General features: G+C 40.4%; 3 protein-coding genes across 4 annotated transcripts; 1 reads left to right on the forward strand and 2 right to left on the reverse strand.

The window, feature by feature from the left end:
• The first annotated feature begins 11,276 nt into the window (after positions 1-11,276).
• On the forward strand, positions 11,277-13,065 carry foxl1 (forkhead box L1). Its single transcript, XM_061722499.1, has one exon. The coding sequence runs from the start codon at positions 11,405-11,407 to the stop codon at positions 12,464-12,466; it is 1,062 nt and encodes a 353-aa protein (XP_061578483.1). The 5' UTR covers positions 11,277-11,404; the 3' UTR covers positions 12,467-13,065.
• Positions 13,066-37,500: 24,435 nt separating this feature from the next.
• kiaa0513 (KIAA0513 ortholog) lies at positions 37,501-87,007 on the reverse strand. Of its 2 annotated transcripts, XM_061721132.1 has the most exons (13): positions 86,930-87,007; positions 73,831-74,393; positions 58,909-59,008; positions 58,423-58,496; positions 57,495-57,565; positions 50,630-50,837; positions 50,497-50,537; positions 50,318-50,384; positions 48,080-48,157; positions 47,788-47,814; positions 42,236-42,316; positions 40,012-40,106; positions 37,501-37,902 (listed from the first exon to the last, which is right to left on the reverse strand). In XM_061721132.1, the coding sequence occupies exons 2-13, from the start codon at positions 74,217-74,219 to the stop codon at positions 37,853-37,855; spliced, it is 1,281 nt and encodes a 426-aa protein (XP_061577116.1). In that variant the 5' UTR covers positions 74,220-74,393; positions 86,930-87,007; the 3' UTR covers positions 37,501-37,852. The 2 variants fall into 2 exon arrangements, with proteins under 2 accessions (XP_061577116.1, XP_061577117.1); XM_061721133.1 differs by lacking the exon at positions 47,788-47,814.
• Positions 87,008-87,832: 825 nt separating this feature from the next.
• Positions 87,833-104,206, reverse strand: ces3 (carboxylesterase 3). The gene is made up of 13 exons (XM_061721134.1): positions 104,090-104,206; positions 99,023-99,221; positions 98,779-98,917; positions 96,294-96,427; positions 96,069-96,222; positions 95,885-95,989; positions 94,434-94,535; positions 93,189-93,329; positions 92,347-92,427; positions 90,412-90,553; positions 88,797-88,946; positions 88,582-88,654; positions 87,833-88,196 (listed from the first exon to the last, which is right to left on the reverse strand). The coding sequence occupies exons 1-13, from the start codon at positions 104,154-104,156 to the stop codon at positions 88,013-88,015; spliced, it is 1,671 nt and encodes a 556-aa protein (XP_061577118.1). The 5' UTR covers positions 104,157-104,206; the 3' UTR covers positions 87,833-88,012.
• Positions 104,207-107,243: the final 3,037 nt, after the last annotated feature.

Raw genomic sequence — 107,243 nt, forward strand, 5'->3', positions numbered from 1 at the left:
AAGATGCCCTGGGTTCCCAAAACACAGCTTTAGTTTTAGTCAGCCACGCACCTGCTGTTTGTCATAGCAAATGCCTGTTTTTCTGTGAGAAAGAGCCTGGTTCGCACAGGATTTTGGTCCCGTGGGAGCCGAAACTTAGTTTGAGAGCTTGCGGACGGGGGGGCGAATAGGCCTTTCCCCGCCCCCCTCCGCAAGGTGCTGAGGGAAAGGTATAAAGACCCGGTGGCCGGAAGTAGATTTCAGAGTCTGCCGTGGGTTAGTGGAGAACGCCCGGCGCAGGTTTTTTTCCTTGGCTTACTCAAACCGGACTGTCGCGGCTCTCCAGTCCCCTTTGTCGAGGTAAGATAGGCCTTAAAAAACCTTTGTAGTGTCTGTGATGAATATTGCTCAGCCACTTGCGGGGGGTAACCTGACACTTTATCCTAGCAAACGAGTAATTTTGTGTGTACTTGCTGTCTGCGTGGGGTAACTCGACAAATTGCCCTAGCAAACTGCTGGTTTTGTGTGTACTGCTGTCTTGCGGGGGGTAACTTGGCGAATTATTCTAACAAACTGGCAGTTTTGTGGATGTCTTCTATGTAAATGCTTGCTTTTTGCTAATAAATGTATTCACATCTTATAGCAGAGGCGAGGTGTGTGTGTGTGTGTGATTCATTTTGATACAGCCGACCACTCCTAGAACCTAATTGAGATTTCTCCCAAAACAACAGGGTCCGATACAAGGGCGAGGAGTGCTTCAGCGTCCCCCTGCGTTGCCTTGTCATGCCTGAGGACGATGCAGAGCAGCCTGCAAATGCTGCAACGAGCATGCAGACGCAGATGGATGGAGATTTCCCTCCAGAGCCGACGGCGCCTTCTGTTGATGAAGCAGACGGGCGAATCTCCACGGCCGCAGGTGCGAGGAGAATCAGTGACGCCAGTGAGACTCCAGCAGCTCCTGCAGAGGACATCATGTTGGATGTAAACCTAGTTCCAGGCCTGATTGATGGGCCTCCATCAAACCCTTGGGACATGTTTCCCCCCCCAGGTATTAGCTCCTCGTCCTCTGAAGCTTCCCCAGAAGAATCGCCGACCCTCCTCCAGCCCAGTCAGACCGCCGCAGCATCCGGACCGGGCTCTGTTGCTATGGTAACCAGCACAGAGCTTCCTGTCCACAGCTTCCCACCCTACCAGAAACAGCCAAGCACCTTCCCCGTGACCTCGTCATCTCCGATCCACCCGAGTCCACCGGAGCCGCCGGCCTCAGACGAGCATCACAACCCCGCAGCACAGCGGCACCTCCCCAACTTGGAGGAAGATCATGGGGACGTGGAAGGTGATGCACGAGGAAGCTACAGAAAACCGAAGAGGAAGAGATGCGACACCACGCCACAAGCCCCCCCCACCGGCAGGGAGCAGGAGGAGCTCAGCCGAAGCCCTCCATCCTGGCTCTTCGACAGTCAGACGGGATCCTCTGGCACCGAGGAGGGAAGCAATCCCCGACAGACTGGCACAGAGACCTCCCTGAGGAAGACGCCCAACACCCACAGCGACGGGAAGCCTTTCAGTTACTCCTACAAGGTGTTTGGACAGAATCTGCAGGACTTCAGTAGATTCCGAGTCCCTGCAACGTTGCTGCACTGGGCTGTGAGGTATCTGGTTGCACCAAAGAAGACGGACGCCTTCCCCATCGTCACCTGATGGGGGCATCTTCTTGTTATGTTCAGACCACTCAGGAACTACGTTACAGTTTGAGTTTTTTACATTTCACTTTTCACTGAAAGATTTGAGCGTAAATTATTTTGATAAATGCCTGTCGTTGTTTTGTTTGTGGCTAGTGGCTGAGTTATGAACATTCAAGGCAACATGAGACGCGGGATATTAAAAAGAGGTTTGAAGACGTCATGGTAATCTGAGAGATGATTGGCATTTTTATAGGGTTTTCCAGAGATCTATGGACACAATTATAACTTATTTATTCATAAAAGTTCTGAAGACATTTGTTCACGTTGAAGCTTGTGAAAAAAACAGTGAAGAAAGTAGTGATGAGGTGGAGTCGTGTGTCCGAGGGAAATGGGGTTTGAAGGCTTTCAAACACTCTCCTATGCAGCAAAGAAGAAAAAGAAAAAATAACGGAATATTATTTAGATAAAAACAATAAAAGAAATGAATCAACTTCTCTTTTTTTTACCTGCAATCTCATTTTTTTCACCTTTCCCAGAATCTTAAAACATATGAAAAGTATAAACTCTGTGATTAAAAAAAAAAAACAACCTAAACGTGATAATTGGAACCCACAGTTAAATTCTGTTGTAAGGTCAGAGCAGCAGAATCCAAGGCAAGGCAAGTTTATTTGTATAGCACAATGCAACACAAGGTAATTCAAAGTGCTTTACATCAACATTAAAAGCGGCAAGACACAATTAAACAGTAAATGACAAATAAAATGAAATAAAATGATCAGAAAAGAGGTAAAATAATCAAAAAAAGTGCCAGACAAGTGCAGCTCTGCAGCTCAGCTGCAGGGGGAGCTCTATCTGCATTCACCATGTTCCAGTGCAGCCCCATCCTGGGAACATCATCTGGTACAAGAAACGACGTATTCAGTATGTTGTGACTAGATGACATAAAATGAACAATAAGAAATGTAAAGGAAAGGAACGCGCTGATAAAGAAGTCTGGTGTTTGGTGATTGTGGGAAGGAGCATACTTTATGAAATGAAGAAGATCCTGGACAACCCTGAGCATCCTCTTCACAGCACAGTGGTTCAGAAACAGGTTCTTCAGGGGTCACGCTACAGGAGATCCTCCCTGCCCACAGCAATGACCCTCCACAAAGATTCTCTGAAGAGACTTAAGTCATTAGTTTCCCTTCAGGGATTAACAGTCTTTTTGAATTTGAATACTATTATTATTTTGTGATGTGTCCTTGACACGCAGCAGCAGCATAAATGACCAGTTTAGCCCTTTATCTGTCAGGCATGAAGCACATTTGGAAAAAAGGACGGCAAAAAACTGGAAGGAGAACAAGCTGCCGCTTGCTGGGACAGAGGACATAAATCTCTGCAGGTACCAGTGGTGTGCAGCAAAATAGTTGACATACTTTGTGAAAGAGGGGTCTACAGAAGCATTAATGAAGGGAAATCTCTTCAAAAAAACATCAATGATGGCGAAGATGATCACTGCCGAAGTTGCAGTGGACATGGTTGGATACGTGCATTTCCTTTTTTTTTTTTTTTTTTTTACATTTTTTTTATTTTCAAGTGTGTTTTATTAGAGCACATTAAAATACAGCTACAAATGTACAGTATACACACATCAGTGCGCATAGAGTACAGGTCATAGTGCACTTTATTGTTTTCTTAGAACATAAATGAAGAAACTGATATAAAATGTGGAATGCAAAATACAAAGAAAGAAAAATAGCTAAGAATAACAATAGATAAATAAATAAATGAATAAATAAAATAATAAATTAAAGGTAAAAATACATAAACAGCCCCCCCCCCTAGCCGCTTTTACTCTTCCGTCTGTTCACTACTTTGTTAATGTGAAGGGGAAATGTCAATTTCTGATAGGATGTTTGAGATAATGAATGAGAGGGGAAAACATTTTTTCAAAATAAGTGAGTTTATCCAGAAGAGTATATCTTATTCTTTCTAGGTGGAGTGTGTTAGTGAGGTCACTGAGCCACATCTTTGTGGTGGGTACGGTACATCTTTTTTCTTCCAAAGCATGAGAAGTACTTTTTTGCAATAATAAGACTATAGGAGAGGAAACATTGTTGGAAGTTGCTTAACGTTATAACATCATTTGATGTTCCTTAAATAATAATGAATAGATTTGTCTCTAGCTGTATGTGAAGTATTTTGGATATTAAACTTAATATATTAAACCAATAGGTCTTAACCTTGGGACAAAGAACAAAGCTGTGGAGCAACGTGTCGTCTGGTGAGAGGCATCTGTCACATGTAGGAAATCTCAGGGTATATTCTATGTAACCTCTCCTTAGAATAATGAACAAAAGTAATATGATTTTAAACGGATACGTGCATTTCCATGTAGGCCAAGCGGCAATCGAAGAGTACGGCAAACGGAGTAGTCGGAGGTTCTGAAACATCTGATTTGGTGTGTTGGGAGTGGGATAGTGTGGTTTCAGAGGTATTCAAAGGTCTATGAATGGTCAAAATGTCTGTTCTGCTTTGTTGCAATCTGAAATAAATAAATGGGATTTCAGTTCTGGATGTAAAGCGGAGTAAGAGTGCTCGTCGTGCAGAGCAGAGCAGTCTACTCGTACTCTGACAGCAGTCTGTCAGAAAGTCTTTTATCCTGCAACATGGGGGATGCAAGGTTCAGTCCGGTTGGGAGGATTATATGGTGACGAGGCAGTCTGTGAGCAAACTGATGGGGTTCAAATCCTACAGCTGTTTCTCAAAACACTTCATTGGTCTAAGATCCACTGACGGGCCTGGTGCTGCTGGTCCTTTTAGGTGGAAGAAAGACTGTGGAGGACTTGAAAAACGGCTGGATCCTTCTCTGGTAAAGGAACTGGTCAAATATCTGGTAAAAACTAGCAGCTAGTCGTTCTGCAGTCACTCTCAGAACCCTCCTGTCCCAACATCTGCTCCAGCTGCTATTCTGGGCTCAGGTACAGCCAGCTAACTCTTCACAGCCTCGTCACAACAACAAAGGCCCTTTTGTTTTTCGTTGTGGTTGTAATGTCCATCTCTGCTGCTTCACGATGGAGACAGACACAACCATCAGATGTTCAACTAAACAAAAACAGCATTTGCATTCAAAGCTGAAAGCGGCAGCAATTATTTTGGCAAGACAAGGCAAGTTTATTTGTATAGCACAATTCAACACAAGGTAATTCAAAGTGCTTTACATCAACATTAAAAGAGGCAAGACACAATTAAACTGTAAATAACAAATAAAATGATAAGAAAAGAGGTAAAAAAAAATAAAAAGCACAAGTTGTTAAAAAGTAAGGGCAGTAGAGTACAGCACCTACATCTCAGTCTTACAATCGCAAGAATTACGTTTCTATACGGTCAAAACATACAAAGACCGGATCAAATACAGTATTACAAAAGTAATCTGTAACAATTCGTACAGTGAATTAAACCAATTTGACAATTCTATGCCACAATGCCTGTTTCCAGGTCTTATTTCACACAACTGACGAGAATTATGTTTCTATACGGTCAAAACGTACAAAGACCGAGTCAAATACAGTATTAGAAAGTAATCTGTGCCGATTCGTGCGGTGAATCAAACCAATTTGACAATTCTACATCACAATGCCTGCATTCAGGGCTGATCCATAACTTTGCACGGTTTTCAAAAATCATAAGTATTTAATTTAAGAGTACGCTTAAATAACAAATAAAATGAAATAAAATGATAAGAAAAGAGGTAAAATATTAAAAAGCATGAGTTGTTAAAAAATGTTACGGACAGAAAATGATTAGAGGAAAATTTCCTTTCCTGAAGATTTTCAGCAGTGTAAAAATGAAGTATGTTAATAATTACTCTAATGAAAGCAACAATATATTGTTTTTGAAAATTTGAAAGTCATTGTAGTGTTTTTTTAATCATAGAATATTAAGGATCCACATTTGTTTACTACGTCCCATTTACTTTACTGTTTAACAAACAACACAATATAACAGGACAAATAACACCCTGAGGAATGCAACCTTTATATATTTTCAGTCCGTCCAGAAGGTGTCACTACAAAACATATTAAATGTTGGATTAAAAAGAAAAGATGTGGTTGACTGTCCAGACGGCACAAAAAAACATGACTAACAAAGTGAGTGAGGTGTTTCAACAAAGGTGGATCTCTACTCGCCGAGTCAGGAAGACCTCAATGAAGTCTCTCTGCCTCTCAAGTCAAAGCCTAGAATCTACAAAGACAGCAGAAAGTGGTAGAAAAGTTTTATTTTTTTCAAATAGTCGAATCAAACTTGGAGATGTCTCTGCACATGAAGGCATTATTAAACATTCAACATTACTACTGTGTGCAGAAAGTGTCCAGATGACCAAACGGCAGTGGAAACAAACTACAAAGAGACCAAAGTAACTCAATTGGGACAAATATGTGAAACCACTGCAAACAAATGTTTAGAAAGACACACAAAAGAACCACAACTTGGTGGAGAGAAGGCATAAAAGACAGACAAAGAAAATAAAAAGGACTGGAGATGGAGAACAATTCCAGAGAGACACAGAAATAAACACTAATAGATGCAACACAGCTGCAAACAGGAAAAGAAGAAATACTGGAAACTTGCAAAAGAACAAGTCTTAGCTCCAAAATGGCAAAATAGACACCCAAAGTAACTACAAATAGAGAGAAGACGGCTTAGAGTTGCAGAATGATATCAAAGACACTCAAAAATGACCATAAAAGGGTGTAAAAAAATTATGAAAAGAGTTGCTAAATGCAAATTGGAATACAATAGGTTAAAAGTGACTATAAAGAAAGCCAAACATCCACATAAACTCAAAACTATTTCAAACTGCTGATCAAAACAAGAAAAAAATGAAGAAATTATTGTAGACTTTGGCTTTAATTCTGGTATAAGTACTCCTTGATGTATACAAAAATATACGCACTTGCGTGATTTAGAGACCTGCTCAAAATTGAGTTTATTAAGCGGTCAGAACTGGATCAGTTCTTGCTCCCCTTCTGTTTTCCATCATCTGGTCTACCTAATTCAACACTTTAATAAGGAAGCGCTAACATATTTACAACAGAATACCCTCAGCTATATGTGCTGATAAAACCCCACAGATCCCAGCAGCCTCGCTAAACTCACAACTTGCCACTCTTGCATTATACGGAAGAGTATTAGGGCCATGCAGGAGAAAACATATTTGAGAGGGGAAGATTTTTTTTGGTGCACTTCGAGGAAAAAGTCGAAATGTTGAGAAAAAAGTCAAAATGTCTAGAATAATGTTGAAAGACCATTTCGAGAAAAAAGTAAAAATGTCGAGAATAATGTTGAAATACAATTTCAAGAATAAAGTCGAAATTTCTCATTTTTGTCACTTGTAGATTTATTCATACTGGTCTTAGCAACTGTGTGCACTGCACACATTTCTTTTCTTTTCCTTGCCTGTGAGTAAAACCTGACAGCTTTAAAAATAAAGTGCTGTTCAATTATAAATAGAAATTGCTCTGATATGTGATTTACCATAATCTCATCATTATGATTTGGCTGATAAATCAGTATCGTGGGCCAGTTTTATATAATCAGCTCCTCATTAAATACTTTTACGGCATTTCCTAAACTACCGGTACTGCTGAGCAGCTGATGGGTTTAAGCCCTGTGAAACTTTAAATATCAAGTAATAGATGGAAAATTGTGTTTTTTAAAACTTCACGTGTTCATAAGACCTTGAGATAAAACCTCAACCCCAAATTTGACCATTTCAGTATATTTCTTTTGTACTATAGTTGTTAGACGCTGACTCCACAGGGGGTCAGCGTTGGGCCCTAAATTATTGACCCTATTTATAAATGATATACAGAAAGTATCAGATGTAATTAAAGTAGTTCTATTTGCAGATGATACAAATATTTTCCGTGGTGGTGAAGAATTAAACTGTTGGAAGATGTAACTGAAGAGCTGTGTGAATTAAAAATATGGTTTGTTATTGATAAATTGTCATTGAATATGAGTAAAACAAAGATCATGTTGTTTGGCAAGCGCAAAAGAAATAGATGTACAGATCGATGGGATAAAACTTGAAGGAATACATGAAAATAAACTCCTTAGTGTTGTTATTGGCGACAAAATAAATTGGATATCTCATATTAAATATGTACAGTACAAAACTGTCAAAAAGCATATTGGTACTAAACCGAGCAAAATTGGTTCTAAATCAGAACTCACTTCGTACTGTTCCCTGGTTTTACCACCTTTTATTAGTGTGTGGAGGTTTGGGGAAATAATAATACAAATAATTATACATGTTAAGATTTTTGTTATACTTTTTATTATTATTATTATTATGGAAGACATTTTTTATTTATCTAATTTTGTTTGATTTTTTCCCCTTTTTGTTTCCCATAAATATTCAAAATAAATTGGTTTCCATTCCATAGGAAGGCCATAAATGGTCACTACCGATCACAGCTATTTAGTTTGAATTATATGCAGTGTATTTTCTGGGAGGGTTTAACTTATGCAGGTGCAGCAGAAGTCTCAGACATTCATGGATCAAATCATATAATTGGTGTTGTGGGATGAAAGAGTGCAGGAGTTTTTTAGCGGCCAGAACTCATGAAGTGTGTGTGGGCTTCAGCAGCTGCAGATAAATGCTCCTCCATCAGTATAGATCATAGGACGAGTTCTGCAATTCAGATGGAAGGAATGTCCTCTGAAAACGTTAAATCATCAATGCTGCGTGCCGTGGCCTGCACATGTCAGATACTCGTATGTTAGTTTAGTTTAATTTGTTAATGAATCATCGTCCGTTAGGAGAGAAAACGGCGAAAACTTCTGAGTTTATCCACTGAAAAGCTCAGAATCCCTTATGTAAGCAGGAACCAGCTGTGTGCACTTGTAAAGTTGTTATAATCCTCCTTTGACCTATAAACAGGAAAATACATAATATAAAGCTTCATGGTCACATCTACAAATATTACACTGCCTATGTTGTCCTTGTAAGGCAATACTGTCCTGCAGCTTCTCTAAGGACAATTAAATGAAAGACGTTCTGCATCAGTATTAAAACTGGACGACTTTTCTTTCCTCCAACAACAAACATCATTTACAGAAAAGATGGGATGTTTTCTGAAACGTTGCAAATACAAACCATTTCTTTAAAGTGTACATTCACTGTCGTCACTGATGAACTTCACCGTTTTTAGAAAATATGGAAAAAAGGAGAAAGGTTTAGTATGTACAAGTATCAGCAACTATTCCCTGGTGGCAGAGACTCCCAGGATTGGTTATAAAGATCGTCCACCGAAGGTTTGGTCTGTCCGAGCAAAGGGAGGAGATGGTTCATCGCTTTGTGTCACCATCAGATTCATCAGTCAGTTTAAACCCTATTTATCTGAGCTTTTATCGGTGCGTGAGCATGGCAGGACGTTGAGATCCTCAAACCAACTGTTGTTGGAAGTGCCCAGGTCAAAGTTCAAGCGCTGCGGTGACCGAGCCTTTTCATCTGGAACAACCTCCCCTGCAACTTACGCACAATCTCTGACCTGCCTTTCTAAATCAAGGCTTAAAACCTATTTATTTAGGATGGCTTTTAATACCCAAAAGTGTGGTGACACTTTTAACTCTTTTTCTTTTATTCTATTTATGTTTTGATCTGTCTTATGATTGTATGTTGTATTTCTGTATGTGTTATTCTGTAAAGCACTTTGGCTCACTTAGAGGTGGCTGTAAAGGGCTATATAAATAAAGTACATTTACATTTACATTTAAAAGAAAGATGTTTTCAATGCAAAGTAAAAACACAGCCATCAAAGTCAGCAGATTCAGGGAATGTGAGGAGATCTCAGCACATGAAGGCCAAGGCCCGAGCCGCCGTTGCTTCAGTCCTCTGGCAGCACTGCAGGAGGAACCGTTGTGTCCCCATGATGGAAGTGCCCTGAGAACCTGCTGTCAGTCAACACGGGTCATGCCTGCATCTCTGGACATGTGCAGACACGAGAGGGACATGAAAACACCCCTGTGGTGCTCTGTCGTCTAAAGAATCCCTGTTTTGAAGACATTTTGTATGCTGTCATTTTCCCATGTAGGACCTTTGATGCCTGAGTGTTGCAGCTGGCACCAAATTCAATATATTATCTGAAATCCCCATCTCCACAATCTGTTTACCCTACAACTGGCATAGAACCTTAAATTTCACAACCGAACAATACATATGATCTGGTTTTGCATTGCTGCAGTCCATTCCATCTTCACTCTCCCCTCCCCTTCCATCCTCCTTGTCTTTCCCCCATTATAGCACTTTACCTTTAAACCCTCAGCACTTTAATCGTAACCAGCACTTTAACTTACTCTGGCACTTTACCGCCTAAACTTTTAACTGCTAAATGTGAAACTATGTGTGTAATGTATTCACTATTGTAATATATGTAAATGTCTGTAAGATCGTGTAAGTATTAAGATTGATGTGTCAGGTTGTTCTCCTGTTCCTTCTATCTTAAATAGAAGCAAAATAACAACAACAGAAACTTTTTGCACGCTTTATTTGTATTTGTTTTAACTTGTTGTTTAACTTGTCTTTCTTTTATATTTTTAGCCGGGGGACTGCCTATGGAAACTAGCTCTGTAGCTAAAATTGGGTGCATTTGCATTTTTAATTCTAAATGTATATGAATGTACACTGTCCCTTCCCAAATAAACTGAATTGAATTGAATTGAATTGAAATCACTATTTTTCAAGTCAATTAATTACATAAAAGTTCAAACTAATTTACAAATTAGAGCCATAAAATGTTGTGGCATTTTAGAAAATGTCACCACTTCCCCCCCAAATGTGGTTTGTATTATAAACTATATCTTAACAGTATTTTTTCCCATCCAGCAGGGGAGACTCTATGGGGGAAGAGCCTTATTGAAGAAAAAAACCGGAAGGGGGTCCTTTAAATATAAATATTAAAGCTGTAATTAGATTTCTTATGCGTGAAGCTGTATAATTAGACATTTGCGTCCTGCAACGACAGTAATACAAGTATTACTCCGACTGTGCAGCAGCTGTTTGCCTTTCAGCACCACAGGCATGTATGTGATTAGCCGGCCATCCGTGTCCTCAGAGATTGGTTAAATAGTCGTTTTGTGGTGTTTGCTGCAGAGAATGGTCACTTCCCTGTCCGCTTCGGTCGGACCGGAGGCCAGAAGTGGCCCCGACGCAGCTCATAAGAAATGCTTTACGCTCTTTTCCCCCTTTTATACACTTTGTTTTCGTTTAAGTGATCCCACAGCAACTCCCCAAAAAGGAACCCGGCGATGTTTGCTTGTTCTCTCTGTGTGAGCAGCTCTCAGCGTCAGGGGTGGACGTGATATTTCAAACAGCACATCAGTGCGTTTATGTATTGGGTGCCCGGAAATTTTTCCAAATAAACACAGCTTGATTCGACCTGGGTGGGCAGACTTATCAAGCGACTAATTCTATAAACAGATGAGGGAATAACCCGGCAGCTCATTGGCTGCGGCTGCAGAAGGAGGGGGGGAACTTGAGGGGAGTTTTTTAGCGCAATGAAATTTTAATTAATGTGGGTGGGCTGAGAGAACACCGCACCGAATGTTTATGATGGACAATTTATTTCCCAGCGCAAAAGTCAACATAACACAGCAAACGTACAACAATTATTAACCTTTTTTTTTCTTTTTCTCTGCCTTATGAGGCTGGAGAGTCAGTCGGAGTTGGAGAGGCGAACCGGGAGCAGGACATGACTCTGGAGCGCATGGTGCCCTGCTCGGCCCTGGGGCTGCCCGGACCCCCGCTCCTCTACGTGTACGGGGGCTACGGCGGGGGGCTGCTGCCCGCCAGCCTGGGCCTGCTGCCGGGCCGCCAGGAGCCCCCCCAGAAACCCCCCTACAGCTACATAGCCCTCATCGCCATGGCCATCAAGAGCGCGCCGGCGCAGCGCGCCACGCTCAGCTCCATCTACCAGTTCATCATGGACCGCTTCCCCTTCTACCACGACAACAAGCAGGGCTGGCAAAACTCCATCAGGCACAACCTCTCCCTCAACGACTGCTTCATCAAGCTGCCCCGGGAGAAGGGCCGGCCGGGCAAGGGCAGCTACTGGACGCTGGACACCAAGTGTCTGGATATGTTTGAGAACGGAAACTACCGCCGGAGGAAGAGGAAGAGCAAGAACCAGCCGGAGGGAATGGACTGTAGAGCTGTGGGATGTAAGCGCAGTAAGGGGATGATGGTGCCATCATCATCCAGGGACCTGCAGGACTCTCTGGCGCAGCAAAGCAGCTCCGAGGCAGGGGGGAAGGAAACGCAACCGGACGCAAAGGCGGTTCTTGTGGAGCTCAACCAGCACCAGAACCCCCTGATACAGAGACACAAAGACTCTCAGAACCAGGAGGTGCCGGCATGGAGGAAGTCGGACCCTCAACCCGAGCCGGGTCTCCCCCCGGGTCCGTGGATGGACGGCCGTGCGCCCTGCGGGGACGCAGAGCGGGCTCCGCCGTGCGCCCTCGGCTGCGCGGGCAGCACCAGCCTGGGGCCGGAGCAGGACCGTTTGCCCAAGGGAAACGCTCCCAGAACGGACAGGTCCAAAGGGTTTACCATCGAGAGCATCTTATCGAAAAGCGAGGACGAGCCGCGCAGCAGCAGCGGATTCATCGCGGACGCGCCGGAGGAGAGTCTCCCAGCATCCTTCAGCCCGTCCCTGGTCCTCGGGGCTCGGCAGCATCACCTGTACCAGCTGGGATTCCCCTTCCGCTCCTACCTGTCGCTCACCTGCCCGGACAAAGTGCTGCATTTTAAATGAACACCTTGAAGATGATTGTTTTCACACAGAGACGCGCGCAACGGTCAGATTATCACAGTTTGGAGGTTTCCCGTTGCTCCAAACTGTGAGAATCTGACCGTTACGCGCATGCGTAAAGATGAACTCTACATATGCGCACAAAACCTGTTGCTCCAAACTGTGAGAATCTGACCGTTGCGCGCATGCGTAAAGAATAACTCTCCAGAGTACATGGCTTTGCAAAATTATGCTCAAAATAACAATAAAGCAGAAAGTATCCAGTAATGCTTGTAGTTTCCACGCAAATGTTTAGGAAAAGTCAAATATATAGGCTCTCCTAATACACGATTTCTTGATTCATTCAGGATGATTTAACACATTTTTGTAATTTAACTCAGAATGCTGGGTGTCATGTCAGTCTGTCTGGGCATGGGGTTATTTTACAATAAGGAAGTTTTGTACTAAGTAATATAACCTGAACATGCTGCATGGTCGACTCTGCTTTGGATTTGAATTCATCCATATTGTTACAAAATAAAGTGGAGCTTGGTAACTTAGGTTTTATGTATGATTTATTGAGTCAAAGCCATAGATCGAAAAAAAAATAAATAAAAGCAGACGACAGAAAACAGTTTGATGTGATTTTCAACTCCAGAGGACGTGTTTTCTGCTGTACGTCTTAGAGGAAACCTAGTCAGCTGCATTCTCATCCGACGGTGCTGGTCTGGTTTCTCCAGCCTCGTGCAGCTGTGGCGTCCCCCCCTCCGAGGACTTCCTGCAGGGGTTTCTGAGGAGGATAACTACTACTGCTGATGCAGGCCACGTTCAGGGTTCAAGGGCCAACAGGACAACCGTCCAGAGCTCAGCTGTCAGACTCACTACCATGGTGTCAGGCCGAGACTCAAAGCAGGACTCAGATGCAGAGATATTGGATAACAAAACGCTTTTATTGAATTCACCGGAGACCTCGGACCGAGTGACAAACAAATGGCTATAAACAAAACTAGACACTAAACTCTGACTATAGAGAACAATAAACACTCCAAGAGGAGGGAAAAATAATAAAAAGAAACAAACAAAAACGCTCCGTATGGAGGAAAAACCTGCCTATATAAAATAATTTGGCTACAAACACAAATCACTCTTAAAGAGGGAAAAAAAACCAAGAACTATGAATCTAAGCTAGGATATAAGTTAAAACATTTTAAAAAATTACGAGGAAATAAGGGTTATGAGTCCAAGCTATATGGAAGAGTATTAGGGCCATGCAGGGGAAAAAATATTTGAAAGGGGAAGATTTGTTTTTATTGTCACTTCGAGAAAAAAGTTGAAATGTCGAGAATAATGTTGAAATACAATTTCTAGAATAAAGTCGAAATTTCGCCTTTTTTCTCGACATTGACTTTTTTCTCGAAGTGCATAATGAAAGAAAAATCTTCCTCCTATACATTTTTTTTATTTTTCTCCTGCCTGGCTCTAAATACTCTTCCGTAAAGCTATGGTAGAAAAAAAAAAAACAAAAAAAAAAAACACTTGAAAGAGGAAAATGAAGGGCTATGAAATTTAGCCAAGGAAGAAATTACAAACAAAAAAAAAAACACTCATCACGAAGAACCAACGGGTTACTATGGCGATCACTATGGCTGTGGACACGGACCAAGGCTACAGGACAAGGATGAAGACACTCTGGAACAAGACAAGGGGAACACAGACTATTTAAACACATGGAGGGAAATAGAGGACAGGTGGAAACACTTAGGGCAATCAGACTGAGACACATGAGGAAGGGCAAGGGACCTGAAACGAGAGGAGAATTACTTTTCAAAATAAAACAGGAAATGACAGGACAAAACAAACCCAAAACAGGACAACCTCACCACGGTGTGACATATGGTTTATGTTCATTAGCAGTGTTTCCTCAAAACACAAAAACAACAAATCAGATTGTGCTGCATCTGAGTGATATAACATCATAAAGGATGTCAGGGTGTTTTATACCAACAACATTTCTAAATCTGCACATTTGTGTGAATATATTACCGACAGGGTTGTCATAAATAATCATTTAAATATTCAACAATATCCACAATAAACATGCAATCAGGCAGGCTGTGGTGTGGTGTGTATCACATGTGTGCTAGCTTACCAAACTCTGGCCCCCAGGGGCCCCAAAAGCCCCCACTTTAGTTCAGATCATTTTGTTGCTTGTTATTTTTATGCGTTTCTAAATTTGACTGAGGCCTGACCTCTTTTCCTGTGTTGATGCCAGCAGTAAGATGGAGGTTATTTTCTTTTTGCATTTCAAAATATCAGTTTCAATTTCATTTGAAGGAACATTTGAATACATTTAGGAAGCATTATCCAACTCTCGCATCCTGGGTATCTTTGGTGACAACTGAGTATATAACAGATTGCAACAGTGATAACATGGAGATACTGGCAGAGGTGACTCAAGAAGGTAATGAGGGAAGAGAAGCCAAACTGAAACGGTAAATCTCAGCCTTATCCTCCGCACCGTTATGGGGGACCCTCCGACCTTAAAAAACAGTAAAGTTTAAGCTGCTTTAATCAACTGTCATTGAATAAGGAGAAGGGTCAAAGCGTTCTGAATTGAATTGAAATGTTTATTTCGAACATGAAACAGTAGTGAATACAAAACAAAACAATAATAATCAATAATACATAAATGAAAAGAAAAGAAAACAAAAAATATATAAAAAAAACATGCATCCACCATAATTAACAAGCTTGAAAAGGAGTAGGAAGAAGTAAAAACTTATTAAATCCTACTCCCTATACTATATTTAATTATGATCAAAATTAATTTAATTTCTATACAAAAAACAAAAGATCAATATATAAATATCAATAATAATACATCCTCACAACTATATACACTGATATAAATATACCCATTTATAAATGAATATATAAACTGGTTGATGCTTGGACATTGCTTCAGATCCACACTCAGTCTGTTCCATAGCCTTACTCCATTATTTGTTATGCAGAATCTTTTCATTGTAGTTCGATATTGCTGAATCTTGAAATTTAATCTTTCCCTTAAATCCTATCCTCCCTCTCTTTCATGTAAGTGATTTGGTAATAAATTGTTCCTGGCTTAAATTGTGCTGTTTGGAATTCTACCATATCATAGTTGTGTTATTTTAGACTTTACAAATAATGGATTGGTGTGTTCAAGATAACCGACCTTGTGAATTATTCTGATTGCTCTTTTTTGCAGTATGAAGTGACTCTAGTGAACTTTAGTATGTATTGCTCCACACCTCTGTGCAGTAGTTTAAATAAGGTAAGACCAGTGAACAGAACAGAGTGTGGAGTGATTTGTTATCTAAAAAGTGCCTTGCTTTGGTCATGAACAGAAAATGCTTCGACATATTATAGTGCAGATGTGCATTCATTCCATCACACACTTCAACCAAGAATTATTTCTGATATTTACTATAAAGTGTAGCGGTTATTTTCTCTCATAATCATTTAATTACATGTTAGAAAATATGACAACGGCTCTTTATGATCCATCCATCCATCCATCCATCCATCCATCCATCCATCCATCCATCCATCCATCCATCCATCCATCCATCCATCCATCCATGACATTGTTTCAAAAAGAAAAGGTTGTGAAAAAAGTGCGGTTTGTTTTTGATGGGAACAAAGACCATCACATTCATCAAAAAGTCATGAATCAAGACACATGTAACATAGTTCATCTGACTAAAGCGGATGAAGCATTTGTGTTGCATGGACTCCAGAGGAGCAGCCACTGAGATCAACATCTGTGATGCTGCCTCGCTTTTAAAGAGCCGCTTTCTACTCTACAGTTTGGACTGTAGGCAAAGCTTAATTTGTCAGATGTCCCCCATAAAGTGTTATTTAAACATGGCGTGCACGCACATGTGTCCTCTTGCAAGGTTTATTTGCACAAAGGAAAACACACCATCCAGAGTAAATATGGAAAAAAAGTGTAGTATGAGTAAAACGGTGAAAAAAACCTACGCTGCAGGTACAGCTGAGTCCCATACTACCCAGAGAAGCTCTGGTTGTACTTCAGTAAAGATGGGAGACTGTGTGTTGGGTTCACTGCTGTCGAAGCCTCCAGGTTATGGTTCATCAGCAGAATGATCATGACTTCTCTGAATTTGTAAAAGACTGAAATATTCTGTAGAGGTCAGAATGCAGCCAACTACAACTGTGTGTGTGTGTGTGTGTGTGTGTGTGTGTGTGTGTGTGTGTGTGTGTGTGTGTGTGTGTGTGTGTGTGTGTGTGTGTGTGTGTGTGTGCCCACGGGGGTTGGATTGTAGGGTATGGAGAGTATGGAGAAGACGCTGAGAACGCTATGCCGATCGCTGCACTTATAGAGTAACATCTTTTGGTGGAGGTAGTGTGATGGTGGGGGGCGGCATCTCCCTCAACATTTGCCACCGTTAAGGCCACTCCTTTTCCAGAGATGTTCACGACAATTTACTAACTACCATATGTTTCGCACACATCAGCGAAGGCTGCAGGACCGGCGTACCTGTAGCCCTGACCCGTCCGTAAATGAGAATTGGTGGAGAAATTTTAGGAAACTAGGGAACAACAATCACAATGCCGTACTGTTGCATATTCTAACAAGTTTAGAGGAAGAAAGTGTGCCTCAAGTGTTTTGGGAAACAATGGCAAACATTAGAATAAGAGAAAAACTGTACTGTAACAACTTTTTTTGGAATTTGTTGCAGGAAATAAAAAAGACATTAATGTTAACAACTGAAATCAATTTGAGAAGAAAAAATATAAATACTCGTGGGTTTCTCCTTCTCTTCCTTCTGAACAGATTTTGTTGATGATGTTTTGTGGTAAACCTAAAATCCAATCTGACATTTCCAAAACAACTATGTTGAAGTTCTTGGTCATTCAGAAACGAACGCATGCTATTGGCTCGTAGATGTATCGTGCCCATCCACCATAAAGCGTTGCGCTGTAAGGCAAGGCAAGTTTATTTGTATAGCACGATTCAACACAAGGTCATTCAAAGTGCTTTACATCAACATTAAAAGCAGCAAGACACAATTAAACAGTAAATAACAAATAAAATCAAATAAAATGATAAGAAAAGAGGTAAAATAATAAAAAGCACAAGTTGTTAAAAAGTAAGGGCAGTAGAGTACAGCAGGTACATCTCATTCTTACAATGTTAAGAATTACGTTTCTATACGGTCAAAACATACAAAGACCGGGTCAATTCGTACGGTGAATTAAACTCACCGTTTGTGCTGTGACTGTGGTTTAACATCTGAACTATGACATCAACACGACTGAGAAAGTTCAAATTGCAAATGAGGACTCGCACTTTACAAAAAAGCTCTTAAGAAATCTCAAACGAGCCTTTTTCCGAGATCTCACCTGTGGCAGAATGACACCTGTGTGAAATCAGAGAGCCATGCTGACAGCATCGCTACAAACGGAGCCCAGCCGGCTCTAAATATAGGCCCGCAGCGCACACTCGCGCTCCACCAGCGACGCCGTGCAAATCAGGAATGTTTGTTTGAAATAAATAAACTCACCCACATTTGGGGAGAGCGACTCACAATCACAAGCATTTCCTGTGTATAGGATTCTTTTGGCGAGACGTGTAAATAAAACATGATGAAAAGCTGAGAGGGAAAAGATGGCGAAGGGGAGACTTGATCCTCGGTCTCTCTGGGATCAGGCTGCAGTGCAACAATAACCTCTGTGACTGGCCCCACTGGCTCTTCATCCTCGACTAGTGTCCAAAATCTCCCAAAAGCAAAGCCAGCGAATAAATGTTGGTTATCTGATAGCCTCTGTGAGTGTTTGAACAGTAAGAGATCCGCCTGAGAATGCCGCTCAGACAAAAAGGAAATCCTCTCAGTCTTATTTGTTGTGGGACAAAATAAACCTTGCTGATGGTTCCTGGTCACAGATCTTTAACATGCAGCAGCTCCGTTTCAGGGCCTTGCCTCAGAGCTGCAGCCTGCCGGGCGAAGGCAGACACAGTCCTATGGCAAGACGTTTTAATATTTAACAGCTAGACTGGATATGTGTTGCAGATATTTGCAATTCAATTCTTCATAGTCAAGCATTTCAGATATCTACAATTACATTCTTCCTGTCCACAATTGTCATTTCAGAAATTCATAACATCATTCTGCCTAGGACAAGTGACGTCACTTTTGCCATTCATGTGTTTGGGGTTTCTAATTACAGATATCTACAATTCATTTGCAGATATCCACAATGTGAATTACAGATATCTGCAACTGAATTACGACTAGTTCTAGTTCCAGTTTCAGATATCTACAATTTAATTCTGACTAGTCATTATTCCAGTTCAAGATATCTTTAATTCCCCTCAATTCAAGATATCAACATTGTCTTTTTTAGATATATTAAATTCATTTTTGACTAGTCAGAACAAAGTTGTAGATATCTTAACTGGAATTATGACTAGTCAAAATGACGTTGTAGATATCTCAAACTGGAATTACGGATAGTCATAATTTAAATGTAGATATCTATAATCAAGTTATAGATATCTTGTAATGAATTATCTCAAATTGGAGATATCTTTAACTTCCATTCTGCCTAGTCAAATGTAATTACAGATATCTTGAATTAGAGTTTTGACTAGTCAAAATGACATATAGATAGAATGACAAACCTGACTAGTCACAATGTAATTACGAATTAGTCAAAATGCAGTTCCAGATATCTGCAATGTTAATTCTGGATAGTTAGCCATTAAACTTAGCCATTAAAACTTAAAACGGCTTGCTATACAGTCCTGCCTCATCAGAGAGACATCTGTTTCCACTGCACGTGCTTTATCATAATCTTTGCTTGTTTTAAGTTTCTTCAGCTGCCATTAGGACTGAGATCTTGCAACGACGGGCCCCTGGACTCGACGTGCTCGAGGCCCAACCTCCTCCGGAGAAGAAGCCTGAGTGAGACACAAAACCGCCACAAACCACACAGCTGGCCCATGTCGCTTACAGATGTTTTACATCATTCTGCAACGCAGTGTTTTTGTTTGGTGTTTCATTGTGATTGTTTTGCATTTTTACATCGTCATTTCAGTCATTTTTAGAAGATTTGTGATGATTCTGTCTTTTTGTGGTCCTTTTGTATCCTTCTCTCTCTAATTTTGTCCTCAGCATGTCCCCTACTGTGGTTGCTTTGTCTTTAGCACTGTTTAGAAAATTAATACACACCCTCTTCATTTTTGTAACTAAATTCTTTTTGAAATGGTTTCTCATGTTGCTGAAGTGAATTTTTGTGGACTGGAGCCTCTCAGACCAAGTTGCCGACAGCAGCCAATTACAGTCCATCCAGGATGAGGTAACACGGACTTTCACAGAGAATCTGCGTTTGCAGAAGCTTCCCACTGGCTTGTAAAGAGTTGTGGATGAACTGCTTTGTGGTTTAGGATGTAACCACCGTGAAACATCTGGTCAATTACTTTGTCTCGGATTTTCCAATTTGTTCGGCAACAGATTGCGCTCTATCGCTCAACTCCTCCAAGTCAAAGGAGAAGGCCGCAAAGCGTTACGGTTCAGTTAAGACACGACAACAAAGTGGAAGCAGCAAACATAGCAACAAATCTGGCAACACAGCTGTTATCACTCTTTTCTTCAGTCTTTCATTTTCAAATAAACAATGACTGTTTACTTTGCGATTTTACAGCATTTCCTGTGTCGCTTCGCACCCGTTTGGAGACTAGAGAGGCTTCAAGACTTCAAGTCTTCTCATGTTAAGACAGCAAGTTGTGAAGCCCAAAAGGAAAAGTTATTTACAAATGTTGAAATTCTTGTTTTGGCTGGTGGCAGGAAGGATCTGCTGCAGAGGTCTGTGTTGCACTGGATCGGAATTGCTGTTAATCCCGGTTGAATCACTGTGCGGTAAAGAGGATCATCAGGGCTGACCATTATGTTTTTCATTTTATTTGCAAAATGAATTCCGGAGGCTCCAGAAGAGAGACCTCTTTATAACTCTTTACAGTCGCTGGCTCTGACGCTGCTCTCCTAACAAATGACTGCAGATGAGCTTGAACGCTCCATGAGAGACTTATAAAAGATATGTACATCTATATTGAATGGCCTTGTCTTCCTTAAGAGGTAAAGTCTGCTCTGCTCTGGCCCCTCTTGTTGCATCAACACTGTTTGGTCTCCAGTCCAGACTGTTGTTCAGATGAACACAGATGCATTTATACTCCACCACCTCCACTTCTTCTCACAGAGTTGGGCTCAGTGTTAAACTTGTCCGTCCGTCCGTCCGTCCGTCCGTCCGTCCATCCATCCATCCATCCATCCATCCATCCATCCATCCATATCATCAGTTAACCTACTACGCATGTTTTTGGACTGTGGGAGGAAGCCGGAGTACCTGGAGGGAACCCATGTCAGGCCGAGACTCAAAGCAGGACTCAGATGTTAGATAACAAAAGGCTTTTATTGAATTCATTGATTTTAATTCATTAATCAATTGAGACCTCGGACCGAGTGACTATACTCTGACTATAGAGAGAACAATAAACACTCCAAGAGGAGGGAAAAATAACTCTAATAAAAACAAACAAATAAACACAAAATGCTTTGTATGGCGGAAAAAACCTTCCAATATACAATAATTTGGTTACAAACACAAATCACTCTTAGAGGAAAAAACCAAGAACCAAGAATCTAAGCTAGGATATAACAAAAAAAATAAAAAATAAAAAATTTAGCTAAGGAAAAAATGACAACATGCAAAAAACCTGTAAGGTGTTTGTCATTAATCCAGGTGACTGTGGAAGCATCCACCTGTGTCTTCTGTGTTTTTGGCAGATTAAAGCAGACCGACTTCAATTCAATTCACTTTTATTTATATAGCGTCTATTACCACAGAAGTTGGCGCTTTCCAGAGACCCAGAACATGACTTGATCCTTTTAGCCACTGTGTATCTTCTACAGCAGTGGACAGTGGTCCTCACTCCTGGTCCTCGAGAGCCCCTGTCCTGCATGTTTTTGATGTTTCCCTGCTCCAGTAAGCCCTGATACCCTGGTGACTGTGTCACCAACAGAACTGTGCAGACCTGGGGGAAAGATAGGTGATGACCACTAATTAGAATCAGGTGTGTTGATGCAGGGAAACATCAAAAACATGTAGGACAGCGGCTCTGGAGGACCAGGAGTGAGGACCACTGTTCTACAGTCTAATGCCCGGTCAGATTCATTAACTTATTAAACTACTAATCACTAATAGTGTAGTCCCGATCGATCGGTTTTGATCCAATGACGCAGTCAGTGAAAAGAAATATATGTCCATGTTGGAGAGAATGGACAATAAAAGACACTTGGGACAATTTGAGTTTTAGTCCTCAGAACCGTCGGGTTTGTCATCCGCGCCTGCATCTCTGATTGGACGTGGTTGCATCAGTGCCTATCAGGGCAGCTTGTATATCTGGAAAGGAAACATGAAATCTGAACATTATACAGATATTTATCCAGATTCTCGGAATGTTTTCAGATGGATGGTTCCACAGTCACCTGGATTCATTTACAAAATTAATAAAACTTTGCTGATCTTATACAGTGTTAGTACGGAAGTGTATTAGGGCCATGCAGGAGAAAAAATATTTAAGAGGCGAAGATTTTTTTTTGTGAATTTCGAGAAAAAAGTTGAAATGTCGAGAAAAAAGTCAAAATGTCGAGATTAATGCTGAAATACAATTTCCAGAAAAAAGTCGAAATGTCAAGAATAATGTTTTAATACAATTTCCAGAAAAAAAGTCGGATTGCCAATTGCCAATTTCTCAACATTTCGACTTTTTTCTCAGCATTTCGACTTTTTCTCGAAGTGCATAATGAAAAAAAAAAATCTTCCTCCTCTAAAATATTATTTTTATTTTTCTCCTGCCTGGCCCTAATACTCTTCCGTAGTGTTAGTGACCACATCAACATCAGGTGAAAACACATGGAGATCATTGAGTTTCCTAAGAAAAATATAGCCATTGCTGACATTTTACAACATCAAAGTTTCATAAATATCTATTTCACTGGTATTTATTTATTTTCAAATATTTAGTTTCAGGTTCATCTTCCTCCAAAGATCTTCCTGTGCTGGGCAGAAAATCTGCACGTTGCTCTTCAAGAAAGAAGAGTCCATGAGGTGCTTCATGATGTCTGAGGGGAATATAGATATTCCTTTTCAGCTGACTCCAAAAGTTTCCCCGATGGCTGAGCGGTCGGTAATGGCTGTTACTCTGGGAAGCATCATCATTTCTGTTTCACCTCCAAACCTCTAACGAGCTCAGTTCCACACTCGACCGCTCGCCATTTCAAAAAGAGTTTTAATCTGAGTGTTTATTATATTTTTTCACTCTCTACATAAACCGCCCGCACTTGTCCAAATACACACTCTGTACCAAGGGGGAGGGCATTGCTGTGATGAAGACTGATGAGCTCGGTTCAGACTACATTAGCTGCTAATCAAACAAAGTTTCTTGAGGTTCCACACATCCTGATGTCCTCCAGAACAGGACTGGTGCTGTTTCCAACGCAGGCACAAACAGACGTATGAGGAGATGTACAGTCCATCAGCAGCAGCAGCAGAAGTCAGAGGGGTCCTCCAGCTCTTACGGTACGGAAAAGTATTATGGCCATGCAGGAGAAAAAATATTTGAGAGGGGAAGATTTTTTTTATTGTGCACTTTGAGAAAAAAGTCGAAATGTCGAGAAAAAAGTCGAAATGTCGAGATTAATGTTGAAATACAATTTCAATAATAAAGTCGAAATTTCGCTTTTTTTCTCAACATTCCAACTTTATTCTCATCATTTCAACTTTTTTCTCAAAATTGTACTTCAAAATTAATCTCGACATTTCGACTTTTTTCTCGTAGTGCATAATGAAAAAAAAATCTTCCTCCTCTAAAATAATATTTTTATTTTTATCCTGCCTGGCCCTAATACTCTTCCGTACTTACGGTGCCCTGCCTCCCAATGAGTTTGCTTTCTTCTTCTTCTTCTTCTTCTTCTTGCTTTCTTCGAAAGTACTGGGCTGGGGAGCCTGTGGAGGAGCGGCAGCCACCACTTATGGGGTGCTCTGTCTGAAGTTTGACTACTTGCTTCACTCTGATTCTTCTCGTAACAGGTCCTCTGTGATGTCGCGCTTCATTCCTGCAGCAGGTAGCGTGATTGCTGTTGTTGGATTTATTTCCCCAACAAAGTCTCTGATTTCCATTCAAATGTCGCCAGAGGAGTCGTGTGTTGTGGTACAATGAAGATAAAGCCAATTGAATACCAAAATAAACTTTCCTAAGTTCCCTAAAGAGCAGAAGTCTTTTCTGGGAAAGGAAATCCTGCCCCCCACAGAGAAGTCCAAATGGAAAACATGGAGGAGAAGTGAGCAGCAGTGATGATTGTGTGTCAAATAAAAGGAGGTGATGACTAATGTTAAACAGGCATGTGGTGTGAACAGCAGAAAGAACTGCGGTCAAATCAACAACTCAAAACACGTGTGCAGCAGGTAGACTGAAAGCAACACCAACTGAAACACAAAGGTCAGGAGGACAGGATATTACAGAAACCAGGACATGAACAAGGTGACAGCCAATGGAAGGAGATGCTCGTGAGAAACCCACGCAAGCGCAGGGAGACACAGCCAAGGACATCCAACCAGGGCCGGCCCAAGCCTCCATGGGGCCCTAAGCAAAATTAGATTTTGGGGCCCTCTATTACTGCCAATAATACTGATTATTGATCATTCACACGCCCACTATGAACTTATTTCATGTTTTTCTTTGTCATTACAAATACACTTGTAAAACTAGATGTCAGAACTTTTTGTTGTAGTTAAATTGTAATCCACAGTGATTAGGACTATGGAAAGTGTTTCCATGCAGCAGTGTTGTTTCCATCATCCTATTGTCAGCCGGGCATGTTTTTACCCATCTATGGTTTTTAATCTGAAATGGGAGCAAATTCAGCTACAAGAGCGACCTGGGGTTGATTTACACTTAATATTTAAAGTGATATAGTACTAAGTGTGATACTGAGTGTCATCTACAGTGTAGGCCTACTAAAAGAAACAAAATAATCAAATAGATCATTTATAAATCATTTACTGTAACACGTTATCTAGTTTATTTTTGGTTTTAAATAAACTGCAACAGCAATGTCCAACAACAATTTGAAGTGGAACAACAACAATTAAGTGCAACAACAAAGTACTACAAAAACTAGAACTATAATTAAAATCAATCAACTTAGATAAACAGTACCTCGTCAATATGTTCTCCATATAAGAATAAATTCAAATGTAGAAAAAACAGACATTATTAAATAGAATAAACAAATAAAAGCGAGCCGAGAGGCAGCAGTCAATATGCCAGCAGTATCTACTCCAGTCTGTTAACATAATATTGTTTATGTAATAATATTAATTATTGTGTTTTTGTACAATAACATACCTTTGATAATGTATGAATCATCACTCACATAAAAAAAGAATTTAAATTTTTATTTAATTTTTTTTAACTCTTGGGGGCCCCCTAGTGGTCACGGGGCCCTAAGCAGCCGCTTATGGCGCTTTTCCACTAGTACCTACTCAGCGCGCTTCTACCCGCCACGCCCCCTTCTTACGCTTTTCCACTACGGGCCGAGGCGGGTGGAGCCGTGCCAAGCAGATACTTTTTCTGTATCTTTTCTGCCGAGGTTCTAACCGGGCTGAACTATATCTGACGTCATCACCCTCCACGCCACTGATTGGTCGGGGGGCGGGGCCGTCAGACGTTTAAATCAGGAAGCAGGAGTCAGCGCGAGAGCGACTCGCGGCGATTTTATTATACAGCGCAAACGTCTATTTTGGTGACCTGGCAGCCCTGTTGCAGGGCCAGTGGGAGCACCAGACCGCAGCGCTGGAGGCGCTGGTGGTGCAGCAGCCGACAGGCCGTGAGGCGGAGGCTGCAGGCCGCCAAGTGACGGCGCCCAGCGACGGCGGGACCCGCAGCGCGACCCACCCCGGCGCCACGCCTGAGGTTCGTCACGGCAGTCGTGGAGGCGGAGGTCGCCGAGGCGGAGGCGTCGGTGGCGGAGGCAGTGTAGCAAGCTCGTTGCCACTGGGGCCGACCGACAGGACAGAGGACACAGGGTTTAGTGCAGGAACTCCTTTATTCAATCACACCGCCACACGTGCACCAGCAGAACCTTCTCCCAGCAGACCTCTTGCTGGTGTGCAGCCACTTCTTATGTAGCCAGGCAGGGTGGAGAGGTTGATTGGGCACAGGTGTGCCCAATCAGCTGAGTGGCTGTTCCTCCACCCTGCCACATTCATAAACCTGGTGGCTGACGAGAGAATTAAAAAAGGGATGTAGACGGGCGATAAGGAACGATCAGATCCACAGGCGCTCTGTTTTACTCTCAGCCGCTCGCGGCTCCAGCTGATTTTCTGATCAGTGCCGACAAAAACAAAGGGGTTGCGCAATCGAGTGCGTCACAGCAGCTTCACCCCAACCTGCCCACTTCTCACCTGGCTGTGGAAAAACAAACGTGGACAAAGCAGGTGGAGCCGGGACGAGGCGGGACGAGCCGTACCGAGGCGAGTCGGGCTGAGTAGGTACTAGTGGAAAAGCGCCATTAGTTGGCTTATGCCTTGGGCCGGCTCTGCATCCAACTGTGCACATCTGGAAGCACTACAGCAAATACATCCAACAGTGTTCAAACTACCGAGGTATGATGTCAGGTTCAGGAAACCGTCGTATTTCAGATGTTGCTTTGTTTTAAAGTGCTTTTAGAAGCTCGCTAATTCTTGGGCAACAAGGACAATCACATTGTTTCTGGAGATCAGAGCTTCTGCTGCTGGCTCATCTTTGCTTCTAGTTACCAGGACAGAATTCATGCAGAACCTTTCTTTAAAAAGGCCCAAAACCACGTCAGCTCTCATTTATTTAAAAGTAACAATTAATATAAAGTATAAAGATAGATAGATAGATAGATAGATAGATAGATAGATAGATAGATAGATAGATAGATAGATAGATAGATAGATAGATAGATAGATAGATAGATAGATAGATAGATAGATAGATAGATAGATAGATAGATAGATAGATAGATAGATAGATAGATAGATAGATAGATAGATAGATAGATTACTTTATATTGTCGTCATAGCAGTCTGGTATAATTAACCCCACCGAAAATCAGTTACAAACATTTTTTAACCATACAAAAATATTTTTAAAAAGTATAAAAAGATTGCTCAAATACAATAGAATAAATGATAAATGTGTTTATACCTGACCCCCCTAGTACAGCCATCAGGCCTGGGGTTTGAGCGACTCGGTCAGGTGGTATGGAGGAAAGCAAAAACCTGCATCACATGGTTCAGTTGGTAGTTTATTGACGGCACTTGGTGGATAGGTAGTGAATGTCTGTTGAACATCCAACATAAAACTAATTAACTAATGTCAAAATTCACTGAGAGTAGCATTTCTAGCGATCTATAAGAACGACCCCCCACTATGATGACTATATCTGCCCTGTGAATCAGCAGCCATTATGACTTGTGGTTTCACAAGTTTAAACAAACTTGCGGGGGGGCATTTATCCACAGCCCTCTATACAACTCTCAGCTGTCTGGGGCAGAAAGAGTGGGATCCGACTTCTCTTTATTGACATGCATCCACTTAGTACTATTGTACCGGCGCATGTCCCGCATCGCTGGAGCCGGGTCAAGCAGCTACAGTGGACATCATTGCAGACTTAAGACCGTAGTGATGTAATGGAACTTTTCCACCAGCACCTACTCGGCTCTACTCATCTCAACTCGGCCTGGTTTCTTTTCCATAACAATTCAGCATCTGGAGCAGAAGTAGGAGGGTTGGAGCGAAGCTGCTGTGACGTATTTGATTGTGTGATCTAAACGAAGAAGACAACAACACTAAAGATGTAGAACCTGGAGGAGATGATAAATGTGCTGCTGGGTCTGTGGCTTGTGTTCAATATCAAGTTTAAAAATGAGAGTGAGAGAAGCTTCAAGTGGCAACGCTTTTAAATTTTTTTAGTTTGTCTCGGCACTACTGAAAGACCGTTGGGAGCCGCGAGCAGCTATTAAGTGACATAGCTCCTGGTAGATCTGGTCGTTCCTTATCGCCCGTCTACATCCCTTTTTAATTCTCTCCTCAGCCAACAGGTTTATGAACATCTGCACCTCAGAGTTGGATCACCAAACAGACTTTTGCGCTGCCATTGGTTGAATAAAATGAACCAGAAGCCGCCGTCAGAGTCGCTCTTTCGCCGATTTCCGGCTCCTGACTCAGACGTCTGACTCCAACCCCCCGACCAATCGGTGGCCTGTAGTGTGATGACGTCAGATACAGCCGACTCAGCCACTTAGAACCTCAGCAGAATAGATACAGAAAAGTATCTACTCAGCACGTTAGACCCCTAGTGGAGAACCAAACCGAAGTAAGTCGAGTCGGGCTGAGTAGGTACTAGTGGAAAAGCGCCATAAGAGAAAACAAGGGAGTGGCTGAGTAAGACATCATGCATTTGCTTATTGCCAGCTCTCCTAAATGCCCAGATTGGTACAAAACAGCCACATATCATGATAACTCCACCACCATGCACAACAGTGGCTATGAGGTGTTCCTGTTGAACTGCTGTTTTTGTTTTTTTCCAGCAAACATGAGGCCGGTGATTAATACCAAACAATCCCTCTTTTGTCTAATCTGTCCAAACAAGGACGTTCCAGAAGCCCTCCGGTTTGTTTGGATGAAGTTTGTAAACCTCTGCTGCATTTCCGTGTCCTTACCCAAGACGCTTCCACCTTCCAAACAGTCTGGACTTGCAGCCTGCTTCTAATATTGTCACCGTGGACTTTAAGATTTAACGATTTACTCACTGCGCCATAAAGGACCTGAGATCTACGTTTTTTTTTTTTGTTTTTTTTTTTTTTTAATAATTATTGCTTTACGTTTTGCACGTTCTGATGTTGGGCTTGATATTTACTCCTGGGATAAATCCTCTCCAGACTGGCATGATCTCCCCCTTCTTGGCATGTTATCAACGCATATGTGTCACAGAGGTCTTTACACCTGCTCCGGATCGGATGTTATTTCTCACATCATTTTGGCCTCAGTTTTAAGTAAATAATTTCTTCCTTTGAATGGCAAAGTGTTTCTAGACTTTTGACTGCTGTCTGTCTGTCTGTCTGTCTGTCTGTCTGTCTGTCTGTCTGTCTGTCTGTCTGATGGGGTCACTCAACTTTGTTAAGAAGACATATTATTTTCAGCTTTGCTTAATAATATGCTTAATAACTCCAACCAAATGTGTGTGTGTGTGTGTGTGTGTGTGTGTGTGTGTGTGTGTGTGTGTGTGTGTGTGTGTGTGTGTGTGTGTGTGTGTGTGTGTGTGTGTGTGTGTGTGTGTGTGTGAGAACAGCGGCAGCAGGACTTGTACACAACAGCGGGATTACCACCCTCGAACCGGGACCACCCTGACTTTAACACTTAATCCAGGAGGAAGTGCAGCTGCATTACAGGGCTCTCTTGTGTGTGCGCATGTGTGCACACACATAAACACAAACTACAGACACAAACGGCTATGTAAAGCAGGGGGTCGCGCAGCAGCGGAGTTTTGTGTTCTCACAAACTTCCACACACTTCGTCCGAGCACTTGAACTAAAACAAACCGGTTGAGATTTATGCAGCACAGCTGCTCACTACAAACCCAACATGTTTGCTGAATGTGGTATTTCTGGACGGACTGTAAATGCATCATAGTTGTGTTTGTATGTGCAGTGTCAACATACATCAGCTCTGTCTGTTATGAGGAAAAAGAAAGAGTTGTGGGCCTCAAGTCATCTGATGTGGAGCAGCTGTTGACCCTTACAGCAGATCGGAGGTGCAGAGCTTGGGAGAAGTGCACCCGCCGATGATTGTGCTGGATTCAACATCATTGGTTTGAGATGATGCTGCACAGAAGATCATGGAACCATTACATTCAGGGGGATTTCAAGCACAACAAAACATGTATCTGAAACAAACTCCGGTGGAACAAACTTCCTGTTGACCTGAGGTCTGCTCAAACTGTCAGCTCCTTTAAATCAGGCCTAAAAACATTACTGTTTAATTAAATACTTACCTGCTGTACTCTACTGCCCTTACTTTTTAACAACTTGGGCTTTTTATTATTTTACCTCTTTTCTTATCATTTTATTTGTTATTTACTGTTTAATTGTGTACTGTTCACTGAAGCGTACTCATAAATTAAATACTTTTGATTTTTGAAAACCGTGCAAAGTTACACTAGGGATGATAAGTCCTGAATGCAGACATTGTGACGTAGAATTGTGAAATTGGAAACCGTACAAATTGTTATAGATTACCTTTGTAATACTGTATTTAATTCTTGCCATTGCAAGAATGAGATGTTAACCTGCTGTACTACCGCCCTTACTTTTTAACAACTTGCGCTTTTTATTGTTTTACCACTTTTCTGATCATTTTATTTGTTATTTACTGTTTAATTGTGTCTTGCCGCTTTTAATGTTGATTTAAAGCACTTTGAATTACCTTGTGTTGAATTGTGCTATACAAATAAACTTGCCTTGCCTTGAAACCTGCTCACCTGTGTAATCTTGTAACAGTGACCGAGCAAAGTTCAGTTGGAAAACAACTGATATTTGTTTTGACTTTGTAGAGCATGAAAATACCAAATGGTCATCTTGCAACCAGAAGAAAAGACAGCGTGCAGATGCTGTGTTGTTGGATGAATGCGTAAAAACATCCAGAGAATTCTTTTTCTTTTGGTTCTTATCTAAAAATAAAAAAATAAAAAAAAAGCTTTTGAGGCATATTTAACAAATGCAAGCCTTGACGACGTGCAAAGAGATTCTCCCTGTCTGTTCTCTCTTTTCCTGCTCTGTCCAGCTGGTCTTCAGCAGGAGGGTCCCCCCTTATGATCCAGGTCCTGGTCCAGGTTTCTTCCCTCCTAAAGGGGAGTTTTTCTTGCCACTGTTTGGTTTAAGGTTTTTCTCCCACTAGAGGAGTTTTTACTTGCCATTGTTTATGTAATAATTGCTCGGGGTTGGGTCTCTGGAAAGATCTTAGAGACAACTTCTGTTGTAATAGACACAATATAAATAACATTGAATTGAATTTAATTCCTTTACGATGTATAGCAATCAAATATAAGGTTGGCCAGAGTTTCCACTCGGAGATCTGCTAAATCAGCCGAAGACCTGGCGTCAGCCTGCAAGTGTTCATGTGAGCGGCCGGATCACGCGTACACTCTCGTGAGCTGCTAGTGTGACAGATGCCATGGTTGTATTTATTTATTTACAGTATTGAGAAAAAACAAAAATAAACAAAACGTACTGATTAAAGTGAATTGACGCATCTGAATTGACGCGTATGTTTTTAAGGCTGGTTTCAGGTCAGATCCACTTCCAACAATACTTTTGTATAAAATCCAATATTCACAGCTTTCCAACTAGATCAGCATCTCATCTCCATCCTCCTCGATGTCGCACCATTAGAGGGCAATATTATATTAAATACAGAGGGGTTGCCCTGTGGAATAACATCTCCAACCTAATACCTAGCACTCCGTCCCTCCTTGTTTTCAAAAAAAGATTAAAAAACAAACTCGTAGCTGAGATGTAAACAGCTGCTGACCCATTACCATCAACGTCTGCTGTAGCTTGTGAGTCTGTCTCTACATGTACATACAAGTACACTGTACACTCTATACACTATATATCCAGATGCTCTTTGTTTTGGTTTATGCTACATTCTGCTCCTTTTATCATCTTTTTTATTATGTTTATTTTAACTATTATTTAACCATCTTGTTTTTTTTTTCTCTAAAGTATTTTTTGTTTTAATGTCTGAAGTGTATCATAGAGGGGAGGCCACTCGATAAGCCCTCTCAGGTTTCTGACCTCTCCAGCACATTTTCTCTTATGTTGTTGTTTTGTTTTATTTATTTTTTCTCCTTTTCTCTATTTTTTTCTTTCAAAAATGTGCAAATAAATAAATCAAATCAGATGAGAGAACAACATCTAAATCTCCTATTGTTGTTCTGTGTCCTTTTATAATCAGCCACCTTTATGAGCAATCCTTTGTTTTGTCTTGTTTTTCTTTCTAAATCGTCTCCCTCTGAGCATTTTGTGTTTGTCTTGGGAATATTTGTAAAGGTTTTGGGTAAGGTGGTGTGACCCACTGGTTGGTAGAGTGTCTTTAAATGTCATATGTAGCATTTTCTAAATTCTCATCGATTTAGTTGACTTGTGTGGCACCGATTGATAACAAAGCCACGTGAGTGCAAGTTACACAAAAAAGTGTCCAATAAACATAATCAAGTTGAACCTATTTATTTATTTATTTTTTGTCTGCATATATATTAATGGTTAATACCAAGTAAAAAAGGTAAAAACCTAAGGCATATATATATATATATATATATATATATATATATATATATATATATATATATATATATATATATATATATATGCATTTTTAATATATCATATATATTTATTTTATTAATATATATATATATATATATATATATTTTTTTTTTTTTTTTTTTTTTTTTTTCAGTTAGACCTATTTATATACCAGTTCAGTCCAATTCATTCAATAACTCTATAAATCTGGCTTATTATTCCAACTGAGTCTAAAAACTAATTCGATAAACAAATAAAATGAAATGAAAATTACACAACATTACAAAATAAAAAGCGACATTACAATGATCAGCAAACTGCCAAAAATATCAGAGGCTGTGATAGAGAATAATGAATGTGTGGACATGGTTAGATAAAATCAAACAACAACAGAGCAATTACAATTATATATTTTTTTAATGCCAGGCCTCACATGGTAAAAGATAAGTAGCTGTTGCATACGATTGTACCACATTTCTGTAACTAGATATTGGTCTCTGTACCAAATATTTAAAGATGGAAATAAGTTTCTGTTGATCAGATGTGATGCAAATGTCAGTCGGCTATGTTTGTGTATTTAACTTTGTGTAGCCGTGTCTAGTTGTGTGTGTGCAAGCATTTGTTTATGTGTCAAACATTCAGCCAAAATACAACTGAATGTTTTAATGTAACAACATTTTTGTTCCTTATCCTGTTTTTTTCTTTTATTTTTTTTATTCTGCCTCTTTTTGTCCCACATAATTTGCAACTCTTAATATAACATCTTTTGGAACTCGACAGCTGTATAAAAAAAGTTGTCCATTTTAACAAGGAATTATAGTTGGATAGTTGAACTAAAACGGGCCATTGCCTTAACTGTTTTCCCCTTAAATTGTATTTGAAATAAATGAACAGAATCTGGTATAAAAATAAACAAATAAAATGAAATAAAACAATGAAAGGGTTCTTTTTAAGAATGATATTAGTGGATGTAACGCCCACGTGACTTCTGACATTTCTGATCCACTCATGTCACGCTATGGTCTCCTGAATTATACAGTATGAGCTCAGACCAATCGAAAACGTCTTCCTTTCAAACACTGACAAGGATGAAAACAAGTGTGAAAGAAGATGATTGAGTTTATTTTTAAAACTGTGGTTCTCCAAGCTTATTTGACGCATTTTAGCTCCCGACCCAGTTGTCCAGATCTGACCCTCCAGATCAGGGTCAAGAATCAATTCAATTCCAATTCTTAAGATTCAGAATCGATTATCAAGATTTGGTTCAATCGGATTTGATTCCATTCCGACATTGATTTGGGTTTGTGCTATTAAAACAGTTTTTTGAGCTGTTGCATGAATTATATGACTCCGTAGTTATGCAACATATTAATACTGGTATTATATTGAGATTCAACAGCAAGTATTAGCAGCTAATGATGCTGTAAGGCCCAATCACATCCCAGAATGCTGATACAGAATACTGCAAACAGAGGACGAATGAAATCGGTTTTATTTTTTCCCAGATTCCGGTTTTATTTTTTTTCCATTTTCAGTCTTTTTCGGGTTTTTAATTTTTGAGAATTTGGATTTTAGCATTTTATGCAAATGTAACCCCAAGACAAGTAATGAAATATAGAAAATGTATGCAATTATAACTGAAAACTTTAATGTTTTCATAGCTTTAAACATATTTAAAGGCAAAAACATCGTGTCCAACAAAACATCCTTTTTTGGGGATAAACACAAAAATACCAAAAGTTGTAATGTAATGATGAAAAAAAAAATGTGATCTTTAGACATATGAATCGATTTTTAGGAATGAATATGAGAATTGATTTAGAATTTGAAAATCGATTTTTTCAACACAGGCCTACTCCAGATCTGAGCGTGTCTTTGTGAGGGACTTCTCTTGAAGGGGTCTGAAGTCTTGAAGGGGTCTGAACCCGGTCCACCTCGGCCGTGTTGCCTGGCTGTGCCAGGCTCCTGGAGGTCTGGCATTAATTAGCTGGAGTTGGGTGCTCATGGTGTGACACTGCTGACTGGCCTTTCACAGCTCATTACATGGCATCCAATCAGAGCGCAGCTGCTGTTTATTTATACACAGAGCTGGAAATAGCAGAGAGCAGGGACCCGCTCTCAAACCCGGGAACACCTCGGCACATTGTTCTGATCAGCACCCGCCTCTTATTGATGCAGATATATATAACATGAGCACACAGACACATAAAGATCGTCAGTTTTCTTCCACAGATTCACTATTATTGCATTTCGGACCATAACACACCACAGCTGTTTTATGTTTTTTTTCCTTGGAGAATTGGCTTAAAAACAGAAAATTAAGAGAGCTTTTTTTATGTTGTTCCGTTGTATTATCCAGTAAACAGTATGAGAATTTCCCCTGAGCTCGTCAGCTAACTGTTAAACCTTCCTGTTTTTATTGTTTTATTTCTCATCCTACAGTTTGAGCAGTCTGCAGATAAAGTACCGCACAACCGAGACACTGCAAAGATCAGGACATCTCATGAAAACTGACGAGAGAATGAGCAGAAAGTTTATCAGCAGAGAGGAGAAAACGGCAGGAGTTTCCGGCAGGTTCTGGTCACTACTTGGACGTAGCTGTCCTCTCCCATCTCCTGCTCCAGTCTGGGCTGTGGAGCGGGGGGGCAGGACTAGGGATGGGAATCGAGAACCGGTTCTTGTTCAATTCCTTGGAATCGTTTGGAAATTTTGCAATGATTGGCTTTTCGATTCCAGTGGGCACGAATGACATCATCACAGCCAGCAGTCAATAGTAAACATGGCGCCCAAGTGATCAAACGCTCGACAGTCCGGTAACATTTCAGTAAAAAAGACGACAACAAGACAACTTGCAATACTTGCCAAGTTAATATTTCGTCAAAGGGAGGAAATACTACCAACATGCAAAAACATTAGTGCACACAACATGCAATAACTATCAATCAATGTCGCGTTTTCGATCCGATCAGGACCAACATCATTAATTCTCAACCGAGTAGCAGCAACGTTAGCATTTCCTTGGCTAATAATACTGCTGGTAACTAATTAACTAACGAACACTTCCTATCCTATCAGCGCCATTTGCCTCATTGTTGTCCTCTTTTTCCAAATGAGAATCGATAAGGGAATCGATAAGAACCGAATCGTTAAGAAGAATCGAAAATGGAATTGGAATCGTAAAAATGGTATCTATTCCCATCCCTAGGCAGGACAGGCAGGCCCATCGGAGTAATCCCCCCAATATGCATGGAGTCACATTAATCCAGGTTGGAAAACATCTGACAATCTGACAAGACACAAGTTGAAGGTTTTGTTCTCAATTCTCAAAGGGATGTTTGGAACAGATCCACAGAGCATGAGCCATCAACGCCATGACAACGGTGAAGCATGGAGGGAGGAGCATCATGCTGTGGGGCTGCTCCTCTTCAGCGAGCCCAGCTGCACTCAACATGCATAGCAAAATGAATCAGTCCGTTTTTACAAATCCTTCTGTCCTTTGTCCCAAAAACTGAAAACGAAGAGTGATTTCACATTTGAACAAGTTCTCTCATCTCTTTGGTTGGACATTTTTATCTTCTTAAATTTGGAGCCACGTTGCTCTGAGATTTCTGTCCTTTGACATTTTTCTTGCTCAACCTCTACGTCGCCCTTTTCCAACCCTCCCCCCACCATCGTACTTACTCCAAGTTTTAGAGTTGACCAGGAGCAAACAGCATCTTTAATTACATTCCTTGTTGAATTAGCTCTTTTCAGGTGTTTAATAATCCTTTCCAGTGATTCAACGGGCAGCTCTCTCTCTTGTTGGGTCCCGTCAATCAGCCCGGTACAACAGCTCATCAACTGTGGCCGACATTGCATACTAATAAATTATTAGTAATAATTTATACTATCTGCGATGGACTGGTGACCTGTCCAGGGTGTACCTCCCAGCCGCTGACCTGAAATGAGCTGGGATAGGCTCCAGCAGACCCCCGTGACCCTGCAAAGGATAAAGCGGGTATAGATAATGGATGGATGGAATGTATACTATTTTTTCAGGATTCTTACTGAATAAAAAGCTTTGTTGTCATTTTGTTTGTGTGTGTTTGCTCAGGCTAATAGGACGTCTGTGAAGCTACTTGTAATTAATTGATTGATATCCAGGACACCTTAATTATTGTAAAGTTTGGCCTCAGACATTCTACATTTAAGTTTCTTTTTGGTGCCATTTCTATTTTTTTTCCTTTACATATACAGTGCAGACACAAAAAAATAATTAAAACCCTCAAATATGTTGAAATCTATGTTGTCACGTAAGGAATGTCTCTGTATATCAGGATAAATCATTTAATTCCCTTAACATTCAATCATACCTGGCAACCGTGCAGTTGGACACCTGTCCAAATCAGAAAACACTCATTTGGTGACAGTATCACAAATGAACCTAAACTGCTAATTAAATACAATGATCTGAAAATCTTTGATCATTTTGATTCACACATTTTTGTTACCGGTAAATGAAAAACAGCACAAATTCTTCACGCAGGTTCTGATTGGGTCAAATTTATTGAACACTGAACACTTCTGGACTCTACAACTCCACCTACAACCTGGATCGGCTGACGGACAGATATGGTGAGGTTAGCTGTAGTGCAAACGCATCATGCTCAGAAAAAACCTCCAACATCCAGCTCAATACTTCAGTCAGAGAAGTGTAGAAGGAGTTACGATGAGGGCACGTCAGGGGAGAAGCAGTTCTTACTTAGCTCTGTCACATTGAGGTCAAAGGTTTACGTACAGCTAGAAGCAACTGTTTCAGACGTGAAACACACAGGGCTCAGTTAAAACACTGCATATAGCTGCAAGAGGGTACTTTACATTTTCAGTGATTAACACCACACAACACACGCTTGAATGAGCATGTCAAACAGATCAACGATGCACCATTACATCTACAGCTGCTACATTTACACACGGAGAAATGTACAGTATTTACACGATAACTTGGAATCCCATCATCAGTGTTGTGTAGAAATGCAGAGATCCACATTTCCACGCGGGGAAAGGCTTTGATCAAAGACACAATGCTGCCTCACAGTGGCAGGATGAAAAACGGCAACTACGCGGGTCAGTCACTTGGTTTGTTGGACGCTGTTGGCACATGCAGCATGCAGGAGCAGCGGGGCCGCCGGCTGGACTCCACATTTAGCTTTAACGCCGTCACCTCGAAGGGCGTCGGTGGAGACTGACAAGAGGATATTCACTTCCTTGGAAGGCACTTGGGAGAGGCGAGAAGACATGAATGTTTACACTAATAAAAATAACATGATGAGAATGACTGAATCACTGTAAACCAGGCACGCTTCAACATTTCAGACCGGAGTCACCGGAGTCAGTTTCACGCAGCTGCAGCCGGAGGAAGCTTCACGCTGACTATCATTTTACAGTTCCCTTTTTGCGACATTAAACAAATACATGCCCTCAGGGTGGAGAGGAAATACAGGTAAAAGGTGTAGATCTTTGTGTTAAACACCAAGCGTTAGTCCCTTCACAGAGGATTGTTGTTTACCACTTTAATGCAATAATAGTCCCAGGTTCCTCCTCAGATTCACTTTTTTCGCAAAGGTTACTCTACAGCTGCTTGACTATGAATTCTTATTGCCAGACATGCTGGATAAAGTCTAAATCATACGAGGAAACAGCTTTTTAACACGTTTTCAGGGTTTTCCCATCCGTCTCTCTAAAGCAGCTAACGGGTGGAGGCGCTACTGCAGCTATGACGGCGTTGTATTATTGCTCGTAGGGGACACGGTGCACAGGGATGGATTTTTGCAACACCAACGGCACAGTTGTGTAAACAACACGAATACAACAGGAACATCCGATCAAGGCGCCGCGACGTGGCGTTGGAGGGGAAACACCGATGACATCCGTCAGGTGGAGGCTCTGTAACGCCCCGCGCCGTCCTCAGCGTCACTCTGCCGCCATCTTCTCAATGTGGTCAGTGAGCAGCTTGTATTGCTCTGCAGGGATACAAAGCACATGTTGAAATTCTTGAATTAGTAGACCACAGAATTCTGCAAATCATGTGGAAAGCTCATAAGAAAATTTTGCCAATCAATGTACAGAAAAAAATTAGTATTTAAAGTATAACTTAAAAGATACAGAGATCTTTAAAAAAACTAAATTCAGGACAAAATTAATGGAACGTTGTGTTTCTGTTGTTAAGTTAGGTGGGTTTTCTTTTTCTCCCTCTCTTTTTAGCACCATTGTCATATTTTTTTCTTTGAATCAAAAAAGAATAAAACCATCTGTGGTTGACGACAGCTATTTTGTGTTATTTTATTACTTTCTTGTAGTTTTGTTTTTTTAAATTACGTTTATTGGAAAGTGTTTTTTTTTTTAAATAAGCTTAGCCTTCTTTCTGTTCCCTTTTCATTCAAGGAAAGAGATTATATTGAACTTTTTAGTTTTTCTTTTAATGAATGAAATGAATAAAATAAAATAAAAAATAAAATAAACATGCATTTATTTCAACAACGCATTTGGGTTATTCTGCATGAGGATTTACAACATGCAGTTGCAGCGCTGGGTGAGCTCAGCTGGTTGACCCAAACGCACGATAAAGTACGTTGTAGAAGCGGGACACGGTTTGAAACGTGCTAAATAAGACAATTTACCTCTCAAGGCACTAAAATGTGAAAGTAAACAAAGACAGATGCTTTTATTTATTCTCAACCGTCCGTGACCCAGTTTCAGACAAGTTGACAAGAATTTCCGCTCGTTTTCCTGAGTTACTACACGCATTCTGAATTCTACAGTAGCCCATGTGTGTTTTAGTGGCCGCGGATGCACTGACCCTGGTGAGCGCTGAAAGGTAGTGTGTGTTAGAGACAATTCAAAATGCAGCAAGAACTAAGATAGGAGAGAATATTAGGAGATAACTAAGATAATTGAGTGAATAATAAATGAGTCCAGAACATTTCTGGTTTTTCATAAAATAATGTTTTGAAATAAAGTGGCTCAGAGAGCCACTTTAGTGCTTTCAGAGATCCAACAATAAAAAAAAACGCAACTTAAGAAGTCCAGGAAAAAAGAAAACAATCTGTAAGTGAAAAACTGGATTTTGGTTTGAAAATATACAAATCTAATTGAAGTTAAAATGTTTGGAGAATTGGAGGAGGATGCTTCTGAGTGAAGCGTGTGGAGCTGCAGCTGTGATAGGTTTGCCTTCAGTAGAATGGATCCACCAAAAAACAACAAAAACAAAAACACAAAAAAACAGATTCTCTTATGAGAATGTGCGTAAAAATGTTTAAATGATCGGCAGCCAGTTTGGACATTGGTTCCAGCTTATTTCCATTAAGCGCTTCGTAACTACAGCACAAAACAGCTAAATGTGCTGAAAGCATCGCTGGGGATCGATTCCTAAGATTCAAAATCGATTATCAAGATTTGGTTCGATCCGATTCGGTTCGATTACGATATTCATTTGGGTTAGTGTTATTAAAATGTTTTTTTGAGCTGTTACCTGGATTATATGACTGAGTAGTTATGAAACATATTATTACTAGTATTATATTGAGAATCAACAGCAAGTATTGGCAGCTAATGATGCTGTAAGGACCAATCACCTCCCAGAATGCTGATAAAACTGCTCTCAGAAACATCGTGGGGGTCAGAATTATCAAACAGATCCAGGGCAGCAAACAGAGACGTATGAAATCGGTTTTCTTTTTTCTTTTTCTGGGTTTTTAATATTTGAGAATTTGGTTTTTAGCATTTTATTCAAGTGTAACCCCAAAACAGTATTTAAAGTAATTACATATAGAACATTTATGCAATTATAACTGAAAACTTTAATGTTTTCATAGCTTTAAACATATTTAAAGGCAAAAACATCATGTCCAACAAAACATCCTTTTTTGGGCATAAACACAAAAATACCAAAAGTTGTAATGTAATGATGAAAAAATAATAATCGATCTTTAGACATACGAATTGATTTTTAGGAATTAATAAGAGAATCGATTTAGAATTGGAAAATTGATTTTTTCAACACAGGCCTAGCTGAAAGAGTTAACATTCAGCATCACCTTGTTTTATTCAGAACAAACACTTCAATTCTTTACCTTCATTCAGGTTGCCGATGACCGCCTGCTTCTTTAGGAAGTCATTGCAGAGCTTTTTACTGAGGCCAAACGCCAACATGTTATGAGTGAAAGTCCTGTACACACACACACACACACACACACACACACACACACACACACACACACACACACACACACAAAACTGCTTTCAGTGAGATTGGCAAACACAATACATTTTCAGTTTCTAGCATCAGCAGCAGACAAACCACTTAATTTCCTCAAAATACAGAACTTCATCAGTCAAAAGGTTTTTAACTATTTCTCTACTTAAGATATTTGGCATTAACTCAAAACCATCAAAATGCAGATATAATCAGGCTTTTAACTGACTCATTTAACTAATTAATTTTCTATGCTCACCCCTATTTTTACTTGATCTCTGTTTTATATTAATTTTTAGTTTAGTTTATCCTGTTTTATTATCTCATTGTTTTATCTCAATATTATATTTAAACGTTTTATTGTTTTATTCTCTCAGTTTTTAATGTCTTGCCCTCTAGACTTACTTTTAGGATTTTATGTTATACTTTTAAACTCTTTAAGTGTGTATTTTAACCTCATAGCCTATCTTATCCGTCTTTCTGTTGCATTTTTATATATGCATGAAAAGCGCTATATAAATAAAGTTTGATATTGATGATGATGAGATATAACACAGTCCTGTAGCTTTGTTTGGGATCACGTTGGTGCTTTTATTTTGTAACATTCTCATAAACATGTCTTAAGGTGTGCAACAGTACACAACTGTCCTTTTCACGTTTTATGTTTGAAAATTCTCCCCATGTTCCATGTTGGGAACATGTCCCGACTGCAAACGGGCCGCTCCAGCACATGTCTGGGTAATGTTTGCAGAATGTGGTTTTGCATGTTTTGCATGTATGCCCCTGGGGAAAAAAGTGCTCTCGATTTGAAATCTAAATGTACTTTTCTGTACTACTGCTGTTATCGCAGGCTTACAGAAGTTTATATACTGACGACCATCAGAATGGTTCTTTGCTTTTTTATCTTTCCAGAGCACATGGGATCCATCGTTTCAAAAGGGGTGCATCTGAAAACAACTGCGTGAATCCCAGCTGCCTCTGAGCTCAGAGACGTTCACCACCCTCGCAAAGAGCTTCATATTTGCACAGAAAATGTTAACACTGGAATTTGTGAATGTACTTTGGCTCCGTTTTGAAGTGTGTGACAAAAGGTTTCCTACAAACTTCCTTGCGCATGTGGCTAAGTATACAGGCAAATGAGAGATCTGGATGCAGTCCTGTCTGAGGAAACATAAACGTCAATGAAACAGGTATTTAAATGCTGAAGCATTTCTTACTTTCTTTGAAATTTTACAATTTTGTTGGTGTTAATTCGTTTTGTAGTTTTTCTTTATGAATTTTTGCTGTATTGTACGACATGTATTTTTAGTGTTTAGTTTAAATATTATTTTGTTAATAACTCTCAAGTTCATAGTTATTCAACACGACAGGTTAAGAAACTTCATCTTTTATTGTATAAAACATCCCGTGGTAAGTTTTCTATTAAATACCGTGCAGTTATCATGTGGAACAATTATGTACATTTAATTGATTTATCTTTCTCACTGTCCATGTTCAGTTTGTGCATTTAATATATAATGTTGATTTTTATATTTGTTAATATTTTAACTTTAGTGTATTATTTGGGTGTGGTTTTCATATAAGCCTATATAGTATATAGACTTCTAACCACTCCTCACACATATTTCTTCTTGTTGTTGTTTTTTTTTTTTTTAATATTTTCCTTATGTGAATTTTTTCTTCCGTTTTTTTCTTCATCCTTGTATTTGTGTGAAACAAAATGAAATAAAATAAATAAAACAAAAATAAATATTTTACATTTTAGGTTTTCTGATATTTTGTCTTCCGTTTCATTGTCATGTTTTCAATTTTGTTGCCGTTCTTACTGAAATTCGTTTTTTTTGGACAATTCTTCTCTGTGCAGTTGCCTCATTTTAAAACGAGGCACCATCTACAGCCAACATGGAGTAAACAACAAAACGTAAATAGGACAACGATAAGAGTGTCAACGATATTGTGAGTTGTTACTTTTCCAAAACTAACTGATGCATTGTCAACATTAGTAAACTGAATAAATGCCTGTCAAGTCCTTAATTTCATCCTTCACTCAATATTTCCTTGTCAGTCTGTATCTATGACACGACTCTCCGGCACTTCCATACCCCAGTTGGCCGAAGGCGATGTTCTCGTCGATTTTGGAGCTGTCGTCCTTCTCCTCCTGCGTCATGTGACACCACTTCTCCCTGCAGCACAGACACAGACACAGTCAGACTTAGTTCTACTGAACTCTATGTGCCCACAATGACAGGTCAGGGGTAGGTGTCACACAATCAAAACAAAACAAAAAAAAAAAGTCTGGTACAGTCAGGATGCTGTCACAAAGCCGTCTGAGCTTAATGAAACTGCAAAAAAAGTGAAAAAATTAATAAATAAATATGTTGAAAAATCCATGTAAAAACAAATATGACATCCACCCCTGTAACTGTTCATTACGCTGCATAAAACAAGATTCCATCACACAAATACAAAGAATGACCAGATCAATCAGGCATCAGCAGCAACATACAAAAAAAAAACAATGATTAATTCTCAAGGAATCATCATTAGACATCACAAGCAAACAAAAAGCACTGATTTGCATGATACTGGAAAACAAATATGCAGCAGGTAATGATTCCATGCCTGAATTCAACAGAGAAAACACATTATATGTGTTTATTATTCAGATGCAGCTGATGATTGGGATAATGATGTTTTAACATGGATGGTCCTATTAAGCAGTACTTTAAAAAGTAACAAGAGTAAAGAGTAACAAGGTTGAAGTAAAAGACCCTGTTGTCAGTATTGAGTATTGAGTCTATTTTAAGTATAAGTAGAACAGGTACAGAAGTACCAAATAAGTATGCATCATATGTGTAGCGTTTTAGGGAGTTTATTTATTTTTGGTTAGTTTACTTCTGTTAGAGACATTTAGTTTAAAGTGGTAATCTTTCATCCATCCGTCTGTGAGACCCAAGTTGCGATTTTTCCAAAGATTGTGGAAAGGTCTGGTGGGAATGGCAAATAAAGTTGGACCTAATCTACATACTGACTCTGGAGGTCATATGAGCAGGTGATCGGACATAAACCCCCAAAAAACTTAAAGTGTTGCAGGAGAAGGAGTCCTAGCATTGATCCTTGGGGTATTCCACTGGAAAAGGCACAAAATTTGGAACAAGGATGAACTCAATAGTGTGCTGGATTCGGAGCGGAGCATTTGTTACATTATATTGGTTTACTTAGCTTAGCTACTTTTTATGAATTGGACCACCCCGGGTTGGGGATCGGATCCTGCCCCAAGCGGGGAATTCCAGTATCTTGGGATCTTGGTCACAGGTGACGGAGGAATGGAGATTGACAGATCGGTATGGCGTCCACAGTGATATGGACTCCGCATTAGTCTTTTTTTTTTTACGTGTGTACTTTCCTCTCATGTTTCACATTGGCCGTTTTAGTCCTGTCTGGCAGAATCCGTGTTTCATCTCTTAATAAAGTATATTTGATCAATCTGTCAAAGAGGACACACACCTACCCACAAAAACTAACAATTGCTGGAAGATTAAAATGCATATACACTGGCAAAAAGGTTTTTTGCCAATTAAAGCACTAACCACAGATATACAAACAGACAATAATAATAATGATAAATTAGAAAAAAAAATCTGTCTTGTTGAAGAAGGAGCAGAAACAAAAGGCGAAGCTCTCCGGTGACCAGTTGGGAGTAGAGACCAAAAGAACAAGATTGCAGAAATTAGATTCCTCCGCAAGGTGTCCTGGCTCTCCCTTGGAGTTTGGCTGAGTCCCACTGAGAGGAGACCTCGGGGAAGACCCAGGACACGCTGGGGGACTATGTCTTTCGTCTGGGTGGATGGATGGATGGATGGATGGATGGCATTATATAAATAATAAATCACACAAATTTGGATTGAAGTGAAATTACATTGTGTAATCCCTCGCTATAACGCGGTTCACCTTTCAAGGTCTCGCTGCTTCACGGATTTGCATTGTGCATCGTTTTCTGCATTCTGATTGGCTAAACAGTCTCCGCGCTTCTTCACTTCCTGTGTCAATAACGTTGGTCGCTTAGCAACAAGCTGAGAACGGCCAATGAGCTTCAGCAGCAGCTCAAGAACGGGACTCTTTAATGAATCGTTCATTACAGTTCTCAGACATAATCCATGGTGGCATGTCGGTTTATCAGAATCTTTTTGCCCAGAAGAAAAAAAGAGCGACAAAAACTACCCATAACTCTGTTCTTCTCTGGTAAAAACACACCTGCAACGCTGGCTTTAGAAGAAAAAGACGGTACAGAGCGAGTCAGGATGCAGCGCCACTCACAATTTGTCCAACTGTACTTATTGTATTTTTTTTCATAATCATTTTTCATTTTCTTCTGTTCAAATCCAGTTACTCGGGTCGGGGTGAGGCGGTGCTGATCTCCGCAATTTGAAGCCTTGTATAATAATTGTAAAAAAAAAAAGATAAAAAATGGTTGCTACTTCGTGGATTTCACTTATCACAGGTTCTTTTTGGAATGTAACCCCCGCAAAAAACCAGGGATTACTGTACTGTGAATCACCTGTGAACATGACATCACTGCACAGTGTTCTTGTTCAGGTAGAAATGAAAATGTCATCAAAATCGACCACAAGCTGCAATGGAGCGTTGCTCCGTTTAGTTGTTTTAAGGTAGATATTCAAGTTTGTGCCACATGGGAGTTTTCAGTCTGCAGATAAAACATGGAAGTAAGCAGACTGCTGTAGAGAGGCGGGAGAAGAGAACATGCAGATGAAGGCAGACAGCAACATCCAATGCAGACAGATTGATGGCGTGGACGTGCAGTGAGCTGTGAAGAGGCAGACAGCACCTTCAGGCTGCTGAGGCCTCGGCTGCTCCGGATAAAAATACCACCCCAGACCTTAAGCCTCACTGGGGATGTCATGCATTTGCTCATTACAAAGGGAGGCACAGAAATCATGGAACAGCATCAGACAAGAACAACATGCCAAGAACGATGACAGCATGGCAATAAAACAGGAATATAAATACAAAGTGATAAAAACGGTAAATCAGGGGATGTCATCATCTGAGCGATAACACCCAGAGTGAATCATCCCTCATCCTTCATCCCTCACTTCACCCTACTTTTTCAGATCTGCAGAAGTGATACAAAACCCTTGGTTGTGAATGTAATTCTTTAAAAACAGACTCTTCAATGGTTTTAGGTTTATTTATAATGTTATAACAATGACTTATTATCTCATAAGTCACCGGAAGACCAAAAAAATATATTATAGCAAACCCCGTTTCCAGAATGCTCAAGAAATTGGATTTGCAATGTTTCGAAGACCCTCGGTTGTAAAACTTTGCAATATTGCTGTCTGCGTCTGTCCTTATAAAATCTCCAGTAAGGGTTATTTAGAGTTGAAATATTTGCTATAACCCAACCCTAGTAGGTACTTCTCCATAATTATGTCCCTGACCTGTTAAAGCAGTTCCTCTTTCCTCTATGAGGGATATTGAGAGTCTGGGGATTCTGACATCAGGTGTACATATACTGAGGTCACGTGACAACATTATTGCATGCTGTAAAACTTCATCGAACTTTTGACATGACTCCTAAAAGGTTAAAGCCATGTAATTCAGTCTTCAAATCAAAGTTTTTAATGTACAGTGACACATTTCATTGAACTTTTCTAATATTTCTTCACAATTATACGTAGGTCAATTACATAAAATAATCCAAGAGATAATAATTAGAATAACTAAAAATTAAAAAGGTCAGTGAGCCTGGATGCTGCCCAGAGTGTCATCCCAGTTGCTGTTTCCAGCAGTGAGAGTAAGTGCTGGTCAGCAGTGCCAGGGGCTTTCACAGACTCACTTGTTTGCAGCAGCGTTAAAAAGGCTCCATGCTGTCTGGTCTCTGGAAAGCCAACATGATTCTTAGAAGGTCCAAAAGTTGGACCAGTTTTAAATGACTCAAACTGGTTGAAAGGGCCATTTTGGTTAAAGGTAGGGATGACTCACTTGACTGTACCTAATTCAGCATGATATAACAGTATTGGCACTTTTCCACTAGCACCTACTCAGCTCTACTCATCTCAGCTCGGCTCAACTCAACTTGGCCTGGTTTCTTTTCCATAACAATCCAGCACCTGGGGCAGAAGTAGGAGGTTGGAGCGAAGCTGCTGTGATGTATTTGATTGTGTGATCTAATGAAGAAGACAACAACACTAAAGATGTAGAACCTGGAGGATATGATAGATGTGCTGCTGGATCTGTGGCTTGTGTTCGATATCAAGTTTAAAAATGAGAGTGAGAGAAGCTTCAAGCAGCAACGCTTTTTAATTTTTTTTAGTTTATCTCGGTGCTGCTGAAAAGTCAGCTGGGAGCCGTGAGCAGCTATGAAGAGACAGAGCTCCTGGTGGATCTGGTCGTTCCTTATCGCCCGTCTACATCCCTTTTTAATTCTCTCCTCAGCCACCAGGTTTATGAACATCTGCACCTCAGAGTTGGATCACCAAACAGACTTTTGCGCTGCCATTGCTGGTCAAATAAAATGAACAAGAAGCCGTCAGAGTCGCTCTTTCGCTGATGTCACTTCCTGACTCAGACGTCTGACTCCAACCCCCCGACCAATCGGTGGCCTGTAGTGTGACGACGTCAGATGCAGCCGACTCAGCTGCTTAGAACCTCAGCAGAGTAGATACAGAGAAAGTATCTACTCGGCACGTTAGACCCCTAGTGGGAAAGAACCAAACCGAGTGGAGGCGAGCCGAGCTGAGTAGGTACTGGTGGAAAAGCGCAGTATGTTACGGCCCTGGCCTTAAGTCAGTGTGCTCTGTCGGCCCCTGCTGGTTTTGTTTTGTTTTTTCCTCTGTTCCTCCTGATATGCGTTCCTGTGCCTCTGATGCAGGCGGTGGTTTGGTGCAGATGGGACGGGCCACCGTTTAAACACTTGGCGTCTGATGCCGGCGGATCCCCTCCCTCAACAGCAGCGGCATCTGTGTTCCTTCAAATACCAACAACTGTAGACTTCTTTGCTGAATTGCACTTGATAGTGAAGCTATCAACTGCCTATTTCAATGGTGATGTGTTCTTCTGCTGTTTATTTTAGTTTCAGGAGTCAGGCAAGTCTGTCATTTATTTTGCACTTTGTTTTGACAGGTAATGGGTTTTAAGGCGGGACGTTTTTCTTGTTATTTTCGCGTTAGTTCGTAAGTGTTTATTTTGGTTCACTTCCGTTTGATTGACATCTTGTACATAACATAACACTTAACCCTGTGAATAAATCAATCCACTAATCTTGAGCTGCGCACAACCTTTTCTGTGGGTGTGGGGATCGGGAGATGAGAGGTGGTGTCATTTATGTGGCGTCCCATTACTACTAGACAAGGGGGGCATAACAAAATATACACAGTATAAACACTGCTTTTTTAAAATTGATTAAATTCTAATCTTTTGTTTTATTTTGGCATTTCTGCACATTCACATTCAGGGAACCCCATCAACCATTCCACCTTGTGAGAATATGTCCCAGAAAAGGACAACGAAAGACCTCCTTCAGTTTTAGTCCTAACGATTAGTGTGAAACCCTCTTCCATCCTCATTTCCACCTTTTAGTTGGATTACGCTTTTTCTAAGTTTACGGTGGTGGGCAAAAGGAAGGACAGACCTCTCTTTTTCTTCGTCCTGCGCTCCACTGCCCGGCAGCAAAGGCACAAGGAGACAAAGTGTTAAAGTCGGCATGCAGAAAGAGGCTCAGAAACAGCTTACAGAGAGAGAGAAGGAAAGCAAAGAGCAGACAGCAGAGCATCACTTCAGAACGTCAGACCTTTATATTTCACAGTGACAGAAAAAGAAAGAAAGAAGTCCAGTTACTTGGCGCACACATTGTTTTACAGTTTACACAACTTAGTGATGACGAGTGTAAACAAACAAAAGGTCAGAGTTTCATTCAGACTCACCTCGTTGTCGGAGATCTCTTCTTCCTCTCGCAATGGACGGCATCAAAAAATGCAGCGTTCCAAAATCTTAGCGTATGCCTTCAATGAAAAAAAAAAATAAATAAATATTCATGTCATAGTTCAAAGTGACAAGTTCCTGTTCTATTTGAAGCACGGATCAGTCCAGCCTCTTGTAGAAAAATATCATCACCGATAAATGGTAAAAGGACTACATCTATATAGCAGTTTTCTATACTCACTGACTACTCAGAGCCTTTTACCTTACATGCCACATTCAACCATCTGCACACGTTCAAGACTCTTTGTGGCAGGGTGGAGGAGCAGACACTCAGCAGAGTGGGCACAGGTGTGCCCAATCAACCTCTCAGCCCTGCCTGCCTTCATAAGGAGCAGCTGCACTCCAGAGAGAGGCTGCTGCTGGGAGACGGTTCTGCTTGTTCACGTGTGGCGGTGTGAGAGAATAAAGAGTTCCTGCACTAAACCCTGTGTCCTCTGTCCTGTCGGTCGGCCCCAGTGGCAACGAGCTTGCTACACTCTTCTACTATGGAAGAGTATTAGGGCCAGGCAGGAGAAAAATAAAAATAATATTTTAGAAAAGGAAGATTTTTTTTTCATTATGCACTTAGAGAAAAAAGTCGAAATGTCGAGAAAAAAGTCAAAATTTCGTGAATAAGTTGAAATTTCGACTTTATTCTCGAAATTTCGACTTTATTCTTGAAATTGTATTTCAACATTAATCTCGACATTGCGACTTTTTTCTCGAAATTGTATTTCAACGTTAATCTCGACATTTCGACTTTTTTCTCAAAGTGCACAATAAAAAAAATCTTCCCCTCTCAAATATTTTTTCTCCTGCATGGCCCTTATTTTTTTCCGTACTTCTACTGTACAGAGATCTACCCAGATTTAAGTAGTGGATACACACAATCACATAAAAATGCATCCATTAGCGGGAAATGTTAAGTTCCAAACATCAAACAACCAAGCAATACCACACAAAGTCCTCACTTACAGCCACGCCTCCAGAACACACCAGATGGTATGGAACTTGAATTATCTACAACCTCCATTTTTTTCTTTTACGATTTTGTGGCTCCAGTGTCCTTTATTGAAAGTAGCTTAACAGGAATAATAGAAATAGACTGGAAAGACACATATGAAAGAGCCTCCAAAATCCCAACGTCTTGTTTCACATCTATGCTGATGACATGCAGATCTACCTTGAATTGAGAATGTAGAATCTGCTTCTCTTACAGACAATATACACTGCAGCCTAAAAAAAAAAAATCAAATAGATGTCTTCACCTGTGTAACAAGACATGTTTTTATTCATGTTTTTTAATTAGTGTTTTTTTCTTTTATTAGGAGCTTGAAATACCGACTGCTTTAGCTTTAGATTTTTACCTGTTACATCTCAGAAACTCTTTAGACTAGTTCCTGCTATTATCGCTGGATGATGTTAAACAAGCGTTGGGTTATATAAACGGAAGGCGTGTTATTTGGCACCCCGCACCTGAAGGAGAGTTGAAGGGAGGGAAGGCGAGTTGGGAGGCCTTATCCACATAGCATAAGGTAACCTGTGTGGGTGTGTAGACCAACGTATTGTCCCTACATCAGCAAGATGCATACACCATCATACAGGTGTAGTTTTCAAAACGAGGATGGAGAAACATCGGGATGAGTGTTTTTTTGGCTGGTTCTGCTTCTTTTAAACCCCTGGTTTGTCATCTTTGTGGCCAATTGTCCAAACAATGGACCATCATCCTTTGTGGTCTGGTCATACATATGACGTCCTTGTCTCCGACGGTGAGTGGCTCACGGATCTCCTTGTCTCCCCAGTTACTCATCTTGCAAATAAAGGCCCCACCTGTGGCATCTGGCTGCTGCTGTTACGTTCATCAGCTCTTTCCTTATTTGATAAAATAATAATAAATAAATAAATAAATAAAAACTTCCCTGGTAGGTTGTACTCAGGTTATGTGATCAACAAACCCCTCCCACGACCCGCCAACCCTCCGTTTACATTAGACCTGACCCGCGGTGAAGTGTAGCCTCCGAGGCGAGCACTCTCTCTCTGCCTGTTGTCTAACAAAAGGTGAGCACAAATGGTTGTGAGTTTTTTTAATACATGTACATGTGTTGCAGTCACTTCTTCTTCTTCTGTCTGTTAATGTTATTACAATGTCACATTTTTCATTTTCCATCAAAACTTCCTCCACCTCCCTTATGTATTCTTACCAGATGGGTTGCTGCTTCAGGTGAGTGTACAAATACACTTTTTCTCCTTTCTTCTCCTCTGGAGTCTCTGTGAGTGGGAAAGAACAAGACAACAGAAGTTTACAAGGTTTAGTTTTTCACCAGATTGCATTTAAATTTAAAAATTAGTGGAGCAGGAAAAAGAAACATTGTTTTCTGACCTGCTGTTCCTGATGATGTTCCAACTGGGCCCTCTCCGTCACTAAAAAAAACAGAGCAAAAGTAAGTAAGTAAGAGTACAATTATAGGAGAACACAATAATAAAGAGAGTTCAAAGGATGCGTGTTTTCTTACTCAGTCTTCAGAACCACGGAGCTCCTCAGTTTGCTTTCTAATCCTCCAAAGAAGCCTTTGACGTCAGTTTTAGATGTGTTTTTAAGAAGGCGCTCTGCAGCGTCTTTCTTCCCCGTCAGCCAGAAGTTTGCCTTGTTGAGGTACGAGTCAACACCAGCCGGAGGACCCCCACGGTCCAGCAACTCTGAGGGAGACGGCTGGCACTTCCCTGAAGAAGAAAGTTCAACTTGATGATTTCCATCTTTATAAAACCGACCCAGGATTCAGCTGAAATAGCATTTTATCTCTTTACAAAGATCAGCCACGACATTAGGTTTGTAGTGACCCAGTTCTGTGGTTGAAAGATGAAGAACAAACTGCGCAAGGCATCAGCTTGCAGGTTTAGTAGCAGCCAGGGCCGGTCCAAGCCTCCATGGGGCGCTAAGCAAAATGTGATTTTGGGGCCCTGTATTACTGCCAATAATACTGATTATTGATCATTCACACACCCACTATAAACTTATTTCATGTTCTTCCCTGTCATTACAAATACACTTGTAAAACTAGATGTCAGAACTTTTTATTGTAGTTAGATTGTAATCCACAGTGATTAAGACCATGGAAGCAGACAACAGATTAACAAATTTGCAGAAAAATCTTTCAATTAATATTTTGCAAAGTCAGCAACTGCCCCTACTGGCCACACAGAGAAGCAATAGATAAAAGGTCAAAGCGTTGATCAGTTGCAGCAGTGTTGTTTCCATCATCCTATTGTCAGCCTGGCATGTTTTTACCCATCTATGGTTTTTAATCTGAAATGGGAGCAAATTCAGCTACAAGAGCGGCCTGGGGTTGATTTACACTTAATATTTAAAGTGATATAGTACTAAGTGTGATACTGAGTGTCATCTACAGTGTAGGCCTACTAAAATAACAAAATAATCAAATAGATCATTTATAAACCATTTACTGTAAACACGTTATCTACTTTATTTTTGGTTTTAAATAAACTGCAACAGCAATTTGAAGTGGAACAACAACAATTAAGTGCAACAACAAAGTACTACAAAAACTAGAACTATAATTAAAATCACTCAACTTAGATAAACAGTACCTCGTCAATATGTTCTCCATATAAGAATAAATTCAAATGTACAAAAACAGACATTATTAAATAAAACAACCTACTCCTCAGATGCGAAGTGTGGTGTGCAACAATGCACGGTTGAATGAACACATTACCAGTGGAGCTCTGGAGCCGAGAGGCAGCAGTCAATATGCCGGCAGTAACTAATCTAGTCTGTTAACATAATATTGTTTACGTAATAATATTAATTATTGTGTTTTTGTACAATAACATACCTTTGATAATATATGAATCATCACTCACACATAATAAATTGATTTTATTTTTTATTTTATTTATTTTTTACTCTTGGGGGCCCCCTAGTGGTCACGGGGCCCTAAGCAGCCGCTTAGTTCGCTTATGCCTTGGGCCGGCTCTGCTAGCAGCTACTTGCTGTTGAGCTCGTGAAGTCAGGTTAATGTCACAGTACCCGAGGCATAGTTGGGGCATTACAGCAGCACTGCTGTCTCAAACTTGTTAGGAGAATTTAAACAACTGCAACTCATCGAGCCAAATATAAAAACAGTACTTAGTCGGTTCCCACTCCTCAAGACACACAGCTGGATACAAGCAGCCAGTTTTCCTTATAACAGGTTTGTGTCGCAGTAACATATTTTCGGATAATGTGCAAATCACTCTGCGTGTGAAAAAAAGACATTTGAGGACTCGCCTGTGGTTGATGCAATAAAATGTGTCACAGGGTTGTACTAATCACCCAAGCCCTTTCTGCTTTCATAAGCACAAATACTGCCTTTACTTGTGGTCTTGCTGCAAGAGAAGAAACCACAGGGCCAACCCGCGGTGCTCACACTACCTGAATCAGCACAAAATGCTGCTGTTCGCTGATGCAAACACAGTTGGTTCACCTTTACTGTTGTTTTGCAATTTAGAGCCAAATAGTCCTTCAAACTGTGCAACACAAGGCTCAGCACATCCTGTGGTACATGAGATATTTCATAATGAGCTTTAATAAAGCCAGAATCTTAGACATGAAAAAGATAAAGCTGGCAAGTTTGGAAAAAAGAACATGAAGTAAATAATACAAATTTGACCTGGTGCTATCTAATTAGGTGTGTTTCAAAAGAGTCTGGATAACAGGCAACCTTTAAAGATGCAAGGATACCATTGTTCAGGTTCAGTGAGACATCCAGCCACATCCTCTTTGATACTTTCTTTGCTTAGGTTTTGTGATGCTTAATCATCTTATGTTTTCAAGTGAGATTCCAGAGCAGACAGTGAATTCTGTGCATGATCAAGTTAAAGAAAGAGATGAGATGAGAAGCATAACCAGGAGCCGGATTTCACAATGCCCTCTCTGTAAGCCCTGCATTTCTTAAACTGGCTCCTGAGAGCAATATTGGGATTATCTGTTTAACCTAGTGAGCAGTCTTGCGTCTTTCTACAGAGCCTACAAGCAGTCAGGGGATTTCTGCTGAGCCAAGTACACTGCAGTAGGGCTGGGCGATATATCCAATATATACTCAATGTATTGCGGCTTCTACTCTGTGCGAAGTACAAAATGACTATTGCGGCAGGGTGGAGGAGCAGCCACTCAGCTGAATGGGCACACCTGTGCCCAATCAGCCTCTCCACCCTGCCTGCCTTCATAAGGAGCAGCTGCACACCAGCAAGAGGGCTGCTGGGAGGAAGCTGCTGAAGGTGACGGCACGTGTGTCTTGGGTGAAAGAAGAGAATAAAGAGTTCCTGCACTAAACCCTGTGTCCTCTGTCCTGTCGGTCGGCCCCAGTGGCAACGAGCTTGCTACAACTATATTGTGAATATTCGAGTATACATTGTCACGCATTTGCTTTTAGCCACGGGCATTAAATCACAGGCTTTTCGGGGGCACAGTGGTGCAGCTGGTAGTGCAGCCGTCTCACAGCAAGAAGGACTGGGTTCGATTCCCGCCGGGGACGCTGTGGGCGCTGAAGTGCGTGTTAGTTCCCCCATGACTTTGGCGCCCACACCCTGGGTGGGGTTGGCGAAAGGGCCTTTCTGTGTGGAGTTTGCATGTTCTCCCCGTGTTCCCTTGGGTAGCAATGTGAGCTACCCTCACAAAAACATGTAGCTGGGATACACATGCCCCCTCTGGCCAGCCGGGGCGCCAGATGGGGTGGGGAGGATCCGGCCGGAATAACGTGATCCTTCCACGCGCTACGTCCGGCCAGAGAAGCCCCACCCTGTCTGGTGAAAAGAAGCGGCCTGCTCACTCCTCAGGTTAAGGAGGAGACCTGAGCTCAGTGCAGGGCCCTCCCGGGGTTGGTAGAGGATGGCAATGCCCAGGACTGTCACTTAGGTAGGAGCACTGGGTGATATAATGGGAAAAAAATCGGGGCTAAAAATATTATAAAAAAAAAATGACAGGCTTTTCTCACTCTCGTCTCTCCTTCTCAGAGAGATAAAACAAGCGCACCTAGTTACATAAGTCAGTCACATACTGTCGTGCGTGCATCGTCATAAGCCCAGCAGAAAGGTAGCGGCAGCATCTGCTAAACGAATGAAGGAGGACAAATTAATTCCCATGCGCGCCGCCGAGCCTTTCTCTTCCAGGGCTGAGAAATGTCACCTAGTGTTGCTTAAATGTGGCCACATGAAATCAATCACTATCATCGAAACAAAGTCAAACAAGACTATATGACGTCATATTTCTAAAAGTAAGTGAAAGTGATGCAAAGTAAAGGAGGAGAGGATGAAACATTGCAGTCCCTACACCTACAATTAGTCTTCATATAAAGGTGCTCTAAAGGCCCCTCCTGCTCGACAACAGGTCATCCCAGGTAAAACCGGGACCAGAAGATGTTCTTAGCAGATGTTCTTCAGACGGGGAGTCAGAGAGATGCAGGCTGTAGCAGGAAGGATTAAGTCATAACATACGCTGAGATGTTTTCAGAGCTCGATGGCTGAATGAAGTGTATTTGGTACCAGTGGGAATATAGTTACATGCCATAGAGCATCGCTCAAACAAGACGCCATTGATAGGCTTGTGTTTTTGGCACAAAACCTCTAATCAACCTGGTACTCATTGGTTGTTGTCACAAAGGCACAACACACCAGGCACAAAATACAACTAAACTTTTTATTTGTGCCATACATTTCATAGACAAGAAACCAAAACTAAAGCTGTGAACCTTTCCATAATGAACCTCATTCACGTTTTGTGAATTGTTTTATGTTTAGGCATTGTGGCTGCAACCATAGGATTGTGATAGCCTAAAAAACTAAAAGTAGGGTTCTTAATAAATACATTTTATTTTTCACCATTTGATTTTCTATTATGCAGCTATTTTTTATTTTACTGATTTTGAAATTACCTGTGTGATATCCTGCACAAAAGTGCATTATATATTTCTTTTAAAATATCCTAGTGGCATTATGCACAACAAGTGCACTTTAATTTGGTGTTGTTTTGAAATGTCATCTTTTCAAATGTCATCATGCACAAAAAAGCACTTTATTTGTTTCAAAATATTGTAGTGGCATTATGTACAAAAGTGCACTTTAATTTAGTGTTTTGAAATACCATGTTAGTTACATCATGCACAAAAGTGCACTAATTTCTTGTTTTGAAATGTTGTCTCTGTGACAATCTTGCACAAAACGTGCACTTTCTGTTTTGAAATGACAATTTTCATGTTTGTGCCACTCACTGCTTAGTAACTGTTTAAAAAATACAGTTTTTGTCAATTTGACTTATTCCCCCTTTTTGCATGAAAGTTTAAAATTAGCATATATTAATGCAGTATGAACAAGAATATTTTAATGTAGACATATAGAATCATCATACTGGTGTGATTGTATGCAAAGTGTTAATTCAAGGCTAAGGCAAAATATCGAAATATATATGTTGTATCGTGACATGGCCTAACCCTGCCCGGCCCTACACTGCAGTAATCAAATTATGCAATTATATTCATGTCTTTCTGCCCTTTCAAAACTGTACAGCTCAGATAACACATTCCAGTAATGGAATAAGCAATATATATATATATATATATATATATATATATATATATATATATATATATATATATATATATATATATATATATATATATATATATATATATAGAAAGCTGCTTAGGATGTTGATGAGCAATGCTTCATTAAAAACATTGCCCCTCATTGTTTAATGCAAACTCCAATTCCAATGAAGTTGGAGCAGTGTGTAAAGCAGAAAAGCAGGATGTGCAAATGTTTGCAGATTCTTTAGAACATGCTGCAGGTACCAAATTCAAAGTGAATGATTTGCAAATCATTGTTTTCTGTTTGCATTTACATTTTACTCAACGTCCCAACTTTATTGGAATTTTAGTTTGTAAATAAATATCGCAGGACTGACAAAGAAGTCCACATCCAGTCAGGGAGGCAACAGCTTTAGAAGCAATAATCAGAATTTCAGCAACATTGAACTGGAAAAAAATATTTTTTATATTACTGATTGTGAGACATTTAGAAAAGCCTGAAAAACGCATTGGGCTTACAAAGTTATAAGTACGTTAGACTGCAAAAAAAAAAAAAAAAATGTGTCAAAGAAAGCATGTACTGTATTTGAACAATTACATGAACCTAAGAACAAAGCCCTGTGAGACACACAAAAATCACAAGTCTGCTGTATCAGAGAGGCTTATTTTAAATATGTCTAATAAAAATAGCTGCATCATTTTAAAGATGAGTAACCCTCAGAAGAGTTGTTTTTATGGAATGTGATTTCTGAAACCCCGATGGAAACAAGTACCGTAATAATGTTACAGTGAATTTTCGCCACAATCTCTGTTAGGGTTTTGATGAAAAAGAAGAGCTTTAATATCTGCATTCGGTACTTAAGCAATGCAGCATTTTGTCGAGCAAAGATGAGTGTCTTGGAAATTAAGTCAGTAATTGTAGGACAATTGAATAAGGAAGATACAAAACTTGCCGAAAATTAAGAATAAGAAAATAAAACAAAAAACAAAAAAATTGGGCTCTATTGTTTGCAAGAGGACGACATTCCATCCAAACGGTATGAGAGCAGTGTCACTGAGTTAGTCATGGGCATCAAAACTTAACAGAAAAACAACTGCTATAATGTCTTCCAGTCAGGTTTTAGGCAGCACCGAGACTGCTCTGACCAAAGTGTTTAATAAAATATGTCTTAATTTGACTGGATCTTTGAGGACGAAAATACATCAGGGACCTACTGACCCAGTATGAACCTTCCAGACCCCTCAGGTCATCTGGATCCATTTTGAATCAGTTCCCAGAGTCAGAACCAGACATGGAGAAGCTGCATTCAGCTTTTATGCTCCACATGTCTGGAACAAACTCAAAGAAACCCTCAGATCAGCTGAAACACTCAGTTTAACTAAATCCAGGTTGAAGACACACCACCTCTTAGCTGCATTTGAATGAAGCTCCAAATCTGCACAGCTACTTGTACACATGAGTTTCAAAACTTTATCATATTTTAACTACATATCTACTTTTCTTATTTCATTCTTTTTGTTTACATTTTAAATAATGGTTTTTACTTTCTACCATGTGATGATGTTCTAATGCGTCTGTAAAGCACTTTGAATCTCCTTGTTGTTGAATTGTGCCTTGCCATGGATGGGCTGATAAACTGAAATGAGTACAAAATTAAAATTTGCCCTGACACAATATCAGCACTAATAACTAATAGACTATCAACAAAAAACAATAAAATACTTGATTCACTCAGGAACAAAGGATGTATTATACATGCAAAGGGTAAAAATGTCTACAGGTGGTATCAGATCTTACCAATGTAGTAATATGTGAAGCACATGGTCATGAGGTTTTTGGCTGGGCTGTAGTCATCCATCTGGTGACACCTGTGAATACAGTTTCTTTAGTGGGGACTCTGTCATGACTCCAGAGCTGAGAATTAAAGTAATTTAGTTCAACTAAAACAGTAATACTATAAACAAGTGACAAAACTAATGCAGTGAAAAGACTTGGTCCAAGGTCAGTCAAAACATTAAAAACTCCGGATGGACTGGGACGCTCTAGCTCTCATATCGTTTTATTTCTCATTTCATCATCTTGAAATCATGCAAAAGTTATGCTAAACTGCTTTATTTCAACCAAATCGTGCCAATGGTTCAGTGTGCAAACCACAGAACCAATAGTGTAGATAACCTACAGATTTCCCCAAAGTAACCAGATCTTTGCTCAGTTATCATAGACAACAGGAATGCAGTTCCAGAATAGTTGCAGCAAATTTCTCCAAACTTTGGATGCTGCTTGTGGCACCACTATGACAGCCATCGTAGGTCAATCAAAGTTCACAAGGTGGAAAAAAGGCATTTGTGATCAGGGAGCATTAGGTGCCACTGGTTTGCCGGTTAGTCTTCACAAAAAGATCACAAAAAACCTTCCCACTCCTAATCAATTCTATACCAAATCATACCAATCAAACGTAATATACCACATATGTTTCAGTGTGTATTCATTAATGTTAGGTAAATGATAATAATTTGCACACTTTCTTCCTGATAGAGAAGGGTTTGTGAACCAATGCAGACTGGCAGGCCTAGCTTTTTAAGAATATTACAGAGCAGTAAAATAACTGACATTTCCAGGAGGAAGCAGCTGATTCCTGCTTACCTTTTCATGAGAACTGTCAACAAGCACACAGCTTCATCTTTCACACTCAAAGTGAGACCAATACAAACACAAATATACTCACTCAAACAGAACGACTGCGAAAGACTGCACCAGTCTGTAGAAGGTGGCTTCACTCACACATTTCGAGTGGCAGCGCTGTGAACACAGTATGAGACACAAAATAACAACAACCGTCAGCTGACAGCTTCCTTCAGACCCTTCAGTGCCTAATTTTACAAACCTTGATCTAAATTTAAAAAAAACCTCTAACCTCCTTCACCGTCAATTAAAGTTAACACAGTGGTTCTTAATAACAGATTTTGTATAGATTTTAAAAGTAAGTTTTAAATGTAAATAAAACTGGGAGGCATTTTTTCCTAGGAATGCCCAATGTCTATCTAGTCATCACAATTCAGTGGTTGCTTGATAATTTCTGATCTTTTGGGATTCAGAGTGTCTGAACTTCGTTTGCTATGATGCACAAACTTCAAACATTATACTTGAACTTGTTGTTTAGTCAAAGCTTTAGGAATATTGAGATTATTTTTCCCTTACAGATCACACTTACCTGGGCACTGACATATTTTGCAAACCACTCCCTGCCTTTTCCATTCCCCCCACTGCACAGCTCTCCAAAACGAGCCTTCTCTTCCTGGTCAAAGTCCTCCCTGTGAGAACAGACACAAAAAATAAATACATAAAAAAAAAAAAGAAAGAGCACAGAAGTAATTTACAGAGCCGGATGGAAATCACTCTCCTCATTGGTGACTTTGTTTACTTAGTGATGTATTATATGAGGCTTTTTATCTCTTTTTAGGTCACATCTCACTGTAGTGGGATCCACACAGGCCAGTGTTGAACTTCCGTTTTGCTGTCAAATCCACAGCTGTTCACATAAACCTCCTTCTCTGTGGTCTCAGCAGCCTCATAGACTGTATAAATCAATGGACGAAGCATTAGATCATGTGACCCATTCCTTTCTGAAGACTGGTGTTGAAGCCCATTTTTCTTCGCTTGGGGCGCAGCCATGTTGCTTCACAAGCCAGCGGAAACACACCCACTGTATGTCAATCAAAGTTAGCCTTGCTTCCAGCTCCTTCAGCTGAACCCTGCTGAAATGTCTGCACAGCTGCTGGCAGACATTCACAGCAGGATTTACCATTTGACATGTTGACTAGGCCTGTGTTGAAATAAAAAAATCAATTTTCCAATTCTAAATCGATTCTCATATTAATTCCTAAAAATCGATTCGTATGTCTATTTTGGTTTCATGAAACACAGGAAAAGATGTAAAAATTCCTTTGTGCAGGCACAGGCTTGAGAGTGTGTGTGTGTGTGTCGTGTTGATGGTGAGTGAATGTTGCAAGGGAGGGTGGGTGGGGGGGGTGGGGTGAGGTTTTAATTTAGGACGCATCGTCAGTAGTGTTCCTCCAGGTCATGGGGTGTTTCGGCCACACTATACACCCTCTCCAGAGGTGGCCAGCTCAGGGTGATCAGCCCTAAACTTGCGTCAATCCAAACTCGCCCTGAGAGTGACTGACATCTCAAGGGACTCTGCATGGCAGGGGCATCCTTTTCCCTGAGTCAGGCCTAGGCTGACCGCATACCTTCTGGTTGGCTACTTTGGGGCCCAGCTTGGATCTTTCCTCCTCATAAACAGCCACTGGCTGCTTCTTTCGGCTGCTTCCGATGCAGCTTTGATGGCTGAGCGTAGGCTTTGGCCCCTGATTCCCAGGTCTGCAAACAGTTTGGTGGTAGATTTTGCTACAAACCCTCTGCACCCCACCTCCACTGGGCGGACTTCGGTGTTCCAGCCACGATGTTGTGCTTCAGCAGCGAGATCAGCATAGCTGATCCACTGCCTCATCCACTGCGTCCTCCCAGGGTACAGTTAGCTCAACGATGTACACCTTTTTTTGTGAGGGGGACCAGAGAACCAAGTCAGGTCTCAGGGTGGTTGTAGCAATCTCTGTGGGAAACACCAGCTGTCGGCCAACATCAGCCAGCATCTTCCAGTCGCGGGCCAACCGTAGCTGGCCTCGCTCAGATGGTGTTGAGTAGCTCCTGGTAACCTTTGCCCCCTCACGGACAAAGGTAGTTGTCTGATGGTGTTTGGGTGCTGATGTCGATAGGGAGTTGGTGGCAGCTCGTTTGTCCTCCAGGGTAGATGCCAAGATCTTCAGGACTTGGTTGTGACGCCACGTGTAGCGTCCTTGGGTGAGACTGGTTTTGCACCCTGAGAGAATGTGCCTGAGGGTGGCTGGCGTGGAACACAGGGCACACCCTGGGTCTTCACCGTACCACTGGTGAAGGTTAGCTGGCGTTGGAAGCACGTCATAAGTAGCTCTGATTATGAAGCTCAAATTCCTTGCTTCCATGGCCCACATGTCCTTCCAGCTGATCTTCTTCCTCTCCACATTGTCCCATCGTGTCCACTGCCCCTGTTTGGCAAGAGAGACTGACTTGGCCCATCTTCCAGCCCTCTCCTGGTGGCGTACTTCCTCCACCACCAACTTCCTCCGTTCTGGTGCTGCGGCCTTACTCCAAGCCGGGCGACTAGCTATTAGTCCAAAACCCCCTCTTCCCTGCTGAACATATCCCACAATGTCAGCATGTTTGAGGGCTGCTGTTGCTTCCTCCACTGCTTTGGCTGGTGTCCATTTGCGCCCGGTGGCCAGGGTCGGTGCGTTGTTGCTCACCACTAAGTCCCTGGATTCATTCAGCGTCATCTGGAGTCTTGTTTTAACACACTTGAACTCTTCTGTGAGACTGGTGAGGGGCAGCTTGAGGATGCCATCTCCGTAGAGGCCTATGGTGGTAAGGCAACGTGGAACTCCTAGCCACTTCTTGATGTAGCCTGTGACTCCTCTTTCCAACTTCTCTACGGTTGAGATTGGGACCTCATACACTGCGAGCGGCCACAGCATCCGTGGTAAGAGTCCAAACTGCAGGCACCAGGCCTTTAACTTTCCAGGTAGCTGTGTTTTGTCAATGGACAGCAGGCCACTGCTGATGTCTTTCCGCAGTTGTTGCACCTGGTCTTTGTCCTTCAGGCTTGCATCATACCACCTGCCAAGGCTTTTTACTGGCTGCTCAGACACTGTTGGGATTGGGTCTTCGCCGATGAAGAATTTCAGGTCAGAGAGCACTCCCTTCACAATTGAGATGCTTCGTGACTTGGATGGTTTGATCTTCATACGGGCCCAACTGATGTTCTCTTCCAGTTTCCTGAGCAACCTCCTGGTGCATGGGATGGTGGTGGTCAACGTTGTGATGTCGTCCATGTAAGCTCTGAGTGGAGGGAGACGCTGACCAGAGTCAACCCGCTGTCCACCTACAACCCATTTTGAGGCCCGGATGATGACTTCCATTGCCATCGTGAATGCCAGGGGTGAGATAGTGCATCCTGCCATGATGCCTACTTCCAGGCACTGCCAAGAGGTGGTAAAGTCAGAGGTGGTAAAACAGAACTGCATGTCTCGGAAGTAGGTTTTTACAAGGGCTGTGATGGTGTCCGGTATGTGGAAGAAGTCAAAGGCAGACCACAGGAGTTCATGGGGCACAGAGCCAAAGGCATTGGCAAGGTCCAGAAAGACTACATGGAGGTCCCTTCTCTCCACTTTTGCCATTTGGATCTGGTGCCAGATCATGCTGGAGTGTTCTGAGCACCCTGAGAATCCTGATATTCCTGCTTTTTGTACGGATATATCAATGTATTCGTTTCTTTTGAGATACTCGGCCATTCTCTGTGCAATGATGCTAAAGAAGACTTTGCCCTCAACGTTCAGCAGGGAGATTGGGCGGAATTGGCTGATGTTGACTGCATCCTTCTCCTTTGGGATGAGGACTCCCCCTGCCCTGCGCCACGTTTTAGGAATCATCTTCTTCTGCCATGCTGTTCTCATGAGTCTCCAGAGAAACCTCAGGACGTCTGGTGCGTTCTTATACACCTTGTATGGCACTCCGTTTGGGCCCGGAGCTGATGCCGTTCTTGCTCGACGCACTGTGTTTTCCACCTCTTTCCAGGTTGGAGGGCTGGTCAGCATGTGGTGTTTTGGGGGGTTAATTGGTGGGATATCTGAGGGAATGGTCAGCTGTTCATACCGCCTTGGGTCAGAATGTGTTGTCTTCAAGTGATCTTCCAGGTCTCTCTTAGTTGTTTTTAGAGCTCCGCTTTTTTCCTTTGTGAAGATACTTTTAAGGAACTTGAAGGGATCTTTATAGAACCGTGTTCTAGTTTGTTCTTTCTTTCTTCTACGTTTCCGGAGGTTCTCTGCTCTGCGGAGGGATGCCAGTCGTGATTTTATGTCAACTTGAAGTGCATTTATGCCTTCCCTTTCCAGTCCAGAGGCTTTTTTCCACAGTTTCCGGAGTTGTCTTCTTTCTAGGACAAGGCGCTGGATCTCCTGTTGCCTCCTGGAAACTGGTGCGGTTGGAACATCTTTCCTACTTTTCCTTTCTTGCACTCCAAAGCGTTCTGCCCCATATTGGTAGATGATATCCCCCATTCCCTCCAACTTCTTTTCCAATGTCCCTTTAAGTTGCTCAAGTGACAGGGTCAGGTCAGTATTGATAGTTTCCCACAGCTTCTTATCCATGGCACCAGGCCATTTCACGTGCAGTCTATGCCCTGCTAGTCTCTTTTCAACTGCAGGTCTAGGAGGTTGGGTCGGTTCTACCGCTGTTGTTATGCCGTCTGTGCTTGCTTCCTCCATGACAGTGGTGCTGATGTACTGCAAGCTATGGTTTGCGTCCAGTTGCTGTACTTCATTCGACTGACTTGATTCCTTTCGCAAAAAGAAATCAACGCGAGGCCTCTGTCTCTCTTCTGTCAAACACTTCTTCTTTCCTTGGTGAATTCTCAACCCCCGATAGGATGTAACCTTCCTCCAACCACAGGGACATATCTGCAGTTCGTGGCCTGCTGGCGTGGCAGTAGCTGGGGCAACTACTGTGGCACTCTCTTGCGCTGTGCTGTCGTTACTCATAGTCGTTTCCGTTCCAGGGTCTGTTACCATAATGTCAGCCGATGAGTCATCATCCTCCCCCGCTCTCGCAGACTCTAGGGGTGTTCTCTTTTGTCGTCTTTTCGTAGCTACAGCGGGTGAATCCAACATGTCATAGACATGGGAAACTACAGGCATGGGAAGCTAGCCCATGCCCGTCCCAGTGGGGTCTATTCCCTCCCGTCAGCTGTCTCTCCATGCCGTCACAGGGACTTTCCTCTGTCGTCAGCTGCTCTTTCTCAGCGGTCACTGGACTCAGTGTCCAGATACTCAGTTTCATGAAACACAGGAAAAGATGTAAAAATTCCTTTGTGCAGGCACAGGCTTGAGAGTGTGTGTGTGTGTGTCGTGTTGATGGTGAGTGAATGTTGCAAGGGAGGGTGGGTGGGGGGGGTGGGGTGAGGTTTTAATTTAGGACGCATCGTCAGTAGTGTTCCTCCAGGTCATGGGGTGTTTCGGCCACACTATACACCCTCTCCAGAGGTGGCCAGCTCAGGGTGATCAGCCCTAAACTTGCGTCAATCCAAACTCGCCCTGAGAGTGACTGACATCTCAAGGGACTCTGCATGGCAGGGGCATCCTTTTCCCTGAGTCAGGCCTAGGCTGACCGCATACCTTCTGGTTGGCTACTTTGGGGCCCAGCTTGGATCTTTCCTCCTCATAAACAGCCACTGGCTGCTTCTTTCGGCTGCTTCCGATGCAGCTTTGATGGCTGAGCGTAGGCTTTGGCCCCTGATTCCCAGGTCTGCAAACAGTTTGGTGGTAGATTTTGCTACAAACCCTCTGCACCCCACCTCCACTGGGCGGACTTCGGTGTTCCAGCCACGATGTTGTGCTTCAGCAGCGAGATCAGCATAGCGTAGATGTTTTCGCTCATAAGCCTCATCCACTGCGTCCTCCCAGGGTACAGTTAGCTCAACGATGTACACCTTTTTTTGTGAGGGGGACCAGAGAACCAAGTCAGGTCTCAGGGTGGTTGTAGCAATCTCTGTGGGAAACACCAGCTGTCGGCCAACATCAGCCAGCATCTTCCAGTCGCGGGCCAACCGTAGCTGGCCTCGCTCAGATGGTGTTGAGTAGCTCCTGGTAACCTTTGCCCCCTCACGGACAAAGGTAGTTGTCTGATGGTGTTTGGGTGCTGATGTCGATAGGGAGTTGGTGGCAGCTCGTTTGTCCTCCAGGGTAGATGCCAAGATCTTCAGGACTTGGTTGTGACGCCACGTGTAGCGTCCTTGGGTGAGACTGGTTTTGCACCCTGAGAGAATGTGCCTGAGGGTGGCTGGCGTGGAACACAGGGCACACCCTGGGTCTTCACCGTACCACTGGTGAAGGTTAGCTGGCGTTGGAAGCACGTCATAAGTAGCTCTGATTATGAAGCTCAAATTCCTTGCTTCCATGGCCCACATGTCCTTCCAGCTGATCTTCTTCCTCTCCACATTGTCCCATCGTGTCCACTGCCCCTGTTTGGCAAGAGAGACTGACTTGGCCCATCTTCCAGCCCTCTCCTGGTGGCGTACTTCCTCCACCACCAACTTCCTCCGTTCTGGTGCTGCGGCCTTACTCCAAGCCGGGCGACTAGCTATTAGTCCAAAACCCCCTCTTCCCTGCTGAACATATCCCACAATGTCAGCATGTTTGAGGGCTGCTGTTGCTTCCTCCACTGCTTTGGCTGGTGTCCATTTGCGCCCGGTGGCCAGGGTCGGTGCGTTGTTGCTCACCACTAAGTCCCTGGATTCATTCAGCGTCATCTGGAGTCTTGTTTTAACACACTTGAACTCTTCTGTGAGACTGGTGAGGGGCAGCTTGAGGATGCCATCTCCATAGAGGCCTATGGTGGTAAGGCAACGTGGAACTCCTAGCCACTTCTTGATGTAGCCTGTGACTCCTCTTTCCAACTTCTCTACGGTTGAGATTGGGACCTCATACACTGCGAGCGGCCACAGCATCCGTGGTAAGAGTCCAAACTGCAGGCACCAGGCCTTTAACTTTCCAGGTAGCTGTGTTTTGTCAATGGACAGCAGGCCACTGCTGATGTCTTTCCGCAGTTGTTGCACCTGGTCTTTGTCCTTCAGGCTTGCATCATACCACCTGCCAAGGCTTTTTACTGGCTGCTCAGACACTGTTGGGATTGGGTCTTCGCCGATGAAGAATTTCAGGTCAGAGAGCACTCCCTTCACAATTGAGATGCTTCGTGACTTGGATGGTTTGATCTTCATACGGGCCCAACTGATGTTCTCTTCCAGTTTCCTGAGCAACCTCCTGGTGCATGGGATGGTGGTGGTCAACGTTGTGATGTCGTCCATGTAAGCTCTGAGTGGAGGGAGACGCTGACCAGAGTCAACCCGCTGTCCACCTACAACCCATTTTGAGGCCCGGATGATGACTTCCATTGCCATCGTGAATGCCAGGGGTGAGATAGTGCATCCTGCCATGATGCCTACTTCCAGGCACTGCCAAGAGGTGGTAAAGTCAGAGGTGGTAAAACAGAACTGCATGTCTCGGAAGTAGGTTTTTACAAGGGCTGTGATGGTGTCCGGTATGTGGAAGAAGTCAAAGGCAGACCACAGGAGTTCATGGGGCACAGAGCCAAAGGCATTGGCAAGGTCCAGAAAGACTACATGGAGGTCCCTTCTCTCCACTTTTGCCATTTGGATCTGGTGCCAGATCATGCTGGAGTGTTCTGAGCACCCTGAGAATCCTGATATTCCTGCTTTTTGTACGGATATATCAATGTATTCGTTTCTTTTGAGATACTCGGCCATTCTCTGTGCAATGATGCTAAAGAAGACTTTGCCCTCAACGTTCAGCAGGGAGATTGGGCGGAATTGGCTGATGTTGACTGCATCCTTCTCCTTTGGGATGAGGACTCCCCCTGCCCTGCGCCACGTTTTAGGAATCATCTTCTTCTGCCATGCTGTTCTCATGAGTCTCCAGAGAAACCTCAGGACGTCTGGTGCGTTCTTATACACCTTGTATGGCACTCCGTTTGGGCCCGGAGCTGATGCCGTTCTTGCTCGACGCACTGTGTTTTCCACCTCTTTCCAGGTTGGAGGGCTGGTCAGCATGTGGTGTTTTGGGGGGTTAATTGGTGGGATATCTGAGGGAATGGTCAGCTGTTCATACCGCCTTGGGTCAGAATGTGTTGTCTTCAAGTGATCTTCCAGGTCTCTCTTAGTTGTTTTTAGAGCTCCGCTTTTTTCCTTTGTGAAGATACTTTTAAGGAACTTGAAGGGATCTTTATAGAACCGTGTTCTAGTTTGTTCTTTCTTTCTTCTACGTTTCCGGAGGTTCTCTGCTCTGCGGAGGGATGCCAGTCGTGATTTTATGTCAACTTGAAGTGCATTTATGCCTTCCCTTTCCAGTCCAGAGGCTTTTTTCCACAGTTTCCGGAGTTGTCTTCTTTCTAGGACAAGGCGCTGGATCTCCTGTTGCCTCCTGGAAACTGGTGCGGTTGGAACATCTTTCCTACTTTTCCTTTCTTGCACTCCAAAGCGTTCTGCCCCATATTGGTAGATGATATCCCCCATTCCCTCCAACTTCTTTTCCAATGTCCCTTTAAGTTGCTCAAGTGACAGGGTCAGGTCAGTATTGATAGTTTCCCACAGCTTCTTATCCATGGCACCAGGCCATTTCACGTGCAGTCTATGCCCTGCTAGTCTCTTTTCAACTGCAGGTCTAGGAGGTTGGGTCGGTTCTACCGCTGTTGTTATGCCGTCTGTGCTTGCTTCCTCCATGACAGTGGTGCTGATGTACTGCAAGCTATGGTTTGCGTCCAGTTGCTGTACTTCATTCGACTGACTTGATTCCTTTCGCAAAAAGAAATCAACGCGAGGCCTCTGTCTCTCTTCTGTCAAACACTTCTTCTTTCCTTGGTCTAAAGATCAATTATTTTCATTATTACATTTTCGCCAGGTGAAGTTTAATCCCAGCAGCCGCCTAATTTAATTCACACATGTGCTGTTGAGCTGTTGCAATTTCTTTCTTTTTTGTCACTTTAAATGGATATTGAAAGGCATATTTGAGTTATTTATTTCTTAGTTATTTATTTCATACAAATAACTTTTGGTAATTTTTTGTTTATGCCCTAAAAAGGAATGTTTTGTTGGACAAGAATGACTACTGCCATGTTTTTGCCTTTAAATATGTTTAAAAGTATGAAAACATTAAAGTTTTCAGTTATCATTGCATTTATACACTTTATTGGGGTTGAATTTGCATAAAATGGTAAAAACCAAATTCTCAAAAATTAAAAACCTAAAAACACAGAAAATGGAAAAAATTAAAACTGAATGTGTTAAAAAATGTGTGTGTATATATATATATATATATATATATATATATATATATATATATATATTCATATGTCATAACTATAGTCATATAAATCAGGCAACAGCTCAAAAAACTGTTTTAATAACACTAAACCAAATCGAATCAAATCCTGATAATAAATTCTGAATCTTAAGAATCGGAATTGAATCTATTCTTAACATTTGAATCGATACCCAGTTGGTCTGTTCGATTTTGCCCAAAAATAAAATCTCGATTTTTTTCTCTCAAAATCCGATTTTCGATTACGATTATTTTGTGAATTGACAAAAGGCAAAGAAATGATTTCAAATATGCTGTTTTTTTATTGAACATTTTCCCCATTGGGCTTTAAGTGCAAACTTTGCTCTTATTAAACCAAAAATGAATGAATAAAGTGCAAAGCTCTGTAAAATAAGTTGACAAAAAGTTTTAAAAAATATAATGAAATATAAAGTTTTATCTCTGAAAAAGAAATCAGCAAATCAGCACTTGCAAACATACAGTAAGTTAAATTTCCAATTAAATAAAACAAGACATTTTCTAATTAAACTAAACTGGGTCTTGCATGCTAAATAATAATGCAACCCATGAAGGAGGTAGAGGTGTGTAATGTCAGTCATTACATTTGCTATTCACATTTGCAAGTTTTTTGCAAGGAACACGAGCCGGTCTACGGCATCTGGCTTGAGGGATGCCCGGTGGCATGTTACAACGCCCCCTCCTACACTAAAGAGCCTCTCCGATGGGGCACTTGTCCCAGGTATTGAGAGGTATTTCCATCAATCATTAATATGGTATCAATCATTAATACGTGTGCAGACAAGGTAAAAAAAAAAAGAAAAAAAAAGTGAAAAATCTATTTTACGAGTTTCACGTTTTAACATCGTTCTAATTACATAATCGCGATTACGATTTCAAATCGATTAATCGAACAGCCCTAATACCCAGCCCTAATGTTGACTCAACGGTGACATGTTTAGCCGACACAGGGTTCTCACAAACGGCTCGCTGCTTCGCTAAGCACGGTAGCTTGATGATTACAGTTGAGGAAGTGATACCAGCTAGCCATTGGCTGAACCGACAGTCAATCAATAATTTTAGAAATTAATGTATTGCTTCATATACATTTTCGTGGTGTGGTACAAAAAATTCACCCCCCTCAGAGTTGTCATGGATGTAAGATCAAACGAGTGGGATTAAAATGTTTTTTTTGAAGCAGGCTGTAAATGTGTTTATTTCTGCTCTAAAGTTGGACATTTGGAGTCAGTGGAGACTGACTTACTTTTGCAGCCAGCCTCTATCGGTCAGTCGAGGAACTGCAACGAATCTGAGCTCCACATGAGCCTCTATTCATCGATATCATGTGACGTCACACAGTACTCGCAGCGCCATCTTGAGGACAGACTTGCAACATGCCGTCTATCTGTTGTGCCGTGGGATGCGACAATAATAAGTCTAAAAAAACGGGATTGACCTTTTACCAGTGCTTTAAGTGGGCCGTGGGATATTGTGATATTTAAATGTTCTTCTATTTTCTTCCTGTCACTCGTGTTGAAAGCCCGTTGAAAGCGCTGTAGGAAACAGTCATGATGAGGAACGGCTGATCCAGTTAGTTGAAATGAGAAGTTATCTCTATGATTCCTCCTCATTTCACTACAAAAACCACAATAAAGTGGCAGAAATAAATAATATCCTATTATTATATAGGTCCCGGAACATCGGACGGGAGGGAGAGAAAAGGTCCTGTAAGTGGGGAAAAAAACAACATTTAATAAATGCGTGTGGTGACGCAATCAAACAGCAAACAGCGTGGAATGAGCGGCGTGTGGTGTTAAAGTGGTTTTATAATAGATCCATGTGTTAAATGCAGCAAATATGTCAGCATGTCAGATCATTACTGAGATGTGGGGAAAAAGCAGAGGACACGAGAAATGATCCAGGCTGAGTTGGATTTGGGAAACGGCTTGGAGCTTCGCCGGTGTATGGAGAAGGATTGTGGACCAGGTAGATATATATGTCCGCAAACGACAAATCTGGCAGGTTTTTGGCAGACTGGAGTGGAGTCAGTAATTGATTAGCTATTATATACGGATCGAAACCTAAAGTGTCAATTTTCTGTAGATACCGTTGCTGTTCTTCGGGAGTTAAGTGAGTTATTAGGTGAGACGTCATATTGGCTGCGCGACGTGAAGGTCCTCGGTCGGTCCTCAAGATGGCGCTGACAACAAAAAATGTCACGTGACTGAAACCCATGAATAGAATGTAAGATGGTTGGCGCTTGATTGTTCTCTTTGCGCTTGGATTGTTGTGGAATAATACTGTCAAAATTCCACCAGCCAAAAGAAAACAGCATTTGATCCTGACCAATGATATAGTAGAATCTGTTTGCCAGTGCGCCAACAGTGCGCTCGTTTTATTCACAGACTCCCCCTACAGGAGGCTTCAGTTAGTTCTGACCAATAGTCTGGATTCTCCATCCTGGTTCTTCCTGTTTATTGGCCAATAGTAGCTGGACAGAAAAGGGCATCCCTCTTCATTTGCATAATGAGGCAGAAATGAATGGAATCCATGTATAAGGAGAAAATATATATATATATATATATATATATATATATATATATATATATATATATATATATATATATATATATATATTTTTTTTTTTTTTTTTTGCTTTTATTTTGAATTATGTCCGTTTTGGTCCTCCATACCCATCCTCCTCAGTGTGCACAGAACAACAGGGTGGGGTGCGTTTTGCATAAAAGCAAAAACAAAAGAGTCTAATGATCTACAGAAGTGGAGGGAGACTCAGTGATTTGCATACGAATTCAGTAGAAACTCCACACCAACTCAAACTGATGGAGCTAAAATACCTTCAAGAACAAAAAGGAAATCCAGTTTCCCTGTTTAAAGTCTTTAAGAATCTCTGAATTATCGTCACCCATGGCTTCTTATTTGTATGATAGAGATTTAATCTGCATTTGTGGATGGTATGCTAAAGTGTGTTCTTAGTGATTTCCAGAAGTGTTCCTCCTGGGAAAAGCATGATTTTCATTACAGATTATAGTCCGTTTTTGATGCAGCCTGAGGTCCCAAAGATCACAGGCATCCCATGTGGATTTTCAAATTGTCCCTTGCTCACAGAGATTTATACAGATTCTTGGAATCATATGAATACAATATGTGCCATAATAAATTAGACATTTTAATTCTGTTTAGCTTTATACTGAGCATTATTATTCTGAATTTGTTTCACTATTATAGACAGTTTTATTGCATTATTTTTTATATCCTTTTTATATTTTTCTTTTTAAATCCAATCATGTCACTGCCCAGTAGCAGATTGACTTATCAGTTACAAGATGTTCCCCCATATGTTTCTTTTGAAATACTTGATTATTTTTCGAGCCTTTGTTATCCATATCCTAACTTTTTAACACAAATAGCTGTCATCAAATTCTAAATTCACTGATAATATTTTACGTGAAATGCTAAAATATCTCACTTTCAACATTTGATATGTTTTCTACTGTGAATAAGCTATGGAGTTATGGTATTATGGTACAAATTGTTGCATGTATTTTCTTTTCACATTTTACACAGTGTCCCAATGTTTTCAGAAGCAGGATTGTTTGCTTGTGGCCTGAAAAGATTCAAATTGTTGTTTCATTGTGGTGGAAACAAATGGAAACCTCCGTTTCCATGCCTGTGACGGTAATGAAACATGATCGCACTGCCCTAAAGAAGACGAGGAGGATGAGGGAAAGTTGTCATGACAGTAAATTCCCTCCGAAAGGCCAGGTCATGGCTTTGCAAAAGGAAAAACTGAAAAAAAAAGAAGAAAAAAAAAGAAGCGTGGAAGAGAAATTGCAAAATACAAGATACAAGAAAAATGTCAAAAAAATAAATACAAAAAAAAGGTACCCTGATATTTGGAAAAGCCCTTTTCACTGGACTGCTGTTCCCTGTGGGGCATCAGTGAGGCGGTCAGGGATATTCTGATGATAGAGCCTTAAGCAGAGGGAACTATCTACCACACAGCCACGTAAAGGGAGGAGAAGCATGTGGAAACAGGAGTGAAGACGATTAGAAAATGCTACTCCATTTCTCTGCTTTCATAAACCAACAACTATCTATCCTTCAAATCCATTATTCCTTCAGTTAAAACTGTTGAAGTTTCTTGAATTAGTGGTCCACAGAATTCTGCAAATTATGTGGAAAGCTCATAAGAAAATTTTGCCAATCAATATACAGAAAGATTTTGAAAAGAGAAAATAAGTATAACTTAAAAGGAACAGAGATCTTAAAAAAAAAAAAAAACAATATTTAGGACAAAATTAATGGAACGTTGTCTTTCTGTAAAAGGTATCAGTTTAAGGAACAATCTGGATACAGAAGCCAAAGAAAGCAAATCAAACATTACATTTAAAAGAATAATAAAAGCCAGTTTGATGAAGAAATATCGTAATTGTTAGGTGGGTTTTCTTTTTTTTTTCTCTCTCTCTTTTCAGCACCATTGTCATATTTTTTTTACGTTTATTGGAAAGTGTTTTTTTTTTTAATTGCGTAATTTGTTTTTTTTTATTATTACATTAATTGAAATTTGATTTCTTAGGAAAAAGGGACAGATAAAATAAGCTTAGTCTTCTTTCTGTTCCCTTTCATTGAAAGAAAGAGGTTTGCTGTAATTATATTGAACTGTTTTGTTTTTCTTCTAATTAATGAAATAAAGAATAAAAAATAAAAAAAAGAAAGAAAGATCTTGCTAACGTAAAAATTAATTAGGACGTCTGGTTGGAACATGAGCTGGCTTTTCAGTTTCAGTGGGTTCCTGGTGTTTGGAGGCAGAAGCTGAGGCGTTTGGGGGCCGGTTAGACGCATGAGTGGACACCTTCTCCTTTCCAACCATGACCTATCAGTTACAAGCACCGGCCTATCAGCAGCCAGATCAGCAGCTGGTTTCAGGCTGCACCAAATACTCTTCGGGATTGTTGTAGCCAATTTAGAGTTCTGCTGTGTGTGTGTGTGTGTATGTATGTGTGGGTGGAGGTTGTCATTACATCACCTGCGCACCTGTGGGCATGGGAGGTCATTGGCAATCAGAGGTTAAGTAAGGGAGACACAGGTGATCAGATGGGGAATTAGGAGCTGGAAGCCACACAGTTTTTCAACCGTGCACAGTTTGTGTGGGTCCGTATTGTTGTGCTATCACCAGCAGCTTAATGTGTAGTTGTTTTTGATATTACACCGGCTCGTCAGCACCCGGGTTTTTGTAGGTGTTTTTTGAGGCTTCACATGCAAAATAAAGTGTTGAACGCAGCTCCCTGTCGGACCACTTCTTTCAGAACCAGCATGAGTTGGAAATGGCTTCAAATTCCCTGTTATGGCATTTTTTGTGGATAGATTGCCATAACAGGGATGTTTACAGTTTCTCTCATTTTGTCTCTTTTCGGAACTGGAAAACCATTATTCCCTGATTTCCAGGGTAAAATAGGGACTGAGATCTACATTTAACCATCTTAGTGCAAAGCTAAATCTGCGAATGAGAACTAAACATGAAAATGTTACATTTTTAAAGATTCTGCCTTTAAATTTGTCACCCATAATGCAACTTGACAAATGACAGTGTAATAAGAGATACTGGTGTGTTATTATATATAATAACACACCAGACTATATATTATTTTGTGATCTATGTGTGTGTGTGTGTGTGTGTGTGTGTGTATATATATATATATATATATATATATGGATATATAATTTAAAATAAATGAATATTTATTAAAAATGGTTATTGGTGCAAACTATGATAACTTTACATTGTTTGAATTTGTTCACGTTATAAAATGTATGAATATGTATTTTTTTTTACTTATATCTAAATGTTAAACGGAATGACTTCTTATTTTTTCTTTATTTTCTGTTTTTCCTTTCTTTTTTTGATATGCTACCTCTTTAGGTTTGCTTTTAATTTTCTGTTGTAATGTACTGTGTATTATGTGTCGGACCCCAGGGAGAATAGCTGCAGTTTTGCTGTAGCTAATGGGGATCAAAATGAACCTATATATAACCTTCATGCATTTTAACATTTAACATTAAGACTAAAACTTTATTATGGACATTTCTTTGATGTGACCTCATGTTTGTTGCTCAAACAACAAAGGGTTACTTACTTTCCATGAAACACTTTCCCCACATAAGCCTTCATGAAGTGCCTCCTCTCCACCGCCTCGGCGTCCTCCCCGCTGTGAGCGGAGGAAGACGAGGACCTCCTCAGCTCCCACGAGTGAGAAAGTGGGTCCATGTCGTTCTCACTGTCTGCCGACTCCGTGGCATCACTCTCTTCCTCGTTGTCTTCCTCCGCTGAGCGGTGTTGGTGGGGGGATCCAGCCTTGGCTGGTGCCATGGGCTCAGGCAGTAATGGCTGCTGGCGGACATCTGCAGGGGACAGAAGCTCAGAGGAGAAGACGTCCATGTGGCCTTGGCCTCCTTCCACGCTGAGGGACGTGGTCTCCGAGGGCTGGTCAAAGTCTATTAGGTTGTCCACTGCTGCAGCCTCCATGGTGGGAGGAAGTCTCAGCTGTTTAAACTGTCCAACAGGGTTTCTAGAGAGCTAGTTGGAGCTTGGCAGCAACATGAGGGTCGTCCCCTAACCGCCGTCCCCTACAGGCTGAAATTCTTGCTGATCATCTTGCCCCCCAAAGCTGGTGACCTCAAACTCATGAACCAGTTGCATCTGTAAAAAAACAAAAAAGAAACAATCCATGAGGCAGTGAAAGGACATTTATGTTTTTCAATTCCACAACACATTAACTCCCACGGTCTCTTTTTAAGTTTAAATATTTTTTTTCCTAATTACAGCCTAATTAAGCAAATAAATACTTAAATCTTAGATAATTAAAGAGCACACTTGAGACTAAAATCGATTTAAGACCCCAACTATGTATGGATCATGCTGCGTTTTTCCAACGTCCAAAGCTTGGGAGTCTTCTAGAAAATGATTCATGAAAACAGATTAACAGGTAAAAATAACTCAATCTCATTGATCATTTATATTAATACACTGTATGTTAAAAAGATTTGTTCACATGATTATTTTATAATTTACCAAATCATTTTATTCTCCAGTGTTATTCAACAGTTACATCAGTATTTCACAAGTGTGTTCCGCCCATGACGACACGCTAAATCTGCTGATTTAACTGAGACCACATTTAGCTAATTTTGCATCAGATTTCAAGTAGATTAAACATGAAAAACTGTAAATCCCCGGATTCTCCCTGAGCTCTGAGTCTTTTAACACTTCAGGGAACTTAAAGCAGCTTAGCCTGTATTAAAGCACCCCGGCAGGCAGCAGAAGAGACAAGAGGGCTTCAAGTGCTAAAACTCAAGATGGTCCAATGTTTGCTAATTTGTTAATACATGTATACGACATGACTTAAGTCTGGTACAGACAAGCTTAAAGTGAGCAAGGTTTCTTTTTCAAAGATATTTATTTGTTGATTATATAAAATATACATGTGAATGTGTTTCGCAAGTAATCACCAAGGCAGGGCAAGGCAAGTTTATTTGTATAGCACAATTCAACACAAGGTAATTCAAAGTGCTTTACATCAACATTAAAAGCACAAGTTGTTAAAAAGTAAGGGCAGTACAGCAGGTACATCTCATTCTTAAAATGGCAAGAATTGCGTTTCTATACGGTCAAAACATACAAAGACCGGGTCAAATACAGTATTACGAAAGTAATCTGTAACAATTTGTACGGTGAATTAAACCAATTTGACAATTCTATGCCACAATGCCTGTTTCCAGGTCTTATTTCACACAACTGACGGGAATTACGTTTCTATACGGTCAAAACGTACAAAGACCGGGAGAAAGACACCAATCCCTCCAAAACTGATTAATACGGTACTGTCTTTGTCACTCCTGTTAAAGTACTGTTTAACTTTACTATTTTACTACATGTAAGTGAAGTCATTACATAAATCAAAACATATTATGACTGATATTTACTGGGGAAATACTGGTTTTGGTTGCACGTCCATATACCACACAACAGCGGTGAACCATGTGACTGCATGGCAGTGAGATCAAGGAGTTGCGTAATTCTCTTACTTAATGTCGCAGGTTTGCACCAGGGCCTTTGTTGCCGTGTCTGCAATAATAATGCATCGTCACGTTTGTAATAATATACCTGCAGAACTAATTTTGTGCTGTGACATAAACCTGGACAATATGGACAAAAACCCATGTCCTGATATTTATGGGTTTTTAAGATGATGGTGTGAGCAGATCAAACCTTAGCTTCCACTTCCAATGGACTCAGAGAAACAAAAACTAAACAAACAGACTTAAAGCAAGACTTAAAGCAATGTTGAGGGCATATCAATATCACAATAAAGTTGCAAATCACACCAGTATTGTAAGATCTACTGTATATCAACTCATAGTAATGAAGATGATTTTCACGGGGGACATTCCGTAAATACTGCGGTGAGATGTTTTATTTTGGAGATTCGACAGACTAACTATTTATCTGCAACGCTCTCGTTTAGGGACCATCAACAAACTACTGACGGCTGAATAGTTGCAGCATTTCCGCTTTAAACCACAGCTGAACTGCTGTAGTAAAGGCGTCAGATAAAACATTTCTTTGTCTTGTATTTGAGGACTCTTTTGAATGTTTAAAATGTGGGAAAGAATTGCATAATATTGGTTTAAAAATGTTTTTCAATAACTTTATAATCATGTAACCTAAACATTTCAAATGTATGGTGAATTGTACGACACAATTATAAACATAAAACACACCTCTTGGTTTTTCATTTGAATACTTTGATACTATTAATTTTTATAATGAAAAAAATTATTGCTAACATGGACTGCGGGTAGGTGACCTACCGTTGAAAGGTGATTTTCATGTGCTGAAGTAAAAGGTTTACATACGAAGTGAATGCAGGATTGATGAAAATATAAAGCAGTTTTTTTTTGTTTTTTTTAAAGGGCCACACTAGCAATGTTTCAAACACAGTTCATGGCTCCTGCTTTCCCCCATCATTGATGCTTTTGTGTTTTCTAAATGTCAGAAGACAAATGGGGAGAAAAAACATAGAGACCGAGACAAGAAGCAGAATTACAAAGTTACATTAACCCTTTCATGCACAAAGTTATATAAATAAATTGAAACAACAAAAATCATGGAACTGACTCAAATTATTTAAAAACTGATCACACACAAAATGCAAATAAATGGTGAATATTTCTAATTTCATAAAGTTATACTCTCAGTTCTTGGAATTATCCAGAATTATCCTGCATCTCCAACTTCAAATCATGCCGCATTTGCTGCACTTCAAAATCCATCAGTGCAAAGCTGTGCAGGTTATCTCAAGAGACACGTTTTCAAAACAGAGAAGTCGTAACTCATCCCACAAAATAAAAAAAAGCTGCAAACAAGCAGTTAAAAACTGAGCTGTTTTACTGCTTTTAATCTCCATCATATTTTGTTCAAAGCATCAAAACAATTGTGCAATAAGTGTAGTTCCTTTTTATTCATAAGTCAGCACTTACTTTATGTAAAAGAAGTTGAAATAATGGATTGCAAACCACAAGGACATGACTTTTCTCACGTCTGAAGCCGTTTCCCACAATCAGGGACGCTTTGCTTCACTTCTGTGCGGTTGTGTAACCGACACAGCTCTGGTTGAAGAGAAGGACGCGGCGTCAGGCAGCCGACTCCCACACAGAGCTTCCCAGGACTCTGCACCTCACCAGCCAACTCTGAGGGGGAAAGCCACAGCTGCCCATCCTTTTTTGCACTCTGTTCTCCGGCATAATCGCTTTTAGCTCCTTCACAATGAGCTGACATCCCATCCTCTGATTGAATAGCCACAGAAATAACATTGTTAACCCAAACACACACACAGTCCAGCCTTAGAGCCCTTGACCTAATGTTTGAGCTGCAGCTCTGAAGACGAGGCAATTATAGCACAGTGTTTAGTGAAAGACACAAAAGAGACTCATGTCGCAGTGACACACTAAATGACCAAAAATGAAAACATAAGTATAATGAAAGAAGATTATCTTGGCATGATCCTCTTCTATTGCTCAACACACAACAACACATGGTGCCTGTGTTGTTACATGTGAGTCAGTTTCCCTGTTCTGGTAGAATTTATAGCCTGCATGATAAGAAGCCCTGCATGCAAGAGTGTTTGTGTGAATGAGAACAACCTAACATCATTTTTAAAGTCAGTAACCCCTCTTTCAAGCCAAGACTTTTGCACAGCAGCACAAAGAAAAAAAAATTGTCCGGTCCTCCCCCGGATCTTAAAATGAGGTATAAACAACCTCAATTAGCAACGCATAACATATAAAAAGTAATACAAAATACAGAAATAAGTCTAAGGCAAGGCAAGTTTATTTATTACGGAAGAGTATTAGGGCCATGCAGGAGAAAAAATATTTGAGAGGGGAAGATTTTTTTTATTGTGCACTTCGAGAAACAACATGTCAACATGTCGAGATTAATGTTGAAATACAATTTCAAGAATAAAGTTTTTTCTGAACATTTCAACTTTATTCACGAAATTTTTACTTTTTTATCAACATTTCGACTTTTTTCTCAAAATTGTACTTCAACATTAATCTCGACATTTTGACTTTTTTTTTTCGAAGTGCATAATGAAAAAAAAATCTTCCTCCTCTAAAATATTATTTTTATTTTTCTCCTGCCTGGCCCTAATACTCTAATTTATAGAGCACATTTCAGCAACAAGGCAATTCAGGATGCTTTATATAATAAATATATGAAAAGTGAAGAGGAGAAAAAAACAATTAAGTCCTAAAATTAACATTGTAACATCTAAATTAAGAAATTAAGAAGAATTAAATATTTCAGTCAAAGGCAGCTGTAAACAAATTAGTTTTTAACCTGGATTTAAAGGAACTGAGGGTTTCAGTGTTCCTGCAGTTTTCTGGAAGTTTGTTCAGATCTGTGGAGCATAGAAGCTGAATGCTGCTTCTCCATGTTTGGTTCTGATTCTGGGGACACAGAGCAGACCTGAACCAGAAGATCAGAGAGGTCTGGATGGTTGCTGTGGCAACAAGTCTCTGATCTATTTTGGTCCTAAACCATTCAGTGATTTATAAACCAACATCATATTTTAAAGTCTATCTTCTAAGGTACAGGGAGCCTGTGTAAGGACTTTTGAACTGGAGTGATGAGGTCCACTTTCTTAGTTCTGGTGAGAACTCAGACAGCAGTGTTGCAGTCATCAATTCGACTGAAGATAAACGCATGGATGAATTTTTCAAGGAGACATTAGTCCTAACAGTACATCTCATAACTAAATTAATGGCTATTTTACATGTGAGAAAACCCTGAAAAAAAATAAAATCACAAATATGTTCTGCAATCAAAGTTAGAGCTGGAGAAGGTTGCTTTCTTGTATTTTTGAATAAAAAAAAAGTTCCTTCTTACTGTTGGGAATGGAAAGAAAAAAGATGTCAATAACTAGGTATGAGACAGAAGTCAGATGTCACAATTGACTACACTGGGAATGTGCCCATAAGGCTAAAAAATATATAGTTATCACAACGATAAGCTGGAAAGAAAAGACAGCAACTGGCAAATGACTGTGTACAGTCCGTGTATTAAGAAAAAAAAGAAAAAAAAGTACCCAGCAGACTTAAAAAGTTTAAGTAGTTTTACTCTGTAAAGTTAGGTTAGGTTTTTATTCCCATTTCTCTGTCAAAATTGGCTCAGAATGATTTCAAGCAGAAGGGAAGATCAGACCAGCCATAAAACCTCCAATTAAAGTTGCCTTAACATTTAATCTTTGCCTTGAGCTAAGGTACTTAATTACTTCTTTACCAATAACAGCTTAGTTTGAGAGAACTTTGTTTAAAAGTTAGAAGGTTATGCTTCGTCTCCCTTTACTAATTTCATGACTCCTTCAGACTTATCGTATAGCTCTTTGGAAGCCTCCAACTTGTGGATGGTTTAACATTTATACAATGTATTTATGTTTTACGCTGAAAAACCTTGTCCACACTTATTTGTCGCCAGTCACATGGACTGGTCTCCTCCTCACTTGTTCCTGTGGTGGACCTCAGGGTTCTGTCATGGACCCTCATATATTTATGATTTACTTTCACCTATTTATCACAAAAGATTAGTCTTAAAGTGCAGTTTCCTGACTGACCACTATAAGATGGCACCAAAAGTGAATACATTTCCTTTGAAACAGAAATAAACATCTTTACACCCTGATTTAACCTCCTAAGACCCTGTGCATTTTTTTTTCCTTTTTGCTTTGGGCTGCAGTTGAGAAATGAAATATTAGGATATAGACAACAAAATGTGTGATGTCCAGGTCTTAGGAGGTCAAAAACAGTTTAGGTCTCCTTAGCTCGATTTCACATCCTTGGCTACTGTATTGGGAGGACATGTCCTTGTTTCGGATGTTGTTTCAGCAACACCTGAAACAAGGAAAATTTTGAGCAGAACAAATGTAAGATCATGTTTGTTAGCATCAGAGGTTAAGATGAGCTAAACTAGGCCAACAGGTAAAAAAAAAAAAAAAGTGGATCTTGTATAATGGTATTTCTGTTAGTTGTACAATTGCTATAAATATTCTACAGATGTAGATACTATTACAACTTTTTCTAGTATTGCCAATGATCAATTGGAATAATGCAGAATACAAATGCAAATACTGCCACACATTGCTGTAAATATACTGAATTAGGCCTGGCCCTGTGACAGACTGGTGACCTGTCCAGGGTGACCCCTGCCTTTTGCCTGTAATCAGCTGGGATAGACTCCAGCAGCCCGGTACCAACAAACTACTGCTGCTCTTATTGCTTCATGTGGAAGTAAAATAAGGAGACCTTCTTAGTTTTGCTTTCTTGTAAATTCAATAATGATATGATGGTGTGTAAGGTGTCACATGTCGCTCATCTGAGGTTGCATTTACCTCATTTTAAGACCTGGTAGGACCAGATGTTTTTCATTAAGTCTGCTGAACTCGAAGAGAAACCTTTTTGGTCACATGATACTCTGAAAGGATGTACTCACAAATTGTCAGAAGCTTCAACATTGCCAATCTAGTTGAACACATTTTTTGTGTTTATGCCCAAAAAAGGAATGTTTTGTTGGATACAATGTTTTTGCCTTTAAATATCTTTAAAAGGTATGAAAACATTCAAGTTTTCAGTTATAATTGTATAAATTGTCTATATTTCATTACTTATATACTGTTTTGGGGTTACATGGAAAAAATGTGTTAAAAAATAAAACCGATTTCATACATTTGCTGCCCTGGATCTGTTTGGTAATTCTGACCCACACAATGTTTCTGAAAGCAGTTATATCAGCATGGGAGGTGATTGGTCTTTACAGCATCATTAGCTGCCAATACTTGCTGTCCAATCTCAGTATAATACTAGTAGTAATATGTTGCATAACTACACAGTCATATAATTCATGCAACAGCTCAAAAAACAGTTTTAATAACACTAACCCAAATCGATATGGGAATCGAATCAATTCTGAATCTTAAGAATCGGAATCAAATCTTGACATTTGAACGGATCCCCAGCCCTGCTGAGCACTGCTTGATATTTGAGATGAGTCAGCATGATCAGTGCAAATACAAAAAGTATGCAATATGAAAGATTGCTTCTTGATGTATATGTCCTGATGGAGAGGCAAAATTAGATCGTATCAGGATTACTAAGCATCACGCCCACAATTCAACAGCCCCACAGACGATTCTGGAAGTGTGAGACATCACGACTTTCCCCTCGCGGCTTCCAAAGCACGAGCTGAGCTGAGCGAGCTGTAGAGCCCCTCAGTCAGCGGTCGGTCGTGATTCCCTGCTGAGGATGGATGGCAGCAGAACAATCACCTGCCGGTCAGTGGCGCCATATGGCCTGATGAATGCATCCGGTGTCCTTGTCCTGCAGCATGCACAAAAGCACTAGAAGACTCAGTGAATCAATCTGTACTCTGACTGCAGAGCATGCAGCTTTTCTGCTTCTAAGGGCAGAGAAGTGAGAATTCCCACAACATGTGTCCTGCATAGGGATGGGCGGTATGGACTAAAAAATGTATCACGATAATTTCTGGCATTTATCCCGATAACGATAAAAATGACGATAAAAGAAATACCAATTCAACTCCATCTTTGTAACTATAAATCTATCTATCTTTCTCTTTCTTTCTTTCTCTCTTTCTTTCTTTCTTTCTTTCTACCTTCTTTTTTCCCTCCCTTCCTTCTTTCCTCCTGCTCTCTTCTTCCTTCTTCCCTTCCTCTTTTCTCCCTTCTTCCCTTCCTCCTTTCCTTCCTTCTTTTTTCCCTTCCTTCCTTCTTTCCTCCCGCTCTCTCCTTCCTTCTTTTTTCCCTTCCTTCCTTCCTTCCTTCCTTCCTTCCTTCCTTCCTTCCTTCCTTCCTTCCTTCCTTCCTTCCTTCCTTCCTTCCTTCCTTCCTTCCTTCCTTCCTTCCTTCCTTCCTTCCTTCCTTCCTTCCTTCCTTCCTTCCTTCCTTCCTTCCTTCCTTCCTTCCTTCCTTCCTTCCTTCCTTCCTTCCTTCTTCCTTCCTTCCTTCCTTCCTTCTTCCTCCCTTCTTCCTTCCTTCCTTCCTTCCTTCCTTCCTTCCTTCCTTCCTTCCTTCCTTCCTTCCTTCCTTCCTTCCTTCCTTCCTTCCTTCCTTCCTTCCTTCCTTCCTTCCTTCCTTCCTTCCTTCCTTCCTTCCTTCCTTCCTTCCTTCCTTCCTTCCTTCCTTCCTTCCTTCCTTCCTTCCTTCCTTCCTTCCTTCCTTCCTTCCTTCCTTCCTTCCTTCCTTCCTTCCTTCCTTCCTTCACGTACGTTGTGCGTCGATTTAACGCAGAACCATAAATCAGCTTTACACAAAAACGTCATCAACGGGAATTTATTGTTTTTACCGCGAGATGAAAAATTCTTATCATGGGGAATTTTTTTGACAGTTTATCATGAACGGTAAAATATCGCCCATTCCTAGTCCTGCACTCCTTTTCTTTATTCGGTGTGAACTGCACTTCCCATGAGCCACACATCGAAGCCTGTACTGTTATGCAAAGTGACCCAAGTCTGTCCCACTCCTAGGAATTATTATTCAACACACTCGGGCTGCAACAAAAAAAACGAACGAGACATGAGGAAGGAACCGCTATGCTGCACACAAGTCATCTGTCTTTGTCACCCCCTGCTTTAAAAGATATACGCAGCACATGGAAAGCAATAAATCAGCCTTTTCTCCGATGCCATCACAGGTTTATGGAATATCAGCTCAGAAAGAGAGCATCATGCCCTTCTCAGGCCACTAGTCCACATCCAGTCTGGAGTTTTTTTTAGCAAAATTCATAAAAGCCTCACAGAAGCAGGAACAAATATCCAAATTGGGACTTCCCTAAACAACCATCCTTTGATGTCCTTTAGCAATTTGAGAAGGCACCTTTTCCCCCATTATTATGTCTACGGGGACGTAGACAGCAGCAGTGAGTGCATTCTTTGTCTCAACACTATTGATGTGGTATTTGTGCTCAAAGAGCTTCCTCCCAACTCCTTTTTCTTACCACAGAGACACGGTGAAAGAACATTATCTGATTCTCATCTCTGTAACCAGCTATTATTCCAACTGCATGTTTTATCTCTGCTTTAAAAAAAAAACCTCATTCACGTGACACTCTCTGAAGAAGGCAGAAGTTCTGCCGAAACTGTCAGAAAAGTTTTAAGGTAAGACTTCTTATCCTTGTCTGAACAAAAGAAAACCACAAAGCTAAAACCTCATTCATATTCTTTCCCAAACTTCAGTCCGACATATATTCATGTTCTTTACTTGATTTCATATTCTAAGATCTCAGTTATCAAAATGTGTGTAGAAAATCTGAATTTCCTCTACAATACTGAGAATGAGAAGATGCTTGTCGAAAAATGGCTATGTCGCATGGGCAGAGCTATTTACTATCAAAGAATAAATACATTTTCTTTTAAAGTTCTGCTTCAAACAAACAAGGACAGTCTGATTTTACTACAGATTGATGAAAACTCTGTTTCTGATGAAATGTATCAGCCAGCAGCGACTCATGTTTGCAGCGTGGAGGTCAAGAGGATCGCCAGCATCAGTTTACATTCAGTCTTGCAGAACCCTGATCATTTCCCTAAGGAGAAATGTTTGCTTACTTAAAAAACAAAAAAGAATAATGTGGCATTATAATGTTGATTTGATTTTTTTATGAAATGGTTTAACAAATGTTTAGTTACTGTAACTGAAGAGGATGTATTCCTGTTAATATGTCCACATGCTGTAGTCAGCCCTGTAGTTTCAACACATCAGTGAGGAGAAGAACTGCTTTACAGACTTGACAGTTGCAAATTTCTCTCATTTGACCTTTGGTGTAGACACCAGGGAAATGTAGAAGACTCTGGGGTGAAAGAGTCTTTTACCAACTCAATAAAAGGGCAGATGAATCTGGGTGCTTAAATGCAGCTTAAATTTCTTGACAGTTTCAAGAACTCACATGAGACGTGCCCTGAAAGGATCAAATATGAAGCTTTTGCATCCTGAAGGCTTGAGCATCACTGCCACTGCTAATGATACTGTAGCTCTGAACTGCGAAGGAAGCAGCCGTTATATTGTTTGTAGTTGCTAATTTACAACGATGTTTAACAGGCAATAGGGAGTTCAGTGTTGCGGGAGATGTAGCTTCAGCAATGTTGAGTCCTGGATTAATTTTGTTGGCTTCAACTCCTTCTACAGGAAGTCAAAGTCAAATCATATCAGAATGAGGTGTTTGTTATATAACAGCAGGAATCATTTTATCACGTCCTTAAACTATCAACAGGAAATGGCAGCTCTCCAGGACACCCTCTGCACAAGTGGTAAGTGTAATAATGTAACATTGTCACCCCACAGAATCCATGGCCAAATAATCACTGATTTTTTTATCACTTACAGTTTTTGTGTTATATAGTACAATAAGAATATCACCTAACAGTAGAACCGCAGTGCCCAAGAGCAACTGTGTAGCTCGCTGCAACAACCTTTCATCACATGACGAGGCAAATGTATGACAAGCAGAAGTGGTTGCTGGCAGATATTTTATGGTTTAAAATCTCAGCTGAGTGCTCTGCACTTACAGATATAATCTAGTGACCCACGGGCAACATTCCCAACCGAAGAACACGGTGTGCACTCAAACCTGATATATATCACACCCGAAATAGAACTGCAAAAAATATTAGCCTTCATCTGAAAACTACAGAGGTCACGGTGAGGTCAGCAGAGATCTGTCCAAGACCAATACCATCAATCCCCTTTTCACATCAGCTTTCACAGCTTTGCCATCTCAGCCTCATGTGTAAAATGGAAGAATGCAAGTGGAGACAAAATGCCTGCCTGTTTAGCTGAAAGAAATACTCCAGAAAAGGTGCCAGGAGGAAAGATAACCTCACCAGCACTGGCCTTGCAAATGCACAACAAAACAATTTACATCAGCTTACAACAACACATGACAGGGCCGGGGTGAAAAAAAGCAGTGGATGATGGGAAAGCTGGGAGGAAGTTGTGCTCCATGTGCCGTCTAGATAAGCACAGTCTCCACCACAGACAGATGAAGTGCAGCCCCAGAAACATCTGGGCAGTTTTCTCATCTGGTAAAGATCTGTGGAATGATGCAACGTCATGCTGACATGGGGACAAAAATTATGACTCTGTTCATGTGCAGTACATTTGTTTTCCCCTATGGATAAATCACTATAAAAGGGTCAAATCGGCTCTAAAAATGAACTGGTTTTGGAACAGTCCAAAACTAAAAAGATTAAATTGACTATGGTAAGGAAAAAATTATATATACAACCATTAAGTCCTATTAATTTCTTAAGAAATAAAATGCAAATAATTCACAGTTTTACCCCGAAACAAAATGCCTTAAATTATTATTTTGGTATCACAGTTGTTACATGTTCCTGTATGTCTTCTGTGATAATTTTGCAATTTTTAAAGTTAAGTCCTATCTTGTTGTCATTTTCCTTGTTTTTCTGCCTCTTTGTTGTCATTTTGTGCGTCTGCTGCCTTTTTGTGTTATGGTCATTACCTCCCTTTTCAATGAGATTGTTGTTTCCCCATTGTGGTCATTTTCCTCATTGGCAGCCACTTTTGTGTTTTTAAGATAATTTTGAGGAACTGTATGGTCTTATCCCATCTCTTTGAGATAATTTCCATTTTCTTGCTGTCATTTTCTAAGGATATGAGAATATTTGAGATAAAACATGTGAAAATATCCACTTTTGCATCTTTTCAATCATGCAGTAATGTCTGCCCCGGTCAAAGAGACATTTTTGCCCTTTCACGGCTAAACAAAGATGACAAATTATGACTCTGTTCATGTGCAGTACATTTGTTTTCCCCTATTGATAAATCACTATAAAAGGGTCAAATCGGCTCTAAAAATGAACTTTTGGAACAGTCCAAAACTAAAAAGATTAAATTGACTATGGTGAGGAAAAAAATATATATAAAACCATGAAGTCTTATTCATTTCTTAAGAAATAAAATGCAAATAATTCACAGTTTTGCCCCAAAACAAAATGCCTTAAATTATTATTCTGGTATCAAAGTTGTTACATGTTTTTTTTTGTATGTATTTAACTGTAAACGCATGGTGACAAACAGCAAAAAGTCGTATTTTACTTTAAATGAAATGAGCTGAGAGGATGAAATCCATGCCGAACATTGATATGTCTTCAGTGAGTGAATAAAAAAATGCTTTTTAGCGTTTTAACTCAAATTAATGTATGGCCAGGAGCTTAAACCCCTTAAATTGCAGTGTTTCTGAATGGGGGCTGGTTTGCGTCTCTGCGGTGTCGGAGAGCAGCAGCAGCGATAGGAAGCTGAGCTGAACAAACAGAAAAAGCTGACGTTTCCTGTAATGAGTGCTGCTTTAGCCAGAACGTGACTGAGGAACAATTTTCCTGGGAACAGAACAGGGATCCCCCCCAATCAATGTCGGGGGGTGTCTTTCTGCCACTTTGAGCCGGACACGCATCAGCGGGACTCAAACAGACCCAGCCCCCCAAACACCTCCAGCTTTAACCAGGATTTAACCCTCCGTCCTGACCCTGGGGCCATTTAGACAAACGAAACCCCGATGAAAAATGCCTATTATAAATTGTATTAAACGGGTGAGGACAGTATAAATGAATGTTTGGTCTGCGACAGCATAAATAACAGCTGTACGTACGTGAACCGTCCCACGGTGACGGGGAACCTGCTGCTGCTGCTGCTGCTGCTGTCCGGGGCTCCGCCACCGCCGCTTCACCGCCAGTGCGCCTGCGCGAACACGGACAAACACGACGACAGGGGAACCCAATGACGTGTACAAGTTCTGCAGCCAATCAGCGCTGCAGAATTTCGGCCGCGATATTACCGGATATAAATATACATATACATATGTATTATATGTATATATGTATATGTATATATATGTGTGTGTGTGTGTGTGTGTGTGTGTGTGTGTGTGTGTGTGTGTGTGTGTGTGTGTGTGTGTATATATATTAGATAGATAGATAGATAGATAGATAGATAGATAGATAGATAGATAGATAGATAGATAGATAGATAGATAGATAGATAGATAGATAGATAGATAGATAGATAGATAGATAGATAGATAGATAGATAGATAGATAGATAAGATAACTATGATAACTATACATTGTTTGAATTTGTTGATGTTATAAAATGTATGAATATGTATTGTTTTTATTTATATCTAAATGTTAAACGGAATGACTTTTTATTTTTTCTTTATTTTCTGTTCATCCTTTCTTTTTTATATGCTACCTCTTTAGGTTTGCTTTTAATTTTTTGTTGTACTGTGTATTATGTGTCGGACCCCAGGAAGAATAGCTGCAGTTTTGCTGTAGCTAATGGGGATCCAAATAAAACTATAAACCAAACTGATGAAGGCGAAAGGAATCGCTGAAACATGTCAGGTATTTAAAAAAACAAACAACAAAATCTGACATCATAACTTAAAAAGGTGCCCTGGAGAGATGTCTGTTTTATTTTTTTGCTTTGTTTTTATTTATCCAGAATAATCTAACTGGAAATGACAGACACATTTCTTTTCTTTTAAATGAATTGATTTCATTTAATTACAGTTAGGTTACAAAAATGCATAGAAGTAAAAGACTTAGAAAATCTGTTAACATACAGAGAGAAGAGATACTGGCAGTAATGAACATTATTAGTTAGATGTAGCAATGAAACAAAAGAAATAATGAAACTACAAAGAATAAAAAAGCAAGAGGACTTGCATTGATCAGTTTTCAGTTTTTGCTGATGCTGCAAACTGTGCGAGCCTCTGAGGAAGGGTGACAGTTGCAAAACGGACCCTCTCCTCCCTAAGTTTCTGCTTCAGAGTTTGTGTCGAGCCCAGCTCCAAATACTCCTGCTTCTGCCTGTCATACTGCGGCCAGTCGACCAGACCAGGGCCATTAGGAGATCTGGGGAGACAAGAGTCATGTCAGGCACAAACAAGGTCATCTATGATAAGGCAAATGGTCTCTTGTACAATTATTTAATAAAAATGTAAGGAACCGGCAGCCATATTAACATTCACAGCTACATAAAGTGATTATCCTTTTCAGAAGCAAATTCCTATGGAAAACCGTTGCTTATTTACACAACCAGCAGTTGTGAAGCAAAAGAAAAATTGATCCTTCCTTTTAGCTGCGTGAGTTTTTTGTTATAGGCAGGCAGAGTACAGTTGGTTTATTAAATCATACTATATTCTACAGAAAACACAGTCCTGCTCCCAGAAATGACCATAATATAAACACATTGGCTTCCGCAGCTTTAATAAAGTTCCTATTTTTGATTCTTACTCACCCAGTACGAGCAAAATTGGCCCAGTATGACATCATAGTCCGGCACAATCTTTCATCTTCTTTGGTGATGTTGCCTAAAGACAGGGCCAGAGGAGTTTAATTGCAAACGATTAACAGTGACACCCATTAAGCATGACTATAGGTGGCTTGTATTGAACCCATATATATGGCTTTATTCCAGTAATATTAGCGCAATGTTATGCAGTGTCCACCTACCGATAATTTTTGCCTGCCCATTCCAGAAACATCCACCAAACATGAAGCCAACATCATCTGCATGATCTGCCTTCACAAAGCTGGGTCTTGACCTTTTGAATATCTCTGCGCTGTAGACAAACTCATACATGTAGACCGGGGCTCCCACATCTGAAAACAGAGAGGTGGAAGTTCAGCTGAGGTGAAAGTTGAAAATCCTTAGCGAGCAGTTTATCCCCACATGGGCACACATCAGTCACTACAGGGTGATGCACAGACCCTTACGTTATTTTAGGCAAGGCAAGTTTATTTGTATAGCACAATTCAACACAAGGTCATTCAAAGTGCTTTACATCAACATTAAAAGCGGCAACACACAATTAAACAGTAAATAACGTAAAATTAAACAAAATGATAAGAAAAGAGGTAAAATAATAAAAGCACAAGTTGTTAAAAAGTAAGGGCAGTAGAGTACAGCAGGTACATCTCATTCTTACAATGGGAAGAATTACGTTTCTATACGGTCAAAACTTACAAAGACCGGGTCAAATACAGTATTACAATAGTAATCTGTAACAATTCATACAATGAATTAAACCAATTTGACAATTCTATGCCACAATGCCTGTTTCCAGGTCTTATTTCACACAACTGACGAGAATTACGTTTCTATACGGTCAAAACGTACAAAGACTGGGTCAAATACAGTATTACAAAGTAATCTGTGCTGATTCGTGTGGTGAATCAGACCAATTTGACAATTCTACGTCACAATGCCTGCATTCAGGGCTTATCCCATCACTAGTGTAAATTCGCACGGTTTTCAAAAATCATAAGTATTTAATTTAAGAGTACGCTTCAGTAAACAGTAATGTTTTTAGCCCTGATTTAAAGGTATAGTCTGTAATCGTATTCAAAAACATTTATTGTTATACTGGGTGAAATGGTCCTTCCATCCTGAGAGTAGCCAGTGAATAATGTGTTCAGAAAAAGGAAAGAAAAAATCTGACCTCTCTGACAGCTTTAATCCTGTAAAAACTGACCAATCTGTTTTTTGCGCACCGAGTGGCACGGATTGGTCAGAGGTGGTAGAGGAGGTGCCACTTTCAAATCTTGCTAGCTCTCCAACATTACTGACTAATACCTTTAAAGGAGCTGACAGTTGGAGCAGACCTCAGGTCTACAGGAATATTGTTCCACCGGTGAGGAGCAGAATAACTGAACGCTGCCTCACCTTGCTTGGTTCTGGTTCTTGGGAACCACAACAAACCAGATCCAGAACCTCGGGGGTCTGGGAGCTTCATAGGAGATCATAACAGATCCAGCATGTATTTTGGTCCAACACCATTCAGTGCTTTGTAGACCAGCAGTACGATTTTAAACTCTATCCTTTGACTCACTGGAAGCCAGTGTAGCGATTTCATGACCGGTGTAATATGTAATCCTGGTGTTTGTAAGGACTCTGGCGGCAGCGTTCTGGATCAGCTGCAGCTGCCCGGTTGATTTCTTGTTAAGGTTTTTTAAAAATAAATTTTAGGTTTACAACAGAGGTTCAGCAGCCATCATCAATCTATAACATTCACCAAAATGTATCAGCATTGACAGAGCTTGTCCTTGAAGAGCGACGCTCTCTGACCTGAGTGGTAGCCAGCCACCTTGACCATAGGCAGTGTCATCAGCAGGTCTCCTATAATTTCAGTGAAGCCATCTCTGATGTCCTCCGGAGTTTTAGCATCTTTCAGGTATTCATCTACAATGAGGTTGTTGGCTGAATGGACCTGGGAAAAGGACAGAGATTGAAGCATCAGACCGGAGGCAGCGCCGATGGAGTCTACAGGAGTTTCTTTAGAGTTCACTGAACCGAGGAAAGATGGCTGATACTTCTCAAGGGGTGCAGACCTGCTGGTGTGCAAGGGGGGTGGTGTGTGGTGCTTGGTTAGTTTCAAATATTTTGCAAGAAAAAAAGAGAGATTTAGTATCAATGGCAGGTGATTATGAATAGGAATGTGGTTTATTGATACTGAATATGGTATTCCTCAAAAATATATCTATGGTCCCATTTCATTTATTTACAACAAAACAAAAATCAAATAACACAGTTATGGAGACACATTCACAGCACTCATTAGAGATGAGAAACTTTCTTTGTCTGTTAGAGATTATTTCCTTTCAATTGTCTGTAAAGTCATCTACTGTACATTGTCCTGTGGCTCCAGATTAAAATTTTTACATTTCAAAAAGATGTGCATTCATTCACTATAATTTAATTGTGCCCACAGCTAGTATGAAAAATGACCATAAAGAATCTTGAATCTTGAATTTAGTTTGCTGAGAAGTTACAACTTTTGTGCTGGATCTGGACAGACAGCGTTCAAAGGAAGTTGAAAAAATTGACGAGGTAAAAATACCATGTTCAGTTTGTTGACAGTGTTGACAGCCCTGCTGAGCAAATGTACGGTGTAATCAAATAAATCCATAAGTGAGATAGTTTGTTAGATAATAATATTAATTGTAAAGCCAATTATTTTATAGTTATTCTCTTTTTTGTCATGGTAGTGCTCTATGTGCATATAAAACAAACTAAGACTTTAAAAAAACTGCAAAACCTAACTTCTCTCTCATGGTCACATCCATCTCTACCTCAGCATGGAACACCAGGGGAAATTAAAGAATATTACTCACAAAGGACATAGATATGTGATGGAAATGTGAAATAGATCCACCCAAATAACGGGCCCAGACATTTTTCCCAACTTTGTAATTTCAGTGTGTTCGAATGTCCATTTCTGTAAAAATTTGCCATAATTTGTGATTTCAGCATCATATAAGTCACGGTAATCGAGGATGACAATGTCTTTAACACACAAACAACACAAATGTGTGTGTCTTTATTGAATAAAAAAAGTGAATGCAGGAAACAAATTCATTCCAAGGGATTTGCTTTCTTTTTTCTTGTATTGTAGCAGCAAATAACAATTCAGTACATGTATGTCTTTGTGATGATGTGCAACATTTGGTTTTACAAAATTAGAAAAGTAATGTTTGAGTGAAGCCAGATGCATTTAGTCAGAAATACTGAGCATCAGCTTCTGCAAATGGAGATCAGTATCAGAATAGAACTAATAAGTAAGTAAGTAAGTAAGTAAGTATAGCTTATTTATATATCACTTTTCACAGACATTTGTCACAAAGTGCTTTACAGAAATAGATAAATAGAAACTAATATTTAGGAAATTACTGACCTTCGTTATTGCCCTTGTGCATGTGTTTCAGGCTGCATGGTTCAAATCTTGTGTTTCTTTGTCCTTTTAATATGTTTGTTTGTGTTTACTAACTTGCTTGCTTCTGTTTAAACTGCTAATATTGATTTTACTATCTAGTTTTAAAATACTTTCATAATTTCATAACAGTAATTAAACTTAAACCAAAGCAGTTTCGTCAGATTAAGTTAAAGCATCTCAAATGTAAAGAAAAAAAGATATTAAAATGTTAAAACAACTCTGCAGCTTTATTTAAACTCAGTTATTTGATAAATGAAGTATAAAGTAGCTCCGGCCGTGGCAGTGCTCACCCCTGCAGGACTGAACATGTTGAGCACAGCCAGCACCGACTCCCTGCTCATTCCTGTCTCCCAGCCAGGGGGGCCAAAGCTCTGCAATCCACAGGAGGACACAACAATCCCACATTACTTCAAAAGTAAACAGAGAGCACTAGAACCTTGACTGCTGCTGACGCTAGGGTCGCCAACCGTCCCTTGAAAAACTGAATCGTCCCGTATTTATAAACTAAAGTACGCATCTTGTATTGAGCTGAAAAGGGATGCACTTTGTCCCGTATTACTGAGAGTCAAAAAATAGTCATAAAATGCCAATGGAAAATGGCATTGAGCTGTTGAGTTCATAAGTTTTTTTTTTTCTGTTTTTAACTGTAGCCTACAGCCTTGAGGCACAAATATGTTTACAAGTTTTATACAGACTTTCTGTTTGCACTTTTGTTATTGCACTAAAAATGTGCTCTATTACAGAATGGATGTTCTGCTTTCTTTCTATTGTTTTATATTAATTTATGCAATTTTAAATTATAGCAGGACAGGTTTCTGTTTAAGAAAGATACTTAGTTTATTCAGTTAATTTTGTTATTTTGTATTAAAGTGAATTGCTGGATAATAATTTGTTTTACATGTGTACATGGCAATCAAAAATATGCATCTAATTCAATTCAAGTTCGAATCAAATCATTTCACTCACAAAAAAGGGGCTAAAAAAAATTCACCACGCCAGGAAGGGTGAAGGCAATCGGGTTGGCCGGCCCTGCAGATGAGGTGTCCCTTATTTATTTTACAGGGAGTTGGCAACCCTAGCTGACGCCGAGGGATGTATCACACACAAATCATGTCTGAATATGTGATGTGACCTGAGGCAGGATCCAGCCAAACTCATGGTTGGTTATTCCCAACATCACTGGAACCGTCAGCACTTCTTTCCTCCTGAGAAGCACCTCGGCTGTACCGTGCAGGAAGTCGCCATCCACAACAGCCCCGAGGAAAATGGTCAACTAAACACAAGACAGAAGTTACTGTTACTAACAAGTACAAGCTATAAACTTTAGCCAATATATAATATATTGGCAACATTTTCATATCAATTTATGTCGTTAAGAAGTTTTTGACTGTTTTTAAGGAGATAATGTCGTCATCTGTTGGTGAATTTAATTCACAACAGTCAGTTTTTGAGGAGGCATTACAGAAAAATACTGATTGAAATGAGTGTGTAGCTGATGCATTTGTTGACAGAGGGAACTAAACTTGAACATAAAATTTCACATATCAGTTTGATCCTGAATTATGTTTTCTTAGGACTGTAGTCTGCACATAATAATAATACAACAACAACAACAACAACAACAACAACAACAACAAAAACAATAATAATAATAATAATAATAGTAGTAGTAACAGTAGTAGTAGTATTTGCATATATATTTGTATAGTCTATAATAATAGATAGTAGTAGTAATAGGAGTTTTTACCATGATTATGAATATTATTATGATTATTATGAATATTATGATTTTTATTATTATTATTATTATTATTATTATTATTATTATTATTATTATTATCTTTTTTAGGCTAGTATTTACATTAATTTCATGATGTAGTTTACCATTAAGACCAAAACATATCTTAATCTGCTTGTATGGCTTTCTTGTCTTTTTTATTCCAAATAAAATAAAAAAGGCTCCAAATAAAATTTCATTCAGGGCCTCAATTTGGTCAGTACACTGGATCTCAGAGCAGACCCCAGCATGCCGGTGAGAAGCAGCTGAACAATGATCCAAGTCTGCCATCTTGTGGCCAAAATTAGCTTGCCTATCTGGAAATTTCCTGATTTTAAATTTAGATAGAATGATATGCCAGAATCATCAGCAGCAGCGTGGAAGATTAATATCTGATACAGCAGGGTTCTTAAAGCTGAATAACTTCAATGATCTACTTCATGCATATTTATATCACTTAAATCTTAATTTAATAATAATTCAGTGTGGAATCCCTCAGAGGCTCTTCTGTAAAACATCACTAAGATCGGCTACAGTAAAACACACAATCAAGTAAAGCTTCAAACATTTACATTGAAGTCTATAAAGGGATTCGTTCACCTTTTTGGTTGCATCCACTAAGTCTTCAACACTTTTTCCCTTCATACAGCGGACTAGCTCTTCCGTGCTGCGGTCACCACATCCCGTCATGTTGGCAACAGTCTGTGGTTGAAGGAGAAATGTGGTGGAGGAATATTACACATATTCAAGGTGATAACACAACACTATAACACAGTATCAAAACTGAGTTTTATGCAGAAAAGTAGCACTTATCCCATGCTTTTAATAGTACTGAGATCAGGATTCCTGTCACAGAATAAGCCCGTTACGCGTATGGATGTCCTTGTTTCTTTGGTAGCTGCCAGACAGACTGGTGTACCATCCATAGTGCACCCAGCCCAGTTAAGACCCCACTTTCTTCTGAGTAGCAGGTTGTAAAGACATCTCTTGGAGTGCTTATGAGCGCCACTTCCTTACGTTCTCCACGTGGAGGCTCCAAAAGCAAGCTGAAAACCTACAAAATAACAGTAGCTCATTCTTTGAATTCTTGACTACACATGTAGAATCCTGAGATGCATCTGTGCGTGTTGAACTCCGATCCGGTCCTAACTATCCTTCAACTAAATATCTCAAAAAACAAAAAAATATGCACGTGGACTTCAGGAGACTCACCAATGACAAGGAACAAATCAGCATAAAAGGTCAGGTAGTGGAAAGTGTGGACAAGTATAAATGTCTTGGGACCATTATAGACAGCAAACTGTCTTTTGTTGAAAACGGTGAGGCCGGCTATAAAAAGGCAAACCAAGGTCTACACTGCAAGCTGTCATGTTTTCACATTGATAAAAAGCTGCTCACCATGTTCTATAGATGTTTTATTGAATCTATAATCTCTTTTAGCTTAGTGTCCTGGTTTGGCAACTTACCCCTAAAAAATAAAAACTTGCTTAATCAGATTGTGAGGTGGGCCAGTAAGCTAACTGGAGAGCCACAACTCAACTTAGAGTCTCTTTAATGAGCAGCTACAGAGACTAGCTGAGTCCATCTCAGATGAAACATCTCATCCACTACACAGCCAATTCCAGTGTCTCCCTTCTGGCTGTAGGTTTAAAATGCCTTTGTGCAAAAATAAAAGGTAAATGTAGTTTTGTCCCCTCAGCTATTTATGCCCTAAATAGGACATGACTTCCCATCCTCCATCTAGGTCTATTTATTTATTTATTCATCTATTGTATTGCTTATTCAATCTGGAGCATTTGTTTTGTTTGTCCGTCAATGTTTTGTTTTGTTATTCTCCTGTTTGTCTTGTGTGACTGTCACTGTACTATATTGGTGTTGTTGTAAGTTTCTACTTTTAACCTGCAAACAAATCTACCTTCGGGTATCAATAAAGTTACCTTACCTTACCTTATCTATGATAGTGGGCCGCACCGACATCAATCACCAACTCCAATTCAAGGCCATGAACATATGACATGTTTGACGGATGCTTTTACATCACATTTCCGTACCTTGGCATTAGTCAGAGGATGTTCTGAGGTGTAGGTCCCAAGTGTTGCGACTCCACTTTGAAAAATGGCCCTCTGGAACAGTCCTTTGGCTTTTGGTGAAAGAGTCTGTGTACAAAGAAACAAGACACAAGTGTGAGATGTTATATACTCTATACCACACACTTAATGATATACTGTATAATACCAGTATGGATGTGCTGATGCCTCCAGCAGATTCTCCAGCAGCGGTGACGGTTTGTGGGTCGCCGCCGAAGGCCTCGATGTTTTCCTGCACCCACCTCAACGCTGCCAGCTGGTCCAGCAAGCCCCAGTTCCCCCAAGCGTGTTGGTCTCCGGTGCTTTGGTGGAGGAAACATCAACACACATGCTCGGGTTTCTCAGAGAACCATTTAGAGAAAGTCTTCCTTACCTCAGGAACCCCAGAATGCCGAGCCGATACTGAATAATAACCATCACTATGTTTTCGTAAGCAGCCAATGGAGCGCCGTCGTACTGAGAAGCTGCGCCCATGGTCAGGCCTCCTCCGTGGATCCACACCATCACCTGACACGGGACACAAGAGCCTGACGTCCACTGCTGCCCTCAGGAAGTACAGTTTAACATCCAACTCTCTGCAGTGACACCCAAAGAGCCATTCTAGGCGAGGTCAACAGTTATATTAACACATCTGCATATCAAACACTCATCTTTTTGTTATTGCATGACTCCTACATCAACATGTTTAGCACTGTAATGGCGCTTTTCCACTAGTACCTACTCAGCCCGACTCGACTCGCCTCGCCTCGGTTTGGTTCTTTTCCACTAGGGGTCTAACGTGCCGAATAGATACTTTTTCTGTAACTACTCTGCCGAGGTTCTAAGCGGCTGAGTCGGCTGCATCTGACGTCATCACACTACAGGCCACCGATTGGTCGGGGGGTTGGAGTCAGACGTCTGAGTCAGGAGGCGGAAATCAGCGAAAGAGCGATGGCAGCAAAAGTCTGTTCTGGTCCAACTCTGAGGTGCAGATGTTCATAAACCTGGTGGCTGAGGAGAGAATTAAAAAGGGATCTAGACGGGCGATGAGGGACGACCAGATCTACAAGGAGCCCTGTCTCTTCATAGCTGCTCGCGGCCACCAACGGACTTTTCAGCAGCACAGAGATGAACTAAAATAAATTAAAAAGTGTGGCAGCTTGAAGCTTCTCTCACTCTCACTTTTTAACTTGATATGGAACACAAGCCACAGACCCAGCAGCACATATATATCATCTCCTCCAGGTTCTACATCTTTAGTGTTGTTGTCTTCTTTGTTTAGATCATACAATCAAATATGCACAGCAGCTTCACTCCAACCCTCCTACTTCTGATCTGGGTATTGAAAAGAAACGAGGGCAAGGCGGGTCGAGTCGGGCTGAGTAGGTACTAGTGGAAAAGTGCCATAAGACTACATCTGAGCCACATGCTCCAGTTACCTTTACAAAGGTTTGCGTCTTTATGTGTCATCCCTTTTTGCTTTATCAGTGCCTGTGTTTTCATTTTGCACCTCCTTCAGTTGTTTTGTGTATTTTTTAGTTAATCTTATATCCCTATTTTATTTTCGCTTGAATGTTTTTGCATCTCTATGTGACAGTTATATTATCTTGCATTTGTTCCTCGTTGCTTTGTTCCTGTATGTCTTCTGTGATAATTTTGCAATTTTTAAAGTTAAGGCCTATCTTGTTGTCATTTGCCTTGTTTTTCTGCCTCTTTGTTGTCATTTTGTGCGTCTACTGCCTTTTTGTGTTATGGTGTTATGGGTCATTGCCTCCCTTTACAATAAGATTGTTGTTTCCCATTGTGGTCATTTTCCTCATTGGCAGCCACTTTTGTGTTTTTAAGATAATTTTGAGGAACTGTATGGTCTTATCCCATCTCTTTGAGATAATTTCCACTTTCTTGCTGTCATTTTCTAAGGATATGAGAATATTTGAGATAAAACATGTTAAAATATCCACTTTTGCATCTTTTCAATCATGCAGTAATGTCTGTCCCGGTCAAAGAGGCATTTTTGCCCTTTCATGGCTAAACAAAGATGACAAATCATGTGCAGTACATTTGTTTTCCCCTATGGATAAATCACTAAAGGGTCAAATCGCTTCTAAAATGAACTAGTTTTGGAACAGTCCAAAACTAAAAAGATTAAATTAACTATGGTGAGGAAAAAAATGATATATAAAACCATTAAGTCTTATTAATTTATTAAGAAATAAAATGCAAATAATTCACAGTTTTGCCCCGAAACAAAATGCCTTAAATGATTATTCTGGTATCACGGTTGTTAGATGTTTTTTTTGTGTGTATTTAACTGTAAACACATGGTGACAAACAGCAAAAGTCGTATTTTACTCTAAATGAAATGAGCTGGGAGGATGAAATCACGCCGAATATTGTCTGAATATGTCTTTAGTGAAATAAAAAATAATGCTTTTTTGCCTTTTAACTCAAACTAATTTTTGCCCAGGAGCTTAAACATCTTAAATTGCAGTGATCTCTTTGAGATAATTTTCACTTTCTTGCTGTTATTTTCTAAGGATATGAGAATATTTGAGGTAAAATATGTTAAAATATCCACTTTTTCATCTTTTCAAACATGCAGTAATTTCTGTCCCGGTCAAACGGACATTTTTGCCCTGTCACGGCTAAACAAAGATGAACTCTGACCTGGAAGGGAGCTACAATCAGGCAGGCACCAACTGAAACAAATTCCTACTTAAATGTGATGTGGACCATCAGCTGAAGTGATTATGAACCGGAACTAGCATGTGACCAGAGTTGAGGGGATCATAAAAACAGCATTGTTTCCTGGCTTCTGTCCAGAGCATTCTTGACTGCACTCCTGTCGGTGCTGGCTGTGGACTGACTGTTTAACTCACTGGCAATTTGTCTCCTTCTCTTGCATCCGCTGGAGTGTACACGTTTAGATACAGACAGTCCTCGGAAAGCTCTGGTGCGCTGAAGTCGAGGGACATGGCTAGAGAAACATTTATGAGCTTTTCTCGATCCTGGATGCACCTGAAAACAGACGGGGGAAACGGAAGTTGGGCTATCCAGAGCGAAGCAAGTGAAAACCTGTCATGCTTTGTGCGCTTTGGTGACTCGGGGCTCGTTGGGTCTTACATTGGGGGCTGACGTGTGCAGTCTCTCTCGCCCTCCCAGGGCCCAGCACCCTGGGGAGCAGCCAGGCGGAGGGGGCCCACGGGTGGCTGGGCAAAGGGGATTCCCAAGTACTGCTTCACCCTCTTCTCTGTGCCTTTCACAGTCACATACTCTCCTCTGATTTGACCGTTCCTCAGCGAAAGCACAAGGTCACTGCTCCCTGCAGAGTACACAAAAATGTGCATGCGTTTTGAAGCAAAGCGTTTTTCTGGGGTCACAGTTCATTCCTGCTGGGTTCTCAACTCAGTCTGCTGTTAAAAAAAGTTATGCGTACAGTTGCAGTGGGACATGTTGTGTTTGTTTAAGAAAATAACATATACTTTCAAGAAAGTCTGTATTTATAGTTTATTTTATTTGGATCCCCATTAGCTATAGAACTGCAGCTATTCTTCCTGGGGTCCGACACATAATATACAGCACATTACAACCAAAAAATTAAAAGCACACCTAAAGAGGTAGCATATAAAAAAAGAAAGGAAAAACAGAAAATAAAGAAAAAAAATAAAAATGATTTCCCTTTAACATTTAGATATAAATAAAAGAAATAAGAACAAATTCAAACCATGTATAGTTATCATAGCACCAATAACCATTTTTAATTAAAAAAAAAAAAATATATATATATATATATATATATATATATATATATATATATATATATATATATATATATATATATATATATATATATATATATATATATATATATATATATATATATATATATATTTTTATAAATAATATATTTATATATATATATATATATCTATTCAGGAGATGTTTCTTTACCAACAATTTGAATTCATTTATGTTAATAGTTTTACAGTGAGTATTTAACAGGCTTATTAACACTTTTCACTTCAGAAATAGTTCCATTAAGTAAAGATGAGGAAAAAAAGTGAGTTGGCCTGAAAGCATTTTATAATAATGTGAAGGCTTAATGACTTTTATGTCCAGCTACCAAAATCAGAGGAAAGTGAGGACCACCTCAGTGTTGGGACGGTTTCTCTAGCCAGCAATTTTGATATCTCGTATGAGTCTGAAGAACCTTGAGGTTTTTTGAATTCACACATAAAACAGGACCAAAAACTTGTAAGACTGCATTCTTTCAGTTGTGGTGGCTTTCCTATCAGCCTGATGCAGAAAAACTAGTTCAAGCATTTGTTTTGTCTTGGCTTGTCTACTGTAATTCCTTATTATAGGCTATCTTGAAATTTCTTCTAATAATGCTCCAGCTAACCCCAAAATGCTGCAGCCAGAGTTCTGAGGAGGATCAGCAGGAGAGGAGATCATATTTCTTTTAGTGAAAAAGCTGAATGGGTGGCAAAGCCCTGAGGTCATTTGAACTAACCCTAACTAAGCTTTATCAAAAAGCTTATAATTCGCACTGACTAAGGCCTAACTAGCTCAACATTCAAGATTATGTTTTTGATTCATAATTCTAAAGGTAGAGAGGGTTTCTACCTCTCAACTCTGAACTGAGGGCTGGGCTTTGCTGGTAGACTCCAGAATCTGTAACATCCCAGTTTGGGTTTGGTAGTCGATTAAGTGTGAAGGCAGACACTATGTCTGCCTTCTAGATTAGATTGAAAACGATCGTCTTTGAAAAGGCTTGCAGTTAGGACTGGCTCAGATGACCAGGAGTCATCCCTTGAGTCATGTCGCTATAGACCCATGATGCAATGGGCACTTTTCCCCTACTCTTATTTTTCTCTTTAGCCATTTTTTGATTGGGGAACAAAATATTTGTAGATTTTTTGCAAAGGTTGTCATGCCAAAAGAAAAAAAAGAAGAAAGAAAGTTGATGTGTTTTAAGAATTGCAAATTATTAGTTGCTAGTTTCTGAGTCTTCTGAGTCTGTTTTGAGATGGTTCCTGTAGACACTGTTGTATTTAGCTTCGCTGACGGTTAAAGTCTAGCCGGGGTCAAAACACGAAGTGACATAAGTTAGCGGGCCTCTTCAACCCCATTGCACTGTTGTTAGTTCCTGTGTTTGACCTGCAGAAGACAGCTCAATCTAGGGTTGCCAACTCCCTGAAAAATAAATAAGGGCAGGGCCGGCCAACCTGATTGCCTTCACCTTTCCTGGCGTGGGGAATTTTTTTAGCCCCTTTTTTTGTGAGTGAAACGATTTTTTAACTATTTGACTCAAACCTGAATTGAATTAGATGCATATTTTTGAATGCCATGAACACATGGAAAACAAATTATTATCCAGCAATTCCCTTTAATACGAAATAACAAAATTAACTGAATAAGTATCTTTCTTAAACAGAAACCTGTCCTGCTTAACATAAAATTGTATAAATGTATATAAAACAATAGAAAGAAAGCAGAGCATCCATTGTGTAATAGTGCACATTTTTAGTGCAATAACAAAAGTGCAAACAGAAAGTCTGTAGAAAACTTGTAGCCTAAATATATTTGTGCCTCAAAGGCCATGACTGTAGGCTACAGTTGTAGTAAAACAGAAAAAAATAACTTATGAACTCAACAGCTCAATGCTTTTTTCCATTGGCATTTTATGGCTATTTTTTGACTCTCACAGTAATACGGGACAAAGTGCGTCCCTTTTCAGCTCAATATGGGACATGTAGGCTACTCTAGTTTATAAATACGGGACAATTCCGTTTTTCAAGGGATGGTTGACAACCCTAGCTCAATCCCAGTCGCTCCGTCATCTGAACGTGTCACACTAGCTGCCAAAAGAAAAGGGGCAAGGAAAAGAAGACGTGTATCTCAAGATGCACTAATACTGTTATTATTACAATACTCATTTAGACCCATGCAGTCACACACACAAACGTGAAATACAAATATGTTTAAAATATTGATATTATGTAAGCGCAACTTACTTGAAAGGCGTAATCTCAAAATCTTATCTTTTGAATTGGAAGCTATGAAAGCTAGCTTACCCTTAATGCATAGCGACTTTCTAATTTATTTCTCATTTCTAGACACGTGAGGCTGTGGTAAACGACAAACACTGCAATCCTGTTCAACGTTGAATGCAGCTGTGGGTTAAAGTTTAAATGTTATGGTTCCTTGTGTGTCAAAGCTCAGCTAAGCTAGTATGCTAAATGAGGGTTCAGTTGGGCCCATCAGCTTGCTAGTTTGTGTTTTATTTAAACATTTGGTAAATTTTTAATGCCTAGTGGTGGTGGTTCAGATGTCTGAAGGTGCAAGTCATCTCCTATGTTGTCTATCAACATATTTACTGCAAAATAAAATAAGGACATGATTTTTGGCTTTTGTGAAGTTACGTTGAACTTAATCTGAGTCTGTTCTTTGAAGGAATTCTAAGATTTGGTTATTTTTTGTTTGCTTAGACTTTATCCAATAATCATTACTCTCTGAATTTGTCCCTCCTAAAATTAACAAATTTAAATAACTTTTTTATGTTGTTGTAGTTTTTCTGAGACAAGCATGTTTAACACCTGGCATAAAACTGAATGTTTAAACAATGTGTATCGTAAGGTTATAAAAGTATTTTGTTGAATTGAGATAAATTCTTAGTCAAATAGGCTTAGAAAATGTAAATTCTGACTTATTTTAGGAAAGAGTTGAATTGCCTATTTTGAAAAACTGTTTAACAGTTTACAGAAGCTGTGCTAGTGAAGGTTTAAGTTCTCCAGATGTGCTCATTGACTTCCTGTAGGTGGTTTAGGTTTGGAAGCGTCATTTCAAATCTATTCAACTTTTTTTTTTTTTAACCAGAAGCAAAAGCGGGCAAAAGTAAGGCTTAGATTAGAGATATGTGTAAAGAAACAACAACAAAAAAAACCCTCATCACTTGTTAAACTTGGCCTTAGGGCAGAGGTAGTGCTCTGGTCATTGGTTCAGCAGTGAAGGAGCCTCAAAACCCACATATCTGTCTGCCACTCGAGAAAATAAATTTCTTGGAACAGAGAAAGTTTTTCCCGCAACAGGAGGTTTCCTTAAATGTTTACAGGCTCTGTTGCTTTGTGGTTTTTCCTTTCCTCACAGTGACCTCAAACCATTGATCTCTCATTGACTGTCATGATCATGATTGGGGAGCTGCCTTTCAACTTCGGATATTTGGCGCGCGTTATATGTGTCGGCCAATGGTCATGGCTTGGTCATGCACTGGCGATCGTCTTGGAGCTGTTTCTGTAATAAACAAAAATGAGCTCAACTGGCAACTGCCTTCAGCTCCTTATTTTGCCTGTAACCAGCTGGCAAGCTTGGCGACTGCCAAAAAGGGCTTAAAATTGTGTGGCCAACAGCCACAGGGTGTGATCTGAAAGTAATGAGGGCATGATCAAATTTCTAGAATAAGATGGATTTTGGCCTTTCAGGGCTATTTGAGAAAAAAAATGCATTAAAGATGTTCACAGGTAGCCAGTGTAGAGAGGCTAACACAGGTGAAATGTGATCTCCCATGGGTTATCGGTACTCCGACTGCAGCAAGTGAAAGATTTTCGGGGAATTATTAGGACAACCAGATAAAAGGTAATTATAATAGTCTAGTCTATATGTGACAAACACATGTACAATAGTTCATTGTTCCTTAATTTCCCACTGGGATGAATAAAGTATCTATCTATCTGTGCAGATTTCTGAGTATATTTAGTATAGGGTACATCTGATATTGGTGATTCAATGCAGTTCTGTCTATACTGTATCTGTCAGTGATCCAATATACATGTTTAATTAGATAATTCAGTTTAAAACATATATTGCTTGTATCAGCTTTGCTACTATCTTTTTTGTTTTTAGATGAATAATTTTAAAAAGGACAGATTTTTTCTGGGCTTTTGCGCTTACATTTGTTTGTTTGGAAAATCTGAACTCAGCGGTGAAATATGCACCAAGGAAACTAAAAGGGAACAAAACATAGCTGTACAGTTAATGTACGCATTACTTGATTTCATAGCACAGCCTACCTCTCCTGAAAAAGCAAACAATGTGAGGAGGTTTTCAAGGACTGCTTAATCTGTACTATGACATTTTTGACTGTTGTCTGTCCGTATCAACATGTCATGTTAAAATCGAGAATTTTCTTACCCGCTGTTGGCAGTGCCTTCACCATTAGTGCAGGGAGCAGAAAAACAAAGAGCAGCACTGTTCTCATCCTGACCGAGCTCAAAGAAAAGACCCAAAGAATTACTGTGAACCTTTATCCCTAATCCCTCCTCCTGGCACTCCAATACCCCCCCTCCACACAAGCAAACGGGTGAATACATGCACTTTCAACCTATCCCACACACAAGCACACACACATCACAAAGTCACTGCTCAGCGTAAACAATATAAAGTTCATTGATTTAACCTGCATACAGGACTCTGACCGCTGAGACAAAAATGACCAAATCCTATAGTCTGTATTTCTTTTCCCTTCTCCTCTCACCCTCCCTAAAACTATAAGAGAATTCCCTTTACCTCTTTCCATTGTATCTTATACTAATGCAAAGTTTAAAAGGGAGAACCTTATTCCTTTTTAACTGGGGAAGTTAAAAAGGAACTACCTGTATCTAACAGGTCTCATATTAAACCCTACTAAAACTGGCCTAACCAGTGAACGATGCAATGTTTGGCTTTTAAAATAGGTTCTTCACCATGTCTACTGGTGACTTGCATAAGGGTGACTTCTGATACGGAGTCTTTTGGGGTTAATTTCAGGTGTCCTAGTTTCATCTGCATGCCTTACATTGGGTCCATACACCAATATGTCTACAGTAGTGAACAACTTCATCCCGTGTTTCACTGAAATCAGGTTTTAGAAGGGCAATCATTTCATATCCCTCCAAACAAAACAGTCTCTTACTCGGTTTTAAAGCCCAAATGCACAAGGTTGAGTTAATAAATCAATTGTCTGATTCTATGTGAACATGTTACATGCTATTTTGTTGAAATGGTTGTTATTATTGTTTTTCTCTTGTCATACTTGTTATCTATTTCTGTTATTGTAAACTTGTAATTTAGGATGCTTCTGGTGAAATGTAATTTAAACCATATATTAATCAGGTTGGTAAAATAGAAATTTTCTATCTCCGTAATTTTGCAAAGATTAGGAAAATCCTCTTGCAGAGTGATGCAGAAAAACTAGTACATGCGTTTGTATCTTCTAGACTAGATTACTGTAATGTGTTATTAGCAGGATGTCCAAGTAATTTGCTGAATATCAATTCAATTCAATTTCATTTTATTATCCCGCGGAGGGGAAATTTGCTTCACAGGGGGGGAATAAAACCAAGAAACATAGAACATAAAAGGCACAAAAACACAGAGCACAAAAACACAGCTAGGACACAGCACACAAAGTACACACAAATACCCTGGGGGGGACTGAGGATGTAGTGTGGAGAGTGGGGAGTGGAACAGCTGTTCATTTTTTGAGTTGTAAATTAAGTTGGGTGATGGCGTGAGTTATAAAAGAATTTTTAAGTCTGTTTGATTTGGTCCTGGGCAATCTAAATCTCCTGCCAGAGGGTAAGAGTTCAAATTGGGCATGGAGAGGATGGTCAGGACACTGTAGGATGTCCTGAGCCTTGGATGTTACCCTCCTGCCAAAGACAGTAGGCAAATCAGGGAGGGCAACACCAATGATTTTGCTGGCAACTTTAACTATGTGTTCCAGCCTCTTTTTATCTCCTAGTGAGAGGCTTCCAAACCAGGAGATAATGGCAAACGTCAGGACAGACTCAATCACAGAGTGGTAGAATATAGTCATTAATTTATTGCACACTCCGAACCGGTTAAGCATCCGGAGAAAGTGCAAGCGCTGTTGTGATTTTTTATACACAGCATCTGTGTTCTCATTAAAAGACAACTTGTTGTCGATGACCACACCCAAGTACTTAAAAGTTGTGACTCGCTCCACACTCTCCCCCTTAATTACAGTTAAAGGTTGAGGGTTTGGGTTCCTCCTAAAATCAATGCACATGTCCTTGGTCTTTGTCACATTTAAATTTAAAAAGGAATCATCACACCAGTGAATAAAATCGTCCACCACTGGTCCAGGAACTGTGCCCTCCCCCTGCAGCAGACTGACTATGACTGTGTCATCCGCAAATTTAAGGACATGTCTGTTCAGGTGGGAGCTTCTGCAGTCATTGGTGTACAGGATGTATAAAATAGGTGAGAGGACACAGCCTTGTGGAGAACCAGTGGAGGAGAGGAGGACGTCGGACAGAGCACCATTCACTCTGACACACTGTTGTCTGTTTGTTAAAAAATCTAAAATCCAGCCAACAATACTGGGGCACAGATTAAAATTTGATAGCAATTTGGAGGCTAAAATGTGGGGGTATCCTCCAGCTGATCCAAAATGCAGCAGCGCGAGTGCTGACAGGAATCAGCAGGAGAGACCACGTTTCTCCAGTGTTAGCATCGCTCCATTGGCTACCCGTAAAATTCAGAATCCAATTTAAAATTGCATTACTTGTGTATAAAGCCCAAAGTGGCTTAGCTCCGCATTATTTGCAAGACCTGATAGTGCCTTATGTTCCTGGCAGAGCTCTCTGTTCTCGGAGTGCAGGTTTACTCGTAGTTCCTAGAGTATCCAAATGTAGATTTGGAGGGCGGGTCTTCAGGCACCATTACTATGGAACCAACTTCCAATCTGGGTTAAGGAGGCTGACACCACCTCCACCTTTAAAACCAAACTTAAAACCTTTCTGTTTAGTAAAGCCTATAGTTAGTGTTTAGTAAACCTCTAGTTGGTGTTAGCCAATCTCTAGTTAGTGTAAACTCTAGTGTGTTAGAGTCAGTAGTCATAGCTGCAGCTATAGGACAAGACTATAATTGTTAGTCTCAAACATAGCTTTGTGGTAGACAGTGGTGTAAAGTAACGAAGTACAAGTACTTCGTTATTGTACTTAGGTAAGATTTTTGAGAATTTGTACTTTTATTGATACTTTCATTTTTCTGTACTTTTACTTTTACTTCGTTACATTTTCAAGGAAAAAATCGTACTTTTAATCCGCTATATTTAAAATTGGACAAGTTGTTACTCGCTACAAATTAAAGTCTTACAAAATGAAAATGTAGCACAGCGGGGGCTGATTTATGGTTCCGCGTTACACCGGCGCAGAGCTACGGCGTAGGGTACGCGGCGACGCACACCCTACGCCGTAGCCTACGGCGTAGGGTGTGCGTCGATTTAAAGGCGGAACCGTAAGCGGACGGGAAGGAAGGGGGGCGAGTGAATTGCCCGTGA

This window comes from Cololabis saira, chromosome 5, assembly GCF_033807715.1.
Source record: "Cololabis saira isolate AMF1-May2022 chromosome 5, fColSai1.1, whole genome shotgun sequence".
Taxonomy (NCBI): domain Eukaryota; kingdom Metazoa; phylum Chordata; class Actinopteri; order Beloniformes; family Belonidae; genus Cololabis; species Cololabis saira.

Bases quoted from the DNA above. Each gene is read 5' to 3' on its own strand.
- foxl1 (XM_061722499.1), top strand. From the start codon at position 11,405: ATGACTCTGGAGCGCATGGTGCCCTGCTCGGCCCTGGGGCTGCCCGGA.
- kiaa0513 (XM_061721132.1), bottom strand. From the start codon at position 74,219: ATGGAGGCTGCAGCAGTGGACAACCTAATAGACTTTGACCAGCCCTCG. The intron at 57,566-58,422 runs GTGAGTATATTT...CTGTATTCACAG, and splicing joins TTCGCAGTCGTTCTGTTTGA to GTGTCACCAGATGGATGACT. The intron at 48,158-50,317 runs GTAAGAATACAT...TTTTCATTGAAG, and splicing joins CTGAAGCAGCAACCCATCTG to GCATACGCTAAGATTTTGGA.
- ces3 (XM_061721134.1), bottom strand. From the start codon at position 104,156: ATGAGAACAGTGCTGCTCTTTGTTTTTCTGCTCCCTGCACTAATGGTG. The intron at 95,990-96,068 runs GTATTATACAGT...CTTTGTACACAG, and splicing joins GCATCAGCACATCCATACTG to ACTCTTTCACCAAAAGCCAA. The intron at 94,536-95,884 runs GTACGGAAATGT...CTTCAACCACAG, and splicing joins ATCCTCTGACTAATGCCAAG to ACTGTTGCCAACATGACGGG.